Raw genomic sequence first — 144,179 nt, forward strand, 5'->3', positions numbered from 1 at the left:
AAAAAGTATACCTGTTCTTGGGTCATAGGAAGCTGAGTGTGCTTGTTAGTTTCTCCACTGTAACACCTACCTCATTAAATTGACACACATAGGCCTTTAGCTCTTTTGTTTGCATTTGTAAGGTTTATAATTTTCTTTGGTGGGTGATACCTTCCAGAGGGATCAACAAAATCTGTCAAGTCATTTGAGTAGGGACTAGGCCCTCCCTCCTGCCTCTAGGCTAAGGGAACATCCTTCCATGAGGAATGTGCTCCCAAAGTCCTTTTGTGCACTAGAGATACATCCTGGTTCCACTGTCAAAGGTCCCTTTAGGCTGCCCAGGCCTTCTAACTGAGACCCATGTTCAGGGGGGTCTGAGTCAGTCCCATGCTGGTTTCTCAGCCATCAGTCTGGGGGCCCATTAGCTCCTCCTTGTTCAGGTCAGCTGTCTCTGTAGCCTGGTCTTGTCCTCCCTTTCTGCATTTGGATTCCAGTTCAGCTCAGTGTTTAGCTGTGGGTGTCTGCTTCTGTTTCCAGATGAAGGTTCTATGATGGCAGATAAGTTAGTCATCAATCTCATTATCAGGGAAGGGAATCTAAAGTAGCCTTTCCACTGTAGCTCAGATGATTGTTAGTTGGGGTCATCCTTGTAGGTCTTTGGACATTTCTCTATAAGAACCTGTTGTCTCCCAGAGTGTAAGAAAGTGCAAGAAAGGCTATCACTGAGAGGTACATGATTCATCTTCATCTGGAAGGTATGGAAGCAGGTTTGACTTCAGTTTGCTCTCACTTTATAAATTCTTGCAATAAAGGAGCCACAATGATGAATGACACAGGAACTTAAGTTTGCTCTTTTCAGTTTTGTGCCAATGTCAAGAGTATCCCTTAATCATTATATACATAACAGTCATACTAAATTCATGCATTCACATATACAAATTCCTAGCATTGTTGAAAACTATTATTATATCTGGTTTATAGGCATTCAGACAGCAAGTTTCTCCTTTACAGGAACATTAACCATCAGGGGGACTTTGGTCCTTCCTTTCTATTATCTAGGCCTCAGAGGGATCTTTGGCGAAATGCCTGCAAAATGGTCACAGATTATTTCATTCAATACATCATCTGCTTGCTAAGCACATGCAAGGATTTGTCAAAAAACAAACAAACAGAAACAAAATAAACACACTGTAAAATTCACAGTATTTCAGAAAAACTGGCGTGTTTAATCCCAAGTTGGGCTGTATACACCTACTTCAGGTTTTGCAGCTCCGTCATTCAGAAGCTCAAAGGCTACAGGAAGCTAAAAGTGAAGCCCTGAAGTCAAAACTAGCACAGAATCTAGTTAAACACATTCAAAGGTCTAGATACCCGTCCAGCCAAAAGAAGTAAATCTCAAGGGAAGGACCCCAGATTTCTGTATCTGTCCAGTGCACTGCAACTCAATCCATCCGCATAGAGGCATGGCTTCTTTAAGAAGCCAAGCTCAGGGCGGAGGCACAGCGCTCACGTGATCCAGCGCAATTCGCAAGCTTGCGGAAGCCGCTCAGCGGTCCAGTTGCCGGGATGGTGCAATTGTACAACCTCCACCCATTCGGGTCGCAGCAGGTGGTACCCTGCCAGCGGGAGCCGGAGCAGTTCTGCTGTGGCGGGCCAGACGCGCTCTTCGTGGCTTCGGGCTGCAAAGTGGAGGCGTTCGCGGTGCAGGGAACAGAGTTGTGCCAACCGCGCTGTTCCTTCTCCACGCTGGGCAGGGTGCTGCGCATGGCCTACAGTGAAGCCGGTGAGGAGCGGCTTTGGGGCGGGGCTTTGGGTGAGGAAGGGGCTGGTACTTTCCCTTACTACCTGCTGGAGGTCTGTGCTGGTCTTGAAGTTAATTGCTGTAGATGGTGTGTGCAGTTGTTATAGCAACCACAGATTGGTGGAGTGTTTACCTAGTTTGCCTGAAGCCTTGGGTCTCTTCTTCTGCACAGAGGTTGTTCAACTAGTTATCTAAGCACCTGGGAGGTGGAGGCTGGAGGATCAGAAGTTTAAGGTCATCCTCCCATATTTAGTGAGTTTCAGACTAGCCTGGGCTACAGGTAATCTTGTCTCAAAGCAAAACAAAACAAACACTCCACACAGACATAGGTCTACAGTGGAAAGAGAACATTGATTGATCCCCTCCATGTCTTGAATTAAAGGCCTATGGCTGGGTTCCGCTTATGCCAGACCCTTTCAGTGTAAGAAATGTCAAACCCTGCACTAAAGAAAGAGGAGGGAAAATGATATCCTAAAGTTCATGGAATGCTCTACCTAAAAAGTTATTCTAAATCATAGCCAGCCCTTATGTCAGTAAGTCACTGTTACTTGTTGGTGGATTGACTTCTGAAATTATTTTTAATTTAAAAATTTTAATTTATTTTTATCACATATCGATCCCAGTTCCCTCTCCCTCCCATCCTCCCATGCAACCCCCCCCCCACCTCCCTTCCCCATCCTGTACCCTATCCACTCCCCAGGGAGGGTGAGGCTTTCCAGGAGGGATCATCAAATTCTGTCAAGTCTTTTGGGGTAGGGCCTAGGCCCTCCCTGTGTCTGTAGGCTGAGTATCCCTCCATGGGGAATGTCCTCCCAAAGTCCGCTTGTGCACCAGGGATACATCCTGGTTCCACTGTCAGAGGTCCCTTAGACTGCCCAGGCCTCTTAACTGAGACCCATGTTCAGGGGGTCTGGGTCGATCCTATGCTGGTTTCACAGCTATCAGTCTAGGGACCATGTGCCCCACCTTGTTCAGGTCAGCTGTTTCTGTGGTTTCTCCAGCCTGGTTTTGACCTCTTTGCTCATCACTTCTCTGTCTCTGCAACTGAATTCCAGGAGTTTAGCACAGAGTTTAGCTGTGTCTGCTTTTGCTTCCATCAGCTACTGGATGCAGGCTCTAGGATGGCATATGAGGTAGTTATCAATCTCATTATCAGGGAAGGGCATATAAGGTAGCCTCTCCACTATTGCTTAGATTGTTAGTTGGGGTCATCTTTGTAGGTCTATGGACATTTTCCTAGTGCCAGATTTCTTTTTAAACTTATAATGGCTCCCTCTATTATGGTATGTGTTTTCTTGCTTTTCTCTATTCTTCCCTGGAATCAGTCTTTCTGTTCCCTCCTTTCCTCCGCTCCCCTCTTCTTCTCTCCTTCTCTTTCTCCTAACTCCCTCTCTCCTCAGTGCCCCCACCCAATTTGCTCATTACATCTTGTCCCTTTTCCCTTTTGTGGGGGACCATGTATGTCTTTCTTAGGGTCCTTGTTGTATCCTAGTTTCTCCTCCAGTGTGAACTGTAGGCTGGTAATCCTTTGCTCTATGTCTAAAATCCATATATGATATGAGTGAGTATATACCATGTTTGTGTTTCTGTGACTGGGTTACCTCACTCAGGATGGTTTCTAATTCCATCCATTTGCCTTCGAACTTCAAGTTTCCAATCTCCCCCACCCCTGTAAATGTACCACATTTTTTTCATCTATTCTTCAGTGAGGGGCATCTAGGTTCTTTCCAGGTTCTGGCTATTACAAGGAATGCTGCTATGAACATAGTTGAACAGGTATCTTTGTTGCATGGATGTGCATCTTTTGGGTATATACTTAAGAGTGGACTTGGTGGATCTTGTGGTAGACTGATTCCCATTTTCCTGAGGAATTGCCATATTGATTTCCAAAATGGCTGTAAAAGTTTGCATTCCCACCAGCAATGGAGAACTTCTGAAAATTCTTAAATACATGTGTGTGTAAGACAAAGATGTAGGCCCCACTCTTTCAAAAGCACATTTATTCTAAAATTTGAGGCAGTGGGTGGTTTTCCTTGCCTGTCATTAGTGTTGATTCCTGGGGTCCTTGCATTGCTGCTACTTGTGCCTAAGAGTCATTTAGAAAGCATAAAAGAAAGAAAGAAAGAAAAAAAAAGCTTCCATCCTCGGGCCACACCTTGGGAAACAGTGTTAAGTTTCTCTAGAATGAAGCTAACATTGGAGTGTTTCAAATGCTTGGCTGGGTTGGGTACTAAAGATTTGAGCCACACTCACTGTAGGAGGATAGCACTAAACTGTGATAACCTCATTAATGAAACCTTGAAGAACAAACATGCTTTTGTAATCAAGTTGAACGCCTTAAAGAACTTCAAGAGTCATGTAACTTCTTTTAATCCATGCATGACCAAACATCAATAGGCTTACTCCTGGCTGTGCCTGTTTCCAGAAAACCTGCCTTTTCTCCTTTGGCCTTTCATTTTTTGTTTTTTGTTTTTCGTTTTTTTTTTTTTTTCATATTCTCAGCATGTGGACCTGGGGATTTGTGTTCTCAGTGCCTAGTGTCCTCTGCTGTAGCAAATCTCCCCTTGTTTTGTAGGTCTTCTACTCAAGTAGAAAGTATTTTCTTGTTCTTACTATTAGTTCCAAAGGAAACCCCAATCCTGAAACTCCAAAAGGCAGTTCAAATATCTAGAAATGAGGACTATAGGGGGATTTCTGGTAGTTGGATAAAAGCCAGAATTTCATGAGAACTTGTGAAGCTGATTCAAAAGGAGTCATTTCCCTTCCCTCCAGCAAAAGGGATGATGGTTCTCCAATTAACCTATGGTAACTATCAGCATGTCAAGGTTCAGCATGGCCTCCAGGCTCCCTCAGTCCATATTCACAAGTACCTGTTACATCATGGTGACCAGAAAGTAAAGTGAAACTGTAACTGTTGGGTCATGCATGGATTTATGTTGAGGTCTTTGATCTATTTGAATTTGAGTTTTGTGCATGACGATAGACATGGGTCTATCTGCAGTATGCTACACACCATCATCCAATTGTGCCAGCACCATTTGTTGAAGATGTTGTCCTCCCCCCATTGAATTTTTTTAGCTGTTTTGTCAAAAATCAGGTGTTCATAGGTGTGTAAGATAGTATCAGGATTTTCGATTCGATTCCATTGGTCTACCTGTCTATTTTTGTGCCAATACCAGGCTGGTTTCAGAACTATAGCTCTGTAGTAGAGCTTAAAGTCAGGGATGGATTTGCCTCCTGAAGTTCTTTTATTGTACAGTGTTGTTTTGGCTATCCTGGGTCTTTTGTTTTTCCATATAAAGTTGATTATTATCCTTTCAAGGTAAGTGAATTATTGTGCTAGGATTTTAATGGGGATTGCATTGAATCTGTAGATTGCTTTTGGCAAGATTGAGATGTTTGCTATATTTATCCTACCTATCCAAGAACATGAGAGATCTTTCCATTTCCTGGTATTTTCTTTAATTTCATTCTTTAGCGGGACAAAGTTCTTATTATGTAGGTCTTTCACTTGTTTAGTAAGCCTTACCCCAAGATACTTTACATTGTTTGTGGCTATTGTAAACGGTGATATTTCTCTGGTTTCTTTCTCAGCCTACTTGTTGTCTGAATAAAGTAGGGCTACTGATTTTTTTGAGTTTATCTTGTATCCTGCTAGTTTGCTGAATGTGTTTATCAGCTGTAGGAGTTCCCTGGTAGAGTTTTTTTTGGGTCACTTATGAAAACTATCATATCATCTGCAAATAGAGACAGTTTGACTTCTTCCTTTCCAATTTGTATCCCCTTGATCTCCTTTTGTTTCCTTACTGCTTTAGCTGGAACTTCAAATACAATATTGAAGAGATATGGAGAGAGAGGGCAGCCTTGTCTTGATCCTGATTTTTGAGCAATCATCTTAAGCTTATCAAACATTCAGTTTGATGTTGGTTGTTGGTTTATTGTATATTGCTTTTATTATATTTAGGTATTTTCCTGTTATCCCTGATCTCTCCAAGACCTTTATTATGAAAGAGTGTTGGATTTTGTCGAAGGCTTTTCCAGCATCTAGGGAGATGATCATATGGTTTTTCTTTTTCAGTTTGTTTATATGGTGGATCACGTTGATAGGGTTCGTATGTTAAACCATCCCTGCCATCCAGGGATGAAGCCTACTTGATCATGGTGGATGATTTCTCTGATGTATTCTTGGATTCTGTTTGCCAGTATTTTATTGAGTATTTTTGCATCGATGTTCATCAGGGATATTGGTCTGTAGTTTTCTTTCTTAGTTGTGTCTTTGTGAGGCTTGGGTACCAAGGTGATTGTGGCCTCGTAGAAAGAGTTTGGTCATGAACCTTCTGTTTCTATTGTGTGGAACAATTTGAGGAACATGGGTATTAGCTGAAGCCATCTGGCTCTGGGCTTTTTGGTTGGAAGGCTTTCAATGACTGCTTCTATTTCATTGAGGGTTATAGGTCTATTAAATTGTTTGTCTGTTCTTGATTTAATTTTGGTAAGTGATAGTTATCCAGAAATTTGTCCATTTCCTTTGAATTTTCAAATTTTGTGGAGGACATGTTTTCAAAGTATATCCTGAAAGTTGTCTGGATTTCCTGTGTGACCATTGTTATGTCCCCCTTTTCATTTCTGATTTTGTTAATTTGCATGGTCTCTCTCTGCTTTTTCTTTATTTTGGATAAAGGTTTGTCTTATCTTGTTGATTTTCTTGAAAAACCAACTCTTTGTTACATTTTTTTTTTGTATTGTTTTCCTGGTTTCTATTTTATTGATTTCAGCCCTCTAATTAATTATTTCCTGGCGTCTACTCCTCTAGGGTGAGTTTGCTTCTTTTTGTTCTAAGTCTTTCAGTTGTGCTGTTAATTCTCTAACATAATTATCCTCTGTTTTCTTCATATGGGCACTTAGTGCAATGAACTTCCCTTGTAGCACTGCTTTCAAAGTGTCCCATAAGTTTGGGTATGTTGTGTCTCGTTGAATTTTAGAAAGTCCTTAATTTCTTTCTTTATTTCTTCTTTTTCCCTGGAGTGGTACAATTGCACATTGTTCAGTTTCCATGCGTTTGTAGGGTTTCTGTGATTTGTGTTTTTATTGAATTCCAATTTTAAAACATGGTGGTCTGATAAGATACAGGGACTATACCAATTCTTTTTTATCTGTTGAGTTTTGTTATGCCACCTAGCAGAGAAAGTTCCATATGGATCAGAGAAGAATGTATATTCTTTTGTGTTTGGATGGAATGTTCTATAGATGCTTGTTAAACTCAGTTGAGACATAACTTCTGTTATTTCTTTTGTTTCTTTGTTGAATTTCTGATTGGTGGTCCTGTCTAATGGTGTGAGTGGTGTGTTGAAGTCTTCCACTATAAGCATGCGAGGTTTTATATAAGGGTTGAGTTTTAGTAGCATTTCTTTTACGAATGTGGGTGCCTTTGTATTTGGGGCATAGATATTCAGAATTGAAACTTTGTATTGATAGATTTCTCCTGCGATGAATAAGAAATTACTGTCTTCAATTCTTTTGATTAAATTTGGTTTGAAGTCAAACTTATTAGATATTAGAATAGCCACACCTGTTTGCTTCCATTTGATTGGAAGATCTTTTCCCAACCCTTTACCCTGAGGTAATGTCTAATTTTTGAAGCTTAGATGTGTTTCTTGTATGCTGCAGAAGGATGGATTCTGTCTTCGTATCTATTCTGTTAGCTTGTGTCTTTTTATAGGCCAGTTAAGACCATTAATGTTGAGGGACAGTAAGGACCATTGATTGTTAATACTTGTTTGTTTTAGATTTGTTGGTGGCAATGGTATTGTGAATATATTTGTACTGCTTTACCCTTGGTTTCTGGTGAAGTGGGATTATCTGTTGCCTATGTCTTTGTGTGCATATTTAATTTCCTTGGGTTGGAGTTTTCCTTCCAAAACTTTATGTAGGGCTGTATTTGTAGATACGTATTGTGAAAATCTGATCTGGCTTTGTCATTAAATATCTTGTTTTCTCCGTCTATAGTGATTGAGAGTTTTGCTTGGTATAGTAGCCTAGGCTGGTATCCGTGGACTTTTAGTACTTGCAGAACATCTATTCAGGACCTTCTGGCCTTGAGAGTTTCCATGGAGAAGTCAGGTGTAATTTTAATAGGTCTGCCTTTATATGTTTCCTGTCTTTTTTTCCTTTGCTGCTCTTAATATTCTTTCCTTATTCTGTATGTTAGGTGTTTTGATTATTATAGGTTGAGGGGTCTTTTTTCTTTGGTCCAGCCTATTTGGTGTTCGGTATGCTTCTTGTACTTTCATGGGCATGTCCTTCTTCAGATTTGGGAAGTTTTCCTCAGTGATTTTGCTGAATATGTTTTCATCACCTTTGAGCTTCCTCACCTTCGTCTATGCCTATTATCCTTAGGTTTGACCTTTTCATGGTGTCCCACATTTCCTGGATGTTTTGTGTTAAGAATTTATTGGATTTACGATTTTCTGTGGTCAATGAATTTTCCCTTTAGTTTATCTTCCGCTCCTGAGTTTCTCTCTTCCATCTCTTGAATTCGGTTGGTTATGCTTGCATCTGTAGTTTCTGATCATTTCCCCAGTTTTTCTATTTCCAGCATTCCTTCAATTTGTATTTCCTTTATTGTCTCTATTTCAGTTTTCTAGTCTTGAACCGTTTCCTTCACCTCTTTAATTGTGGTTTTTTTTTTTTTTTTTTGGCTTTCTGTACTTTCCTTAAGAAATTTGTTCATTTTTTCCAATTTTTTGCTTATCTTTTCTTCCATTTCTTTAAGGGATTTTGTCACATCTTCTTTGAGGGCCTCTATCATTTTTATGATGATAAGTTTTAAGTTGTTCTCTTCTGCTTCATCTGTTTTGTTGTGTTCCGTTCTAGTTGGTGTGGATTCCCTAGATTCTTGTGGTGTTATGCTTGTCTTTCTGTTGTTAGGTATTTTCTTTTATTGCCATCTTCCCATAGCTTCTTCCAGTAGGTGTTGGTGGGGTCTCTCCCTCTCTCTATGGTACTTCCCAGTGGGTTTAGGTGGGTCAGAGGTTCAATGTCTGTAGCTCTGTGTGGTCCAAGCTCTCTAGGAGGTCTCTCCACACCCAGGGGCCCAGTGATGGGGGTCAAAGATCAGGCTCCAGGAGAAGACTGGCAGTGGGAGTCAAAGATCTCGAAGGTTGTGACCTAGGATGTTCCTTAAGCTGATAGGCAGATCTAGCCTGTGCTTGGCACTCTCCAGCTGAAGCCTCTTTGGCAGAGGCCCTGTGGTGGGGGTCAAGGATCCAGCCAGCAGGAACTGCAGAAATAGGCAAATCCCTGGGAGGGGCCCAGTACTCTAGTAGAGGACTGGCAGTGGGGGGTTAGAGACCAGGCAGGTAGAAATTATGGGTGGTTCTGCGTGGATAGGCAGGTGCAGTGTGCTCAGAGCCGCTCCAGGAAATCTCCCTCCCCCCATTAATTCAGTTCTTAATGAGCAAATGAAACTGGAGTGTATAGGCAAGTGACAGAGTATTTGCCTTACAGGTGGTGCTGGGTTTGAGCCCCAGCAGTACACAGCAAAAGACTTGAATAAACATTTCTCTGAAGAAGACTTACAAGTGTGTATAAGCACACAAAAGGGACTCCACATCCCTAATCATCAGGGAAATGCAAATTAAAGTTCCAGTAATACACTCAAACCCCACAGTATAGTTCTTATTTAAAAAATATCATAAAGTATCTGGTTGTGATACTCAAGAGCCCAAGATAGGAGGATCTTGTCAAGTTTGATGACATCCTGGGCTATGTAGTGAGTTCAAGTTGCTACTGGGATATATAGTATGCATGACCCCTGAGGTGGTAGGAAACAAGAATATATAAATAGTTTTACTGGCAGTCTTAATTTCAGTTCTCTAATTATGGTGGTAACTTGACAGTTTCTATAAAGTTGAAAGTACCCTTGGTCTGTGTCCCAACTTAAATTTCCAACGTAAAACAAATTATATAGGCATTGGCTTATTTGTTACAGAATAAAATATAGTGGTAATTCCTATGTTAATATGGGGATTATTAAGAAGCTATGGCACATGTGTATATAGGATATTTTATAGATATCAACTTATCTGTGTTTTACGTTGTGATGGTGGGTTGTGGATAGCCATTTATTAATGTGGAAGAAAAGATTTATTTACTGTTTAAATAATTGAAGGTGGTTTCTTCGACTTCTTTCCCCAAGAAAGTTGCTAACATGTATGCTTGAGGTTGTTAATTTATAAAGCAGGTATTGTTTCAACAAAATGTGATTATTAAGTTAAACATGAATTTGAAAATGGCACATTGTTAAATAGATTTGCATGATATATAAAGAAGACAAAAAAACCTTTCTTGACCCATGTTTATATGAAAGAAAGACCCAGAGTCCCTTAATTCTTACCTAAATTTTGTAAGTTACACTAATATTGCTGATGCAGTTTAGTCAGTTGAGCTTTCAACTGTGATAAGAGTTAATAGAGTAAAATGGAAAGTTTCTTTGTTATATGAATAATAAAGGAGTTGTGGTATGACACTCAGATGGGGAGAGACTGTATCTCAGAACTTTCATGGCTGATATAATTTAACACACCTGTCACTTAGAGGGCAGCTTTGTCCTTTTGTATTACACATTCCATTTTTAGGCAGCAAAGTAAGTGGTTGAATTTCTAATTCCAAATGCAATCTTGCTTCCTTTTTAGGAGACTACCTGGTAGCAATTGAAGAGAAAAGCAAAACTACATTCCTGCGTGCTTACATGAACTGGAGGAGTAAGAGAACTGAAAACTCCCGCGTGTGCATTCGAATGGTTGGGCACAATGTGGAGGCACCCTTCTGTGAAAGCTTTAGAGATCAGATGTCTATAATTGAAATGCCTTTGTCTGAGGCTCCTTTGTGCATTTCATGTTGTCCCGTGAAAGGAGATCTACTTGTTGGCTGCACCAATAAGTTAGTCTTATTTACTTTGAAGTACTGTGTCATTAATGAGGAATTCTCAGTGTTAGACTTCGAACGATCATTAATTATACACATAGATAATATCATTCCTGTTGAAATTTCTTTTTGTGTTGGTTATGTTGCTGTCATGTCTGACTTAGAAGTCTTAATCCTAAAACTGGAGTCAGACCCTACAAATGGAGAGAGAGTTAAACACCACCCTCAAAAGACCAACAGCCAACTGAAACAGATGGAAGGTAAATGATGAATTTGACTTTCTAAAGAACCCTAGCAGCTATGGTTTGTCACTATCTTTATAGGTTTAGGTGTTCTTCTTATATTGGTTTTGTTTAGTGGCTATCCACAGCTTATTCTGTTTCTACACCCAGCTGACCTGGAACTCACCTGGTTCAGGCTTGCCTCAAACTTGGGATCTTCCTGTCTCAGGCTCCCGTGCCTAGGCATTATAGTTATGGGTCCCTATGCCTGCCCTACATGAGTTTCTAATCTTTGCTGTCATATTTGATATTTAATGACATTGGATAACATTATCCTGGTTGCCTTTTTGGGTCCCCAACTTTAGCTAGAATTTTTAAAGAATTAACTTTAAATGAAATAATGTCTCTATAAGGCTGACCTGTAGGTAAGCCTGTGGGAGCATTTATTAATTATTGATGTGAGAGGGCCCAGCCCATTGTGGGTGGTGCCACCTTTGAGCAGGTAGTCCTGGGGTATGTAAGAAAGCAGGTTGAGCAAGCCATGGGGAGCAAGCCAGTAAACAGTACTCCTCCGTGGCCTCTGAATCAACTGTTCCCCAGAGTTCCTGCCCAGACTTCCTCAGTGATGGAGTATGATCTGAGTTGTAAATGGAAACAAACCTTTTCCTGTTCAAATTGCTTTTGATTATGATGCTTTATCACAGCAGTGTAAACATCAAGGCACGTGCCATGTCCAGTGTTCACTCAGGCAGATGATAGTACTTATAGTTGTGAAACCCTAAAATTTTATTTCTTAAAAGATGCCAGTCATGAATCTTCACAGCTTGAAGCAGAGGATTTTGTTATCTGCCTAAAACCCATGGAGCTTCTTGGTGAAAAGTGTGAACAGTCTGGAATATCTGTTAAACTGGAGTCCACAGGATTGGCAGATGAAAAAGTAAAATATTTAAGTGTACAGCACTTACTATATAGGTATGAGAGCGCCTTTTACTCACCAGCATTTCATATTTACATGCTTGCTTAAATTTTATGGAAATTAGATCTCTCTTCTTTGTCTTCTTAAACCTACAGACGGTTTGCTCCCGATATTTCATTCTATGTCTTGTCTGATAACATCAAGTTACATTCACTTCAGCTTCTTCCTATTCACCAAACAGGTAAGTATGTTTGAACTGCAGTGGCTAGAGGTGACAAGGCCCTGACTGGAGAGAAGACCAGTTTGTAGACATTAGATTTGGTTCTTCTGCTGAGTCTTCCCAAGGAAAGGAGAGTCATATTGGGTAGGAGAAGTCAGTCAACTAGGAGGGTGTGACCAGAAAAAACTCAGTTCCTTTGTTGTTTTATTTTTGAAATAGTCTGTAGACCCAGTAAAATAAACTTGTGAGCACTGTTAGAGAATAGATCTATGTGGGTTCCAGCTGAGTATGTGGCAAAGTTTCTTAGGATGCTCATAAGCAAGGTGGGAAACCTGGTCTGAATGGAAAATCATTCAGAATACTAGTTTTCAATACAGCTGCACATTGCATTTTCCTGGATGCTTAAAAACACTGATATGGGAGATGTAGCCAGAGTGCAAAACTGTCCAATTAAGGGAGAATTAGAATCGTCAGCATTATTTTAATAGAGGGTCTCAGAAGATGACCTGTCAGTTCTAGGCTAGCATGAGCTACATGAGACCCTCTATAAGAAAAATGCCGGTAATTTTGATTCTGCCTTAACTGGACTGTTTTGGACTCTGGCACCTGTCACTAGAAATCTAGTGGGCACCAAAATTGGTATCAATAGGCTCTGCATTTGCTCGTAGCCTGTTCAGCATCATCAGATGGTTTCTGGAGAGATAACTGTTGCTATAATCCAATGTCTTTATAATGTTATTTTTAAAGTAAATATTGAGTAGCTACTGTTGGTGACCATTGTGCTGAATGCTGAACAAAAGTAGGCAACATGCTTGCACTTATGAAGTTAATTATCTAATGGTAAAAGCAGGTACTTTCAAATACTGACAAAATTGTTGTGTGGACCAAATGGCGACCATTGCTGGTTGTCCAAGTTCCAACATTTTGACATTGCAGATCACACTTTTCCAGCACCCTTTTACTTTCATTTTTAATGATTCCCAGTATGTGTCATGAGAGTTCCCTTATGCCTTTTCCTTTGAGAAGTTTTGTGCAGGTTTTGAAGGACAAAAATAATTCACTGGAAAAAAAAAAAATCCCTGTCACTAAGCAACCAGGAATCCCATTGTGCCCTCCCAATTACACCAAGAACAAGAAAGTCAGAGATTTACTAGACACATCTGACCCCAAGCATGAAACTCCTATAATCCAGATCCTGAGATGGAGGACAATTAAAGGCAAGAGTTCATTCAGTTAATAAATATGGAGAAATCAGAATGGTACTGTATAGTGAGAAAAGAGTAAGACATTGGGACCTTCCCTTTTTGGAGTATGAGAGGAACAGGCTTGCATAGTAAGACTAAGACACAAAAGGACACACTTAGGGAACACCTCCATGCATATCCCCTTGAAGATGAAAATGATCTTAAAATGTAGTGGAGTGTCTGGCCCCTGAGGAAGTCCTTTTCCCAAGTTCAGGCATTTGGATAAGGGTCTCCATTCCCCATGGGCCTTGAGGAAAGTCCTTGCTTGCTAAAAGCAAATCATTGTTCTTGATCTGGCAGGAGGATCTTGTGTCCTTTCCTTGATAAGAGGGTTCCAGGTAGAGTTACTGAACCTCTGAGAACAGTAGACATTTAGATACTAGCTTTTGTTTTAGGAAAAAATGATACAATGAAAGAAAAAATGATACAATGAAATTAATGGCTGCTTTCTATCCATGAATCATTGAATCCGCTTTCAGTCTTTGCTGTGGCTAGACTATAAAGTACAAAAGGTATATTCCTTTTTCAATCAAAATTCCTGGAAATCATCTTGCCAGGTCGTGTCTCCCTCCTCCTTTCCTCTCCCAACTCCATTCAGCCTCTTTGGACCTGAACACCACCCTGCCAAAGCAGGTCTCTGGCAGATTAGACACTGAAATAGTGCTCTATGGGAAAGGTACCCTGGTAGCAGAAGACCCTGACTTTCTCTGGGCACTAGGAAGGCTGATTCTTGAGAATACATCTGTAGGGTGACTTGTACTGACTTGCGGATTTAGATTGGTTCCGCAAAGGGAGGAGAAAAGAGTATTTTAAATAGAGGAAGTTTCAAAGCTGGGCAGAGAATCTGTATATGAGGAACTGAAAGAGCCAAGAACAGAGTGGAGTAAAGGAAATGGGAATGTGATTCAAGACTGGAGACCTGACAGGGCCAGTAGCCAATCAGAGGGTCAGCCCTTTCTTTCATTTAGTTAACTTCCCATAACAGTTGGAATAAAATGTTGCAATTGTTCCATGGCCAATGTGACCTAACTCTGGGCTCATCTTGTCTCAGCCTCACCTGTAACTGTTCTCTATTCACAGTTGCCTTTCTGCTGTCCTCAGATATGCTAAATATTCTTTTCTGTAAAGCTTATTATTTCTCCTACCTAGACCTAGGATGTGCTTTGTTCAGATCCCATGTGAGTGTTGTGTCCACATTATTTAGTGCACAGCTCTAATGTCATCTTACCACAGGGCAGTGACTTCCCTGGTTCTCTCAGTTTGATTTCCTTTTATGTTTAATTATGTGGACATCTGTGTACCCTAATGTGGGTTTGTGCATGAAAGTGTGGTACTAGCAGAGGCCAATGAAAATGTCGCAGCGGGTTATGAGTGTTATAATATGGTGTGAGGTGGGGACTCAGCAGATCCCATGGTGGGGGACAAACACATCATCAGGCAGAAATTATTTGGGAAGGAAGTTTTATTGGGGAAGGGAAGGGAGTGGGGAAGGGAGAGAAGAATGGGGAGAAGAGAAAAAGATAGACACAGTGAGAAAGAAGAGAAAGAGAAGAGACAGGAAAAGTCTTGTCTGCCCCTCTAGAGGAACAGCTGGAAAGAGAGATCAGAAGTGGGTAGTTTGCCTCTTAAAGTTCCCTTTGCACTATGCATTGACATAGCAGCCATAGGACCCTTGGCTGGCCAGGGTATTGCCTGAGTGCATCCTGCCAGGTGACGGGTCAGGCCAACAGAATGCCTGATTTCTAACAATGAGCCAAACAGTTGGTTACTGGGAGTTGAATTCAAGCTTTCTGCAAGAGCATCAAGAGCTCTTAATTGCTATGCTGTCTCTCAAACTACTAGCTCTCTGCATTCAAAAATCTCTGTTCACTTTAGTTTACTTGTTTGTTCCCTGTTCCAGTTCCCATCACGAGATGTGAGGGCTCTGTGAAATAAGTTACCTTGTTTTGTGCTTTGCCATAGCCCCAGAACTTCAAACCACAATACTGCAGTGGTCACCTAGGGAGTATTTATTGAATGGACAAATGACTGTAGATGTGTGGTTTAATTTGAGCTGGGTCCCAGGTGAGTGTGTATTTTAGAAGCTGAAGAATTTGGTAAGGTATTTCATAAGGAACCAACATATGTAAGCTGCAATATTGTCATATGCTTAGAGATCAATTCTGTTTAGCTAGAGCTCAGTTGTGTACCAGAAAGAAAAAATGGAGATGGCTTTGGGCAGAATTGGACTTTCAGTATCAATGGGTATCATAGAAGGAGGAATAAAACTTAAAACAAAACTTTGGTTATGAAAATTTGAAGCTTATTTAGATAGTGAGAAAATACTACATTACTTCCCCCATATCCCAGTCTACAACTTATATGTGGCAGAATCCTGATCCACTCCTAGTTATTTTGATGACTATTCTAACATCTATATAGTTTCTATATAAATATTTCTCTAAACAGAATCTGAGGATGTTTTAATGAATTCAAGATACTTCCCATGTAAAAATTCCATGATGTCCTCAGGTCACTTTTCAGGGTACTCATTTTCCTGATCTTCTAAAGATTTTACCCCCTGCAGTCCCTTTGTTTGAATGAGGAACATAAACATGTTAGAGTTATCTCAGTTGATTTCTGCATCTTATTTGGGATCAGCCTTCTCATTCTCTTTTTGCAATTTCTGTAGCAAGAAATTGTGCCTTTACTGTAAGCTTATTATAATCTGAATTTTGCTGAGTGAGTCTTCACAGTGCCATTTATCAGGTTCCTGTTGTACTTGTAAGGAGTAAGGTTTTGACATCTCCCATCATGTACCCACTGTGTTCTCATGTGAGTTAGTCATTCGCTGTCAGTCTGTGCTTTTCAGTACAGTGTTAGCTATAAGTTGCCCTTAAGCACTTGAAGTATAGCTAATAGAAACTGATATATACTGTAGATATAAACCACAGCCTAGATTTTGAATGTTTAGTACTAAAATACAAAACACTTGATTTGTTTGTTTGTTTGTTTATTGATCATTGAAATGGCAGTGTTTTAGCCATGCTAAATTACTGGACAATGTTATTAAAAACCTTTTTCTGTTTCTTTTACTTTTTGGAATACATTTTTATTGACCACATTGATATAGATAGACTAAGGCTTGATCAGAATATTTGTTGTATAAGGAGTTTTGTTGTCTCTTGGAAAGCCCATGGTTACTGGTAAACACTACAATATTAATAGCCATGTATGAGTGTAACGTAGTTCATTTGTTGAAAATGGTGCTTTCCTAATTACCTCCTACGCTTTCCATTTCTTACTGTTCACTTCCCCTTAGCTCCTCTGTGGTTTCTGATACAGTCTAGTCCATCTAGTCTGCATTGGAAAATCATGATATTGATTCTCTCCTTTTATCTATAAGCTTCATAGCATGTCTCTCTTGTATTTTTTCCATTGCAGGTTTTCCTCCTGATGGAAAAGTTTTGTCTCAGGAAAAAGAGCTGCTGAGCCTCTTCTGTTTCTTCTCATTACCTCATGTGGGCTATCTGTACATGGTTGTGAAATCTGTTGAGTTAATGTCAGTCTATTGGTATCCTGAGAAGTCTCAGCAAGCAGTACTCACACCACAGTTTTTGCATGTAATCACAAGGTATGGCTCTAGTGTTGCTTGTTGGTCTTTGACTCACTTGCTTTTTTGTAAGTTTTCAAGGTGGTGATGAAATCTTCGAGAACTATATATCTGTTATATCTGTTACGGTGGTTGTGTCAATGTTAAGTTTTTGGGCTCTGGCTTTGCCATTGTTGTGCTCCCTTAGACTGCATGTACAGCCTTGTGAAATCTAAAGTTCTCCTGAAGTATGCCTTCAATGGTACCACCACTTCTAATTTAATGCCAGCTACTCTTTGGTTTGGTTTTTTTATTTTTTTTTTTTTCTTCTTAGTTTTGTTCTGAATTATGTAGCTCTGGCTCTCCCAGAATTCACTATGTAGACCCTGCTGTCCTCAAACTCACAGAGATGTGTCTCTGCCTCCTGAGTGCGGAAAGGCATGTATCACCACACCTAGGCTTTTGTCCTAGTTTTAAAGAGCTCATGTTTACTTCTCCAAGTTTCTAGTTCATTTACAAAGTCATTCTTGTAAAATCCTTTACAAGATAGATTTGGTAGTAATTTCTGAGTAAATAGTTTTTTAATCAGTATTGCTATTGATTTAGATCACCGCAACAAATAACAGCCAGATGCCTATGTGTCCTCAAAGTATTCTTACGTTTTTTTACCCTGCAGAATGATCCTGGGGTAGAAGGAGATAGAGGAGTCTGGTTGTCTAATTGGTTCTACTCTCTAGAGGCCACTGCCAATGTGAACGTTTCTAATTTTCAAAGCAAGATGGTGGACAGGCATTTCTGAAGAGTCCTTCTGTCTTTCATTTTCATTTTATCATTTATGTGTTTGTGTTGTTCTGAGCTGGTCACACAACATAATCAAGGCTGAATTTTACTATAAGATAGCATGGTAAGCAGCAATCAGGATGCAGATTCTAATCTGGATTCTAGTCGTCACCCATTCATTCATACGTGATCTGCTGTTATGGGCATTTTGTTGTTTGTTAAGGGAGGATGTAAGTCCTAGCCTGATCAGCCTAGCTCTTAAATGTAGGTGTACATCACAGTCAGTGCCTGAGATTTTGATTCCATTGGAATGCTGTAATCTACAACCATGCCTCAGGGATTTAAGCGACTATGTCTTTTCTAGGAACCAGACTAATTAATTCACTGTCATGTGACAGATACTAGTTTTGTCTCTGCCCTCTGCCATTGCTGTTTGCTGGTGAAGCCCTTCCTACCATGGTGGGTACATTGGTTCTTGGACCCCTCCTTGCTCAGTGGCATCTCTCTTCTTCCTTAGTCAAAGTCTGCAGTGTTTCACAGTGCGGTGCAGCGCAGCAGTGGCTCATGAGGAAGACCTGTACATGGATTCTACGTTGAAGGTTAGAGCTGGCTTCTGGTGATAGTAAAACCCTGAGCACAAGGCAGCACAGAAATGCTTGCAAACTTGTTTTCAGGCCTAAGCTTGGCAAAGACTAAAGGTCTTATTCATTATGCTGGCTAATTTTATGTCAACATGACATAGGCTAGAGTTATGAGAGGAGGGAAACCCAATTAAGAATGCCTCCATAAGATCAGGCTAGAGGCAAGCCTGTAGAGCATTTTCTTAGTTAGTGATTGGTGTAGGAGGGCCCAGTCCATCATGATGGAGTAGGGAGTATCCCTGAGCTGGTGGTTCTGGATTCTTTAAGAAAGCAGGCTGAAGAAGCCATAGGAGTAAGCCAGTAAAGCAGCACTCCTCCATGGCCTCTGCCCTGCTTGAGTTTCTATTCTGGCTTCCTTAAGTGATGGACCCTTTGCTCCCCGTCTTGTTTTTTTTGTCATAATGTTTCATTATAGCAATAGTAACATTAATCAATACATCTATTAAATTGGAAGTTCTGGATAGAAACTAGTAAGCATTTCTGATGTTTGATTTGACAGTTTTTAAGCTTGTTTCAAAGTAGAAGACATGCATAGGTTAGTAGTCTAAAGAACAGGAACTGGGCAGAGGATTTTTATCAAGTGAACAGACTGATTTTGTCAGTTTGTTTGTAAAGACAGGGTCTCATGTATCTCAGGTTGGCTCTAACCTTGTAGCTGACTGTAACCTCTTAAGTGAGGTGGTACATGCCATGCTGGTGATTGAACCCAGGACATCATGTACTCTGCTAACTGAACTACATTCTCAGCACTGATTTTTGAAGAAGTCCACATACCTTCATTCCTTAGTTAAGTGTGTAATTTTTTCTTTATTAGGCTTGCCCACCTGTTAGTTTGGATGTGTGTGCTCTAAGAATACAGCTTTTTATAGGCTTGAAAGCCATCTGCCATTTTAAAAACCATATCATACTTCTGACCAAGGCAGACCCTGAAGCCATTCCAGAGAGAAGAGAGTCACCCAAGAGGCTTCTGTAAGTGTTCCCCTAGCCCCCCATACATTTCTGCCAGTTTCTGGAATGAAGTGTAACTGGTAAATTGTATATATGTCTTAGTTTTATTTTTTTTTTTAACTGAAAATCAGAATGATCAGTTAGGTGGCTTTTCCAGAGAAAATAAAGAAGGTGTAGTCATCTCTATTACAAGTAATCAATTACAAAATAGCTTCCATAGCTACCACCTGTACTGTGGATAAGAATATATATATATATATATATATATATATATATATATATATATATATATATATATATAAATGCCTTCTCTGTGGAATTATGAGGTTAGACAGAACCTGTAATATTAATCCTGGCCACAAAGCTTTTTCCTGTTTCTCCTCTTTGGCATTATAGTACTTATATTTTTTTGTCCAAAGGTCATTTTTACGTTATAAGAGAGCTTATTAGTATATTTTTATATTACAGTGTAATCTATTTAATATTAAGGAAAATACATCACAGTAAAAGTAAGAGATAACATTTTAAGCTAACTTATAGGCTTATGTATCTTGAACATGTGATGTGAATGTTTTACATGTTGTTTCTTTTAAGATTTTGTGGTTCATGGCAGGCATGCTGGACTCATAGAAGCCACAGTGAAGTGGGCCTGGACATGAGGATTTTCAGAGTTGATAGGTCTGCATGCCTATTTGGGGAGCTTAGTTTTGGAGAATTGGAGGCAAGCTGACTTACCAGTATGTGACAGAATAGTAAATGCTGTATACCTGTGAAGTGATGTAAACTATGGAAATTGATTATGTGTATAGCTAATTACCAAGGAAAAATTAAAAGTGATGTAATGCTTGTATTATTTTATAGTAACCAATATTTACAGGTGAAAACTGTAATTTATTAATAAAATGCCTTATTCTGATCCTTTTCAGGTCTAGAAAAGGTGCCAGTGTTAGGAGCAGAATCCCTCCCATACCTGAGGCTGGATGGAGTCTGTATATTGTGAATACCATTGCACCAGTTCAGCTATACAAAGAAATGGTACTTTTTCAGACATCTGATTCGTATTCATATAACTTTAGAGTGAAACTGAATATTTCTGTAGACAGACATTGCTCTTGTTACTGCACAGCTTCTGCTCCTTGTATTTCACTAAGGAAACCTTAAAAGAAGAAAATGAAATGGATTAAATTAATTATACATTGAGTTTGCTCCATTCAGACAGCTTCCAGGCTCCATCACAACAGTAAATCATGTACCTTTCTTCACCTTGTTTTCAACTTCTGGCATTTGAGAGGCCCCTTAATTATACTCTAATTTAAGCCATTGAGTTCTAGTGTGCTGGTTGTTTTTTTTTTTTTTTTTTTTTTTTTTTTTTTTGTCAACATGCCACAAACTTATATATAATCTAGGAAGAGGAAATCTTAGCTGATTTCTCCATCAGACTTCCCTCTAGGCATGTCTGTGGGGTATTCTCTTAATTAATTATTGAGGTAAGAGGGCCTAGGCCAATGTTAATGCCACTTCCTGGTCATGTGGTCCTGGATGGTATAAGTAAGCAGGTTAAGGAAGCCATGAGAGCAAGCCCAGAATCAGTGCTCTCCCATGCCTTCTGCTCCCGTTCCTGTTTCTATACCTTGTCTTCCCTCAATGCAAACTGTAAGCTTTATGCCAAATAAATCTCCTCCCAAGTTCTTTTTGGTTAGTGTTTTATCATAGCAACATAAGCAAAACTAAAGCCCCTAGCAAAGAGAACCAGGAAATGTAGCTGAAAAAAAGTCTCAGATCATTTGTTTCTATCACACTCTATCTTTGAAATGTAATAGGTTCTCTCCAGGTACAGTAGCTGCAGCAGTAGTCTGGTGAGGGGTCTAGAGTGCCATTCTTGTCCTGTTACAAGATTCAGAGCTCCCTACACATCTCTGGCAATCAAAACACTTCTCTTTTAAATAATGCCAAGCTTAGATAAATTGTAAGGATGAAAATAATACAAAGAAAACCTTATAGCTGGCACACCCATTGATTGTAGTCTGTACTCCTCACAATTTGCCCTTGTGGATACTCCTGTACTTTCCCAACACAGTTATTTTCTTGGTCCACTGAAAAGTAACTGCATATGTCATAGCTTTTGACTTTAAATAATAAGATACTCTCCTATTTAACCACAGTAAACCACATTCTTTAGTAAATCTAATCTTTACACGGTATCTAGTTCATGATTGATATCCCACTCAGTTTAGTCAGGTGACTCAGCCATGGCTTATTAGCTTTCCCACCAGTCCATTCTAGGGTTGGGTAATATGCTTAATTATCATGTCTCCTTAGCTTCTTTTAATTTAGAATATTTGTGTTGCCTCTCCTTTTATTTTATAACATTGACACTTTAAGGAAATACAGATCTCCCCTCTACTTTGTCTTTTATCTGTTTTGAGAATGCTCTTTAATTTTGTTACATAGTTTTTCATGATTAGATTCTGTTTATACATTCTCAGCCAGAAAACTGCATAGATAATGTGTATTTTTCTAGTGTATGACATTGTGGAAGCAGATAATGACCATTGATGCCTCACTGGTGATGTCAATCTTGGTGGTATGGTTAAAGATTGACTGACTTATTTCTGATATTTTTACACTAGGAATCATATCCGCTTTGTCCTGGAAAGTCTTAGATCTCATCTAAAAGTAACTCCTAAAGTCTGATGCTCTTGATAAGTAAGGATAGCCAGTGATGGTTCTTGTATGCCCACTGTGAATATGGAATAGATATATCATATAGTTAATGTCACCAGGAGAAACTCAGCAGGAGAGCCTTGTTCATAGTTTGGAAAAGTTGAGTCACAGACCTTTAAATAAAAAGTTCATTATTTAAAATATGTTCAAAGCCTTATGAATATGGGTAAAAGAGATGGATCAGTGGTTAAGAGCACTTATTGCTATTTTAGGGAATATGGGTTCACTTCTCAGCACCCACATTATGGCTCCTAATTATCCATAACTCTAGGTCCCGGGGATCTGATGTGGCATCTCTGCTGATATTCAGGCAGTCATGGAGTACACAGACATATGTGCACACAAAACATTCAGACATTCATATAAAATTAAATAAATAAGTCTACAAAAATAGGAGAAGGAGAAAAGGTAGGCTGAGTAAGCCTAAACAGTGGTCCTTTCTGGTCTGTGTTTTCATTCCTGCCACTGGGTTCCTTCCTTGGCTTTGATTAGTGATGAACTGTGACTTGTAAGCCAAAGAAACCCTTTTCTTCCCATCTTGCCTTTCATGGTGGTGTTTTTATCACAGCAATAAAAAGCAAACTAAGACAATATACAACCACTTGTTTACTTACTTTTTTGTGTTTAATATACCTATATATTAATTTTATTAACAGATGTAATGGAATTCTTAAGAGTGGAGATGGGGTGGGGAACTGGTGGTCTTTCTTCAGCAACACTAGCTGTTTATCTTCTTGTTTCAGGTAGACTATAGTAACACTTATAAGACTGTGAAAACACAGAGCTGTATCCACTTGCTCAGTGAGGCTCATCTGTTATTGAGAGCTGCCTTGATGGACAGCAGTCACCTGGAACCTTCAGAGAAAGCAGAGCTTTTAGAAGCCTTTAAGGAAAGCTGTGGGCACCTTGGAGACTGTTACAGCAGGTTGGTGAGGCCTCTTAAGCTTTGTTACAGAGTTTTACATGTACTTATTATTATTATTTTTTTTTAATCTCTGGGAGTTGGTTTACTTTTTCATTTATTTTACAAGCATTTGTTGAATGTATGCTATGTGCCAGATACTGTGGTCAACTTAGAGGAACAATATGAATATGACAGGGTCTTGAAATTGTCACAGTTCCTTACAGAATTAGTAAACCCACTACAAACTTTTCAGTGTGGATGGTGGTTTTATTTATATATTTTCTTTTTCTTTTCTTTTGTTCTTGTTTTCAGAATTTGAGGGGTACATGACCAGGGAAAAAGACCTGAGATAGCTTTGGCACTTGTTTCTCGTCGTTAGCTTGAGGGATGACTGGTGTCTCTAGAACAATCTGAAATCTTAATATTAGTAATCAGTGCTTTCTAAGTATCACCAAGGAATACAAAGGTCAATAGAGATTTTTATTTCTGAGAACAATGTCCATAAAAGATTTGTATACACACATGCTTTCCTCTCCTCTCTTCTCTTTCTCCTAAGTCTCTCTCCATTCACTGCCCCCCCCCCTTTCCATGTGCTCTGAGGGACTTGTCCCTTCCCACATCTGTGAGGGACTTTATATGAATCTCTTAGAATACACCTTGTGTCCTAGTTCTTCTGGTAGTATGAATTATTGGCTGGTGATCCTTTGCTCTAGGTCTAAAGTCCATATATAAGTACGTACCTACCATGTTCCTCTTTTTGTGACTGGGTTACCTCATGCAGGATGGTTTCTTCAAGTGCCATCCACTTGCCTATGAATTTCAAGATTCCATTATTTTTTTCTGCAGAATAGTATTCCATTGTGTAACGAGTACATCCCCCAATGGGCGTGGTCAGTGCCACAGAACTATCTCATTACACCATTGTGTAGATGTGTCACATCTTCTTTATCCATTCTTCAGTTGAGGAGCATCTAGGTTGCTTCCAGGTTCTTGCTATTATGAATAATGCTGATATGAACATAGTTGAGCACATGTCTTTGTTGCATGGATGTGGATCATTTGGGTATATGCCTAAGAGGGGGATTGCCGGGTCCTATGGTAAACTAATTCCCATTTTCCTGAGGAACTGCCATACTGATCTCCAAAATGGCTGTACAAGTTTGCACTGCCCTACATGTGGAATTGGGGTGGGGGTATGGGAGGGGAGGGTGGTCAGGGTGCTTGTGAGGGGGCAGAGAGGATAAGAGGGAGGGACGGAGAGGAAACTGGGATCAACATGTAAAATAAAAAATAAATAATTAAAATAAAAAAAATGAAAACAAAAAAAGTTGCTTAGTTGTCATTAGAGTATAGCACGGAGTTTTCAGTATAGAGTGAGGACCAAAAACAACAAAAGATTTGTAGACAATTGTTTGATAGGCTTACTTAACTGGTATAAATGATTATAAATGACTGAAATAGACTGTGCTGAACTATAAATGCTATTATTTTGGAGGCCTATTTAATACTAAAATTCACACCAGGTAGTGGTGGTGCACACCTTTAATTCTCCTACTCAGGTGGCAGAGGCAGCTGGATTTCTGAGTTTGCGAACCACTTGGTGAGTTACAGGACAGCCAGGGATACACACAGAAACCTTGTCTCAAAATATCAAAATGGAAAAATTTAAATTCACTTGATGAATCATTGCTTTTCTGCCTTTATTGTCCTCAGAAGAAAAGAAACTACAAATTGGAGTGACTTTATAAAATCAAGCTATATAATTACTTGAGGCAGAAGAAAGCACTGCAATACTTATTTCTTTGAAAGCATTATATGTTTTATTTCTAACTATGTTAAGTAGCTGGCTTAGAAATGTACATTTCAAGCCCTTTAAAATTTCTCTCTCTGTAGGCTTGACACTGAGCAATCCCACCTCGCCTTGCCGTACTATAAGATGTCTGGATTGTCTCTGGCTGAAGTTTTGGCCCGTGTGGCCTGTACAGGAGAGTGTGAATCACAGAAATATGAGAGAGGATTAATATTTTATATTACCCATTCACTTTATGAAAACCTGGATGAAGAATTAAGTGAAGTGAATATAATTTCCTATAAAATTACAGTTTCTGTTTTTAACTTTTCATTTTACTAATTTTTTAGTAAATAGTATTTAGAACTTGAGTTCCAAATATTTTCTTCTACTAAACAAAACAATATGCTCTTTTCTCCTTTAATGATTTTAGAATTATGGCTTGGAAAAGGGTTTAGGAGTCACCTTTTCATATTTTTTCAGTATTCAGCATGGAGATGTTATCTGTTGTGATTGACGGACCTGTCTAATCATAGTGACATCTATTCTGAAGTGAAGGGCAGAATGAGGTTCATACTTTCTTTTGTATTATGTTTTTTTATTTTCATAATTCCATTTGACTTATTTTTCAAGTGTCCAAACTTCAAATGGGCCAGTGACCTCTTAAAACATTACTAAAGATTATTTTTGGCCCCTTTTGTATTTTAAGCACAGTTGGAAATTGCAATACCATATACTTGAAGATTCAAGGGAAGTAAAAAATTTCTCTTGAATCATATTATTGAGTATATGTTGAACTGAGTTGTAGTTTTTAAATTGTAAACTTTTAAGTATAATAATATTTTCTTGTATGTTATTGAAATTAGAAATATTGGTCACAAATTGCTATATAGTTTTTACTGAATTTTTTTCTTATTGTACCTCAGCAGACATATATGTTACCTCATTTCTAGTTTCCCAAATGTTCTCATAAATGCTTTGTTAATGATAACATTATATTGTTTTCTACTGGCTTTGCAAACTTACTTCCTTTTTTTCTATTATATTGCTTCCTATTGGCTAACCTTTTGTTCTTTGTTCATTCTCTTCAAAGGAATTAGCAGCAAAAGTGGCTCAGATATTTCATGTGGCTGAGCCGAAGCAACTGCCTCATGTCCTCTGTAGTCCTTCTATGAAGAATATTGATCCTTTAACTGCCTTCCATTATTTAAAGACGCTAGATACTTGTGAATTTTCACCAGTCTTAATGACCTTGACCAAGGCAGCAGTGGCCTTGAAAATGGGAGATCTTGACTTGTACAGAAATGAAATGAAGAGCCATTCAGAGGTATAGTACCATGTGTGGTGTTGGTCATGTCTAAAAGAGGATTGGAGGTGATCCTGAGGCATTTGGCTTTCTTCTGGTTTCTTGAACCCCGTGGCTGGCTGGCTAGCTTGCTTGCTTGCTTTCCTCTCTCCCTCCTTCCCTCCCTCTCTTCCTCCCTCTCTCCCTCCCTCCCTTCTTCCCTCCCTCCATCCCTCCTTTCCTCTCTTCCTCCCTCCTTTTCTTTCTTTTTTTATTTTGCGACAGGGTTTCTCTTTGTAACTGCTCTGACTGTCCTGGAACATGCTCTGAATACCAGGTTAGCCTCAAACTCACAGAGAGCTACATGCGTGCGCTTCTCGAGTGCTGGGATTAAAGCCATGTGCCAGCACCTCCAGGCCTAGCTCATGGTTTCCTAGTAATAGTTAACAGGCAGTATTAAATGGGAACTAATCTAACTGGCACTTCCGATCTGGCAAATGGAACAAAAGAATAAAATTGAGAAATATCAGCAGTGACTATTCAAAGATCTTCTTTCATCATCTTAGTACCACATATATTCAGAATATTGTTTGGCACAGAAGAATATAAAAGCTTTGCCCAGAGCTGATAGTTAGAGTAGGTGTAAAAGATGGTATGTTCACTGGAAGCACAATAGCGTGATGAGTTTTTTTAAGTGTAGAAAGGATATTATTAACTGTAAGCCATAGGAGTCTAATAGGTGCAAAAATGCTCTCCATTCCTGAAAACCACAAGTGACACTATGGAGTAATTGATATTTAAATGGTTCACCAAAGAAGGAAAGGTCATTTTTTTTTTTTTTAGTATCATTTAGGGACAGAGGCCAAAATTGCTAATCACTTTAGGTGGAGGTGAAGGGATTATTTGTGCACTTATGTCCCAAGCCTATTCTAAATTGCTTGCATGTATTATTTTATTTTATTCTTGTTTAGTGCTGAGGTCATTGTTGTAACTGTTAAACACATAAGACCCCTGAGACACAGAGCTAAAATACCTTGTCTGTGCTTGTACAGTTGGTCATCTTCAGTAGGCAAGTTAGAGCCTGGGCCTTGTTATTGTTGCTTGCTTGGTCAAATGCTCATCCTATAAATATGTTTTCTAAAACAGGCAAGAAGACATCATTATGTCAGGAGACAATTTGCTATGAAAAGAAGTCAGCATCAGGGCATCTGCTTAGAAGAGTAGAATTCTTAAATCAGAGTTTTCTTTGATTTTCCTAATTTCCATAATTATGAGACACTTAGGAGCTATATCTAATCTAAAACTTTTTACAAAAATGGAACACCTCTAAGTTTAGTTTTCTATTAGTAATTTATATAAGACAGCTAATAATATCCATCTTGGGTTAAGAGCTAGTTTTATGGCTAAAAAATGGAAATAAAGTATTAATATCTTCCCTCTAAATGCATTAGAATGTATGAAATGAGTAATGTTGATGTAATATACACTTCATTCCAACATTTCTTTTTTAATCTGAAGATGAAGTTGGTATATGGCTTCATTCTGGAACCTCGCCTGTTAATTCAGCAGTGGAAAGGACAGATTATTCCTACTGAACTTGCAATTCACTTGAAGGAAACTCAGCCTGGATTGCTTGTAGCTTCAGTCCTGGGCTTACAGAAAAATGGTAAAATTGGAATTGAAGAAGCAGATTCTTTCTTTAAGGTTTGTCCATTTGAAAATATAACTTTTCTGAGTGACCTGATAGAAATCACAGACAGACATATGTACATATACATATATATGTAGTTTATAATATAATAATGTAATAATAATGTATATATAATTTAAATGTTAACATACAGATTTAAAAGAGTGTTTCTGTAGAAACTTCTTGCACACAACCTAGAATCTGTTTCTTATTTAAAAAAAATTGTATAACTTCGCTCTTGCCATGGCAGCCAAGACAGATTTATGAATTACATAACCACATGGTAGAACAATAGTTCTGTTGTCACTTCTGGCTCAGTGTTTACAAGGGGTACCCTGTTTTCAAGGTGCTGTGTGGAAAAGATGAAGACACAATACCTCAGCTTTTGGTAGACTTCTGGGAAGCTCAGCTTGTAGCTTGTCTCCCAAATATGGTACTTCAGGAACTTTTCTTCAAGCTTACATCTCAGTACATCTGGAGGTTGTCTAAGAGGCAGTGTCCTGACACCATACCATTGAGAACAGCGGAGGATTTGGTAATGAAACAGTGCCTTAAATGCATACAGTGCATGCTTCAGTAATTTGTTCTTAGTTTTGTTTTATTTTTGAGAGAGAAAGAGAGAGTGTGTGCATGCTGTGTATATGCTCCATTGCTCAGGTGCAGATGTTCTGTGTGCAGAGCCTACAGGTCACTCTCAAATGTCATTCTCAGGGACTCTGTCCATTTCTTTTACAACAGAGTTTCTCATTGGCCTGCAGGATATCAGTTAGCAAGAGACCCCCAGGTATCACTTCCATTCTGCCTCCTCAGCATTGAGATTACAAATGTGTACAGCCACACCTGACATTTTTCTAGGTTCTGGGAATCAAATTCAGGTCTTCATTCTTGTGAGGTAAATACATTACTTACTGAGACTCTCTTTCTAGCCACTACTTTGTTTTTAATGCTTAGAATGTATCTGAAGTTACCTACATCTTATATACTGTCCCATACTATAAAACACCATGTGGGCCTGCCAAGAGTTTTTCAGGTAAAATCCTTTCCTACCACGTGTTATGACCTAAGTTCTATCCCTGGGATTTACAGTGGAAGGAGAAAACTGACTCCTGAAAGTTGTTCTCTGATTTCTACATGTGCTCCATGGCACACACAAACATATATCCATGGGACACACAAATATACACACATATAAATAAAAAAAAAAATTTAAAGACTACCACGTAGAACGCAGGTATCAATGACATATGCCTTTAATCTTACCACTTAGGAGGCAGGGACAGGTGGATCTCTGTGAGTTCCGGCCAGCCTGGTCTACAAACAGATTTCCAGGCCAGCCAGGGCTACACATGAGACCCCACCTGTCTCAAATTCCATACCCTCAAAATAAAGAATAGTCCTGTATTATTTCATTGTTACCACCTTGCAGTGTCACAGCATGTGAAGGCCTTTTCCCAGAATAGTGTTAACATTTGTACTTGTCAGTGGAGGACTCAGTAAGAAGGGACCTCACTGAGGAACTTCAGAAAGCCCAAGGCAATGGACAGTAGCACTGGCCTTCCATTTCTTGTCAGGGATACCCTCGGCTTCAGGTGTGTTGTAGGCAGCCTTGGCATCACCTGTTACCTGTCATACTCTGCTTTCCTCTTTCATTCCCATTTCTGTTACTGCTGCAGCTACTCTGTAGTTACTGAAAAGGTCCCTGTGTAATCTGTTAGATAAAGGATATTCTGTCTTCTTAAAAATGTATACCCCCCAAATGATATAACTAAAAATTATTTCCATGGTTCCTTTAACTCTTTTTAATATAGTTATCTTAAGAACAATGTCACTTTTTTTTTCAAGATAGAACTTCTTTAAAATATTTTTAAATTTCAAAATATTAGGAAAAAGTTATTGCAATTATGTGGTGTGGAAGCAATGAGACTGCACCCTTTACTAGGGAAATATATTCTAAAAATCTTCCTTTTCCTAAGAGAGTATTAAGTGAGTCTGACATGTCCAGAGGATTAACGGACAGATGAAGAAATTGTTTATTTGTTTTACTGTTGTTATGCTTGGCTTGTGATGCAATTTCTTTAATGTTTCAGATAAATGCCTGCAGTCATTATGGCTTAGTCTATCCATGGGTTCATGTCTTATTATCATCTGATTCATTAGGTGATAAAAATTACACAGAAGACCTTTTGAAATTACAGGTAAATAAAATCTCTCTCTCTCTCTCTCCCCCCTCCCCCTCTCTCTCTTTCTCCTACATCAAGCTAGTTCTTTTTTTAATTTTAATTATTTATTTTTTATTTTACATGTCGATCCCAGTTCCCCCTCCCTCCCTCCTTCCCTGTCTCCTTCCCTCCCTCCCTCTCTCCCTCTTACCCTCTCTGCCCCCTCACATGCACCCTGACCACCCTCCCTCCCATTCCCCCACCCCAATTCCACATGTAGGGCAATGCCATCCAGGTGGGATCATGTAAATCTATCAAGTCATTTGAAGTAGGGACTAGGACTTCTCTCCCGTCTCTAGGTTAAGGCAGTATCCTTCCATGGAGTATGTGTCTGCAAGGTCCTTTTGTGCACCAGGAATACATCCTGGTTCCACTGTCTGAGGTCCCTTAGACTGCTCAGTCCTTCTAGCTGAGACCCATATTCAGGAGGTCTGAGTTGGTCCCATGCTGGATTCCCAGCTATCAGTCTGGGGGGGCCTGTTAGCTCCTCCTTGTTCAGGTCAGCTGTCTCTATGTGTTTCTGCAACCTGGTCTTGTCCTCTCCCTCTTCATCTGGATTCTAGTTCAACTTAGTATTTAGTTATGGGTGTTTGCTTCTGTTTCCAAGAGGTACTAGATAAGGGTTCCATGATGGTGGATAAGGTAGTTGTTGATCTTGCTATCCGTGAAGGGCATTTATGGCAGCCTTTCCACAGTTGCTTAAATTCTTATTTGTTGGCAATCTTGTAGGTCTCTAGACCTTTCTTTAGGTTCAGTTTTCTCTTCAAACCAATAATGGCTTCCTCTTTTATGTTCGTCTCTCTCTCTCTCTCTCTCTCTCTTCTGTGTTATATTCCTATCTGACTCAATCTTCCTAGTTGCATGTGCTTTCCTCCCTCCCCTTCTCTTTCACCTACTTCTCCCTCCATTCACTGCCCCCCACCCCCACTTCCCATGTGCTCTGGGGGACTTGTCCCTTCCCCCTTCTGTGAGGGACTTTATATGAATCTCTTAGAATAGGCATAGAGGAAGGTGAGGAAGCCCAGCTCAAAGGTGCCGAAAACATATTCAACAAAATCATTGAGGAAAACTTTCCCAATCTGAAGAAGGGCATGCCTCTTATTTTAGAAGCATACAATATATTACAGTATAACATACAATTTAAATATGATGTGATATCACATGGTTTGTTAATTTAGAATATAACTTTTGGGGACAAAACTCTGTAGCTGATCACATTCAGGAGCTTTGGAATCCTGCTTCTGCCTGGAACTGCTGACATATGGGGCATCTGAGCTGATTTCAGCACTGTGCAACTGTCCTCGTTTTAGGATGTATTTGAAAACACCTATGTGAAATAAAAGTGTACAAATATATAAAGATGTTTTGTAATCATGAGTCTTATTTAACTTGGCTTAACACAATTAAGACTTCCTACCCAAGCTACCACTACCATCTGTCTTATGAACAATATGTCAAAGCAGTCAGTTTATCTGACCCCAGAAGAGATTTTTTTCAAAAGAATTGTGGAACACAATTTATGTTATAGGTAAAACTCTGGAGGCCTGGTCTGACTAATTCGAGTAGCTGTTGTCTGAGCAGTGCATAGCTTGTCATGACTGTAACACTTTTATCTCTGTGAATTCATGTCCAAATGCTGAGGGCTCCATGTGTGCTTTTGTTCTGCTTGATCCCTTTAAGGATTTGGGTGTGAAATTCCTAATAAAAAATTTATGTATTGGTGTAAATGTGGTTTTTATCAATTATGAAGGTAGGGATGGGCTAGGGAAGGAAAGTCAAGAGGCTAGATTATATAGACTCAGACTTGAGACTGTGTGGCCTACATTCTTCTATTACAATTACAGAGTTGGACATGGTGGTACATGCCTATAATTCTAGCTCTTAGGATGCTGAGGCAGAAGGATCAGTAATTTATCAGTTAATCACAACAATGTATCACCTAGGAAGATTTTTTTTCACTGTCTCTTATCTCTAGTATCTGTGTGACACTGAAAGTCCTATGTTAGTTTCTTATTTGTTGATTTTATAGCTACTGTCTGAGAATGAGTTGTGGGCCTTGTCTTCCCAGAACATCCAGAGCAGTGATGTAATTAAAGCTACCATTGTAATATATGCTATGAAATTTCAACTGATAAAGCTTCAAAGGACATTTATAATCACAGTCAAAAGGTATAATTCAGTAATCATTTAAAATCTCTGAAGGCAACAAACGATTGATTTTGTTACTTAATGTGGTGATATATTTTTTTTATGATTTTTTTAAAGCCTGCCTGAGGATTCAGAAAGCAAAGTCAGCCTCAAGCTATAGTGATCAGGCAGTGGTGGTACACCTTTAATCCCAAGACTCAGGAGGCAAAGGCAGAGGGATCTCTCCCGCCTTTAATCTAGCACAAGAGAGATAGAAAATATAGGAGCAGGGTCCTCAGTAGTCATTTTAGGATTCTCCAGCCATGTTGAGGAGAGCATAGCAGTCTGGAATTGCAGCTGAAGTTTGGTGGGCCAGTATCACCATTCACTCTGAGGTAGAGGTAAGAGTAGTAGTCTTGAAGCTTGACCCAATATCAGCATCTGGGTCTTTTATTTGTTATGCTACAACTTAATCCATTTAATTAACCTCTGTCTTTTGAATGAGAAACTAAAGCCAATATTTAGTATTGAGAGCCAAGGTACTATTTAAGGGGTTTGTTGATTGCTGTTATTTTCCCCCCTTTTGTGTTCTTTGTCTTATTTGGTGTTTCTGTAATTATGGCTTCTTTGTTTTCTTTATGTGGCTTCTTGGATTTACTTATCCTCTTTTCAGCCCTAAGTTTTGATTCTAGTATTCTCTGTGGGGCTGGCTTAGTAGACAATAATTCTTTTCACCTATTTATATTATGAAAAGTTTTTTTCCTTCTTCAAATATGAGAGAGAAAGTGTTGCTGGGTAAAGTAGTCTGGGTTGGCAACTGTGGTCTTTTGGAGTACATGGTACCAGTTTCTTCTGGCTTCAAAGTCTCCATCAGCAATTATTGTGATGTGTTTTACTTTATATGTGTCTTGTGCTTTTTTTCTTGCAGTATTCAGTATTGTCTTTGTTTGATGGGAGATGTCATTCTGTAAATATGTTTCTCTTATTGGTTAATGAATAAAGCACTGTTGGCAAATAGGAAGCCCCGAGAGCTAGGAGACAAGGAGGATTCTGGGAGATGTAGTAGAGAGGAGCTGAAATGTAGGACCAAGAGGAGTAAAAGGTCGGGACCCTTTTTTCTCTATGATAAAACCACGTGGAACTACTTATATCGATAGAAATGACTTCATATTTAAGACAGTGCTAGCCAATAAGAATCAGTAGCAACAGGCCAACAGTTTCATAATTAATACAGTGTCTCTGCGTGTTACTTTGGGACTGATGTGGCTCTGGGACAAGGCTGATGGGAAAGTGCTTGTAACATTTGTTCTGTATATTTAGTATTTTAATTTGATGTTGCATTGGGAATTTCTTTTCTGGTCCTATTTGGTGTTCTGTGTTCTTCTTGTATCTGCATTGTGTCTTTCCTTAGTTTGGGGAATTTTCTATAATTCTATTGAAAGTTTGTTCTGTGCCATTGAGATAGGATTCTTCTCTCTCATCCATGTCTGGGCTTCATAGATTTGGTCTTCTCACAATGTCTCCCATCACATTTCTTTTATCCTTTTCTGTGAATTTTTGTTGTTAAAGATAGAAAATATGCCAATTAAACTTTTTTATAAATCTTTTCCTTAGTCATTCTAGTTATGCTTTATTCTTTCTTTTCTTTTTTTATTATCCATAGATCTGTTAATGTCAGTCATTAAGAGAAAATGACCATCAGAGCTCCCAAAGGGTCTCTTTGGGTCCCAATTAGAGGTGTTGCACGTTTAGAATCACCTGAGAATGTTTCCAAATTGTCTGTCTCCCCAACCCCAGTGGGTTGGTATGTTTGTCTGTTTCTTTCAGTTACTGTGGGGCATATTTGTATAATAATTACTATAAAATCTATAAGTCAGTGATAGGTAGATAGCTGTTATTTGAGAGAACACTGTGACTAGTAAATATTTTTTCTCTTTTCCCATATTTTCTTGGTTTTTATCCCTCTTATAGCTCCTCATCATGTCCCCATTTCCTTGCCTATAACAATAGAAAATCAGAGAAGTCTATCAAATCAGAGCTGAGGCAGAGGGATTTTTTTAGGGGAAAGGAATAAATGTGTTAAGGTTTAATTTCCAGAACAAACAAACAAACAAACAAAAAATGTCTAAGAAACCAACCTCTGTAGTGTTCATGCTAACATCTGTTCCATGAATTGGGCAGAGACCTAGATATTGAAATAAAAGGCAAGACAGCAGGTCATTTGTTCAGTGGCAATGTCAGAATGCCAAATGCGATTTATTGAGGAGATGGAATGGGCTTATACAGTGGAAAATAATAGGATTTTTAGGCTTAGCTTCTCCCCACTAGGAGTGTGTTAGCAAAACAGGAAGAGTACCAATGACAACTCCAGGGCAAGAAGTTTTGTCCAACAGCTTCAGGCCTGTTCAAGGTGCCTTGGGGGTTCTTGCAGGCCCTATAAACCTCAGAATTAGTTTATGAGTAACAGTAATCTTTAGGCCAATTTTAGTTCAGTGATAAGTTTAGTTGAGTGTTTATTTGAGACAGTGTCTCACTGTGTGGCTTATATTGCCACCAAATTCTGAGCTTTTCAAGATTTTACCTCTCAGTGCTGGATTTATAGGATATGACACAGTGCCTGATTATGTTTCAGGAAAAGTAAATGGAACCAGAACCACAGATGTTGGGGTTCAACCTAAAGATCAGGGAAGCAAAGCAGCCAGTCTACCAAAGAGCTCTTACCTCTAACAGGGTTGGGATGTTCCTATTCTCAATGTAGATGAAGAATGAATGCCTCATACTGAATATTGAAGATCCTGCTTCTATCTTTTATACTCCTCTAGTGTTGGGATTAAAGACATGTGATCTGTTACTCTTTCAGACTGATTATCTTGTAGACCTGGGTGACTTTGGACTCACAGATAGCTCCATCTATCTCTTAAACTTGAGTCCTAGGATTAAAGGTGTTCTATGGTTTGTGGCTAACATTGTTTTTTGAATCCTCAGGAAATCTTTAATAAATCATAAATAATATATTACCACATGATTAAGTGTTGTTTAGTGTTACTTATTATACTGACTTTTAAATTTGTTTAGCAATATAGCTAGAAGGAACTAAACTTTTACAAGTAATCCATTTTGTGCTATTTTGACTAGTTTCATTTCAGCTCTGGTTTGGTACCCATGCTTTTCCTCTTCCTGCCATACCCATTATCCCATTTAATTACGAGTCAGTAAAGAAGCAACCTGTACCTCCTTCAGTGTTGGGAGATAGTGTGAGTGGGAGAGCCTCACTTTATTTCATGTGTGCTGTTTTACTTCCAGGAAATTATTCAGATAAATTATTTAGCTTGGTAAGAAAGGATACCTTATTTTCCTGGCCACTCCTTGGTTGACATCTGGCATAAATTAATCATGCTGATTAAGAATATATAGTGGATGTTCCAGGTTGTCCTCTGAGAAGATGCTGTAGCAAAAGAAGATACAGTGAAAGAAAGCCATAATTATATCTCTCAATAAGAAAAGGCAAAATGGAGATTATTTTGATGATAGAATAAAAAAAATGCTATAGAGTTTAAACATAAAAACTAGTAGAGTTGCTTAAAAGGAAATACTAATAAATTTATGAATATTGAAGTAATGTCTGTACCTGTCATTCAGTATGTGACAGGTGGTATTGATACAAATGACTAGGTCACTTTAAAAGGAAAAAAAATTACTATTTATTTGTGGGGGCAGTGAAATTCATGCCACAGTATATGTGTAACTCAGAGGAAAACTTGGGGACTCACTTTTCTCCTTCTAGCATCTGGGTCCCAGGGGAAAAAAAAAATCTCAGGTCATAGGCTTTGGTGGCATGCTTTCTTACCTGCTGAGCCATCTCTCCATCTCACAATCGTTTTTAAAAATATATTCAATTTTCTTTGTGGTTATTGTTCTAGTATGATCCTGTTTCTGTGACAAACATCAAAAGCAACTTAGGAGAGGAAAGGGTTTATTTGTTTTATACTTCCAGGTCACAGTGTTCCATTGATGGAAGTCAGGGCAGGAGCTCAGTAGGAACCTGAAGAGAGGATGGCCTGCCATTCTATGCAGCATTGTCTTCAATAAGGGAACTCACTTAGAGCCAAGGAAGCACAACAGAAATCGTGATGGGTGTTGCTCAATGATTAATCCTATGCTCATGTTTACCTGACTTTCTGATGTAGCCCAGGACCAATTGCCCAGAGAATAGTGTTGCCCACAGTGAATGAGAGCCTTTGCTATCAATTAGCAATCAAGATATTACCTCATAGACATGCTACAGACCAAACTAATAAAGGCAGTTAATTCATTGAGATTCATCTGTGTTATGGTGACAGTTAATCCTAACAAGGATAGTTACACCCCCCCCCCACCCATCCAATGAACACACATACACAATGCTTCTCATTGAAATTTTGGGAAAGTCAGGGAAATTTCAAACAGGGCTTTGTCCCACCTCCTTATTTGCTGAGCTAATCTCTGCTTCAAACTACAATACTCTTTCAGAGATCTTCCTATAATAGTTTTATAAATTGTGTGGATTTTATAACATTGGTCATGTTCTTCATACAATTTTACCCCAAGACATCTTGGCTCAGTTTTGTCACAATTATTTTCCTCCTTAAGGAACATTTGGAAATATAATATTGACAATTCTATCATGTTCTGTGAAATATGTGCCATAGTTTATTCTCATTCCTTCTTGTTGGACATGCAACCACCCATGGTCTTTCAGTGTTACGAATACACATGCAAAGCATTATGGGGCAAAAATCTCTGACCACATGTTGGTCATATCCTCAGGTTAGAGTCTTCATTAAAGAAGACTGCTTTGTATTAAACAGATTTCTTTAAAATAGAGCTGAATTTAAGATTTAATTTAAGATTATTTTATTCTTCAGTACAAGCATTTCAAGGCCAAGTTCATGTTTTCTAAAATTGCATTTTCTTTCTTTTTTGGCAAAGTGGGATTTTATCATTTTGAAAAATTATACTATATGTTGTGTTTTAATTTGGGATGCTTCATTCCATAACATTTCACTTTTTTGTTCATAGTCTCTCATATGTGGCCCTTCATTTGATGTAGCATCCATTATTCCATTTCTGGAGCCCCTCTCAGAAGATACTGTTGCTGGCCTCAGTGCTCATGTTCTATGTCATACAAGATTACAGGAGTATGAACAATGCATAGACACGTTGCTAGAGAGATGCCCGGAGGCAGTCATTGCATATGCTAATCAGGAACTGAAGGAAGAACACTGGGTATGCATCTCAGATTGTGCTTCTAGTCTTGATCAGTGGTTAGAAGACGGGGTAATTTTATCAGCTTATCTGCAGAATGAGGACTGTTTTTGTTAGTGTAACTTTACTGGGTTGTGTGTCCAAAGAAGATGTGTGTTTAATGTCAGAAATTTTGAGTACTTTTAGATGGTATTAAAATGCATGGGATGATCTATCATATCTTTTAGGAGCCCTAGTTTCTAGCTGAGATTAGTGAGTACTCGAAGGGCTGAGCAACATGTGTGTGGTGGGGAAACACCTTCCCTATATTGGGTCTTTGATTTAGCAATTAGTAGAGTTTTAGATTTAGCACTTTTTTGTTTATTGTTGCCAGCCAAGATAAAAGGACATGTCTGTGTTTTTCCTTGAAAATAAATGTGTACATGTATACCTCAAGTCATAGGCCTTTCCTTTTATTTGAGTTTCATCAGAAGCATAGCTTCTGATAAAAGCCATGTTTCAACAGAGGTGATTCCTTGGCCAAAGGATACATTTTTTGTTAGCTCTAGTCTGCACAGCCTTCTTACTCTCATAGAAATCTGAGGATAAGATGCAACACACTAAAATGTATTCATTTTCTCTAAGATAGATTCTGTGGTGGAAAAAACTGCTGCCTGAACTTTGTCAGAAAGTCAAGTGTGGTGGAGAGAAACACCAACTTTATCTGTCATCTTTAAAAGGTACAATTCTCTTTTTTGGACAATTATGAATTTCACTCTCAGTTTTAAGTAGGACAAGTTCTTGATTTCTCTAGTATTGCTTGTTTGTCTCCATGATATTAAGTGAGATACCAAGGTTATAGAAATTATCTGGAGTGTTTCCAGCTTTTGTATTGCCCCTTACATTTGATTCTCATTCAGCATGTATAGTCACAGAGCTGATGTCGTTGAAGTTATTATCACTTCCAGATTTTGGCAGATTATTGTCATGGAAATTCACAATTCCTGTATTTAAAGTATTATGGAAATTTGGAAGTTTAGCTTTTTAATTTACTTCATGTAGGAAATTAAGATTAGTAGGGGAGTGGAGAGATGGCTCAGAGGTTAGGAGCACTGGTTGACCTTCCAGAAGCCCTGAGTTCAATTCCCAGGTCACAACCATTTATTAATGAAATGTGGTACCATCTTCTGGCTTGCAGGCATACATGTAGACAGAGTACTGTTTTGGCTATCCTGGCTAGATAGCCAGCTTGCTCTGGGAATTCCCTGTCTCCTAATTCCCACACACTGTAGTTACAGATGGGCTACTGAGCCCACCTGGATTTTTATGTGGGTTCTGAGGCTTCCAGTCATTGTGCTCTCATGACAAATACTTTTCCTACTGAACCACATTCACATTTTACTGAAGCCCACATTTTCACATTTTACTTATTTATTTATTTATTTATTTATTGTGTGTGTGTGTGTGTGTGTGTTCATATGCATGCATACATGTTTGCGTGTGCTATGATGCACATCTGGTGGTTGGAAAAAAAACCTTTGGATTTTGTTCTCTTTACCTTTTGGTGGTTCTAGGGATTGAACTCAGGTCATTAAGTTTGTGTGGCATATACCTTTACCTGCTGAGATATCTCATTGCACCTTTCTGCTCCCTATTTTAATCTTTTCTTATCTTCAATTTCTCTAACTGAACCACACATCAAGCCATAAACACATTAATGGATTCAGAAAGGAAACCAAATGAGAGGTTAGGTGACATTTCCTATCAGTTAGGAGGAGCCTTTAAAATACTGTACAGAGGGCCTCACTGGTGTGAGAAGAGAATTGATCAGTGGTGACCTTTTACTGACTTTGTAACTGCTCAGTACTTACCCCAAGTAAAAGTTCTTGTATCCAGGCTACTACTTATAGGCTACACATTTAGGTAAATAATTAATAACTTATGTGTATCATAAGAATTTTGCAAACTAGTTAGTGGTTGCTGTTTATTAAGATCATCTTAAGTGTTAGAGAAGTATCCTGTTGTAATTCTCAGAGAACTCTTGAAGCTAACAAATGGTACCCAGGATATCATAGATGAGGATACTCACTTGGAAGGCTCAGTAACTTTTCATATGATTTACTTTTTTATTTTAAATCATATGTAGTTGTTAGGTGTGTCTGCATGTGGGTGTGTGCACATGAGAGCAGGTGACCTCAGAGACCTGAGGTGACAGGTGTGGAACTGGGATTACAGAATGTTGTGACATTTGATATGGGTGCTGGCAACCCAAACCAAGGTCCTCCGGAAGAGCAACAAGTGCTGCATGTAGGTTGAAGAGTATCCATGTATTCTCAGATTTATCTGATTGCAAAGCTAAAAGTCATGTGTCACTGCTGTAGAGTTCTTTAACTTCTTAGTGACTGGACAGGCTATCCCATTGTGTGAAGGATGATTTAGATTGCAGATGACTGAGTGGATTATACAGTAGCCCTGCAGATGGTTTGTAAGGAGCACACAGGAGATGATGCTGGAGTAGGGATAAAGGTGGAAGAAAATAATGCTTTCTAAGGAACACTATTCTTAGGAGAACAAGGTGGCATTCTCATTATTTATTCATTTTTGTTGAGTGAGGGAATGTGTGCATCTATGTGTACAATTCATTGTTCCTCAAGAGCTACCAGCCTCCTTTTGACACAGGGTTTCTTACTGGAAACTGGAGCCTACCAGCTGAGCTGACTGGCCAGTGAGCTGTGAGCCTCTACCTACCTATTTTTGCCTTCCCAGGTCCAAGATTGCAGGCATGCAGCAATGCTTGCCTTTCCTTTACATGGGTTCTAGGAATTGAATTTATATCTTCAAGCTTGTATAGCAAGCATTACACGAACTGAGCTATCTACTCAGCTCTCTGAAGTCATCGTTACTAGGGTAGAGCAACACCAACTAAGATGTAATAGAAACATAAAATTGTATAATTATCTATTTTAAAATGTTTGGCAACCCCACCTGCACACATTCTTTTATTGGTGCTGAGGAGTGAATCAGGAACTAGGCAAGAGCTCTATAATGCATCCCCAATCCCATTGAATTCCTTAATACTGAAAATATTTACTAGAGTACTTACCATTTAGAAGAAAAAAGTATATGATTATGGCAAAAGATTTATGCTTATTAATTACATGAAATGTCATTTATAGAGAGGAACCTATTTAGGCAAATGTTTCCTGGTAAATAATGGTGTTAATGTCCTACCAAACAATCTTTATACACTAGCTACAGTCCCAACATTAAAGCATCATCCAAGTGATTATATTTTTCATTAGAAAATTCTAGAATTGGATTAAAAGACAATTTAGCAATCTACCATGAATTAGTAACTCAAATTCCAAGGGCTAACTACAAAACAAAATGTGAAGGGCTCTAGAAGGAGTACATTAAGAAATATAAACTTGCCAGGCATTGATGGTGCACGCCTTTAATCGCAGCACTTGGGAGGCAGAGTCAGGAGGATCTCTGAGTTTGAGGCCAGCCTGGTCTAATTCTAGCACTTTGTTACTTGAAGGAACTTTGAATCATTAAGAACAAATTTGTAAAACAAATGGAAATGGACTTTAGTTGTAACTCGTGCATGCATTCTTCTTTCCCACAAACAGAAGCCTTGTCAGTCATTGCTGTGGGACTAGACCTGAAGGATTTCTTGAATGTTCTCCCAGAAGATGGTGCTGCAGCCTTTTTCCTGCCCTACCTTCTTTTTTGCAGCCGGAAGAAATCACTGACTTGAAGTTATCATTTATAATATATAAGTGACTGTACTTTCAATGCTCAGTCCTAGATAATATAATCCCAAAGGGTTTCATGTTAATGTGTATTGCAGCTGTTTTATGGTGCTTGCTTTCCTTACCATGTAATGATAGCTATTCACTTAATCTATAAGCTGAACCCACTTATTTGTCTAGAATGTAAAAAAACCTCAAGATAGAAAATCTCTTCACATGCATTTCCTTTTAGTTTTAATTGTTTTTACTCTGTATCCTATGTGGGCCTAGAACTCATTACAAATCTTGTGCTGACCTCAATCTATGCAAAACTCCCAAGTGTCACAGGTGTGAAGTGACATACAGGCATTTTCAAAGCTGGACAAAGAGTTCTGTTATGAATAATGTCACGTATTCAGTGCTGTCTACAACCTGTAGACAGGCATGACAATCCTGTCCATCCTAGAGTTACTGGAAGAAAATGCATTGCAAGTATGCGCAAATGCCCCTCTTGCTGATCAAACATTATATTCATCATTAGAGATTTTTTATTTGTATTATTATTTGCTTTTTTTTTTCATGTTATGTATGAGTAAGATGTAATGTTTCACTCTAGTGAAAGACTGCATACTTGGCTTTTGAGCTACTTTTGAAACTCATCGTGTGCTTCTCTCAGAATTAGATGAATGTACTTATTGGACAGTTAACATGGCTTGTTGAGTGTACATATTTTCAGTCAAAGTCTTGTTTCTATTTTTTATATGTATATACTCTCAATCTTTCAACCACAGTATGTGAGGAAATAAAAAAAACTATCACAATGTTCACATCTGTCTTTTTAATAACTTTCTTGTTTGTTGGTTGGTTGGCTTTTTGAGACAAGGTTTCACTGTATAACAGGCTTGGCTATCCTAGAACTAGCTGTGTAGACCAGGCTGGCCTGGATCTCCCAAAAATCCACCTGCCTCTGCCTCCTGAATGCCGACATTAAAGGTGTGGCCTACCACTGCTTGTCTAGTTTGGTTTGTTTTAAAGATGTATTTTTTTTTTATGTGTGTGTGTGCATGTCTGAGTTTATGTATGTTCATTGTGTGCATCCAGGTATCCAAAGAACCCAGAAGAGGGCATCGGGTCCTCTAGAACTGGAGCCACTCATATGGGTGCTGGGATCCGAACTTGAGGCTGCTACAAGAGCAGAAAGTATTCTTAGCCATTGAGCCCTTTTAGTAACCAACATTTTGTTGTAAATTGTAATGTTCAAGGCCAGCTCATTGCTAGAGCCTGTGAGCCCAGTAAGGTTCAGCAAAAATGTCTGCTTACTCACCAGTTTCTATAGAACGCTTACTTAGTCTTCTTACTGGCAGTTTCTTAATTTATTGTTCCATTATCTGAATTTTATTTTTTAAATTTAATACTATTGGACTCTATCTTTTTCTAGTTCCAGATAGCATCTTTTGGTCATCTTTTCAGATTTCTGTAAAACACAACTTGCTGTCTTCATTTGTCATTTTTTTCTGTACTCTTTAGCCCCACCCCTTTGCCCCATGATTTGTTAGAGCAATTGATGAGAAGGCAAGATTTAGAGACCATTCAGAGAACTTTGTAGTGATCCTGTGAGGATAGCCAAAGACAGCATGTGCTCATATGTTTATTTGGTGCTGTTTTACAAAATCCTAACAATGCAGGAATAAGTGAACTATGTGAAGCAGTTGTGTTACCCAGTGAACAAATACATGTCATGATTTGATCTGTCCATCAGACGGAATGCCAGTTCCCTCACAAATGAACAGTTACATGACTTCATTTTTTTTTTTAAATATGTTACAGCCAATCCAGCGTATGTGTTTTATTCAGTGTCACATACATCATTATGAATCATTGATCTTTTTTCCACTGATCACCAATTTCTTTCAGCCAGATTTAGTCTCTATAGAAAGAGAAATTTTAAGATGATTATTTAAAATAGTGTGTTTTATATGGTTAAAAAAGTCTGTACATGGATGCTTTACATATATTCTATTTTTAAAATACTAACTACTTTAATTTCTTAATTTATTTTTCATATGTTAAAAATATCTCACCCTAGGACTGCTTTAATTTAGGAAATTTGTTTTCTTCTTTGCAAAAGGTCCTAATTAATCATAAAAGAGAAAAATAGTAAATTCAGTGTGGAAAATCTTGGCAGATACCACATTCACCCAAAGCTCAAAGTTCAGCAATGATAGGCACATTAGGATATAAGGCTTTCTGCTAGAAGGAATGAGCCTGAGTCTGATAAGGAAATACTGAATAAATTCACATAGCAGAGTCTATAAGGTGACAATTGCTGTGTATTACAAAATGTCTCTGGAGGGTTTGATTCCCAGTACCTACATGTTGGCTAACAACTATGATTCAGTTCTAGGGGATCTGATGCCTTTTTTGGAACTCTGTGCACACCAGATCCACAGATATACAAGCAGACAAAACACCTCTGTACATAGAATTAAATATAAGACAAAGAGAAGTCAGTGATGTAAAAAACAAAAATGAGAAGTCTCCAAGGATCATTGTATGACCTGGGATTTTCTTTTTGTGTAAAGAACATGATGGAGTACATGGGGGCTGAGATGGGTCAAGGTGGGAAGAAGGAAGAAGAAAAGGGAGGAGGAACTGGGGTTGGGATGTAAACAAAACAAAACAAAACAACCTTTGCAATAAAAAGTTTATCAAATGAAAGTTTTTAGATATTAATATAAATTTAGATCTTCTCACCCTCCCTCCCTTCCTTATTCTTTCTTTTTTGGGTATGGGTATTTTGCCTGCATGGTATGTATTATCTGAACCCCACTTGAGAGCCTTGTACCCACAGACACAAGAAGAGGGCATTAGATCTCTAGAACTGTACTTTACGTTGTACAACTGGAGTTACAGAAGGTTATGAACATTTGGGTACTGGGAATTGAACTCTGGTCTTCTGGAAGAGCAGCCAGTGCTGCTAACTGCTGAGATATCTCACTCACTAGCCCTGCAAGCTTGTTTATTTAGAGTACTGGTCCTTCGCCTTCTTAATGCTATGATATTTTTAACACAGTTCCTCATGTTGTGGTTATCCCAACCATAAAATTATTTTCATTGCTACTTCTGTAACCTTGCTACTGTTATGAATCTTAGTATAAATATTTGTGTTTTCCAGTGGTCTTAGGTGACCCCTGTGAAAGGGTCATTTGACCCTACAATGGGGTCACAACCCACAGGTTAAAAACCACTGATGTAGAGACTTTTTTTCTTTGTATAGCCTCAGTGACTTTTTTACCTTGTTAATGTTATTGGCATTAAACCCAATAGTTCAGTCTTAAGTGGTTGTTCATTACCAGTAACTACCTTTTTATTTGTTTGTTTTGTCAAAAAAAGATGCAAGAACAAAGATAAAAAGTTTATTTACAATAAGGTGTAATGTTGAGTGACTTAGATTGCAATACATTCTGGGAAGACAGCTCAGTAGTAAAATTCTTTCCTAACATTTGCAAAATCATGGGCTCTGTCCTTAGGACCAAACACACACACACACACACACACACACACACACACACACACACACACACACACACACGTATGCACACACGCACACACGCACGCGCACACACATTCATACAAAAAGGTACACTCATGAACATGCATGGGCAAACATGAATTTACATGCCCACCTCTTTCTATTATTTTTAAGGAGGAAGCATATTCTGTATGTAACTTCCTCCAGTTAGATTAAAATTCTCAACTACACTGCTGGAATTTTACTTTTTTGTTTTTGGAATGTATTCACAAAAACATTGTTTATTTTTCTGTGCTTTGTGGATGTGCAAGTGTGTGTGTGTGTGTGTGTGTGTGTGTGTGTGTGTGTGTGTCTGTGTGTACCTAGATTTGTAAGAATTGAAGAAGGAATTTAAATTTTAGTTTTTCCCAGTCCCTTTAGAAACAGACCTTCTCTAGCAGCACAAAAACACAAAAAGAACTGTTCTGGCTGGTGACTGAAATATATTGGGCTGGTTCATGCTTCTATTATGTGGGAGGTACTACAGAGAAAAATGTTAAAGTTTTCTCTTAAAGAAATTAAATTCTAAATATTCATTTATAAGTCACATTGCTTTTTTGTTAAAAGAAATAATGTGATTGTTCCCTTACACCAGCTTAGGGTGTGATTACACTACAAAGTTAGTGTCCATTGTACACTTAGACATTCAATACCATTCTATCTGAAGTAAGTAATATCCCATTGACCTAGCATTAAAACATTCTATTTAGAGGTAGAGAAGGAAGACATCAGGGCTGAAAGTTCACAAGGACTTCATACAGAAAGATGTATTTAGACAAAGCAGAAATCTTAATTGCACTCATAATATATACCTAGAGTTACTATCTGGATATTCACCTTGATTTGGTAAGACAGTATAAGTAGTTTCCATTCCAGCATGAACATGGTCAGTCACGTGGCAGTGGAGTAACCAGGTTCCAGGTGTTTGGGGAAACATTTCTAGGGTTTGGTATGTTCCAGGGAAAAGGTCGAACACATCAGAACTGTAAATTCCCCCGTGCTTTATTAGAAAAATGATAAATATTTGAGTTTAGTCTTTCCTTGGCCAGCTCCAAGTATTAAAAAAACAAAACAAGAAAAAAAACATTAAAAAAAAACAAAAGACAAAAAAAAAAAAAAAAAAAAAAAAAAAAAAAAAAAAAAACCTGAATCCCCTCACCTAAAGTCTCAGCACTGTGGGCCATCAAGGGAGATGTGAAGGAGGACATTGGTTAATTAGGACTACTATGTCCAACACCATGATTCTGGCTTGCCTCTTTGTCAGAGACTTGAGCTACCCAAAGCAGCCAACTGTGGTGTCAATTGTGCTTGGATCTATTATAGTCTATCTTGTTTGTGAAATTGTAAGGCAAAGACAGTATAAAGGAAGCAGATAGAGAATTTAAATAATAGTGACAGTTCAGATATTCTCAACCCCTGTCACTGGCATATTTCTATGGAAATGAAATTGAAAGCCCATTATGATATATATATAGTACAGATTATAAAATAGATATTCTGAAAATGTGCCTTTTTCTTTTGGAAACCAGTGTATTTTCTACATTTAAAACTGGGAAAATGCATCTTAAGAGGACCATTGCTTTCACTAGATAGATGTTCTAGGGATGTGAGTTGCTTGACACCTAAGTGTTAATTCACCTAACCCAAGGTGAGAGGAGGCTGGTATAGCCATGAGACTGCAATGATGTTTAAGCTTCCCTTTTTTATAGATATTTCTGATGAAATGTATTCTTGGCTTAAATTAAAACATATTAAGCTGAACAAGAATGACTACTGTGGGAGGCTCTTACCTTGTATTGGAAGCTGTGGCCATGAAAATGTAAGGTGTGCAAGTCTATTTCATTGCCCATTCCCATCACATACCAATTGACTTCGTCTCCCACGTGCATTGTGAGGCCTTGTAGATTTCCAAACATTTTTCCATTAATAGCTGAGGAAAATTTGACACATTTTAGAATAGTTTAAACAAATAATGGCTTCTCAGAAATTATTACTAGGTCAATATAACAGAGCTTACTTCACCAATATCAGTGCTATTTTTCAATTTACTTCATATGAAAAGCCTTAATCCTAATTGTGAATTTATTTAAAAGCGGATGAGGGTTTGGAATTGGGAGAGGAATTAGTAAAGATTTTAAACATAGCCCTATTTTGGTTTTGAACAGAATTTTACATTACAATATTTTTAAATAAAACAGGCCTACAACATGATTTTCTTTGAAAGAAGAAAGGGGTCAAAAAGGAAAGTGGTTTAGAATAGTTAACCATACCATGCATTTTATTGCTTTCTATGAATTCCTCATCCTCTTTGTTTACTTTCTCAGGATGATCAGAGTATATTTTGATGTTGTCATCTAAGTACCAGGATTCATTCTCATCAAATATTAGGAACAAAAGGAAAAACTCCATTTTCTTTATAGGATTGAATACTTTCATGTAAGATTTCCGACAAACAATCAGTGGGCCTATTAGTCCACTATAGAGATCCTGAAAACAAGCAGAAACTGCAGTTATCTTAGAAGTGTTGGTCTGGATTTTATAGGGACCTTAACCACCTCCCAGCAGTTTTGAAGGGATTGGTATTAGTGAGATACCTGGCTCAAGGAGAAGCCACCACTTTAATATTTTCATATTTGATATGGTTAAGTTGAGCAATGATGAAAAGTAGGTAGGTCATGTGAGTGATGTGGAAGTTAGATTTAAAAAAGAATGGCTTAACTCATGATCTACCTGAATGAACAGTGTTGCTTGCTTGTTTCATTAGCTTGTGGACTTATTAGGATGAGCCAGTCACTATAAATCCATGGCTGAATGAAACAAAATGTTTTGTTGTAGGAGAAATGAGTAGAAACCAAGGAAATTGTCCATTGTCATGGAGAAGCAGAACACTAATGATACCCATGTAAAAGTCAACAATTAACTGTTAAACATCTGAGGAGTTGGTGTGGCCAGGTGTCTGTGATGGAAGATTGTGTCTTGTATTAGTGAAATTCAGGCAATGTCATAAGTAGCTTCTGAAACACTAGACACAGAACAACAGTAAATCTACATCTTAGTCCAGTTATATTGGTCAATTGAAAGAAGACTTGGAAAAGTCTGGAGCCTTGGAGGCAGCAGTTGAGATAAATTACAAGTACTGAAGTGTGAAAATGGAGAGAGTGGGCTGGGCAGATTAGCTGTGTTACCTGAGTGGTTCAAATTTCTTTCTTGAGTGAATGGATAGAGCAGCACTTAGGTTGCTGGTAATTTTCAACAGGAAATAGGGGTGAGGAAGACCCCTTAAGAAGGCGCTAGGTTTGAAGTTTGCTAATTTCCGGTGGTGATACCCAGCATGGAGCTGTATTGACATGTCAGAAACTCAAAAGGGACCCTAATCAAGATTTCATTCCACAGACCAAACAGTGCACCATCTCACTTGAGAGGGTTTTTGGAGGATTTTGGCTTTGTGATATTTTATTGAACAATATATACATACAGTTCTGATTGCCTGTTGGGACTGCTTTTATTACAACAAAGAATTCTGAAGCCACACATCTTTCTTTTTTCACTTAATATGTTTTCATATCAAAAGAAAAACAAAATACACTGGTTTGTAATTTTTATTAAGTGTTATAAAAAAATCAGCCAGAATGAGATAACTATGACTATATGCTTAAAAGCAAACAAACTGAAAATGCAAACTGAAATAGATTACAGAATAATTTATTTTCCTGGGATTTTTGACATGGATTGGAGCACAGGAAAACTATAACTTTATCTTATTTCAATTGTATGGAAAATTCTTATGGAACAAATGTTTAAAGTTTACCTTAACTTGATCCACAGTTGAGTAGTAAGCCCATGGAATACAAGCTGTATCCTCTGGTCCAGCACCTGATCTCTCTGGGATTTGCCATATATAATTGCTAATTTCACCTAAATTAACCAAGAGTTACATGTCTGGTTATATATGGCTTATATCTGACAGACATATGTTTCATATGTATATATATTTTATATGCACACACAATATATATGCATACATTAAGCCTTGGTAACTAGTGATTCAGAAAGTAATAATGTAAAGATGTTAAAAAATAATAGTAGGAATTTAGTTTTTTAATTTAATAGTGAGTGGATGTATATGTGTGGGCATGTGTGTGTGAGGAGAGAAAGGGAGAAACAGACAGAGTCAGAGAGACACAGAGAGAGACCATTACAGACAGACAGACAGATGATGTACACTCCACAACACACATGAATGTTGGAATAGTTTGTGAGAGCTCTCTCTTTCAACCATGTGGGTTCTGGGAATCAAATTTAAGTTATCAGGCTAGGCACCTTTACCCATTTAACCACCGTGATGTCCCTGGAATTCAGTTCTAATACACTAAAGTGTTTTTATGCCATCATATATTTACCGCGAATTAAGCATCTCTCATTTACTTGTCATAACATAGCCAGAGGGTTGTCATTCTTTGACATAGTTTGAAGAAAATGAGTGGATTCTTCTTCCTAACTCTACAGTAGGTTTTCTTAATATATGTTTTTTTCTGCAGATACCATGTCATTACTCCCCACCTCAGCACCTTGCTCGTGTTTTTCTATACTGATGCTACCCTGTAGAATCAGCTTCCCTTTCCCCTTCTTCCCTGCTTCCTTCTCACTGCTTTGCTCAATGAGCTGATAATTCCTTGCAAGGAGCCATGAGACCATTTGACCTTAAAGGTCAGTGATTTGTCCCAATTCTGTCTACTTCTTCTGTTGTTATATGATTCTGTCACACCATGTGCTTCGTTGTCACTATTCTGTCACAAGCAAGATATATACTGGTCCGTGATGCTTTGAAGATAGTCGGTTACTCTATTTTCTTACTCTGTCATGTACTCTTTTCCCATGTACTCCTGGCTCTTTTCCAATCTAACCAGTGACTTCAAAACTTCCTGTATATCTGTCCATAGACCTTGACTTACAATTACTTTCATGTACTGGCCCTGTCAACTGTCTGTCCAATTTGCTTAGATAGACTTTGCCATACTCTGTGAGCATAGTACTCTCAGAGTAATATTCTGTAGCCTGAAATCCTTTACTAGGGGATCAATCAAGAATTGAGGTCTGTTCTTAAGGGATGTGTGGGTTTTCCCCCTTTTCTCAAGTCATCACTTTTAGTCCCAAAGTCATCATACCTTATCTAAGCAGATTTTTTAAAAACCAAGAACATAAAATGTAAATGTAGCACTTTACTGTCTTACTTTTGCCTACCACTTTTATTTCCACAAGCTACTCTTCCAGCCTGCTCTGTCACCAGGGATTGATTCCCAAAGCCCCACAGTCACCATGAGACTGTGTTCAATTTTCAGCAGGACGTTTTGTTATCACGGTCAAATGGAATTGCAGTATGAGAACTTCTTGCCTTTTCCTCTGCTTAGTCTTATTCATTCTAATTCTGGTAATTTTTTTCATATGTTTAATGCAGAATTTCCCCAAGTGATCCTTAATACTGCCATTTTTTCTCTCCCACAGTCACTTACTCATATACCACACAGAAGAGCCTCTTAAATGATAAAATAAATCCTCTTTATCTCAAATCCTCAGGTGAGTATTTAGTATAAAACCTTGGGTCCTAGTCATAGCCTCCCAGGCCTTTCTTTCATCCAGTTTCTTCTCTTCCAGGTTCCCATCTGCTAACATTCTGTTCCCTCTTCACTCTGCTCTCATCTCTGTGCTCCTCACCATTTCTAAGAGACACGAAACATGCTCCCATTTGAAGACCTAGAATCTTACCCCACAATTAACCTGAGCTGCACTTCCCTTATCATTTACGTCTTCACCAGTGTCCAGCCCTACTGATTGTCCTACCTAAAACCAGTTTCTCTCTTACTCTGATTAATCTTTGTCATAGCCTTGGTTACAACTCAATAGTATCTATGTCTTTCTTAGAAGACCAAGAGAGAAATTTTGCTCTCTGTTTCCTTAAATTTATAAAAGTAATTCTGCAGAGCACTCTCTGTTTTGTTGTTTGATACATTTGAGAACTACTAAGTTTTTTTTAAACAATCCCTTTCCTGTAAAATAATTTTAGCTTCTACTTGAGTGTAATAATGTATCTCAATTTTTATCTTAATTGAATATCTATTGAGCTCTTGGAACATGCCAGATACTTAAGCAAAGATCTAGGCTTTAAATTCCAAATCACAGACATTGTTTGAGAGCCTGGTACATAAATATTCTACACCACAGTGTAGCAGATACTACTTTAAATATGTTCTAGTTGAGCAGAGGGAGCATCTCTCTAATTCACTCTTCAATGTTTGCAAATGTTGGGTACTTCCATGTTCCTTTTTACAGCCCTTCTGCAAATTGGTTTGGTACAAAGTACTTGTGCACAATCACCCACACAGAGCTTTTCCTTATACTCTCTGTCTCCAACTTTGCAATTCCTCACAGCATACTTATTTAGAAGGGCTGTTCTTTACAGTAGCTGGCACTTATGAAATTGCTATAATATCTGCATGATTCATCCCTCTGCCCTCAGTACCTGGCAATGTTGGCACAACTGTAGAACTCTCTGTTTTCACTCCATGGGCATGTATTGAATATGGCCTAGTTGCCATATTTTTAAAGACAATTCTAATTTTGTCTCCAACATCTGCATGAATTTGTGGACCTGGTAAGAGTGGAAAGGAAAATTAGTACTGGCTCTTTCACAGGTGTCACCTAAGACTATCAGAAAACACAAATATTAACATTATGATTCATAACAGTAGCAATATTACAGTTATGAAGTAGCAATGAAAATAATTTTATGGTTGGGGGTCACTACAACTTGAGGAACTGTATGAAAGTGTAGCAGCATTAGCAAGGTTGAGAACATCTGGTCTAAAGTATTTCACTAGGGAAATTGTGATATTGTGGAAGTATTGAAAGGTTCAGGAGTTTAGCACCTTATAGGTTGCAGGTTATACATTCTGCCATGTGGTTTCTGAAAACCTAAAGGCAACTAACCTCTGATTCTGTGTAAGAAAACACATTTTTCAACCCCCATATAAATCTTTTCTTGTGATTAATTACATCTTAATTTTCATATATTTTTTTTCTTGTGGTTAATTACATTTTAATTTTCAAGTAAATAATTGTGCTTCTTTTTGCAAGGGGTATGTGGTAACAAGAAGAGTTTGGTTAAGGTTTTGTTTAGGAGGTAATTTCTAGGAACTTCACCAAAGCTGTGAGCATCAAGTAAAAAGAAAATGGGGAACAGGGCTTCTCTATATAGCTTTGGCTGTCCTGGAACTCACTTTGTAGACCAGGCTGGCCTTGAACTCAGAGATCTACCTGTCTCTGCCTCCTGAGTGCTGGGGTTAAAGGCTTATGCCTCCACCACCTGGTTAAGTGTAAGTAATTTTGTATGGATTAATACATTATTTCTGATAGAAATAAGTGATATTATATTATTCTTCAGCAATTTCAAGCTTCTCTTCTTTATTGAATGACTTAAAAATAACTTTGATATATCAACTAGAAAAATTCAGTCTTTATACATGGATGCCTGTTGCTGCAAGCAATTCTTGTTGCTAACCCAAGGCTAGCAGGGTGGGGCTGTTTACTTTACCTAGGATGCCCAAGTGCACATCTTCAGTTTTTCTCTTCACCTGTACCCTGAAAGTACTGTCAGTAAATTGACGATAAACAACTTTCTTGTATTTTGAGCCTATGTAAAACTCTTCTTTATCCAAAAATGCATTTGAAATACTAGAAAAGATAAATCAATGTAGGTTATTATTTTCATGAAAGAAAAGAAATTGTTTTAATTTTTGAGTCAAGATTCTTGTGAATAGTTATGTTCATTTAAAATTACTTTCCTTCCCAGTAAGAAAAAAAAGTAGACTTTAGAAATAGCAAGGTGTCATATAAAAAGGAGTATTTAGTGTGCTATTTCAGTCCTGGCCATGTCTTTTGCCTAGTTAAGCTGACCTTTCAATCAGTAATGCCTGTGGAAGCCTTAGTTCCTATGCCCCAAAGAGAGGCATTGATCAAATCATCTCATCACATTTTCCACTCTAATATGTTATGAAATCCAGATTCAATCAATAGCACATTTTTATAGTCATTTCCTTTTTTCTAAAGTTTTAGTTAACTGATGGTTTCTTTTAACCACTTTATCCAAATCACAAACTACTTTTTAGTTCTTTCTATCTCAGACCACACTCATCACTGAAACCAAACTATCTGGCTAGTCACTGATAGCCAGAAAGTTTCTGAGCCTTCTGGGCCTATCTGTCCCACAATTTACCCTAGTCCCTCATGTCGTGTGAACATGAGGTCACATGATGAAATGACATGATAGAGCAGACATGGCTGGGAAAAATTAAAAGGGGGGGGCACACTTAGAAGTATCAAATGATGCCACATAATGCTGAGACAGATGGTTCTGATGTCCCTGTAGCCATTCATGACTTGGATTTATTCTTACTGTTTCAGTGTTGGTGACATATGGCTTTAAATCTATTTTCCTTTAAGTTCTTAGAAGAAAGAACTGCTAAGCATTTAAGAAGTGTGCAGCAGAATTAGGAATATGGAATGACTGATTATTACACTAGAAATAAAATCAGGAGGGGAAAATGAGCAATACTGTGGCTGTCCTCAATTTGGTTTGAAGGTAAGTGCCAGTCCATTAGAAAAGCAATGACACCACAGAATCAGAATAGGTCAAGGGAAGTTATCCTGTGAGGATGGCAAATGCAGTAGAAATGAATAAGCACAGATTCCCAGAAAGTGGTCATTTCTATTGCTTAATACAGCTGTTGCTTTTTCTAAGGGTTAATGTAACTCTTTAATGGAAGGAGACCTAACATTACAGCTGAGCACTTTGGGAATCTGAGACAGGAACGTTACTTTTGTTCTTGCAAATGATGCAGCTCCTTTTCCCAGGCCCTGCTTGGTGAATAGTCCCATTCCACCTCCACTGCTGCAACATAGTAGGTCCTTTCTCCCAGGTAGAAAGTGGGGTCCTCAGAATGCTGCTTGCACTGGTTCACAGTATATTTTTGCTTCATACCACCTGTGTAGTGATCTGTTGTAAGACACTCTACATCAAAAGTCCCTGGAGTGGCAGAATAGAAAACTTATCAGTCAGTATTTTTGATCAGTGCTTTTATCTCCCAAACTTACTGAGCATCAGTTATTGCCTCAAATCTTCCCTCCACCCACTCTTTACTCTTCTCCAATGACAGAAGTCCCTTTATTGTGCTAAGAACCACAGAGGGGTTTATCTATGGTCTCTGGCAATCTGTTATTCCTCCCAGCCTAGAACTTGACAGATGTGTGCATATGCCCTTACTTTATTCTGTCTCAAGAGAGAATATCTATCCTTATTATCCATCACCCCTTTCTCTTGCTTTAGCTTTCTTCATGGATTTTCAGTTACCTGATCTTGAGTATCACATAGTGAATCAAGTGAGGCCAGAAGCAAGTTAGCATATTTTCATGATATGATTAAAATTCTTTCATCTTTGTTTTAATTTAATTTACCCACTGAGAACTGGGTCCACAGATGAGTCTAAATGTGCATAGCTACTGTTCTTATTTAGAATACCTAGTTGCAAGCAGTCAGCAGTTAACTCCACATCAAAACTGTAGAAACACAATGAAGGTGTACATGTAGAGAACATGCAGACATTGTTTTTTCTCTTGCCTGCTTTATGATAGTTATCTTTAAAAGGATCGTGAATAAACCATCTCAAAGACTTTGCTGTTGTTTGAAACAAGGAACACACACACACTTCTTACTTATATCCTCCTATCCCATCCATAAATAGGAAGGAGGTCCCCCTTATGTGTGCTTCAACAACAGTGATTCAGTCACTCTCTTAAGAGTAGGTATATTTGGGAGCCATTGAAAGAGTTTATTACCTAATATGTTTTTCAATAGAATTTTTAGCCAGAACTATGTAAATTTACAACCATGGCTAGTTTTATGTCAATTTGACATAAGTTAGAGTCCTCTGAAAGAACCTCAATTGTGAAAAGTGTCTCATAAGATCCAAATATAGGGCATTTTCTTTTTATATTATTACTATTTTTTCTTATTTCTTATTTCGCTCTCCCTCCCTCCCATGCCCCCCCCAGAAGCTCCTCCTATCCCATTACCCCCACCCCTACTCCACAGGGAGAGTTATGCCTTCCAGGAGGGATCAACAAAATCTGTTAAGTCATTTGCAGCAGGGACTAGGCCCTTCCTCCTGCCTCTAGGCTAAGGGAGTATCACTCCCTGGGGAATGTGCTCCCAAAGACCTTTTGTGCACCAGGGATACATCCTGGTTCTACTGTCCGAGGTTCCATAGACTGCCCAGGCCTTCTAACTGAGACCTATGTTTAGGGGGTCTGAGTTGTTCCAATGCTGGATTCCCAGCTATCAGTCTATGAGCTCCCCCTTGTTCAGCTTAGCTGTCTCTGTGGGTTTCTGTAACCTTGTCTTGACCCCTTTTCTTATCACTCCTCCTTCTCTGCAACTGGATTCCAGGAGTTCTGTTCAGTGTTTACTTTGAGTGTCTGCTTCTGTTTCCATCAGCTACAAGCTGAGGACTCTATGATGCCATATAAGTTAGTCATAAATCTCATTATCAGGGAAGGGCATTTCCAATGTTGCTCAGATTGTTAGTTGGGGTTATCCTTGTGTGTCTCTGGACATCTCTGGACATTTCTCTAGAGTCAGTTTTCTCTTCAAACCTATAATGGCTCCCTCTATTATGGAACCTATGGAATCTTTTTATTTTTTTTACTCTCATCTATTCCTCCCCTGACTCAGTCTTCGTAGTCCTACATGCTCACCTCTCCTCCCCTTCTCTTTATCCTAACTCCCTCTCCACTCATTGACAACCCCCCTCCCAATATGCTCAGGAGATCTTGTTCCTTTCCCCTTCTGTGAGGGACCTTATATGAATCTCCTACGTTCCTCCTTGTATACTAGTTTCTCTGGTAGTGTGTATTATAGACTGGTGATCCTTTGTTCTATGCTTAAAATCCATATATGAGTGAGTACATGCCATTTTCCTCTTTTTGTGACTGGGTTACCTCACTCAGGATGGATGGTTTCTTCAGGTTCCATCCACTTGCCTGTGAGTTTCAAGATTACATTGTTGTTTTCTTCTGAGTAGTATTCCATTGTGTAGATGTGTCACATTTTCTTTATCCATTCTTTACTTGAGGGGCATCTATATTGCTTCCAGGTTCTTGCTATCACAAATAATGATGCTATGAACGTAGTTGAGCAGATGTCCTTATTGCATGGATGTGGATCATTTGTGTATATGCCTAAGAGCTGAATTTCCGGGTCCTTTGGTAGACTGATTCCCATTTTTCTGAGAAACTGCCATACTGATCTCCAAAATGGCTGTACAAGTTTGCAGTTCCACCTACAGTGCAGGAGTGTTCCCTTCCCCTTTGTCCACATCCTCTCCGGCAGGAGTAAGATGGTATCTCAGAGTTGTTTTGATTAGCATATCGCTGATGGTTAAGGTTGTTGAGCACTTTCTTAAGTGTCTTTCAGCCACTTTAGATTCCTCTATTGGTAATTCTCTAATCAGTTCTGTACCCCACTTTTTTAATAGGGTTATTTTTGTTTTGGTGACTAGTTTCTTGAGTTCTTTGTATATTTTGGAGGCTAGCCCTCTGTCAGATGTGGGGTTGGTGAAGATATTTTCCCAGTCCATGGGCTGCTGTTTGGTCTTGTCAACTGTGTACTTTGTCTTACAGAAGCTTCTCAGTTTGAGGGGGTCTCATTTATTAATTGTCAATCTCAGTGTCTGTGCTACTGGAGTTATGTTCAGGAAACAGTCTCCTGTACCAATTTGTTCAAGGGTACCTCCCACTTTCTCTTCTAAGAGGTTCAATGTGGCTGGATTTATGTTTAAGTCTTTGATCCATTTGTACTTGAGTTTTGTGCATGGCGATAGACATGGGCCTATCTACAGTCTTCTACATACCATCATCCAATTGTTCCAGCACCATTTGTTGATGATGCTTTCTTCCTTCCATTGTATACTTTTAGCCATTTTGTCAAAAATCAGTTGTTCGTAGGTGTATGGGTTAAATCAGGAATTTTGGTTCGATTACATTGTTCTACCTGTCTATTTTTGTTCCAATAACATACTGTTTTCAGAACTATAGCTCTATAGTAGAGCTTGAAGTGGGGGAAGGTGATGCCTCCTGAACTTCCTTTATTGTACAAGGTTTTTTTTGGATATCCTGAGTCTTTTGTTTTTCCACATAAAGTTGAGTATTATCTTTTCAAGGTCAGTGAAGAATTGTGCTGGGATTTTGATGGGGATTGCATTGAATCTGTAGATTGCTTTAGGCAAGATTGCCATTTTTACTATCTTTATCCTACCTATCCAAGAACATGGGAGATCTTTCCATTTTCTGGTATCTTCTGTAATTTCTTTCTTTAAAGACACACGGTCTTTATATAGGTCTTTCCCTTGTTTGGTAAATGTTACCCCAAGATACTTAGTTTGTTTGTGGCTATTGTAAAGGGTGATGTTTCTCTGATTTCTTTCTCAGCCCCTTTATCATCTATGTATAGTAAGGCTACTGATTTATTTGAGTTTAGCTTGTATCCTGCCACTTTGCTGAAGGTGTTTATCAGCTGTAGGAGTTCCCTGGTAGAATTTTTTGGATCCCTTATGTAAATTATCATATCATCTGCAAATAGTGACAGTTTGACTTCTTCCTTCCCAATTTGTATCCCCTTGATCTCATTTTGTTATCTTGTTGCTTTAACTAGAACTTCAAGTACAATAATGAATAGATATGGAGAGAGTGGGCAGCTTTGTCTTGTTCCTGATTTTAGAGGAATCGCCTTAAGCTTCTCTCCATTCAGTTTGATGTTGAGTGTTGCTTTACTGTATATTGCTTTTATTATGTTTAGGTATGTTTCTATTATCCCTGATTTCTCCAAGACCTTTATTATGAAAGGATATTGAATTTTGTCAAAAGCTTTTTCAGCATCTAGTGAGGTGATCATGTATGTGGTTTTTATTTTTCATTTTGTTTATATGGTGGATCACATTGATAGATTTTCATATGTTGAACCATCCCTGCATCCCTGGGATGAAGGTGTAGGACATTTTCTTAGTTAGTGCCTGATGGAGAGGTCACAGCCCAATCTGGGTGGTGTCATCCCTAGGCTGGTGGTATTAGGTTCTATTAGAAAGCAGGCTGAGCAAGCCATGAGGAGCAAGCCAGTAAGCAGTATGCTTCCTTGTCCTCTTATCAGTTCCTGTCTTTTTTGAGTTCCTGTCCAACGTTTAAATGATGAACAGTGATATGGAAGTGTAAGCCAAATAAACCCTTTCCTTTCCAAGTGGCTTTGGACATGGTGGTCCATTACAACACTGGTACCCTAAGACAAATGGCCAATAAAAGACATGTACCTTCTGTATCAGGCTTCATGAGAAGAGTCAAACTTGTATGAGGGAAGAGGTTTGCTGTATCTTTTCTTTCTCCTTTGGACAGATATGTGTTTCCTGTAAAGTATATTCCATGTACATCAGCCTCAGTTCCAGCACTGAACAAATACCACACAATGGAATCTCCTAGACACATGTTGAGGCCAGGCTGATTGCCATACATGAATCCATTCATAGCTGTAAATGTTGGAGAGGGAGAGGAGAAAAAGGGTTGAAGAGAACATATCCTATTAAATGAAAATGTATTCCTAATGTGACTTCCTAATGTAAGGATACATTCAAGCCTGCCCATTGCTTATGTCAGAAATGTGTTTGCTGTTTCCAGAACAGCCCCTGGCTACAGGAAGCAGTTGTGAGTTCACAAAGCATGAAGTTCTTTGTCCCTACCTCACTGGGAATTTCAGTGTTTTCAGCTGGAATGAGATTTCAGCTCGTTATCTCCCTTCTTTCAAAGGTCATATTTGTGAGCAACTACATCTGTGAATAATAACAGCTCACCCTGGGTATTACATGTATACTGGGAATGTATTTGTTGTTTTACATGAAAAATTCCTTGATTCATCTTGGAAAATAGGAACAATCTTGTGTAGGAAAATTTCTGTCACTGCTTTTTCCAAAAGATAACGTTCCTGACATGTTCAAAATGCAAAATGTAGAATTTAAAGTAATATTGAAAGGATTGTGGGTAGTGTGGGTAGAATCATTCTAGCTTTCAACAAAATCAAAACCAAAACCCAAATAACAAAATTACTAATTTTTACTGAAACTTTACAATTTTTACTTCTACCAACCACAGTAAATGTTTACTGTTCTCTCTGAATAGTGTGGGTCTTTGGAACAATACTGTCTCTAAACACTAACCACATATAAATTAGTTAAAATATAAAAAAATTGGATACTCATCTTCATTTAAATAAAAATGATGCAGGTTTTTGGGGGTCTTCGGAGTTTTAAAACTATCAATTGATTTTGATGAGAAATCTAGCATAAGAATTATGATGGCAGAGTTCATATTTTTTGAATCATGATGAAAGAGTTCATATTTTTAGACCATTGAAAAAACAAAAGGAGCCAGACATTGGTGGGGCACTCCTTTAATCCCAGCATTTGGGAGGTAGAGGCAGGCAGATCTCTATGAGTTCGAAGCCAGCCTGATCTACAAAGTGAGTTCCAGGACAGGATCCAAAATAAATAAATAAATAAATAAATAAATAAATAAATAAATAAATAAAATAAGAAAAGAAAAAAGAAAAGAAGACTGTCTGCCATTACTGGGCTACAAATGAGATGAGAGCAGCATCTAATCCATTATTCTCAAATTGAACATGCCATCGGAATCAATTAAGGATTGGTTAAATACAGATCCCCAGGACTTACTGCAGTGTTTATAATTCATTAACTCAAAAGTGTGTCCAAGAATTTGCTGTGCTAACAAGCTCTTGGGCAAAGCTGAGGCTCCTAATCTAGGAACGACAAAATTGAATTCAGGGGCCAGCAAGATGGTTCAGCTGATAAAGGCACTTCCTGGGGAAAAGAAAACTGACCTGTGCATGTTGCCACTTGACCCCCAGAGGCACCATGGCATTTACGTATTTATCCCTCCCTTCCTCTCTTTCTCCTTTCCTCCCTACCTCATTACTTCAATCCCTTTCTATCTCCCTTCTCAATAAACCAATGGTATTTATTTTTTTAAAAGACACATTAATCACATTAATATGTCTGTTACATCTGGTTATTCTGAGCCATTTTTATAACCAAAGGTATTGTCTTCAGAGTGCTACTACATTGTTTATTGAAATGTAATGGAAAATGCTGCTCACTTTGTATTTAATTGGTAGTACTATGTATGTACCACTAAAATAGCCTGGGTGGGTGGAGTAGATACAGTACTCACAGTGCATCTTATTAGACTCCTGGAAGTCTTCATCTTTCTTATCCACATGATCAGGTGTAGTTGTGAACATCCTGATATTATCATCCAAGAGTAAACTCTCATTCTCATCAAACACTGTGGGGAACAAGTAGAACTCCTTGTCTACATCTTTCTGCAAATTAAAATAACAATGAAGTGAAGACAGAATGAGTAAAGCAAAAATATTTCTATATACATAATACTCTGTGCACAACCATTTTTTATGAAAGGTAACAGAATTTTATGTATTCCGTTTGGCCACCCAAGTTTTCATTGGTGTCTTTTGAGGACTTACTGTTTAGTATGTAACCTGAGTCTCTGGCATCTGAAATTTCACATTTCCTTCTTCCTTCAAGCCCACAATTGCCCATACAAATTGAAACCACTAAAACAGTTTATTAAAATAGATTTAGATTTGAAATGTCCCCAAAGCCATGTGATAATGAATTAATTTCCAGCGGATGACATGATTGGGCAGTGGTAATTGAGACTTTAGGTCAGGCTCAGTAGAAGGGATAAGGTCACTTGGATTATGCCATTGGGTATCGTAGAATATCTCTCCCCCCTGTCTTCCACCCCTTTTATTCTCCTGCCCCCTACCTTCCATGCATATCTTATTGGCTATCATGAGGATGAACAGGTTTCTTTGACCATATGCATGTGTGTATGTCTACATCACAAAATGGAATGGAACTAGCTGACTGTGATTAAACCCTCTAAAACCAAGAGCCAAAATAGAACCCACACACACACTTAAGTTATTTGTCTTAGACATTTTGTTGCAGTGATAAAAATCTAATATGGGAATGTCTGTGTGCTGGAATCAGAAAAGAAGCCTTCCACACTCCTGAAACTAATAAGACCCCTATGATCCACACAGATCAACTTCAGTGAGGAAATGTCCTGGCAATGAGCTGGAAGAAGGATCCATACAGTCTTCAGGAAGATTAAAATAAAAAACAAACAAGGAAGCAGAAATACTATCTGGTTTTCAGCATGGTCTAATCATTCAGAAGACAATCAGTCAGTAAAATCAATGCAAATGAGCCCTCAGGGAGTCCATCAATGGCCTATCTGGGATGGACAGATACTTATTCCCACCTCCATGGTAAAGTTAATAATCACAGTAGCCCAGACTAGCCTTAGCTGTTATGCTTGTTTGTTTGTTTTATTGAGACAGGATTTCTGTGTATCCTTGACTGTCCTGGAAGTCATTCTGTAAACCAGGCTGGCCTGGAACTCAGAGATCCATTTATCTTTGCCTTCCAAGTATTGGGATTAAAGGCATGTGTCATGATGCTTGACTAAATGTAGTTCTTTTTTCTCCCCCAAGCACTGGGACTGCAGGCATGTATCTCCACACCCATCTTAGAAGACACTGCCTTTGTTTGTTTGAAGTAGGGTCTCATGTAGCCCAGAATTACCTCACATTCTAAGAATATGAGGATAGTCTTGAGCTCTTTATTTTTCTGCCTTCATTTCCCAAAGACTGGGACTACAGGTGTGTAGGGTCACAACATAAAACATTTTGCAAATTTGAAAAATTATGGGATTATAATGGTGAGTCAAAAGGCTATTTTCTTATTGCTATTTTTATCACTATGTGTTCCATTTATAATGAATGTGATTATAACTTTTGTTCTCCCCTGCCTGGGCCTACCTGTTTCCCATTTGCAAGTAAGCTGCCTTTCTTGCATATTTTCATTGGTCCAATAAGCCCAGTGAATATATCTTTGGTGGGGTCTACACCAGAATAATACATCCTAGATAAGCACACAGGATCTGCATAAGTGGGTCCCATTTCTTTAGGGACAGTCCATTCATATATAAAGGTTTCTTTGGGTGCCACATGAGAAGCTGCTTGAGGATGAGGCATACCTACAAGAAAGGTCACAACAGAAAGGTTACATTTATGTTTTCTAATGTGACTATTGAGCCACCCAATAGGCTAAGTTTAGTAATACACTTCTATGTTCTTTTGTCCCAATTAGAATATAATCCCCTTTGTGCTTCCCTGTCAGGTTTCCCAGACTGGTATTATAAACTAAACCCAGGAAGCCCCTAACCCTGACCAATTTTTTCTCTAGGATTGATACCCCTTTTTGTGCTCCAAGAGGGGGTATGTGCATTTTCCTTCAAGAAGAACTAATGATGAAAGCAAATATCACCTCTTGTATCCTGTCAGCTAGAACACTGCCTGACAGTAGCAGGTAATCAGTACATTTTATGTTGAACAAACTGAACAGAAAGTAATCGTAGAATTGAAAGGAACTTAGCAAAGGAACTTAGCTTGTGATCCTTTGCAAATTATCTAAAATTTCACTTGAAACTGAAGCCAGAAAATCCCAATAAGATGCCTATAGTCACATTACAATTGGTGGCAAAATCATGAGTTTTCTTTGGTAAGCCTCAATAAAAAATGTTAGAATATATCCACATTATTGAATGTTTTATAACACTAAAATTATATTAGCTTATAATGTTAAGAGAGCTTGCCATGTATATTTGTATACTATGAACTCAAACATATTTAAATATGATAAAGATAAAGATTATATATATATATATATAATATAGCAGAATTACATATATGTGTGAGGGTGTAAGATTGCTATAGAATTATGGAATGCTAATATTTTTGGTTATAGCTTTCTGTATTTTTCAAATATTCAAAAATGAGCTTCTAAACATTGCAAGAACTTAAAAAAAGATCCACCTTAGCTGGGGTCATCCTTATGTTTCTCTAGAAATTTCCTTAGTGCCTGATTTCTCTTAAAACTATAATGGCTCCCTTTATTAAGGTATCACTTTTCTTGCTCTCCTCTATTCTTCTCCTGACTCAATCTTTCTGATCCCTCATGTTCTCCTCCCTCCTCCTCTTTTCCCCTTCTCTTTTTCCTACTTCCCTTTCCCCCTTCCCATACTCCCAATTGTTCAGAAGCTTTTGTCCCTTTCCCCTTCTCTCGGGGGGGGGGGACCATGTATGTCTCTCTTAAAGTTCTCCTTGTTTCTTTGCTTCTCAAATGATATGACAGACTTTGATGATCCCCAATGGAAGGCCTCCTCTCCCTGAGGAGTGGATGGAAGGTGGGATGGGGGTTCAGTGGGGGGGGGACAGGGGAGAATAGGAGGGAAAGTACACTGGGATTCATAATAAAATAAAAATTTAAAAATCTACCTAATAGTATTTCAGAAATGTATAATAAATACAGCCCAACTAAATTCTTATTAGGAGGAAGAGAGCAACAACTAACAATCTAAGCAATAATGGAGAGGCTACCTTGAATTCCCTTTCCTGATAATGAGATTGATGACTACTTTATATACCATCCTAGAGCCTTGTCTAGTAGCTGATGGATGCAGAAGCAGATATCCACAGCTAAACACTGAGCTGAACTCCTGGAATCCATTGCAGAGAGGGAGCAGTGATGAACAAAGGGGTCAAGATCAGGCTGGAGAAACCCACAGAAACAGCTGACCTGAACAAGGGGAAGTCTGGTATCTGGGAAACCAGCATAGCGCCGGCCCATATCCCTGAATGTGGATATTATGAGGACTAGGCAGTCTATGGGGCCTCTGGTAATGGATCAATATTTATCCCTAGTAAACGGATGGACTTTGGGAGTCCATTCCACACAGAGGGATACTCCCTCAGCCTAGACATATGGGGGAATGGCCTAGGCTCTGCTTCAAATGGTATGACAGACTTTGAAGACTCTGCATGGAAGGCCTCATCTTCCCTGGGGAGCAGAAAGGGCCTGGGATGGAGGTTGGTGGGGGAGCACAGGGGGGATAGGAGGATGTGGAGACTGGGCTTGACATATAAAACAAGCTTGTTTCAAATTTAAATAAAAATTCTTATTAGGATTGGCAGTAGTTATTCAATTAAGGAAGAACAAGGTTCTATAAACTAATTGGAAGACATAGAAAAGGGATTCATTTGCATGATTTCTGAAAGGAACGTGATCATTATTTGACTTTCAGCTTACTCAGGACTGAATTACATACCTCCCTTCAGGGAGTGGGTAGTTGAGGCATAGTATGTCCCCTCATTTTCCACAGTGAATCTCACCCCTGTTGGTTGAATGCTGAGAGGAAATGGTCCTTTGTTATGAAAGGTGACTTTAATGATGTCTCCTACTTCTGCCCAAATGACAGGACCTAGGGACAAAGAGAGTATTTGTTATCTTTATTTGTTGTGTGACATATAGGAAATGCAAACCAGTTACTGGTATTAGCTGTGTCCTCTGAAAAGCATCCGAGGGTCAAGGTGCAGATGTGTAGCAAGTTGGAAAACTTGGTATTTAAAAAAAAAAAAAAACCATTATTGCTACAATGAGGCAAATTTAGAAAAATGCAAAATTCTTTTAATCCAACTTGAGAAAGATTAATTTGTTTATTATCTATCGTCAAGTCAGTAAAATTTGTACTCATGAAAACTAATTCATAGTGTCTATACTCCTATAAAAAAATCTGGAATATCTATACATTCTTCAATCTAGTCTTCTGGTCTGTGTGGCGTTTGTCCTCCAGCCATGATAAGTTTAAGTGTTTTGGATGTGAATGTACAGCTCTAATATTAATATGGTTATCGATTATAAAGATATAGCTATGTAGTATACAAATGTTTACTATAACATTCATAATGACATTTAATGAGTGAATCTGACTCTTATCCCTACTTCTAAGTGTTTACGTCTAATATCTCTTCTAAAGCTTACTGAGATTTCTTGTAGTAGTAACCTTTATTATCTTGACTTTATAGAAAAAAAACAGGCACTGAAAATTAAGTCATTTTCAATAGTCTTGTAGATTATCTCTTGACTGTGTTTACCAGTTATAACTTGGTGCTCATTGGTTAGCAGCCTCTAGGACAGATACAGCCTAGGTCATCAGTAAGCCCACATTTGGTTTCTGAGAAAGAGCACTTTGGCTAAGTCTGTTATTTAAATTGTCACACAGTTTCCCTTACCTCTTCACAATGTAGTGAAGATTTATGGCTGATAATTTACTTTTGTCAAGTGGTAACTAATCTTCTGTGTGCCTGGCTTTTATCTAAAAATCATGCTGCAGGTCCTGACACTTTTTCTCTCTGAAGTTGGGACAATCAAGAAGAAAATTTCCAGCCTGGTGTGCTCTGCTTGGCCTTACCCAGGATTCCAAGATGTTCCTCATCAGGGCCTCTCTGTTTCTGGTTTGTGAAGGAGTCATCTGTATATTCTCGATAAACCATTTTTTTATAAGAGCCACCAATTCTCACAGCACCTTGTTCAAAAAATACCCTTGAATCACTGCCAAAAAGAAAAAAGGGGTTACTTGGGTGTAGAAGTAGAACAGAAGTGCCTATTTACATAGAATCCTAACCAAAAAGGGGAGACTCTGTGTAGTAGTGCTTAGTATCGCATTGTACATGAATTTCACTGAAGAGGCACACAGACCTAGGCCACCCTTGAGGTGTGGTGAAGCAGAAAATCAAGGAAGAAGTTGTATTGTAAAGAGAAGCAAAAACAAATTTTAATATGGCTATGTCACCCCTGTTATGCAATAGAACCCTTTCACCCCATTGTATAGCAGCTATCCTTTGTTGGGTATCAGCATCAGCTTAATGCTTGCCTTTACTTGCTAGAAGTCACATGATAATGCAGTGAGGTTGCTAGTTTTCTCCCATTTACAAACAAAGGAATTCAATTTCAGAAAGTGATAGGATTTTCACAAAACTACCCTGTTGGTATTTAGGCATCTGTACTGGCCTACTCTTGGGGCTCTAACAATTCTGCCATCAGCTGGAGCTACTAAGAGCACCACCGGTGCACATTCTCTCTCTGTGTGCCTCTTTTGCTGCTCCTATCCCCAGAGGACACTCTGATCCCCCATCCCACCTTTTATAATCCCTTTTCTCTAATTAAAAAAAAAGCCTTCATATGAACTCTGCCTCATAGTATTGTTTCTTTTTTTAAATTACAAAACACCCCCATTTATCTCTTCTTCTGTTTGACAAATGGGTTAGCACTAGATTTTCACCAGGCTCTCAGTACTATGTTGATGAGACAATGACAGGCAAGCAGAACTCCTCATCCACATGGATCACACATCTATTAGAGGAGATCAAACTCTAATTATACAAGCTGATTTCATGTAAGTAGAGTGTTGTGGAACATTTATTTCTCCTGAGAAAAGCAGCTAAGGCCACAGTATAGAAACCATTAGAAATGATGTTCTCAAGGTGAGTTGTGGATGGTGGGAAGGGCCAGAAGACTGAAGGATGTTCACACCTCAACCCAAGAGAGAGTCCATGCCAGGCCCCTTCTCTTCCTTATAAAGGATCACCTCTGTACACCAAAGGCACACCCTAAGGCCCATTACCTCATGTCTATTGGCGGAACAAGATGCCACTACATGTAGCATGTAGGAAGCACAAAGGAACAAGAGTATGTCATGAATATACCGTGTTCTACTGTGATCATATTTGTTTTATTCTCTAAGAAATAAAGCTTTCTTGAAGATCAGAGAGTGGAAGTAGACACTATCTAGCAATAGTGGTCAAGCATTGGTGGCACACTCCTTTGATCCCAGCACTTGGCATCTTATGCCTTTGATTCCAGATGTCTTCAATCCAAGCACTGGGGATGTGGAAATAGGAATATAAGGAGGATGGAGACAGGTTCTCTATGGAGTTATAGTGTAGTGAGATATCCACTCCACCTGCAACTGTTGCATTGACTTCGACAATGGGGGCATGGAGACAGATGTGGGCATGACCAAGGGGGACTACGTCTGGGGTCCTGGACTCCAGGCCTCTCTCTTGCTTCATGGTCAGAGAAAAAGAGCATCCAGAGAAATCCTTTGGACAGGAACCTGCAGATGGTCATTTGTTTCTGGTGTAAGTGATTTCTCCCTGAATAAACATCCATCAACCTATTATTTCCCAGATTCTTATTTATCTCCTGACATATGATGTCAGAAGTGGGATATAGATTTTCATGGGATCTAGGGAATTAGGTTTCACCCAGGCAGCGACATCTGCACTGTTCCACTTCATCCCTCCACCTCAGCTATTTGGCAATCACTTGCAGTTTCTCTACTCCCCTGCCCCCTGGTCTGCTATCTGATCTGTGGTTTCTTTGCTTCAGAAAGTGCTCACATGTGCCCACCCGCTGCCTGCCACCCACCACTGCCACCATAGCTGCTACCATCGACCCCAACCTGAACATGGGCAAGGTCCCTTGACTAAACCAGCAGGACACACTGTAGCTGGTGGGATGTTTGTGTCTGCCCTGCAATTCCTTTATCTCCTAAGTGGCCCTGAGACTGCACTCACTACTACTGCTGCCCATCTCTCCCTGTTGTGCTAAGACCTGGTCCTACCCAACCTGGATTGTTCTTTGGTCTCCAGTCTTTCTGCTAGCAGAGGTGAGACCTGTTGGCCAAGTGGTCCCAGCAATTTACACAAGGCTTTTTTCACTCCTCCATTTAACAAAATTTTGTTTAGTTTTAAGAACTATTCTACAGGCACTGGGATCCGAAGGATCTCCTGCTGCCAGACACTATTTGCTGATACACCTGCACACCTACTGGCTAGGAGCAATTACTACAATCTGAGATCTGCAACTAAAAGCATCATATTTCCAAGACAGTAGGGTTATATTAAAGTAATTACAATGTCCTTTGCAATTTAAGCTGATATAATAAATGAGATCAATTATTCCATACCAATGGTAGATAATCTTATGATGCAGGACATTAGGAATCTTTTTGTTTCATATATAGAGGGGATCTTAGAAGAGGACCATGCCTTAGCCAAAATATACATTTTCCTAATAATAGCAATTAGTTTCATAATCAATATAATATTCTTAAAAGAAAGGGTTTGAGATTAGAGCAAAGAATAAGGAACTTATACAAACCATAGGACACTTAGTAACAAGGATTCAGAATATTAAAAATGACAATGGAGATCTGAAAAACAGAATGCAAACCATAGAATGCTTAGAAAAAAAGATTCAGAATATTGAAGATGGCAATGGAGATCTGACAGGCAGAATACAAAACACGGATCATAAAAATGACCAACTAGAAAACAGAATTGTTTCATGTCCACTGCTTCAATCACCAAAATAGAAACAATGCAATGAATTAACACACTAGCAGAAATAGCTCTTTCCTTGTCTGATGAATGAATAATAAGATTAAAAAACTGGAACATCAGATTGAAAAACTGGCAGATATATTTTGTTCCATGTCTGAGGATAATGGCAAGCTATCAGACAGATTGTTTCTGGAAGACAGTTTACTTGCCATTCAGGTAATATCTAAGGATGAGAATATTAGAAGCATAAAATCATTCATAGTTGGCGATAATAAGAAATTGTCTGATTCAATGAAGTCTCTGGAAAGTTATATGATTCAAGAAGTTCAAACACTCAGAGAAACAATGGTGAATAGATTGCAGGCCTTACAAGACCTTCAATCTGATACACCAGAAGAAGAGGTATAGGTAATAGGGCATGGAAGAGATTTAAAATTTCCTATACATTTCAGGGTCAGAGGAGACCTGCCTAAAGTCATTATAACATCACCGATGGCTTTCCTAGTACTTCTTCCTGAAAAACCACCAGTAGCAGCAACAACAACAACAACAAAAATACCTAAAAGGTTTTGTTGCATATCAGTGGGAACCAATAAGAATGAAAGATTTAAAAGGTATTAAGTAAGCAGTAGTCTCTTATGGCATGCACTCACTATATGTGAAGCAATTAGTAGAATCATGGGCAACGAATAATGAGGTAATCCCTAGGTATTGTGATGAATTGATATCATCTGTCTCAATTTTGTGGGCTTTATGGAGAGAAAAAGCAAAATCTCTTGAACTTCATGGCTTAAAGAAAGGTTATAAAACTCCCCAAGATAAAATTCTTGATATGGGTCTTTATGTCGATTCAGAAACCCAAGCTGCATATGATGAACACATCTTATCTCTATGCAGTACATCACTTTGAATGCTTGGGATAAGGTTCATGAATCAAGGGAGAGAATAGAATCCTATGCCAAGGTGAGGCAGCAACTGACAGAATGCTTTAGCGTATTTCTACAAAGATTGTCTAGAGCAATGCCACTAGAGTTAGCAGACCCAGATTCTGGGTGAATACTCAGAATCATTAGCTTATGAGAATGCGAATCCACAATGCAAATAAGTGCTTTGGCCCATAAAACTCAGATCAGCACCATTGGAAAAATGGATCCTGCATACAGCCAACATTGAGTATAATGACCATGACACTGAAGCTTGGGTAAGAGAAGTGATACCTAAAGGTTTGAGAAGACATCAAGAAAAAGATGCCTGAACTGTGGCAACACAGAAGCTTGGTTAGGAAAAGAGATCTCCAAAGGTTTGAAAAGACATGAAAATGCATAGGATATCTAAGAAGAAATTGTAGGCAAAGCATTCCTAGAAATAACACTCCTAGGAATGAATCGAACAGAAGACCTCAGCCTTCTGGATTATGTAGAAGATGTGGCAAAGGCTGACACTAGACCAATGAATGTATATTGACCAGAGACAAGCAAGGAAACCCTTTATAATTGGAAACTCCATGGGACCTCTCAAAGGCCCCCATGTCAAAGGTGGTCCATACATTCCCAGTCATTTTTTAGAACAATCCCATGACAATTAGAAAATCCAGTGCCTGTTGCAAAAAACAAAACAAAACAAAACAAAACAACAACAACAACAAAAACATACTGCTCTGGGTGACAGATTAACTATGGAAGATGAATGAAACATAAATGGAGAAAACAAAAAATTTATATTTTGGCAAATGTCTATAAACATTCAAAGACCTAAATTGAGAGTAAAGATGAATGATTAGTAGAGGGGATCCTCGACACTGGCGCTGAAGTGACCATTATAACTAATAAATCTTGGCCTCCAAGATGGCCCCTACAAGAGGTGAATGTTCAATTCTTAGGGATTGGAACCCTATCTGAGGTCAAACAGAGCATGAGATGGGTTGAATGTATAAGACCAGAAGGACAAGAGGAAGGGCAGACCATATGTGTCTGATATAGCAATACATTTATGGGTTCATGATGTATTGCAGCAAGGGCATACAGAGATTAACATTCTTCCAATATTAGATATGAACCATAAATGAACTCGTGGTTGTAGAAAAAATATTGTAAATTACTATACATGACAGACATCAATTATCCAGGCTGTACAAAAACAGACTACAAGTGCCAAACTAACAGAGGAACCAAAAGCCTTACCCTTACAATGGCTAACAGATGAACCTGTCTGGGAGGGCAATGGCCTATGACCTCTGAGAAGTTAGAGGCATTAGAAAACCTGGTTCTAGAACAGGTTAATACTGGACATATCAAAGAATCTACCAGCCCTTGGAATTCTCCAGTATTTGTTATCAAAAAGAAATATAGGAAATGGAGAATGCTTACAGATCTGAGAGCCGCTAATAAAGTTTTCCAGCCCATGGGCTCTCTACTTCCTGGAATGCCCTTGCCTTCTCTGATCCCTAAAAAATGGCCTATTATAGTTATTGATTTAAGTTTGCTTCTTCATTATACCTTTACAAGAAAAAGATAAAGAAAAATTTTCCTTCACAGTACCTAATAACAATATTTCTCAGCTGGTCAAGAGATATCAGTGAATATTTTGCCACAGGGAACGCTAAATAGTCCCACACTGTGCCAATATTTTGTAGAAACATCTTTGGAAATAATTCATAAACAGTTTCCACAATCAATTTACCATTACATGGATGATATATGGTTGGCTGGTTCTAAAGTAGAAATATTAGAAAAAAATGTTTGAGGAAGTTTTATCTCATTGAGGATTACAAATTGGCCCTCAAAAAATACAAAGAGGAGATTTTTGTCTATTAATTAGAATATAAAATATATCACAAAAAGTACAAATCAGGGGAGATGGTTACCAGACTCTTAATGATCTTAAAAAATTAGTAGGAGAGATTTCTCAACTTTCCTACTACTCTCAACTGCATTATTGGAGTAGAAGGGCATGATTTGAAAAAGTTGAAAATGGCCCTAAAAGGGGACAAGGACTTAACTAGTTCATGAATGCTATCAGCTTAAGCTGAAAAGGAATTAGAATAAGTAGAAAAGAGGATAGTAGAAACACTTGTAGACCATGGGGATCCCAAACTAGACTGTATTCTGATTATATTACCATCTAGAGAATATCCTTCAGGGATTTTGATACAGATGTAAGATATCATATTAGAATGAATATTTCCACTACATAAACAGAATAAAAAAATAAAAACATACGTAGACTCTTACTTGATTTTAAAGGCAAATTAAGACTTTTTCAACTGACAGGAAGATACCCAGTAGAAATTATAGTACCTTAACAAATGAGGAAATTTCCTCCCAATAGAAAGTAACTTTTTGGGAACAATTAGCAACAAATATCCTAAAAGTGAAAGAATAAAACTCATAAAGAAAATGATTTGGATCCTTCAATGCTTCATAAGAAAAAGAGCAATCTCTGGAGTTCCTACATTCTATACTGATGCAAACAAACTAGGTAAGGCAGTATATAAATCAGGAAATTTAAGTAAAGTAGTTCAAAGCCCTTATAACTCTGTACAAAAGGCAGAATTGTACGCCATTCTCATGGTACTTATGGATTTTACGGAACCTCTCAATATAGTTACTGACTCTCAATATGCAGAGAGAGTTATCTTACACATTGAGACTATAATTTATTCCAGATGATACAGAATTAACTTCATTGTTTATACAACTACAAGAAACTCTCATGAATAGGACTCATCTTATATAAATACAACAAACATCAGATTCCATATGGGTTTTTTCCAGGTCCTCTAGCACAGACAATGATGAAATTGATTGATTATTAATAGGAAGTATGCTAGAGGACTTGGCGTTTCATAAAAACACCATGAGAACAGCAAAGGTTTAAAAAGGAATTGTTTCTATCACTTGGCAACAAGCTAAGAAAATAGTAAGGAAATGTCCTACTTGTTCATTCTATAACTAACTCCTCTATGACCAGGCAGTAATCTTAAAGGTAAATGGGAATGAAATAGGGCAAATGGATTTATTTTGCAGAATTTGGAAAATTAAAATATGTGCACCATTCTATACACAGATTTTCAGGGTTTCAATGCCCTGAGCTCTGAAAATGCTGATTCTGTTATCTGACACCTATTAGAGGTAATCGCCATTATGGGCATACCTGCACAAATAAAAACGGACAATGCTCTGGCATATGTCTCCAGCAAATTGAAATAGTTTTTTTTAATATTATAGCATAAAGCACATAACTGGTTTACCACACAATCCTACAGGACAAGTAGTAGTTGAGAGATCTAATCATACTTTAAAGGAAATGCTCTATAAACAGACAGGGGGAACCCAGATACCTAAACACAGATTACATACTGCTTTATTAATATTAAACTTTCTTAATGCCAATGAGAAAGGAAAAACAGCCACAGAAAGACACTGAACAATAGAAAAAAACTTCTGAACTAAAACAGCCCGTGTACTTCAAGGATGTATTGACCTCAGTATGGAAATCAGGATATGTGCTATGTTGGGGTAGGGGTTTTGCCTTTATATCTGTGGAAGAAGAAAGGTTGTGGATACCATCTAAGTTGATCAAGATCCGAGTTGAAAAAGAGAAGCCTCTTAATGAGGAGAAATGACAAGTCATCCACCAAAGTATTTCCCATGAGTTGTATATTGCCTTTCCCAATATGCATACCTATAAAAGTTGAATTTTTTATGTTGATATTGATGTTTAAGTTTTCCATAAGAAACAATAACAATTCCTAACAGCAATGTTTTAACGCTCCAGAAAGAAGATGGGGCCCCACTTTATCATTTCCACTTGATTCAATCTGGTGCATACAAACATCACCCTAAAACCAATTTGGGACTGTAAAGCTTGAGACAGCTACAGACTAGCTAGCTGAGATGCTGCACCTTCTTATTACATCCTGGTCAGAATTTTAGATAGAACTTCAGTCAAGCATTTCATGCCACTCAGAGACTAGCTGCAAATGTTGCAGATAGTCCCCTCAAAATATTTTGCTGCCTTAAATTTTTTTCCCTGCAGGATCCCAAGGAGTCATCATCATCCTTTTTCAGCTGGAAGTAATCTTAAGATGACGGTGCCCCCTACTGTTTGCATTTAGGAATAATAAGGCGCAGATTTGGGTATTGCTTTTAGATAAATATTGGGTATAGTTGGGAAGGGTATGGTTTAGATGGGATATAGGTAGATTAACTTATCTTCTTGTGAATTATCTTAGTAATTATTTAATACAATTTACATTGTTATAGATTCTTATATGTTGTAACGTATGTAAAATTAAGTTTGTATTCCTTTCTAGGATAATTTGTATATTGTATCTTGTAATATTGTGTAAGATTTTTCTCTTATGATGTTTTGTGCATCATATTCTATGTATGTATATCTTTACATATGTTAAAGATATTTTGCATATTGATACAATTTAGGATTTTTTATCATGTTGCACTATACAGTTCTTATACAGTTTTACCACTGGTCAAGACATTTCAATTCTACCTCTGTATTAGAGATTTCAATATTATATATACCTACCTACATACATACATACATACATACATACATACATATATATATATATTGTTAAAGTCATTGTACTTGCTAATTACTTAGGGTAGTTTCAACCATTCATATAGCTAGGTTCCTGAGTATTACAGATTATCATGAGTATTACAGATTATCTTTTCCCATGTTTATATATATATATATATATATATATATATATATATATATATCCTTTATTTTACATATCGATCCCAGTTCCCTCTCCCTCCCTGCTTCCCATGCCCCTGGCCCCCCTCCCATTCCACCCTCCTCATTCCACATGGAGGATGATACCCTACACAAGGAATCATCAAAATCTGTCAAGTCATTTTCGCCCATATTTCTTATACCTATGAGATTAGTCAGACATAGATGTTAGATCTTCAAACACTTTATAAACCTACAGAACATTGTATCTAAATGTTTTACTATGAGTACTCCATTGACACAGAGCACTGAACATTTCCTGAGAATATGTTGGGCACTGATACCACTCTTTCTAGAGTCCATCCTTTCTTCGGCTAATGGCCTCTTGGGCAAAGAACTGCTCCCACTTCAACAACTGACTTTGGACATGCTGTCCTACTGTGTGTTCAGAAGACAAGCATAGAAGACTGCTGAACCTTGCCGAGTCAGGGTAAGACAGCCTTTCTACCCCCCTGCATCTGTTTGCCCTGATGTTACTGTGACTGTTCAGGTAGCCTGCTGTTTCTGTCTTCGCTGCACCTTTTGGAAGCTTTTTGCCTGCACTTTCTGCCTACCCTAGCATTGTTATCTTCCTTCCCAGATCTTTGATGAGGGTGAAGATTAGACTGTCACAATTATTGCTCTCTCTTCGTAGATAGAGATATTAGTTACAAGACAAGCTTTTCAGCTTAGGGCAATCTATAGTAATCTCTGTTATGCCTTTACCCTAGGACTGGATATGTGGTTTTTGTCATTTGCTCTTTTACCTCACTGGCAATAGGTCTTAAGCTTGTATGTTCTTATTTTTCCTTTTTCATGAGCATACTTTATATTTACTGACTTTGTATATAGTTTTCTATAAAGCCTAAATCTTTTCTTTAGGCTAGAAGGGGAATTGTAGTGAGGTATCCACCCCACCTGAGACTGTTGCACTGACCACGCCCATTGGGGCATGGGGACAGGTGCGGGCTTGATGAAGGGGGACTAGGTCTGAGGTCCTGGAACCCAATTCTCTCTCTTGCTTCCTGGTTGGAGACAGAGAGCATCAGGAGGCATCTTTGGGATGGGAACTGTGGGCAGTCATCTGTTTGTGGTGTGATTTCTCCCCAAATAAACATACATCAGCTTATCGTTTCCCAGATTCGTATTTATCTCCCCAATATTATAGGAATATAAGGTAAATGGAGATATAATCTCTCATCCTTTCAGTCTGAGAATTCCAAGAGATAGGAGCTGAGGCCCTTTGGTCTGAGAATATAGTACAGGTAAGGAGACTCTCTAGTAGTTGGCTCCTTTACTTCTCTGATCTTTCAACATTTACTCTGATACTGGATTCCAGGTCTTTATTATTAAGACCAATTAGATTTATGCTTTATTCCACAGCAAGAATCCTTAAGCCTTCCCTCTTTAACCTCCCTTTTGCCTGAGAAATTTTTAAAAGACCCAGAGTACAGAATGTATGTATGTATGTATGTATGTATGTATATATGTATGTATGTGTGTGTATCTATATCTCTATACATATGATTTGCAAGTCACATATTGCAGAAAAGAAACCATAAATTTATTTAAAGGTAACTTCTGAATTTTGTCTCTTATTTAAAATGAAATACATTTGCATACTAATGAGGTGGCTGTGCTTGTTTATCCTCACAAAATGAATTAAGTGTTGGCTGAATATCACTACCCTAGAACATGATGTCTTAAACATTTTTTAGGGAAGATTGATATTTTGGTTTTCTAATTGTTAGTATGGAACGTATAGGGTACAAAGTGGTAAGTTTAAAGTCATTTCAGAAACTGTTGGACATTCTGCTTTAATCCCAAGCAAATATTCATTTAACAATTTTGTGTGTGAGTGAAACCGAGTCAGCAAATCAAAGAACAACTTTTTTGTTTTGTTTATTTTTTGAGATAGGGTTTTTCTGGACCTCCCTTTGTGGACCAGGCTGGCCTCAAACTTGAACTCACAGAGATATGCCTGCCTCTGCCTCCTGGGTGCTAGGATTAAAGGCTGTGCCGCCAGTACCCAGCTCAAATGGCAATTTTAAAAATCAAACCTTGTGACAAATACAGTCCAAAGATATACCAGTTTGTACTTGCATGCTGAGTGGCAGACAAAAACAGTGAGATTTTGTTTGCTGTAAGTTAACCATATGTTTGTGTAAGAATAGAAAACTCTGTATATACAATAACAACACTGTAATTCATAACATACAGCAAGTATCTTCACTCTGAGCTGAAGACTTTCAGGCAGCTGAGATGACAGTGTGTGGCACAATGGCTTACAAAGAGCAAAGTGTGAATGTTGTGCATTTAAGCCTAAGGCTGTAGAGAAATCATATGATAGAACACAGGAAAGTACCCCCTAAAATACCTTGTATTCATAATACATTAGGTTTTTAGTTAATTTTTGTGTTTTGTGAATTCAAAAAACTTCTACTGTTGACAAAATATTCCGGATCTTCACATTCATTTGTGTAGACCCATGTGGGGTAGAAACCAACAATTGATGAGGCAGGCCTGTAAATCATAGCAGAAGCAGAGAATATAGGGCAGAAGAATAAGGAATGAGGCCTGAAGAGATAAGCGGACAAGCAGACCTGGTTAATGTTTGGGTATTCCATTCCATGGCAATAATGAATAATTTAAGGCTTCATGATGAGTATTTTAGGAGGAGCTCTGCAAAAGTTGCTTAGAGAAAAAGTTATGAAATAAAATACTATGGGAGGAAGGCCAGTCAGAAGCAGCTTTTTTTTTTTTTTAAACTTCAGTAAAAGATGATGAGGTGTTTTGTAGTATTAGCAAAGTAGATGAAGGGAAGCAGGCAGCTTTCAGAGAATTGTATCTGCCAAGGAAAGTTGCTGGGAGATGTCATTAAAACCGGGACTTAGTCTATGCTTTAGGAGATACAGACCTGGGCACAACCAGGCCAACTCTCCAACACTGAGTAACACAGAATACTTTATTAAATGTTCAAAAGGGGAAACTTCTTTTAGAAATAAGTCACAGAAAGAGATTCTATGAAACAGTGATGTCTGTGAAACTGTTAGTTTATGCTAAGGCTCACTGCCAATACAATCTGTGTATAGACATGGATTAATGGCATCTTTTAGACATTAAAAAATGAACACTTTTATTTATTTTGTGTATATGTATCTATTTGTGCTGTGGTGTGTATATAAAGGTCAGAGGACAGCTTTCAAGAGTCAGTTATCTCCTTCCTCCCTTGTGGGCCCTAGGGATGGAGATGGTACTCAGTTTATTAGGCTTGGCAGCAAGTGCCTTTACCCACTGAATTATATCCATGATGCCGACTGACTTTTGAGATATTACCTTGTTTAATTTGTGAAAAGTTGCAGATAGGAAAGGAAGACTAAGAAAAGAATGTATCAGCTTATGAAACTCAGCCAGACACATACAAAGAGTGACCTGTGTGCAACAGAGGACACCATTTAGAGGGAAAGAATACAGAAGAAAAAATTTGGTTGAGTATCTGACAAAGAAATAATATTCAGGCTATATAATACTCCTAAAAAATTAATACCAACAGGAACAAATTACTAGAAAACTGGGCAAAGGACGTAGATGGAAATTTCTCTGAAGAACATATATGTATGACCAGTAAGCCTTGCATAGACATTTAATGTAATTACTCATAAAGAAAATGGTTTTGGTGGGGAGCTACCTTTCTGGAGCTGTTAAGCTGTCTCCAGTGAAGATGTCTGTTCCAGAAGGAGCATAGTTCCAGATGATCTCTTCAGCAGCAATGTAATAGTGTCTCACATGTTTTGTCTGGGTATCAGACTCTGATGAGGGCTTGTTACAGTTTTGAACTTTGAAAAATGCCTGCAAACCAGCTGAAACACCAAAGAGAAGTCTCTGGTGAATTGTGGGAATTTCTGATGAGATGACAGGTGGAAACTGAGTACATTGACAGAGATAATGCAATAAAACATGACAAACAGCCATGAACAGACTACTGATGAAAAATTTAAGTTTTTAAACAGACACAAAACTTTTAATGTATTTATGGCAGAAAGGAAACATTAAGCTTGTGAGTTTTCAAAGTAAGATACCAGTCTTTGTGGGATCCCCCTCGAGAGGCTAGTGATTCAATGTCACATAACCATTAAAATTTTCATTGAACAAACCTTTTATTTTGAGGGGGTTGGCTGTTTTAAAATAAAAGTCTAATTTCCTTGGTAAATAAATTTCTCAAAAATTATTTCAAGAGCTACGAATGTTCTTATAACTTGTGCTACAGAAACAGTAATGATATTTGCAAGTTAAGACAAAGAACAGGTACATCACATAAATAAAAAGTTGGTTTTACATGACATAAGTTAAAAAAACTACTTACCAGCATAAAGTATAAATCTATTTTCATACAATTTATTTTTATATCGACAAATTACAAGTGATACCATATTTTCATGGCAGAAGCCATTGCTATATTCCAGAAATTAATTTTTTTCAGATTTCATTACTTTATAAACATTCCAGGCTTACATGATTTTATTAAATTATGATGTAAATATTATGGAGATAAAACTAAGGTAATAATTCAGTGTTCAGATTACTTAATTAGTTGTTTGATTCTACTTTTCCTCAACCATATTTTATTAGAGGGGAAGATGATTACCTTTCAAATGGTTTAGGTTCTGGCAACTGAGCATCCAGACTCCAGGATTCTGAGCCACCATAAAAGCATCAAATAGGGTGGCAGGGAACAGGTTGATTGTATCAGTACGGTAGTTCTTGCTGGTCAGGGCTTGACCATGAAAAAATGCTGCATGCACATCAATTTCATTACCCATACCAAAAAGATACCATTTCACTCTGTCTTCTGCACACATGATGAGTCCTGGGAGGCTTCCAAATGTGTATCCATTCATAGCTGCAAATCAAGATTAGAATTTTTGTCTCGTAGATATTGGTTCTTGAGATACTGATAGTTATCTCTACTGAAACAGAACCACTTTGGTATAGAAAATATCTACCATACTTGCAGTTACTCTATCCCATATTCATGCTGAACATTGCTAATCAATCACGTACTCTTTCCTTTTGGGACCTTAGTTTATCCTAAGTCTCACTGCCAATACAATACTGAAGATGAATGCAAACTAGAAGTAAAACCTCACTTAGTCAATATATATATATATATATATATATATATATAGAGAGAGAGAGAGAGAGAGAGAACATTCAGTTAAAGTTAAAATATTGAAGGTTATTTAATAGTCAGTTGTTAACCACATTTGTAGGCAAAAGACAGACAATTTAAATTTCTTCTTTTTGCTTAGGACTTTCTGGACTTAATGAATTTCTTTTACAATGACAACATCAAGTAAAAATGTTTCTAAGATGGAAAGACACAATTAAACATGTGTGCATTAAATTCCAATTGATGATTTTTCTTATAAATTAAGGAACATTTTGGTGATTCTGGCTTTTACCTGCCTAATATTTAGACAGTGTGCTGGCTAGTTTTGTGTCACCTTGGCACAAGCTACAGTCATCTGAGATGAGGCAGCCTCAGTTGAGAAATTGCCTCCAAAGATATGGTCATATGCAAGCCTGTAGGTTATTTTCTTAGTTTGTAATTAATGTGGAAATGTTCAAATGTTCAGCCTATTGTAGGTGATACTACATCTGAGCTGGTGGTCCCAAGTGATATATATATATATATATATATATATATATATATATATATATATATATATATTCAGGCTCTGCAAGCCCTTAGCTGTAAGTCAGTAAGCATCACTCTCAATAGCCTTAGTGTCAGCTCTGGCCTCCAGGTTTCCATCCTTTTTGAGTTCCTGCCATGACTTTGATGGACAGTGACATGAAAGTGTAAGCCAAATCAACCCTATCTTGTCAAAGTTGCCTTTGGTCATGCTGTTTCATCACAGCAATAGTTACTCTAACTAGGAAGTCAGATATCAAATTGCATGTCCAATGTGTTTTGTTATTAGGGCCACTGGGTAGGAGTATGTATGTGAGAGAATAATCTTGAAAGAATTATTGAAAAAAACTTCTATATCTTTTGAAATCTTACAGTACATCCTGTTGCTCTCCTGGAAGTCTTCATTGTCTTTGTCAACTTTTTCTGGTTCAGAGCAGAAGGTTTTGATGTTATCTTCAAGATACCAGCTAAGATTTTCATCCACCACAGAGAACATTACTACAAATTCTTGGTCAATATTTTTTTCTTTTTCTTTATCTAGAGAACCTGAAGTAGAAATTTGTAAATTAGTAGATCTGAATTTTCTGCATGTGATTCAGCACAGTTTTAGGTGATTAGAGCTTCTTTTTTAAATTTAGTGTTCATTTTTTAAAAAATAAACCACAGATCTGGACATGCTACTCCACTATGTGGAAACACTCAGGGAAGTTCATGTCCTGTGCACTGCATTCTTATTAATCTATATAACTACTGACAAAACTATTAAATTTTTGCAACTGAGAAGGTTAAAATTCAAATGTGTTCATATCTTCTTGAACACACACATAGCCAGAAGCCAACACAAGAAGGCTCTTCAGGTAACTATTGGTCCAATAAATATTACATTCTATCTCTTGAGTTATGTTGTCTTCATGAGGTGAGGAAAAAATGTACTATTATTATACTTAGTAATATAATACAAGTAATTATAGCCATTGGTAGGGAGTACCACTGAGGTAGACACACATGGTAAAGCAATGTATCTCCATGTAACACCATTGTTGGAAGTTAGGAAGTTATAACCAGCAAGTCTATCCCACAAAGAACTGATATCAAGCATCTTAGCTTTACTGGCATTTTCATCTAAAGGTTTATTCCATTTTTTCATGTCATCAATTCCAATCCTGTACCTTACTTCCTTCTTTTTTTTTTTACTTTTTTACTCTTACTGTCTATCGATTCAATTGCAACATAGAATAACTTATAGTTTAAAAAACTAATTGGAAAAAAGAAAACAAACAAACTGCCTTCTACTTGTCTCTCATATTGTGAGCACTGAAAAAACATACCTTTTTTACAGAGTATTAAAGGTCCTATGAGTCCTGATGCAATATCTTTTGGAGCATCAACATGGGAGTGGTAAATACTGGTCACACAATTGCTGTCTCCGTCAACAGGACTTTGCTCACTGGCATTCAGCACATACAAATACTGTTCTCCAGGAAACACTTTGTCATCTGCTTTTTGAAAATCTGTGCTGTTGTCAGGGTAGACAGCCCCTGGAAAGCAGAATGTAATGGGGTTAGTAAGTGAGTACATATGAACATAGTTGAAGGAATAGTAGGTCCTCAACACCTAATGGGTGCCCTTTGGACATTCAATAATATCCTATCTGAAAACACAGAAAAAACAAGAGGCTAATGTCTAGGGATTCCATAAGCCTCACAAAAAATAATTACTATTAATTTGGTAATTTATTTAGTTATACAGTAGATATTTCAAGATGACTGTAACTTTTGTAATTTAAGGGAAAGTTTTCACCTGGGGGTCATGGTATAAAGAGTAAGCAAAAAAAAAAAAATCATAAATCATCCTCTCAAATAAATGAAACCTATCATATAATATCTGACTTGACTTGTGTGCATATATATATATATAGAAATTACAGAATGCAAAACATTTACACTTAACTTTAGAAATTTTCAAATATGTGCAAGTTGAAATGAACTTCTTCCTTTAAGTTAATGGATTTCAGTATACCTATAAACTCAGATTTAACAATGGTAAACTGAAAGCCTTTCTTGTTTTATTTTTTCCATAACTCCACTCAACTTTATCTTTAGCCATGTAAAATTATTTTAAAGCAAATTCTAGACACATTGCGTGTATCTTTAAAAAATAAAACCTTTTCCTTTTAACAAACTCAAGTTTACTACTATCTCTTGAAAGTCAGCATTAACTCTAACATACCATGGTGCTGTAAAAAAGAAAAACATGATAGCCAATTGTTATATTATTAGTACAACCATTTGATTCATACAAATACATAAAAGAGATGGTGTAATGTGGAACTCTGTCCTCTGGTCATGAAGTGCCCTTGCAATTTTGCAATCAGAGCAGCTGTGGTTACCCACAGGAGACTCTCACAAGATTGGGTCCAGAGAAGGAAGGCTCATGTGGTACCTCAGGGAGTAGTTTTCCATGGCAGCCCTGTCTTCCCCTAGGATATTACATGATGCTCTTCTTTAGTATCACTGCCTGTGCATTGTCATGCTCCTGCAAGTAAAACCAGTTCAACTCCCTGGTTCATCATGCAAGACTTAAGTATCATCATTTTTTTTTTTTAATTTCTTTGTGTTCTATCTGGGGTAGATACTCAAAAGTCCATGCTTCTTCAGTAAAAAAAGACACACCCACTTTTCTAAAAACTTACCTCCTTAAAATTTTAAATTTATTTTGCATTCATTCCGAGACAGAGAGAGAGAGAGAGAGAGAGAGAGAGAGAGAGAGAGAGAGAGAGAGAGAGAGAGAAAGAGAGAGAGAGAGACCACATGAGTTCCAGGCACTGAACACAGGTCTTCAGGCTGTGTGGCTAGTGTATGAGATTATTCAGGCCACCTTAGCTAGACTGCAGTTTATAGGAATTCAGGATGGAAGGTAATAGCAGCCACAGTATGATCACTGGAAGAATTCCAAAGATAAGACAGCCTCCTCCCTGAATCCGTCTCTTCCCCTGGCTTCATGCCTCTTCTGAGCTGTCCATTTCTCATATTCTTCCTCTATTAGATGAGGAATTAAGTACTGGTGGTCCATCTGTGGCTCTCACTATCAGTGCCTAGTCCATTTCTGCACCTTTGGCATTCCCACTACAGAAAGTCACATAACTAGAAGAAATAAGGCACTTATAGTGATGAGTTCAAATCCAATTATAAAATAGATTGGTGTTTAAAGTATGGTTACAGGTTCTCTCTAAAGATACCAATTTTAGAAGTTAAAAGGTACCCACTGAATTTACCTTCATTCTCCTTGTGGTAAGTTAGCCCATGTGAATGAAAAGTGTAGGGCCTAGAGGCAAAGTTCTTTAAGTGAACATAAACTTTATCTCCAACTTCAGCCTTGATAATAGGGCCTAGAAAGCCTAGCCAGACTGGTTTGTCTATAGTCTCCCCAAAGTTTCCATCTGTGTACTGAATGTAAAGGGCCTTCTTGTATGTGCTTCCAATACGATCTGGGCCATTTTGAAGATACAGATTGGACTCTTCCCTGCAAAGGAAAAGACACTTTCATCAGAAGCTTTCATTTCTGGAAATAGCATTAGAATCAATGATCACATCAACATTCAGCCTTTGCCTGTTGTATAAACACTCCCAAAGTTGAAGAAGAGAGCTGTTGATTGTCTCTATTTTAATTCATGAAATGTTTGGTATAAGAAGCATGGTAGAGAACCACCTGTGAGGACCTTGCAAAAACATGGTACCAAAAATAAAACAAAATACTAAGTAAATAAAACAAAAAACTAAGTAAATTCTCCTAAATATGTCAACATAATAAATAGAACTAGGAAGGAAGGAAAAACAATAAAAAAGAAACTTGGGGGTATATTTGATATTTACACCTGAATTGGTTCTTAAACGCTGAACTTACAAAGCTAGTTTTCAGTGGATCAGTTTTTGAACAGAGCCATGCAAGCATTTTGAAGGACTCAGCTAATATCATGGTCTACTTGTCAAAATGCATCTACTGCACTAGTGTTTTATTACTCATTTCTTAAAACAGGATGCGCTCTGCCTTAACTTTGTGACTCTTTTTTTTTTCTAGACAAAGTTTTTGAGGGGTTGGAATAGTCATGAAAATGTCCTTAAAATAAAAATTTATCTGAAGATAAAATATACTCAAAGATTTTGCATATAGATATATCTCAAACTGGTTCTTCCATTTGACCTGGTCATTGAGAAAAGTTTCCCTTACCAAATTGAGAAATATCTAACTCTGGGCAAGTCTGCTTATGATGCTGTCCTTCAAAGGAATGTCAGGGGGCACTCATGGCTTGGGGACAAAGTCACTCAGCTAGTGGAAGCTTGTCAGAACAGTGCCAGTCACATATTCAACCACAGAGTCTACTATCCTTGGTCTTTGAATCAAACAAATTATTCATATTTATTTTCAGTCCTTCTTGCTGGCAACTGTAATCCTTTCTACTCATAGAAAACAGGTTTCCCTCCCAGCAATCATACTTCCTATTTTAGCCCCCTTTTTCATTTTTAAAGAACAAAAAAGCTTACTCCTATAATTTCTGGCAAACTGAGAATCAGAAATGAGTTTTAATGACAGATAATATGTCATTAATGCTACTATCATTAGTTAATAATACTGTTCCACTGGTAAGTTCAGAATTCAATGAAGTGGTTTTAGTTTATTCTTATCTTGGGTACTAAAATCTCCCAATTATAGAAGAGTTTTAACTTCACTTGTTGGAACGCTTCATTAGGTTTTTATTATTGCATAACAAATCATTACACAGCCACATGAAGAAATACCTGCTTATAACTCACTGTTGGATGAGTCATAGTCTAACAGATCATGGCTGTGGTCACTGCCCTGGACATTACAGCACTGAAATCAACATAATGCCAGACTGAGCACTCCCTGAAGACTTGTGGAAAAATCCACTTTCTGAATCAGCCAAGTTGTAGGTACAATTCAGTGTCTTTAGTCTGTAGAATTCAAATCACTCTTTGCATGTGGCTGATGTCTGGGGGCCTGTCCCAGGTCTTTAATCCTGCCCATATGCTTCTGGAGCAATCTTTCCAACTCCCAGTTAGCAACAGTACACAGAATTTCCTTCATCTCTGCAGCTTCTAATGTTCTATCTAGCCTCTGCAAGCCCATACGAGCTAGCCTCTCGAGCCCCACACAGGCTAGTAATGCTGTTGATTAAAACACTGATCCTGTATGTGGTGTCTCATCCTATCCTCAGACTGTAGAGATTAGGAAAGGAAATCTTTTGTAAGACACTTCAGAAATATTTTCACTAACACACAAAAATCATAGAAAAAAAATGGTCTATTCACAGGCATTTTACTCCCCCAGGGGCATATATCACAAGTCTCAGTGAATTATACACCAAAATTAGCTAAGCTCTTCGAGCACAGCAGGAATACAATGCTAACCAATCTTCTTAATTCAGAGAACTGGAAATGGTTATAGCAAGTGAGGTGTTTAGTGTGTCCATAGAGGCTGTCCTGTATGAAGTGCCCTTTCCTTATAAGCCATTGCTTGTTATTCTTATTTGGCAACCTCAGAGAGTGGGGCATTATAAGTGGATTTTCCCAATAAGTGTTAGTCAAATTTTTTACTTCTTGGAAAAATTTAAAAACAAAAAAATTGAGGCAAAGTCTCATGTACCTCAGATTAGTCTCAAACTCACTGAATGAACTTGATGACAGGTAGGTTGAGCAGAGTCTTAGTGTAGATATCAGGGAGAGTACAACCAGAGGCATCTGACACCACCAGAAAAGCTAGAAAACAAAGAGAATCCTAAAAGAGACATACATGGTCCCCTGGAGAAGGGGAAAGGGACAAGATCTCCCAAGCAAATTGGGAGCATGGGGGGAGGGGAGAGGGAATTAGGAGGAAGAAGAGAGGAGAGATGGGCATGAAAGAGCAGGAAGATAGAGTCAAGGAAAGAATAGAGGAGAGCAAGAAAAGAGATGCCATAATAGAGGGAGACATTATAAGTTTTAAGAGAAATCTGACACTAGGGAAATGTCCAAAGACCTATAAGGATGACCCCAACTAATATTCTAAGCCATAGTGGAGAAGCTACCTTGAATGCCCTTTCCTGATAATGATATCGATGACTCTCTTATATGCCAATGTAAAGATGGAAAACTTTAGCCTAACTCTCCACTGACCCCAGGAAGCTAGACATTTAAATCCCAGACCCTGTCCCCTAGCAGTGAGTAGTCAAAATTTCACATTCTTGACTGTTTAAGACAAGGCTGTTTACGATAGCACCTGTGAGTGAGTGAACACAGGAAATGAGCCTTGTCACCCCACCCAGAAGCCCACACAAAAGAAGACTTCCTGGGCTAAGCGTGGGCTTGGATAGTTCAAATTGATTGGTCCGCACTGGATGCTATGAGATGATTGGTTTATGATGTGTGGGCATTGTTGTAACCCTATAAAAGCTGTCTCAATCCTGTATCCAAGGTTACCCAGTCCTCCACCCCCATGTGGAGTATGGCTGCGGACCCCAGTGCACTTAGAATATAAAAGACCTCATGTATATACTTTTTTGTTATTTAAACATAAATTACCTATTTCAAGAACTATATGTTTTAGAATATTTATATGTTGTTGGAAGTGTCAGCACTGACTATAGTGTAAGGATGTTACTTTTGATTTAATTTTATTAGAAATAAATAACATTGGAAATAATCCCAAAGAGATGTCTATTTTCCTAGCCAACAAAACAGAGTTTATTCATTTTCTCCTTTAACATCTGCTATTTTTTTCAGTTTTGCTAACTCTAGTAGGCCATCTAGACCCACTTTCCTATTTTATTCTGTTGCCTGATTCATTCTACAGTGTGAGTTTCTCCACTTAGGAACAAGAAAAAAACTTGTATAATATGCCCTGTAATTTCTTCTGCCTTTCTACTAACATTTCTCTTATTTTCATATATGCACAAGTATTTACTTAGTTTCTTCTGTCTCACAGACATGTGTGGCCAAGCAGTTGTCATAGCACAGAAAGTTCCTGCCTTTCAAATGTGTGTTTTTCTTTCTTAAACCAGACCTTTAGTTCATCATCTGACTTCATCCTAGTTCTTTACCTGACCCTCATTTCAGGGCTCTTTCACAACTTATGCCCCATCTTATTTATTTCTGCTTTGTTTTGTCCTTTAACACAAGGAGAGGCACCATGTCTTGTGCCATTCTACCATGCTTCATGGACTGACTCACACACTACTGCTGATTTAAGACAAAGGAGGGAACAAAAAGTAACTACCATGCTTCTCTGGTAAAGTTCAGCACAACGTCGGCAAAGTTACTAAAGCTCCAGTCATGGTTCACGTAGTTGAGGGAAAAAAACTTATAGGTTATAAGTTGATGGGGAAGTCACAGGAGAGAGTACAGCAATGCTAAGAAAGCTGAACTGAGCAGAAAATGTCCAGTTTTTCTTTGGAATACTCTTGAGTGTCTCTATTAAGTAATAATGTAGTAAGCAAGTTTATCTTCCCTGAATTTCCTAGCTGGAACGGAGATGCCATTAGAATATTTGAAACCAAGAAACCACACCCTGAAGTTCTTACCAACCCTCTTTATCCTTCTATTTCCTCATACTTAGAGTTTATCACATTGGAACATGGCCAGTGCACTGTAGTTTTTACTCAATAGACTGACTTTATTTTTTATTTTAAATAATGGCATGGGTAGATGGAGCATTGAGTAGAACAGCATTTTTCTTTGTTCTAACTTAGTTATGTGTGTGTGTGTGTGTGTGTGTGTGTGTGTGTGTGTGTGTATGTGGTGTGTGCGTGCGCACGTGTGTGTTGCTGATAACTGAACCCATGGCTTTGAACCCATACTTGCTAGGTAGGTACTCTACCACAGAGGTTCACTCACAGTTCAGTTCTTTTCTTTGTAGAATGTCTGACCCCTTTCCTTAGAAATAAACACTACATAATTTACATGGTACTTAGTCAGGAAACAATGAACCATATACAACCAGGCTTCTAGTGATGCTGTAAAAATATGTTCGACTGTTGTGAAGAGAATACTATCTCCAAACCAGGCTTAAAACAAAACAAAACAAAAACAAACAAACAGACAAAAACCCCACAAGTTTTATTATGTTGTCTTTAAGGCCAGTTGTTGACTCAGAACTGTTTCTTGCAGAACATTACTAGGTTAGTAAAATAACAATTTGATATTATCATCAACAATGCATTTTCCAACCATGGAAAATTCAGCTGTATATAAAATTAAACAAAATAATATGTACCCATCAATGATTTGGTAGTTACATGATTTTTCTCGATAATAGAGCTGTTTTTAGGCAATTTTAGTTGCTGCTGGTTATTTGGCTCATATGAGCTCTCTTGCCTTTCTTGCTTTTTTTTTTTCCTTCTTCTTCTTTTTAAATTTAAATTTGAATCAAAGTTGTTTTACATCTCAATCCCAGTTCCCTCATCCCTCCATCCTCCCCTATCATCTCTTGCCATTCTAATACATTAGATAGTGTAGTCAATATTTGTTTGAATACCAAGTTTCCATTTGGTGATAAATGTTTAGATAATATTAAAAGTGGTGATCTCAGAATATTGCTTGATATAAAGCAACTAAAACACAAAGACTTAAATTCCATGGTGTTTTATCAGGACCTCATAATAAGAACATAACACTTCTTGCACGTGTTATGTGTGTGGAGCTGTGCTAAGAGATTTGCAGGCTCTGTTAAAACAACACTGTTAGGAGTGCTTGCTGTCTCATTTTATAGATTAGTACTCAGAAACAGAGATTAGCATCATTCATTCACTGTCCTGAATCTCCCAACAAGTATTAGGCACAATCATATTTAAGTTGTATTTCATTTTTATGTTCTATATTTTGAACACCATTAGGAATATTTTATATAGTGTTTTTTAAAAAGAACATCTGAATCTAGAGGCATAGTACATTTGGAATATAGATAAAGGAATGACTATCCACAGGAAAGAGTGAGAGACTAGCATAGTTCCCTAGGAACAATAGGAAAGGAGCAGGACAGCTTCATAGTAACAAATTTAGGAAACAAAAGGAAACCAGTAAAAGTATTGGTTTTCACGTCAACATTTAGCAGTTTCTGTTTTTAATAAATTAAAGAAATACTTTTGTTGTTGGCTTCATTTTTTAAGTTGATAATTTATAAATTTGGTCCATAAAAAACAAAGAGTGACTTACGTGTCAACTGAAATAAGTTTCTTTTCTCCGTTGCCAGAAGCATAGTTCCAAACTGCTTCAATAATTCCTATGTAATAATGTCTATCTCTTGTCCAGGCTAGGGGAGTATACAAAAATAGAAAAGTACTAAGCAGCAAAAAGTTCATTTTTCTCCTGACTTGGAGACTGAGATGAAATGAAATCAGGAACAAGCAATTTTATAAATAAGACTTTCTTCCTTTATTTGCTTGATTGACACAACTTAATGTTGCACAAGAGTAAATCATTTCATTAAAGCAAATAACATTTTCCAACTTAGTTTGCCTCGGTAAACCAGGAAGAGGGAAAAAAAAATAACAAAAACAAACAAAACAAAACAAAAAAAAAAAAAAACCAGTTTCCCGTTGCCAGGCTTCTCGAAACACAAATGGAATGTCATCAGTTAGTGTTGAACTCACACAGTATTCATAAGGCTGAGCTTTCTTCCATTCATTGTGTAAATTCCAGGAAGGTAGAGAACATCTCTAAATGCTCCCTTTGTTCTAGCAGTTTCAGGCACTACAGCATTCTGCCCAAAGCCAGTTCTTAACAAGCCAAGGTAAAAGGAGTCAAAACATGCAGCTGTTAACTATTCTAGAAGAGAAAAGGAAACCTACTTGTAATTTTAAAGATATGAAACATTCATTTTGAAATTATATCTAGTCTGTGTGATCTGGACACTTCCACATAGAAACTTTGCTAAATTGCCCTGGATTTCCATGTAGAAATTAATAGCAAAACATACCAGGAATTGATAATTTTATTTGAATTATCAAAGATATCAGTCATAAACCAAATGGTGTATGCTTGTGGTACCAGTTACTGGGGAAGTTGACACATGCCAGTCTGTTGAACGCAGGAGTTTGAGGTCAGTCTGGAAAGTGAAGTGATATTCATATCACTTAGAGAGAGAGAAGCAGAAGAAATAGTAGCAGCAGCAGTGTAGGGAAAGAGATAGGAAAGACAAAGAAAGCAAGGGAAGGAACCAACCACAAATAAGCCTGCTTTCAAAGGCAAAGAATAATTTTACTCAATTGAAAAAACAAAACAAAACAAACAACAACAACAAAAAACAAAAACAAAAAAATATTAGCTTAGAATTTTTCTTCTTTTACTATGTGAGCTTCAAAGTAAAAGATGTTTGATTAAAACCCTATCTTTACTTGTAGCATGTATCTAAATGTACAAAATATTTCTTAAGCCTAAAAGAATCTGTTCTTGTTATTTTTGGTTGTTTAAGTATGATACTCTTTAGCATTAAAGGCTATTTGCAGAAATAGATTGGTATGAAAACAGATGTCCTCTCATGTTAACAGATCTTTCACTTAGTAAATATTGAATGAGCTCCACTGTGGGCACACAGCAGTGGATAAAAATCCATGGAGTTTACATTCTATTTAAGAGGAAGTAACAAAAAACACATAAAAATGAAGAACACAATGTCAGCCAGAGGAGTATGGGGAGAAATAAATCAGGGAATGAGAATAATGAGTACCAAGAAAAATATTGGGATAAAGCTAAAATCTGATGTCAAGATTCTTACACTCAACTTCCATTTCCTCCTCAAAGGGCAATCATTCATATTAATGGAAATGACTTTGTAGGCTGGTATAATTGTGTGTGTGTGTGTGTGTGTGTGTGTGTGTGTGTGTGTGTGTGCGCATGCGTTTTAAAGAGGTTGAACACAGGGTTTTAGGCATCTTTATGCTTATCAAGCAAGTGGTTTACCACTGAGCCTAGTCTTGGCTAGTAATGATCTTGGCTACATGATTTGATAAAATAAAACTAAGTTATAGAACCTAGAGTGCCCCAAGCTTCCTTTTGGAGCTTTCTCTGAACAATTCTCCTCTCACATCTACAGAGCAGACAGGAGTAGGTCTAAAATCATATGCAAAATTCACTCACTGGTCAAGCTTCATGCCTTGTAAGAAAATATCCCTTCCCAAAGGTTTTTCCTCCTAGATGGGTCATATAGGGGTCATCTTCCAGCAGTTCATTCTCTGGAAGAAGGAGTGTGCTTCTAATTGGCAGGAAGCCACTGCATGATCCTGCACATATCTTATTTGTCTCAATGTTTAAATTGAGAGGTTAAGAGGCCATCTCCAAAGTGACTTCTTTCAGAAAATTCGACCAACCAACAAATTAACATGATCGAATCATTGTTAAGGGTTCCAGGTCACCTATAAAAACCTTCAAAGTGATGGTAGAATTACATGGTTAAACACTAACCACCATCTGGTGCCAGTAAGTCCTTTATATGTAATATAAGCAGAATCATTGAGTGTGCATGTTACTTTTCCTATTGAAAGGCATATGGCAGCTGTGTGGCAAGAAGTGGGGAAAACATCCAAGCTTTAGGAACTGCCTACATAAGAGGGAGAATCTCTAAGCAACTAGCTGTCTGTCAAGGCATTGAACACCACCTATCTCTTCCCAGAGTCAACATGTAAAAGGAAACTTGGGATAATTGTGTAATTGAGGAATCTCTGCACTCAAAAGGTGCAGTAAAAAATGCAAATTTAGTTGACAAGAAATGTGAGCAGGTGCAGGGTCCAGGTCGCCCCTCCCCCAATGATATGACAGACTTTGAAGACTACCCATGGGGAACAGAAAGGGGATTGAAAGGAGATTAGTGGAGGGGAACAGGGGAGGACTGGAGGGTGTGGGAACTGGGATTGAAATGTAAAACAAGCTAGTTTCTAATTTAAATAAAAGTTATATATATATATATATATATATTTACACACACACATATATCTATATATATATATTTATATTTAAAAATGTCCTTGCTTTTATTAGAAAGTAAGTAAGAAAGAAAGAAAGAAAGAAAGGAAGGAAGAAAGAAAGAAAGGATGAAATGTGAGCAGGCATATAATAAGAAACTAAGGAAATATAGAGGAAAACAAGAGATATATCCCAAGCTGCAAGCATCATGTCTTTTAGCTGTGCCTATCAGAAAGTCTTTAATTCAGAACCACATAGTATGCTTTTGCCGTTATAAAGAAGCATCACGGGTCTAAGCTAACTGCTTGGTGACATCAATGCAGTGTATAGCACATATTTCAATAAGTTTCCATTGCTTCTTTTTCATTGCCTTAATGGTTTGTGGACTGAGGGAGTCTCTTCTACATTTAGCATGAAGATTCTGAAATTGATGACAGCTGAAATCAAGGGGGCAGGCCCTTGTAACAATCCCACTTTGGTTTATTTCTGTCAACTAGGATGAAATCTCTCTGAACCTCTAATATTCCTGTTCATGTTTCTTGTGAGCCCAGTGAGAACTGTTAATCTGTATGCTAACAGAGTTACTAAAGGCTGAGTCAACAGGAAGGGCTGTCCTGTACTCTGACAGTGTAAGATTTAGTATAAAACACCAGCAGGGCATTCTTCCTAGGGCAGTCAGACCAACATCCTTCTTGCTGTTACAGAGTCAATTGTGCAATTCTGGAAATTTATCACTGGTGTGGACACCTACTGGACTTTCAGCCCCACAAATTGTGAGTGCTGCCATGCTTTGCTGTCCTATTGATCATTTCATGGCTACTTAGGAATGGAATTCTCAGAAGACTCTGGTTGCTTCATACTCCTTGGCTTCCCAGTCATAGAACATAACCAGTTCATCTGTTTTGGCATGCAAAGCATTCACAGGCAAAAGAAGAAAAGCCCAGGCTTGCCGCTGCAAGAAAGCCTTGTCAAAGCTGAGTGCACAATGTGAAACCAAAAGATCCTTTCAATTTTTAAATGATAGAAGGGTTTCAATTAGTTTTTCGTTTTTCATTCTTTCACTTCCTTGAATGACAAAGACCCAAAGTGTGTAATTTGTCAACAGTGAACAAAAGCTCAAAGATTGAGATGGGTTAGTTTGAAGTTTTGGGTTTGTTTTCTGTTTTTGTTTTGTTATTGGCCTTTTTTTTTTTTTGTACCTTTGTTTGTTTGTTTGTTTTGAGACAGCATCTCACTCTATATTTCAGGATGGCTTTGAACTCATATGGAACCTTCATTCTTATCCTCCCAGGTGCTGACATTGCAGGCAGGAGTGACAATGTCTGACTTTTTTTACCCCTTGCAGTTAGGGAAGGTGAGGCAGGGTCTCACTATGTAACCTGCGATGGCCTGAAATTTGTTGCATAGACTAGACTGGCTTCAAACTTAGAGCTCTGCTTGCCTCTCTGCCTTGTGTCTGCTCTGTGATGGGACAGTATACTCTGCAAAGTTCTTAAATATTACTTTGTTTGTACAAAGTAATTGAGTGATAACATAAAGCAGTTCACCTCAAGTATTAAAAAATGTACCAATGCTCATAGTTTCCCTTGAAGCAAGAGTACAGCATGCTACACAGGGACATGACTGGAAAACCCTGAAGAGAAAGGGGTGGAGGTAAACATAGGCCTTTGGCCTTTACTGGCAATACAAGGTAAACAGTTTCAGATTGGCTAATTTGAAAAAGCCCAGTTTGTTTAAGGGCAGAAGTGCCTACAATCTGGCCGTATATCTAGTGTCTGGCCTTGTGCTCAGTTTGGACGGAGAAAACAGTGGCTTTGTTTAAGAGAATAAAACAAAGCAGGTTTTGGAGAGTATGTGAAAGACCTATTCACCAAGAAGATCTTTGATGCCCCCATGTGAGTTAACTTGCTTTAGAAAGACTGTCTTTTGTCCCCTCCACAAAAAGTTATAGCACCATAAAATATGAAATCACTGGGGTTGGGGAGATGGCTCAGAGGTTAAGAGCACTGCCTGCTTTTTAGAGGTCTTGACTTCAATTCCCAGCACCCACATGATGGCTCCCAACCATCTGTGTAATGAGATCTGGTGCCATCTTCTGGCTTGCAAGCAGAAAGTTTTATATATAATCTTAAATATTAAAAAAGTTTATATAAAATATGAAAAAACTTTACAAAATAATATATACATCCTAATAGAAGTAACATGTATGTGGCTATCTCCTTCATTAGGCCAAGCTGGTTGAGTATTAAATCCCAAACAATATTGAAATAAAAACAAATGTAAATTACAATAACACTTTCATTTCTTGGAAGTTAGCTCTGTGCCAAGTTTCATATTAATTTTCCTTTGTAACCCCTACACAACTGATTCGGTAAATATATTGTTTCTATGGCTATTGCAACAAATTTAGTGTCCAATACAACAAAAATTTGCCTTGCAGTTCCATATATCTGAAGGATATCTCACTGGGCTAACCTATGGTGAGCATCTGTCACTCTCTTGGTGGTCATGGACTCTAAGCCTCTGAAAATGTAAAGCCAAAATAAACTCTTCTATAAATACCATGGCCATGGTGTCTTGTCACAGCAATTGAAGAGTGACTAAGACACCCATCATTTCCAATTTGTGTTATCCTTAAACTTTTGGTTATTGGGCTATCCACTGGGGGTAGTTGTTCTAACAGGAGCAGTACCCTTAAGGAAAAGCTTACTCTCCTTTCCCTGAAGACATCAACCATTTACAGTTCTGCAGGGTTTTGGTTACTATTCTGTTGCTGTGAAGAGTCACAATGACCAAGGCAACTTATGAAAGGAAAAAATTTAGAGGGTTACTCCACTTCCTTTATGGTGGGGAACATCATAGCAGGCAAGCAGGTATGGCACTGGAACAGTAGCTGAGAGTTCACATTCATAATGTGCAGACAGAGAAAGAGAATAAGAGATACCATGCCTGGCATGGGCTTTTAAAACCTCAAGTCCACTCTGATTGCTACACCTCCTCTAACACTGGTACAACTCATAATCCTTCCTAAACAGTGAACCAATTAGGAAACACACATTCAAATTTATAAGCCTATGTGGGCCACTCTCATTCAAATGATCATGCTCAGTGAGCAGTTCATGAGTCCTTTTCATTCCATGCTAGACTGTGGACTAGCTTGTGCAGGAAGTCATAGATACCCTGAGTTTATGAGTACAGTACTCTTGTCATGTCCAGAAGACACCCTTTCATTTTGGTCCATCTGGACCTCTGGCTTTTTAAAACCTTTCCACCTCCTCTTCGGCAAATGGTCAGAGCCTTGGTTATGACAGTTTAGATGTCCCATTTGTGGCTGAGCAGACCACAGTTATTTATCTGCATTTTGACCAGTTGTGAGTTTCTGCATTAACCACTGTCCACTGCAAAAAGAAACTTCTCTGATAAGTCCTTAAAGTTTCCTAGTCTGTGCATAGACATGGTACCATATCCATTTAGTAAAGTAGAACTAGATTTACTCTTGGGTCCTTTGCACTCCCCTGCCCTGACTTCATAACCATATTTATAATAGGTCCTTCTGTGGAGAGGGCATTAAATCCAACCAGAAAGTACCTAGTTACTGCTGTAATATTTATGCCATTGTACAACAATATCCATGGACAAATCTTTGTGTGGTGTTCACTATTGCAGTTCATTGGGTTCACAGCTGAATAAGACTGTTTGGTTCATTCCCTCATCCCCCAAAATCTGAATAGTAACTACCAGTACTGTGAAAGCTACCCAAAAGTGAAGGAACTCCCTGATCAGTACTGATTTGATTTCTTCGTGCCCTGTGACCAAGACTTACCATCTTACTTATATTAAACTCTCACTATCAAGTTCTCATGGCAACCTAGAGCAAAAATAGCCTGTATTATTTTGGAGGTGCCTCAGACATCTCTGAATAACAACTTGAGGGAAGGGCTCTCATACAAGATACTGGTATCTCCAGTAAGGTAACTCCAATTAAACTTTTTATAAGAGTTTTTGTGTTTGGGGGAATGTTTAGTTAGGAAGCTTATAAAATAGTAGGTTTTCATATGACATTTTCAACTATCCTTAGTGCTTAGTGTAAGCTATCCTCCTCCAAACCTCTTCTCTATTATTTTCTCCCATTCCTCCTCTTAATTAAGCATCATTCCCCATTATTACCCCTTTCTCCTTCTTATCAACTGTATTCTATTATCACATGCCCCCTCTTAAGATCTTTCTTCCCTATCTCCAACAATGTTCCTTGTAGTTGGAAATTTTTCTCTGTTTTTCCAGGTACCACTGGACTGGTTTCTGTCTAGCCTACTATAGTCATTCAGAGGGTAATATTAACATATAATTGTTTGGCCAATGTCTCAGACATATTACTGGCTAGTTCTCTCTAACAAATTAACACATTTTCATTAATCTATATACTACCACGAGGCTTTAACTGACAGGCATTGATCCAGCATAGTACTCCTTCAGCAGCTACATGACATTTCCCTGATTCTGCCTTCTTCCACAGTAGCCAAGGTCCTGGGCCACTGGGTTTTCACAGTGGTCCTGTCCCTGACACACTGGAGAAGGCCAATGGTCCTGGTCCTGGGTAGTAGAGATGCCCAGTGGACATGGCCCTGGTCACAGTGAAGTTCAGTGGTCTAGCCATGGGCCAATATTGAAACTCAATGACCCTGGTCCAGGGAATCACAGTGGCACTAGCCCTGGCCTTGTGGAAGCCCTTGCTCTGGACCTGGGGAAGCCCAGTATCCCTGAACATGTCCCTGGGGAAACTGTGGCCCTGGCCCTGTGGAAGCTCAGTGTATATGGCCCTGGCACACTGGAGAAGCCAAGTGGCCTCGTCCCTGGGCCACTTGAGAGCCAGATAGCCCTGGCACTGGGCCAATGGGGAAGATCAGTGGCCCTGGCTTTGGGATACAATGGAAGCCCCGTGAACCAAGCCCTTGCCCACTAGAAAAGCCCAGTGGTGCTCACCCTGGCCCACTGGGGAAGCCTAGAGGCCCTACCCATGGCCCACTGGAGAAGACCAGTGGCCTTGGCCCTGGGGCCATACAGAAGCCCAATTGCCCTGGTCGTGGTCACTCATGATGTGGAAGCCCAGAGGCCCTGTCCCTGGGCAACTGGGGAGGCCCTGACTCTGGCCCTGAGGTTCCCCAAGTCTCCACATCCTCTCCTGCATAAACTGTCTTTAGTGTTTTTGATTTTAACATTCTGACAGGAGTAAAATGGTATCTGGGGATTGTTTTAATTTGCTTTTCCAAGATGGCTAAGGATGTTGAACAATTTCTTAAGTGCCTTTTAGCTATTTTAGATTCCTCTATTGAGAATTGTATATTTAGTTCTGTACCTCACTTATTAATTGGATTATTTGGTATTTTGGTGAAGAACTTCTTGAGTTCTTTGTATATTTTGGAAATAAGCTTTGTCATATGTGGGGTTGGATAAGATCTTTTCCCATTGAGTGGGTTGCTGTTTTGTCTTGTTGACTGTGTCTTTTGCTTTACAGAAGCTTCTCAGTTTCAAGATGTACTGAAAGACCCCCCAGAGACCCCAAGAGTTTGGAGCCTGTCAGAGGGAAGGCCCTTGCCCCCAAGAGACGAGACCAGACCACTGGATGCAAGTGCAAGAGGTTGTTTATTGTTTACACAGGTACCTGTGGACGCTTCAGTCTTTCGGGGGGACTGAGCGTGCTGAGGTTAAAACTCAGGCAGTTTATATAGGGTTGGGGTGGCAAGAAGCAGGCTTACAGAAGCAGAAGCATGGTTACAGGTATTTCATTGTGTCATCTAAATGTAGCAGTTGTAGTTAACCAAGGACAGCTGGTTATTCGGGTTGGGCACAAAGAATACAAAGAATTCAGTTATGACTATCTCAGCATACTGGACACTGCCCTGCTGACCTTGCTTTGGTCCAAGCTGCAGACCACAGATATCTGGTTGGCGTTGGATGAGAGCAGCACCTGGTTCCCTCCTGTACTTTTCTCATAACTTGACCTTGGCAAATTAGCAAGAGCAATTTAAACAGGCAATAAGCATAGTGGGGGTCTTTCAGTACCATTTTATTAATTGTTGATTTCAGTGTCTGTGCTACTAGTGTTATGTTCAGGAAATGGTCTCCTGTACCAATTCATTCAAGGGTACCTCCCACTTTCTCTTCTAAGCAGTTCATTGTAGTTGGATTTATGTTGAGGTCTTGATCCATTGGGATTTAAATTTTCTGCATGAAATAAATATGGATCTGCAATCTTCTACTTGTCAGCATAAAATTATGCCAGCACCAATTGTTGAAGATGTTTTCTTTTATCCAATGCATAATTGTAGCTTTTTTGTCAAAAACCATGTGTTCATAAGTGTGTGAATTAATATCAGGAGTTTCAATTGTATTCCATTGGTCTATCTGTCTGTTTTTGTGCCAATACCAAACTGTTTTCATTACTATAGCTCTATAGTAGAGTTCATTATGCCTCCAGAAGTTCCTTTACTGTACAAGGTTGTTTTGGCTATCATGCATTTTAGGTTTTTCCATATAAAGTTGAATGGTGTTTTTTCAAGGTCTATGAAGAACTGTGATGGGAATTTGGTGGGGATTGCATTGAATCTGTAGACTGCTTTTGGTAAGATTACTATTTTTACTATGTTTGGTGTTTTGGTAACTAGTTCCTGAGTTCTTTTTGTATTTTGGAGATTAGCCCTCTGTCAGATGTGAGGTTTTGAAGATCTTTTCTCACTATCTGGGCTGCCATTTTGATTTTCTGACTGTATCCTTTGCCTTACAGAAGCTTCTCTGTTTTAGGATGTTCCATTTATTAAATGTTGATCTCAGTGTCTGTGCTACTGGTGTTATGATCAGAAAGCAGTATCTAGTACCTATTTATCAAGGGTACCTCCCACTTTATCTTCTAAGAGGTTCAGAGTATCTGGATGTATGTTGAGGTCTTTGATCCATTTGTACTGAAGTTTTGTGCATGACAATAGACATGGGTCTATCTGCACACCCTCATCCAATTGTGCCAGCACCATTTGTTGAAGATGCTCTCTTCCTTCCATTTATAGTTTTAGCTGGTTTGTGAAAAATCATGCATTCATAGGTGTGTGGGTTAATATCTGGATTTTGAATTCAATTCCATTGGTCTACCTGTCTATTTTGGTGCCAATACCAAGCTCTTTTCAGGAGTATAGCTCTGTAATAGAGCTTGAAGTCAGGGGTGGTGATGACTCCTGTATTGTTCCTGTACAGGGGTGTTTTTGGTAACCCAAATCTTTATAAATACTCAACTATATAAAGTTGAGTATTACCCTTTCAATATCAGTGAAGAATTTTGATGGGGATTGCATTAAATCTGTAGATTGCTTTTGACAAGATTGCCATTTTTACTGTGTTTACCCTACATATACAAGAGCATGGGAGAGCTTTCCATTTTCTGGTATCTTCTTTAGCTTCTTTCTTTAAAGACACAAAGTTCTTGCTATATAGGTCTTTCACTTGTTTGGTTAGCATTACCCCAAGATACTTTATAATGTTTGTGGCTATCGTAAAGTGTGATGCTTCACTGATTTCTTTCTCAGCCTCTTTGTTGTCTGAATAAAGTAGGGCTACTGATTTTTTTGAGTTTATTTGTATCCTGCTAGTTTGCTGAAGGTGTTTATAAGCTGTAGGAGTTCTCTGCTAGAGTTTATTGGATCGCTTATGTAAACTATCATATCATCTGCAAATAGAGACAGTTTGACTTCTTCCTTTCCAATTTGGATCCCCTTGATCTCCTTTTGTTGTCTTATAGCTTTAGCTAGAACTTCAAGATCAATATTGAAGAGATATGGAGAGTGACAGCAGCCTTGTCTTGTTCCTGATTTTAGAGGATCGCCTTAAGCTTCTCTCCATTCTGTTTGATGTTGGCTGTTAGTTTGCTGTATATTGCTCTTATTATGTTTAGGTATGTTCCTGTTATCCCTGATCTCTCCAAGACCTTTATCATGAAAGGGTGTTGAATTTTGTCGAAGGCATTTTCTGCATCGACAAAACAGCTAAAAGAATACAATGGGGTGAGGAAAGCATTTTCAACAAATGGTGCTGGCACAATTGGATAATGGTTTGTAGAAGACTGCAGATAGACCCATGTCTATTGCCATGCACAAAACTCAAGTCCAAATGGATCAAAGACTTCAACATCAATCCAGCCACATTGAACCTCTTAGAAGAGAAAGTGGGAGGTACCCTTGAACAAATTGGTATAGGAGACCCTTCCTGAACATAATTCCAGGAACACAGGCACTGAGATAAAAAATTAATAAATGGGACCTCTTTAAACTTAGAAGCTTCTGTAAGGCAAAGGAAAAGGGGGACAAGACCAAACAGCAGCCCACAGTCTGGGAAAAGATTTTCACCAATCCTACATCCGACAAAGGGCTGATCTCCAAAATATACAAAGAACTCAAGAAACTAGTCAATAAAACACCAAATATCCCTATTAAAACACGGGGTACAGAAATGAAAGAATTCTCAATAGGGGAAATCAAAAAGGCTGAAAGACACTTTAGAAAGTGCTCAACATCCTTAGCTAGAAGGGAAATACAAATAAAAACAACTTTGAGATACCATCTTACTCCTTCCAGAATGGTTAAATTTAGAAATACCAATGACAATTTATGCTGGAAAGGATGTGGAGAAAGGGGAACACTCCTCCACTGCTGGTGGGAGTGCAAACTCGTACAGCCATTTTGGAGATCATATGTTGGTTCCTCAGGAAAATGGGAATTAGTTTACTTCAGGACCCGGCAATCCCCCTCTTAGGCATATACCCAAATGATCCACATCCTTGCAAAAAAGACATGTGCTCCACTATGTTCATAGCAGCTTTATTTATAATATCCAGAACCTGGAAGCAACTTAGATGCCTCTCAACTGAAGAATGTATAAAGAAGATGTGGCACATCTACACAATGGAATACTACTCTGCAGAAAAAAAAAATGGAATATTGAAATTCACAGGCAAGTGGATGGCAATTGAAGAAACCATCCTGAATGAGGTAACCCAGTCACAAAAAGAGGAACATGGTATGTACTCACTCATATATGGATTTTAGACCTAGAGCAAAGGATCTCCAGCCTATAATTCACACCACCAGAGGAACTAGGATACAAGGTGTATTCTAAGAGAATCACATAAAGTCCCTCACAGAAGGGGAAAGGGACAAGTTCACCAGAGCACATGGGAAGTTGGGGGGTGGAGTTAATGGAGAGAGAAGTAGGATAAAGAGAAGGGAGGAGAGGAATGCTTGTGCTACTAGGAAGACTGAGTCAGAGTAGGAGTAGAAGTTAGAAGAGAAAGAGAGAGAGAAAGGGAGAGGAGAAGAGAGGGGGAGAGAGGGAGAGAGGAGAGAGATTGAGGAACATAAAAGAGGGAGCCATTATTGGTTTGAATAGAAAACTGAACCTAAAGAAAGGTCTATAGACCTACAAGACTGCTGCCAACTAACAATTTGAGCAACTGTGGAAAGGCTCCCATAAATGCCCTTCCTGGATAGTGAGATCAACAACTAACTTATCCACTATCATGGAGCCCTCATGTAGTACCTGTTAGAAACAGAAGCAAACACCCTATAACTAAACACTGAGTCGAGCTAGAATCCAGATGCAGATGGAGAGGACAAGACCAGGTTGCAGAAAAACATAGAGACAGCTGACCTGAACAAGGAGGAGCTAACGAGCCCCCAGACTGATAGCTGGGAATCCCGCATGGGACTCACTCAGGGGTGTGACAATGTGCAAGAGGACTATTTACTGTGTGTGACTGCTGTGACACTGTGAGTCAGGTCACTGACACTTGTGTTAATGCTATGACACTGCCTGAGTGCTCTGACACTGTTCATGAATTCTTTGACACTGTGCGAGAGTGCTGTGACACTATGCATGACTTTTGTGACACTGTGCTTATTAGTGTTACACTCTGCCTGATTGCTGTGACACTGTGTGAAAGCAGTGATTCTGTTTGTGAGTTCAGTGACACTGTGCCAGTGACATTGTACATGAGAGCTGTGACTATTCATGAGTGGTCTTCCACTGTGTGAGAGTGGAAATTCACTGTGAGTGAGTGTTATGACACTGTCTGTGAGTGTTGTGACACTGTGTTAGTTCTATGACACTTGCGTGAGTGCTCAGAAAATGAAACTGAGTGCTCTGACACTGTATGAGTGTTGTGATCCTGTGCTGGAGTGCTGTGATACTGACACTGAACGTGAGTCCTGTGACACTTGTTTAAGTGCTATGACATGGTGTGATTGCTCTGACACTGTGTGTGAGTGCTCTGTCAATGTTTGTGAGTGGCAGTAAGTACACTGTGCAAGAGAGGTATTGTCTTGTGCTTGAATGCTATGATACTGTGTGTGTGAGAGCTGTAACACTGCACATGAGTGCTGTGACAATGTGCCTGAGTGCTGTAACCTTTGCATGAGTGTTCTTATATTGTGTGAGAGTGCTATTACCCTCTGTGTGAGTCCTAAGACACTGTGGATAAGTGATGTGACATTGTACATGAATGATGTGATACTGTGTTTGGTTCTTTGACACTGCACATGAGTACTGTGAGACTGTGCTTGAGGGCTGTGACAATGTGTTAAGAGTGCTGGGACAATTTGTGTGATTGCTGTTACACTGTGCATTAGTTCTGTGACACTTGCTAGTGCTATGACACTGTGCCTGATTGCTCTGACATTGTGCATTAGTGCTCTGATACTGTGCATGAGTGATATTACAATGTGCTGAATGCTAAAACACTTTGTGTGCCCTGTGAAATTGTGCATGTGTGCTATTGACACCGTGTGAGTAGTGTGACTATGTTCCTGAGTGCTGTAACCTTTGTGTCAGTGGTATTACCCTGTGCTAGAGTGGTATTACACACTGTGTGAGTGCTAAGACACTGGGTGAGAGTGGCATTACACTATGTGTGAGTGCTAAGACCCTGTGCTGTGACACTGTGAGTGAATGCTCTGATACTGTATATGAGTGCTATAACACTCTGGGTGCTGTGATATTGTGCATGAGTGCTGTGCCTTTGTGTGTCAGTTGTTTGCCACTGTGTGTGAGCACTGTGACAATGTGCCAGAGTGCTGTAACCTTTGCATGAGTGGTACTACACTGTGAAAAATTGGTATTACACTGTGTGAAGTCTAAGACATTGTCCTTGAGTGGTATTTCACTATAAAAGGTATTGCACTGTGCGAGCAAATTATTACATTCCGTGTGAATTATGAAACACTGTGCGAGAGTGTTATAACATTGTACATGCGTGCTATGACACTGGCATGAGAGGTATTACACATTGTGAGAGTAGTATCACATTCTGTGTGGGTGCTATGACCCTGTGTGTGAGAGCTGAGACTCTGCGAGTTCTGTGACATTGTGGGTAAGTGCTATGACAATGTGCTGTGACACTGTGGGTGAGTATTGTGACACAGTGCATAACTGCTGTGACATTCTTTCTTAGTTCTGAGACACTTTCATGAGTACTATGACACTGTGCCTGAGTGCGCTGACAGTGCATGAGTGCTGTGACAATGTGCATGAGTGATGTGCAGTGAGAAACACTCCTCAACTTCTGTGAGAGTGCAAACTTTTACAGCCACTTTAGAAATCAGCATGACTGTTTCTCAGAAAATTGGGAGTCAATATACCACAAGATGTACAAACACTACTCTTGGGCATATACCCGAAGGATGGTTTATTTTGCCACAAGGACAGTTGCTCAGCTGTGTCCATGGCTGCATTTTTCATAATAACCAGAACCTGGAAACAAGCTAGATGCTCCTGAACTGAAGAATAGATAAAGAAACTTTCACATTTACACAATTGGTTATTACTCAGTGGTTAAAACAAAACAAAACCAACCAAAAAACAAAACAAACAAACAAAAACAACAACAACAACCACAACACAAAAAAAAACCTCAAAACAAAACAAAAAACAAAACCAAAAAACATCATGACTTCTTGTAATTTGCATGCAAATGGATGGGACTAGAGAAAAAAAAAATCATCCTGAATGATGTAACTCAAACCCAGAAAGACAAACATAGTATTTACTCACTCATAAGTGGATATCGGATGTGATGTAAAGCAAAGGATAACCAGGTTATAACCCACAGCCCTAGAGAAGCTAGTTAACAAGGAGGACCCTAAGAAGGATGCATGGATTTCCTTGGGTAGGGGAGATAGATGAGATCTCCCTGGTAAATTTGGGGTGGGGTTATAGATAGGAGGGGATGGGTGGATGTGAACATGAGGGATCAGGATAGTCAAGTTGGGGGTAGGTTGGAGGAAGACTATAATGAAAGAGATACCTGATTGAAGGGGTCATTATGGGGTTAAGAAGAAACCTGGTTTCAGGGAAACTCCCAGGGACCACAAGGATATCCTCAGCTAAGAGTTAGCAGTAGAGAGGGTGCCTAAAATGGCCTCCCCTGTAATCAGATTTGTAACTACCCTAATTGTCATCATAGAGCTCTCATTCAGTAACTGATGGAAACAGATGCAGACATCCACAGCCAAGTTCTAGAAGTCCAGTTAAAGAAAGGGAGGAAGGATTATATGAGCAAGGAGCATCAAAAACATGATAGGGACATTCACGGAGACAGCTGACCTGAGCTTGTGGGAGCTCACAGACTATGGACTGACATCTAAGGAATGAGCATGGGACTGATCTAGGCCCTCTGCATCTAGGTGCATCTGTGTAGCTTCGTCTGTTTGTGGGGCTCCTAGCAACCGGATCAGAACACTTGCCCCTGTGTGATCTGGCTCTTTGCCACCTATTCTCTGTGGTGGAATGTTTTGCCCAGCAAGGGGGAGGAGCTTGGTTCTGCCTCAACATAATATGATGTGGAGACAGAGGAGGAGTGAATGGGGAAGGGAGATAGAAGGGAAGGGAAACTGGTTGATATGTAAAACAAACAAACAAACAAACAAACAAACTTGTTGATTCACTGTTCATCCTGAGAATAATCTTCCATGCTGAAACTTGTTTTATTTGTGTGATAATTCCAGCAGGAGCTCCCATTTAATAGAAAAAGATATTCCAGTTAGTATACCTAAGTCACTTGATAGAGAGTATGTCATAAACAATATTAATAACCACTACCATTTTGAATGTATTTAGTGTCTGGCAACTTTTAAGCATTCGATCTGTGTTGTTTTAGTGGGGAGCAGGGAATGCACTTCAGACTTATTGGGAGGTGGTAGTCACAGGAGTGAGATTCTTACAGTGAGTGGGTGAGAAGGAGGGCCAGCTCTGTGGTGGATCCTCTGGGATTCCTGGAGAAATAGCATGCTGCCGACTTGCTGGAAGCTTCAACTTCTGATCATCAATGTAGCTATGCAACATACTGAATAAACCTGGAATATGGATGCAAATTCTCCTTCAAGATGCTTCTGTCAGATATTCTGAGTCAGTGATGAGAAAAGAGTAAGGGCCTGATGTGGGGGTGTATATGTTTAATCCCAGCACTTGGGAGACAGAGGTAGGCAGATCTCTGTTAATTTCAGGGGCCTGGCCTTACCTACTGAGTTCTGGGCCAGAAGAGCTTACAAAATAAGGTCCTGTCTAAAACAACAATGAGTAAAGCAAACAAACAAATAAAAGGAAACAACCAAAGGCATTGTTTTGAGAAATGAGTTGTTCTTGTGATTAATATGACAGTGGGATTTTAGGCCATTGAGTCTGGTTTGTGAGATGAATGAATTTGAGACAGGCCAGGGAAACAATATAGTGCTTTAAATTGAGCATGATGACTCATGCTGTTGAGGGTCTAGAATAACAAAAAACTGTTGGAAAAGTAGATGCTCATGAGATTTCAAATGGAAATTAGGCTAGTATTGGGAACTTGGCTACAGGCTTTTCATGTTATAATTTTGAAAAAAAAAACCTGGTTTCATTCTTTTCCATATCCTGAAAACGCAAGTGAGGCTGAATTAAAAATAATAGATTTATTTATTTCTCAGAGGAAACTTTAATACAGCACAATGTACAGAGTGTGTCATGATTATGATTGGCTTCTGTTAGTCATTTTTATAGTGGGAGTTTTGAGCAAAAAGGAGAGCAGGAAGATGTGAAGAATGTATGGTTTGGCAAGTATGATTTATCTATCTGTCATCTATCTATCATCTATCTATAATCTATCATCTATCTATGTATCTATCATCTATCTATATCGTTTATCTGTCCATCTCTCTCTTTCTCTATTTATATTGTGGTACTGGAAACTGAGTCTAGGTTTTCACAGATGCTAAACAAACATTTTACTACTGAGAATGTCATAAAATTCCATCTTTACTTTTTATTTTGAGGCAGGGTCTAACTACATTGCCCAACTTCTCTAGCTCAGGTAAACTTTGAACTTCGGATACTCTGACTCAGCTTCCTGAGTAACTTGAATTATAGTCTTGCATTATGAGGACCATTTAAGGAATGTACATATATGTATGTACATATGTTTATGTGTATGTAGGACATAAATGCAGAAAGAATACTGTAATCTAGAAGGGAATATATATATATATATATATATATATATATATATATATATATATATCATAAAGGCAGAAGGGGGAACTATTTAGGAGCAAGAAAGGAACCAGAAGATGGGAATATCAGTGGGATAGACCAGAGAAGGCAGAGGATAAGAAAAATCTAAGATCATAAACAGGTGTGAAAATCTCTCATTGAAGCCCATTCCTTCATCTATCAACCAAAACCATGTTGTATTCAAAGCTGTTGTACATATAAGGCTGCAATGGTTAGAAATTAGCACTATTCACAGACCCTGTTGGGATGGTAATATCACTTAGTAGAGAAAGATGTCTAGGACCTGAGGTTTATTCCTAAGACCCATGTGGTGGAGCAAGAGAACTGACTTTGACAAGTTGTCCACTGACTGTCATATGCATTCTGTGACAGGCATGTATGCAGACAGACATATTCACACACACACACACACACACACACACACACACACACACACACACACACTCACATATAGATGCATGCACAAAATGCACACAAACATATAAAGATTTAATACATAAAATAATTATTTTTGCACTGCATCAATAGGAAAGATGCCTTGAGGGCAAGACCTGACTGATGTCAAAGGCTACAGGGTATGAAAATGCAAACTGAAGGACAGTCCTTTGAAAAGAAGAGCATTGTGTAGATGTGCCACATCTTCTACACAATAGAATACTACTCTGCAGAAAAAAATAATGGAATCTTGAAATTTGTAGGGAAGTGGATGACACTAGAAGAAACCATTCTGAATGAGGTAACCCAGTCATAAAAAGAAGAATATGGTATGTATGTGCTCATATATGGATTTTAGACCTAGAGCAAAGGATCACCAGCCTATAGTTCACACCACCAGAGGAACTAGGATACAAGGTGTATTCTAAGATATTCATATAAAGTCCCTCACAGAAGGGGGAAGGAACAAGTCATCCAGAGCACATGGGAAGTAGGGGGGCAGTGAATGGAGAAAGAAGTAGGAGAAAGAGGAGGGGAGGAGAGTAAAGCACGTGCAACTAGGGAGATTGAGGAACATAAAAGAGGGAGCCATTATTGGTTTGAAGAGAAAACTGAACGTAAAAAAAGGTCTAGAGACCTACAAGACTGCTGCCAACTAACAATTTGAGCAACCGTGGAAAGGCTCCCATAAATGCCCTTCCTGGATAGTGAGATCAACAACTAACTTATCCACCATCATGGAGCCCTCATCTAGGACCTGCTGGAAACAGAAGCAAACACCCATAAATAAACACTGAGTAGAGCTAGAGTACAGATGCAGAGGGAGAGGACAAGACCAGGTTGCAAAAACACATAGATACAGCTGACCCGAGCAAAGAGGAGCTAACTGGCCCCCAGACTGATAGCTGGGAATCCAGCATGGGACTCACTCTGACCTCCTGAATATGGATCTCAGCTAGAAGGACTGAGCAGTCTAAGGGACCTCAGACAGTGGAACCAGGATGTATTCCTGGTGCACAAAAGGACCTTGAGGACACATCCCCCATGGAGGGATACTGCCTTAACCTAGAGACAGGAGAGAAGTCCTAGTCACTACATGAACCAACCTGGATGTCATTACCCTACTGTGGAATTGGGGTGGGGGGAAGGGAGAGGAGGGCTGTCAGGGTGCATGTGAGGGGGAAGAGAGGATAAGAGGGAGGGAGAGGGAACTGGGATCGACATGTAAAATAATAAAAAAAATAATAATAAAAAAGAAGAGCACCTTGCTCTCATAGGACCACCTAAGAGGTGCTTTCTCTGGGTCAGGTGTAAAGACACTTGAAGGCTGCTGTAGCCATATTTCTAGAGAACCTAGCTATATTTCAAACTGGCAGTAGAAGTTGGCAGCATCTATGTGGTGCTGGATTAGCAGCTATACAGAGTGGAAGAGTTACAGGATCATGGGGCTTATTTTGTGGCTCCAGAAAGAAGACTTTGAGATTAGGCCTTTTGTCAGGATCAACTATTCCTTGTTGAGCTCCTAAGTGATGCTTGAAATGAAAATGTGAATTTACAATGGAGACTCAAGAAGGTTGAGAATGCCAAAAATGTGCAGAGTTTGTGAAGGAGAGCTGCAGGCACCAAAATATGGTGCCACCCTATTCCCCAAATACATAGAAGCCACAGGATTTAATGCTTGTGCTTTTGGATTTCAGGCTTTTGAGGGTCTCATCTTTTCCTGATGTTCAATTGCTCTTCCTTTTAGGGATAGGGATACTTCTTTTGTGTCATTGAAACAGGATAACTTTTCTTTTGATTTTACAGAAGCTAATAGTTAAGGCTTTTTTTGAGCTTTATAAATAGTGTTGAACTATGAAGACTATTAGGGACTCTTAAAATTGTGACAGAAAAATTTCATATTATGATATGGTTCATGAGCCCTTAGGGTCTATGTCATCATTTGAAGGTGAAATTAACCCCACCCTGCCTCCAGGTTCAGGTGCTTGAATACATGATCCTCATCTGGAGACTGTTTTAAAAGTTTTGGAGCCTTTAGAAGGTTTGTGGATGGATCAGGTCACTAGCAGTAGTCTTTTAAGGTCAACTGCTTATGACTGGGACCCATTTTCTCTAATTCTGGTTCCACTGTCATGTAATGAACTCTGCTATAGAACTGTCATGTTCTCCCAGCTATGATAGTTTCAAATCTTTCTGAAACAGTGAGCCAAAATAAATCCCCCCCGAGGTTTTTTCAACTATCATGTCACAGTAATGAGAAAAGTAAATCAATATCAGCATTTATTCTAGATTAAAGTGGATCTTTTCTTACTCTACATTTTCAATGGAATTTTATCAGGATGAGGTGCTCATTTTGCTTTGCTCAGGGAAAGAAATTACTTCTTTTCCTTCACTCTGCTAAAGGGGAAGCCCCTGCATAGATGTAAGAGTTCCCTCTATCTCCGGGGAAAAGTTACTTTTCCTGCTCCACTCCCAAGGAGTTTCCAACTATTTCTTCTGGTTTTGTTTTGTCTTGTTTGTTTTCTTCTCAGCACTCCCTAGGTCCCCGCTGATGAAAGATTTCCACCCAAAACTCTTTTAAGAAAGAGATTTATTTGGGAAGCAGGGGTCCAAGAGAGTGGCTGCCTCTACCAAGGTACCAAAGTGGGAAAGGGCAGCCAGTAAGTGAACTGGCAGGGGGATTTACATACAGCTTCTTAGGGGATTCTGATAGGTTGGTTTAGTTGTTGTTGGGGCAGAGTTGGCTCTAGTTTTAGGGCCAAACTGTGGTCAAACTGTGGTTTTTCTTTCCCACTGCCTCCACCTCCCATCTTTTTTTTTTTTTTTTTTTTTTTTTTTTTTTTTTTTTTGGTCTTAGTTTTGGAGGCAGGGCATATTTCTTTCATTGGCTATGGTTTCAGGGCCAAAGTGTGTTTCTTTGGCTCTGGTTTCAGAGTCAGGGAGTGTTTCTTAGGATCTGGGTTCAGGGCTAAATTGTTTCTTTCATTGGCTTGGGTTTCTGATCCAGTATGTGTTTTCTTTCACTAGCTCTGGTTTCAGGGCCAGGGTGAATTTCTTTTGCTGGCCATTTTACCCTACAGAAGGCACTGGAAGAATGAAACCACAATGTTCCTCTGGCTTCTTCGTGTATGTGTACACATGTACATGTGTTCTCTATTCCACAACACATACATACATCCAGAGAGAAAGAAAGAGAGAGAGAGAGAGAGAGAGAGAGAGAGAGAGAGAGAGAGAGAGAGAAGTGAAAACTAACTCATAGTTTTAAAGTTTAGGAGTTAAAAGTTTGAAATGGTCAGTATCTTAGGTGGGAAATTGATTCTGGTCTCTTTGAATGATACTGGGAGTTTCTTTTTAATGAAAAGAGTGTATGAAAGAGCTAAAGTGCCCTCAAGTGGCCAAACTCAAAAAGTCTATTTGAAAATGACAAGTAGAGAAAAAAAAATGTTTCCAGTACAGGATTTTTAGTTTCAGATACTGACAACTGTGTTCTGAAAAGTTGTGGAGGCTGAAATAGGCAGAGACATGTAATCTTCAATTTCTGCCAGCATTGTTGCTGAATTATACCCACATGGAAACTAGGGATATGTGACACCCTGATTTTTTAGGTTTTCTTATTTGAATTTGGACCCCCATCAAAAGCACAAGCATTTTATATCCTGGGTTAAAATTGAAAAATAAGAGTCTTTGTTTTTCATTAGGAACATTTACTAATTTATGTGTCAGATATTAATTCAGCATCTGTTTTGTACAAGCAGTACAGCAGGGCTTTGTCAACCATGTAGAATTATCCTCTATCTCACTATGTGCAAAGGCTGTGTAGTATATACTAAAATTATACAATGTCCAAACAATGTCCAGCCTATGTACATAATTTATTTTTCTCTATCCTTCCTCCAAACTTTCCTGTGCTCCCATTTCCTCTCAAGTGTAGTCTCTTTTTCTTTAATTAACATTGTTATTTATATGCATTATGTACATATATGAATAGACAAATCCAAAGTACTGAGTCAACTTAATATTGCTCATATATGTTTTTAGAGTTGACCACTTGGTACTGGATAGCCAACTGAGGGCTCAACCATAAAGAAAAGCCATTCTTCCTCTCAGCAGTCATTAAATGCCTGTAGGTCTTCATTTAAGTGTAGGTAGGTCTCCATGAGACTTCCTCTACCTTAGTGCACTTTAATATCCTTCCTTGTTAGAAGTGCTGCAATACTGATTTCTTTTCCTTTTAATTGATTTCTCCTGTCACTTCTTCTCACAGTACATGAGGTGTTTTTAAAATATAAGTTCAGTTGAATTATTCTGTAATGAGATTCAGTGCTTAAAATTTCTAAGTGGTTTCTCAAAGAGAATAGAGTGGATAAGACCCTATTTGTGTTCATCCCTGCTTGATCCATTTGCTCAATTTCCCATCATGTGTTGGTTTCCCTGAGTTCTTTCATATTTCTGTCAGCACACTCATTCTTTCCTTTCTGACAGTCTTTTTATTTGCTTTTTCCTCTGCCTGCTTTGCTTCTTTATTCAGCCTTCCTTTGTTCGTTCGTTCCTTCCTTTCTTCCTTCCTCCCTTCCATCTTCCCTTTTTCCTTCCTTCCATCTTCCTTTTTTCTCCCTTCCTTCCTCTCTCCTTCCCATCCTTCCTTCCATCTGAACTCTTCTCAAATGTCAACACAGTCTATTTGTACCAATTTTATCTGAGATGTTAGCAAGCTGCTGAATGCTGTCATATTTCAAAGTCTTTTATTTCCCTTTGTTTTTCCTTCCCCCAAACCTCTATGCCTCTCCTTGCTCTCTTTCAAATTCATGACCCCTTTTCATTAATTACACACACACACACACACACACACATACACACATATACATATTCCTAAATACATAAATACAACCTGCTCAGTCTGTGTAATATTACTTGCATGTATGATATGATTTCAGGGCTGACCATTTGGTATTGAATAAATAATTGATGTACTCTTCCCTGGAAAAGACACTTTCTATAGCCGTCAGAATTTCTTAGTTGCCTCCTATACTTTGTATAGAGTCATGGGAATTTCCATTCCTGGCATATTGCTGTTGATTTCAAATTTTGAACTGACAAGAAAAAGATATCTAATAAGTACACAAATTCATGGAAGTTAAACAACGCATTAATGAATGATGAAGGGCCAAAGGAAAAAAAATCAAGGAAAAAGTTTCTGTAACTAAATGAAAACAAAACCACAATGCAACAAAGCCCCTGAGACACATTAAAATTAGTTTTACAAAGCAAAATTTATAGCTCCAGTCTCCTATATTAAAAATTAGGAAAGGCACAAGTAAATGGCTTATGATACAACTTAAGAATTGGGAAAAACAAGAACAAAACAAATACAGTTTTAGTCTGTGGCAAGAAATAATAAAAAATCAGAGCAGAAATTAATGGAATAAAAGAAAACAATACAAAGAATAAAAGAATCTAAGTGATGAATGTTAGAGGAAATAAACAAGATCAACAGATTTTCCTGAATGAACCAGGAATGGACAGGGAAACATTACAGCACACACCAAAGAAATTCAGAATAGTCTAAAGGGCATACTTATGTTATGTTAGACCAATGTTAGGAAAATCTAAAAGAAATAAGCAGATTTCTACATTTATTTTTATTTATTACTTTTTCTTATTTTACATATTGATCCCAGTTCCCTCTTCCTCCCTCCTTCCCATGACCCCTGACCCCACTTAAATCCCATCCCCCCAAACATTCTACAGGGAGGTTGATGCCTTCCAGGAGGGATCATCAAAATTTGTCATCATTAGGAGAGGGTGTAAACCCTCCCTCCTGCTTCTAGGCTAAGGGAGTATCCCTCCATGTGGAATGTGCTCCCAATATTCTTCTGTGCTTCAGGGATACATCCTGGTTTCACTGTCAGAGGTCCCTTAGACTGTCCAGGCCCTTGATCAGATGGTCTGAGTCAGTTCAATGCTGGTTTCTCAGCTATCAGTCTGAGGGTCCATTAGCTCCCGCTTGTTCAAGTCAGCTGTCTCTGTGGGTTTCTGTAGCCTGGTCTTGACCCCTTTGCTCATCAGTCCTCCCTCTCTGCAACTGGATTCCAAGAGATTGGCTCAGTGTTTACCTGTGGGTGTCTGCTTCTGTTTCCATCAGTTACTAGATGAGGGTTCTATGATGGCATATAAGTTAGTCATCAATCTCATTATCAGAGAAGAGCAGTTAAGGTAGCCTTTTCACTGTTGCTCAGAGTATTAGTTGGGGTCATCTTGTAGGACTCTGGACATTTCTCTAAAATCAGTTTTCTCTTAAATCTTATAATGGCTTCCTCTATTATGGTATTTTTATATTTTTTGGTTCTTGTCTATTCGTCCGTTGACCCAATCTTTATAGTCTCATATATGATTCTCTCCTCCCCTTCTCTTTCTCTGAACTCCCTCTCTACTCATTGCCCCCTTCCCCACTGCCAATATACTCAGGAGACCTAGTTCCTTTCCCTTTCTGTGAGGGACTTTATATGAATCTCTTAGGTTTCTCCTTATATCCTAGTTTCTCTAGTGGTGTGAATTATAGGCTGGTGATACTTGGCTCCATGTCTAAAATCCATATATAAGTGAGTACATACCATATTCCTCTTTTTGTGACTGGGTTACCTCACTAAGGATGGTTTCTTCAAGTTCCATCCATTGGCCTGCAAATTTCAAGATTCCATTGTTTTTGTCCACTGAGTAGTATTCCATTGTGTAAATGTGCCACATCTTCTTTATCCATTCTTCAGATGAGGAGCATCGAGGTTGCTTCTAGGTTCTTGCTATTACAAATACTGCTGCTATAAACATATGTCTTTGTTGCATGGATGTGGATCATTTGGGTATGCCTAAGATTGGGATTGACAGGTCCTGTAGTAGACTGATTCCCATTTTCCTGAGGAACTGCCATAGTGATCTCCAAAATGGCTGTACAAGTTTGCACTCCCACCAGCAGTGGAGAGTGTTCCCCTTTCTCCACATCCTCTCCATCATAAGTTGTCATTGGGGTTTCTAATTTTAGCCATTCTGGAAGGAGTAAGATGGTATCTCAGTGTTGTTTTGATTTTCATTTCCCTGATAGCTAAGGATGTTGAGCACTTTCTTAAGTGTCTTTCAACCATTTTTGACTCCTCTATTGAGAATTCTCTATTTATTTCTATACCCTACTTTTTAGTTGGGCTATTTGGTGTTTTAGTGACTAGGTTCTTGAGTTCTTTTTATATTTTGAAGGTGAGCCCTCTGTCAGATGTGGGTTTGATGAAGATCTTTTCTCATTCTGTGGGCTGCCGATTGGTCTCTTCAACTGTGTCCTTTGCCTTACAGAAGATTCTCAGTTTGAGGAGGTCTCATTTGTTAATGTCAGTCTCAGTGTCCATGCTACTGGTGTTATGTTCAGGAAGCAGTCTCCTGTACTAATTTGTTCAAGGGCACCTCCACTTTCTCTTCTAAGAGGTTCAGTGTGGATGGATTTTTGTTGAGGACAGACAATAAAGGGGCTGAGAAAGAAATCAGAGAAACATGACCCATTACAATAGCCACAAAAACATCAGTTATCTTGTAGTAATGTTTATCAAACAAGTGGAAGACCTGTATATCAAGAATTTTGTGTCTTTAAAGAAAGAAATTAAAGAAGACACCAGAAAATGGAAAGTTCTTCCATGCTCTTGGATAGGTCGGATAAACATAGTAAAAAATGGCAATCTTGCTAAAAGCAATCTACAAATTCAATGCAATCCCCATCAAAATCCAAGCACAATTCTTCACTAACTTTGAAAGGATAATAATGACTTTATATGGAAAAACAATAGACCCAGGATATTTAAGGCCACCCTGTGTAATGAAGTAACTTCAGGAGGCATCGCCATTCCCTACTTCAAGCTGAAAACAGCTTGGTATTGGCAGAAAAGTAGACAGGTAGACAAATGAAATCAAGTTTAAAATCCTGATATTAACCCATACCTGATTTTTGACAAAACAGCTAAAAGTATACAATGGAAGGAGGAAAGCATCTTCAACAAATGGTGCTGGCACAACTGGATGATGATGTGTAGAATACTGCAGATAGACCCTTTTCTGTCACCATGTACAAAACTCAAGTACAAAAGCATCAAAAACCTCAACATATATCCAGATTTCTAGATTTTTCTTGAACTACTAATGTTAAACTGACCAGACATAATCTCCCAAGAGATCCATAACTGTGGTGATATATTATTTGTGATTTTTAAAATGTTGCTTGAGTATACAGAAAGCAAAACTAGTTACAAACCATTAAGCCAGGCAATGGTGGCATATATCTTCAATCCCAGAAGCCATACTAGCTAGCCATAGAACCAGGTGGCGGTGGCACACACCTTTAATCCCAGGACTCAAGAGACTGAGGCAGACAGTTCTCTGTTAGTTCAAGGCCACATTGAGCTACATGAAAGTGATCCAGGTCTATAAAGACTGGATCTCTATATAGCTCACACAAAGGAGATGTCAGCACTTAGGATCACACACCTTTAATCATAGCAGGGCAGAGAGATTTAAAAGGAAAAAGCAAAGGGCGGCAGGTGAAGATTTAGTCTCCAGCCACCAGGAGCAAAGGTAGCAGTCTAGGATTGCAGTCTGAGGATTCATAGAGCTAGCCAGATCACTCTTTTGGTCTGAGGTAAAGATAAGAGCTAGTGGCTGGCTGTTTACTTATCTGATCATTAGCTTGAACTCAAAATTTTGTCTCTGGGTTTATCTGATTTGTATATATGTATGTAACAAATATAATCAAAGATAAAGAGGCTATCAACTTGAAGAGGACTTGGGAAGGACTGAAAGGAGGAAGAGAAGCAGGCAAGTTATGTAATTTTATTTCAATTAAAAACACAGAAATATAAAAAGAAAACATTAGTGACCTACCAAAAATCCTGGAATAGAGTAGGTGAGACCTAGTTTGTGTCTACCCCAGCTTGATCCATTTGTTCCATTTGTCACCATAATTTCCTTCATGTTCCTGTAAGTATACTCAGAGTCTTTGTATCTCCTTTTTCCTTTACCTCCTTTTTATCATTCAGACAGTCTGCCTTCTACCATCCACCCCCTCCTCTCTCCCTTCCTTCATTCCTTGCCTGAAATGTCACTTCAGTCCATCCATGAAAGCTGTTGCAAACTGCCACAAAAATCTGTTGCACTCCGAAGTTTATGTCTTTCAAATACAGATATGTAAATAGAACCTACTGAGTCCATTTTTGTTGTTTGTGTGTATATGGCTTCAAAGCTGACTACTCTATAATGAACAACCAATAAAGGTTCTCATCCCTGGGAGAGGCAAACTCTTCCCCCCTAAAATCAGTAGTCGTCTATAGTACATTGTTTAGCAAGTAGTGGCATTCTCATATCAGTGGTAACCAATAGCTTTCTAGTTGGACTTAAGGCCACTCAACAGGAGGGAAATCACCCCTGGTATTGGAAATAGCTTTTCAGGCTATTGAGATCATGGATGTTTGACGAGAATCTTCTACTACTACCTGGCTGAACCAGCATAATTCCTTTTTAGTCTAAATCTTATCCTTACATGCACAGTACCACCCCTCATCAAAGAAGCTTTGTTTTTACAGCAAATGGAGACTATCTGAGTTACAGTTTTATTGCTGTGATGAGACACCATGGCCAAGACAACTCATAAACTAAAGCATTTAATTGGAGGATTGCTTAGAGTTTTAGAGGGTTAGTCCATGATTATCATGGCAGGAAGCAGACAGCATGGTGCTGGAGCAGTAGCTGAGAGATTTCAATCCTAATCTACAAGGATCAGGTAGAGAGAGGAAGACATTGGGCCTAGTATATGCTTTTGAAATCTTAAATCCCACTCCTAGTGACATATTTCCTCCTATATGGCCACACCTATTCCAATAAGACCACACCTCCTAATCCTTCCTAAATAGTTTTGTTATCTGGTGACTAAGTGTTCAAATATATGAGCCTGTGGAGGCCACTCTTATTCAAAGAACAACTGAACTCAATCCAGAGATCAACAGATCTTGTGGAATCCAGTCTCACTAGATACATCTGCCTCACAACTCCTGCATCTATGGTGCAAGGAAAATCACAGACCAAGTAGCATAAAGATTGTAAGAGTCAGAATATCAGACAGACCTCTGTGAAATAGTGTGTCCTATAAATGGCTCTCTCTCTCTCTCTCTCTCTCTCTCTCTATATATATATATATATATATATATATATATATATATATCTGTAACAATAACAATATCAATAGCCATGTTATCATGGAGGGGAACAAATTTCCCCACTGAGAATTTTTAAGCAGCATAGTATGTAGTGAGATAGTCCTTCTGTGGCACTGACCACGCCCATTGGGGGGTGGAGCCATGGGTGGAGTGACCTGTGGAAGGAGGTCGGAGGGAGAGCCAGGAAAAGCTCTCTTGCTGGCGTGACTCGGACAGGAGAAGATCGGGTTGAATTTTCTGGTGTTCATCTGTCTAGGTTATAAGTTATTTCTCCCTGAATAAACATCTATTTGGCCTATTTGTTTATCCTGATCCTTATTTAACCGCGTTAATAGTACAGTATGGAATAATCCAATTGAGCTTAAACTGAAAAAAGAAAAACAAACAAAAACTATACTATACTATAAGGATAATTGGCTCATAGGGGCTTTCAAATTACAGGAATAAAAGAGATCAATTACAAGGTTATATCAGAAGTTCTAATAATTTAAGTTATCGGCTTGAGCTAATCTAGTAGAAACAAAGGCAGATCAGTGTGGACACAATGATAATTAATAGAAACTTACAAGTATCACCCATGAATTTGATGAGTTATAAATGAAAACTAGAGAATTAAGGTTACTTCAGTGTTTTTATGGAGGTTGGTATCTCTTAGTGTGATAGGCAACCCAGAAGGAAGAGTTATCCTTTGAAGTTGTTACCTTTGAAATGTATGTAACTTGAATATTGAAGTTTCATAAACAGTTATAAGAGTTTAGAACCCATGGACAAATTAAAAATGGGGGCTATATATTTAGCAATCTTAATATATCATGGCATACTTTAAGTCCACCAAAATGAATGAGACTGTCTAACCAGAGTTGAGAAGAACAAAAATAAACTGAATTGTACTTTGTCTATTATAACTTCTTGAGATTTGACAGATACATTAAAATCATAAAAGGAGACTAAAAGGAGACATGCTGAAAAGTGAAATATATTGCTGTAACAAAGAGGCACATTGCTTGAAGTGAGTGCCAATTATGTAGAATGCCAATGGTTGTGAAATCAGAGAGGAATTAGAGAATCCATGTTGAACTTTATGAGGAGGAAATTTTGAAAATACCGATAAGAACTCTTGAGAAAAGTGGTGTGGAGGAAATCTAGACAGGAGTGTGTTGGAGTAACACACAGCATTGCCAGGAAAATATATCAAGTAAAAACTCTCCAGGACTTGCTATACTAGAGAGGGAAAAATTGACAATTTGACATTTTTTTCAGTGATGTTTTCTTCCTAAGAAGAGCGGCAAGAGAATATTTTCCTGTGACACTGGCATCTTTGTACAGAAACACATCAATAAAGTATTGAGGATACAGAAATAATGTTCCTGGGAAAGTAAGGAGATGAGCACAAATGACTTGGACAGTTCTTCAAAAGGAAAGGACGTATTTCACATGAAGTATCAGGAAAGGCAATGCGGGTGTAGATGTACACATACCCATTCCTAGCTGAAATAATTGACTGCCTGTAAAGCTCTTGTACTTATGAATTATATGTGTTCATATCTCTTTACAAAATTCAGTAAATATCTGAGTAAGCATACAATTTATTGTAGGAGTATTTAGTATTTTAACTTATTTTGTGTATTGTGACTATCCCAAAGGCAGTTATTAAGACATGAAGTGGTAGTTAAATTGATTTGGCCATATAAACACTCTTATGAAAGATTCTTGATCTCTCTATAAAGTAATTTTCTAAAGAACCCAGTTCTAGAGAGTGTAAGTGATCAAAGGGATTTGTGTTAGTTTTTAGTTAAAGTTGATCTTAAGAAAGGAAATTCTCTTTATATTGTTTAATCAAGTTCTATTGTTTTTACACTCAAATAAATCAGTAGGATATCATGGACAAAATATATAGCAAATTTTATCTGTTTTTCCCCCTTTCAAAATTAAAATATTACTAATATTATGATGAAATCCTTTTACTTGATACTAAAATGTCAATAGCATTTCTTTATTTAGAAACAGAACTAAAAATGAAGATTTAGGAATTCCTCATATTTTACAGTATCTTTAATACAGGAGGCATCTCACGAATACACATTGAATGAGTAAAAAGAGTAGGAATTCCTATTTACCAAGACACTTAATATTAATTAGGAATTACTAGTTAATATTAGGGCAAGCACTAGTAAGGATGGCAGAATTACTTGTACTATTTATAGATCTGAGGTCTTTATACACATTAGGGTGGCAACAATGTTTTGAATAGATCCCAGAGAGAGAGAGAGAGAGAGAGAGAGAGAGAGAGAGAGAGAGAGAGAGAGAGAGAGGGAGGGAGAGAGAGAGCGAGCAAAAGAGAGCAAGGGAGAGAGAGAATAGGGTAAGTGTTTCTTATCTAGATCAATCAAAACTCATACATTTTGAAGCTAAAAATTAAATTAAATATCAGATATTCAACTCTTCAATCAACTTTTCAAGGACTCACATAAATATCTATAGTAGGGCCTTGCAGAATGACGTACACATAGTAGAGAGACTGACAAGTATACAACACAAGAACTTGAGTAAAGCAGCATAGAAAATTTCACATATTTGTATCTTTTCAGGAAAGTCAGAAAGGCTTCCTCAAGAAGACAAGAAAGATGCCTGAAATGACACATGAGAAAACCACCTACTTAGACATCAAATCTAGATAAAATCATGGGGATATATAGTGTTCACAAAATGAAAATATACACATGTATGGTTGGTCTTTACAGGGGCTAGGTATACAGCTATCACTTATTTATTTATTTTACATTGACCATATTTTTATGTTTATTATGCATTCAGTATTTCTTTTTAAATATTTATTATTTTTTATTTTACATATCCACCCCAGTTCCCTTTCCTTCCTTCCCATGACCCCCGACTCCCTCCCACCCAACCCCCAATTCCACAAGGAGCACAAGGAGGGCGATGCCCTCCAGAAGGGATCATCAAAATCTGTCAAGTCATTTTGAGTAGGAACTGGGCCCTTATTCCTGCCTCTAGGCTAAGGGAGCATCCCTCTATGGGAAATATGCTCCCAAAGTCCTTTTGTGTATGTACCAGGGATACATCCTGGTTTCACTGTCAGAGGTCCCTTAGACTGCCAGAACTGACTTTCATGTTCAGGGGGTCTCAGTCAGTCCAATGCTGGTTTCCCAGCTTTCAGTCTGGGGGTCCATGATTTCCCTTGTTCAGGTCAGCTATCTCTGTGGGTTTCTGTAGCATGGCCTTGATCCGTTTTCTTATCATTCCTCCTTCTCTGCATCTGGATTCCAGTTGTGCTCAGCGTTTAGCTGTGAGTGTCTGCTTCTGTTTACATCAGCTACTAGATGAGGGCTCTATGATGGTGGATAAGTTAGACATCATTCTCATTATCAGGGAAAGGCATTTAAGGTAGCCTTTCAACTGTTGCTCAGATTGTTAGTTGGGGCCATCCTTATAGGTCTCTGGATATTTCTCTAGAGTCAGTTTTCTCTTCAAACCTATAATGACTCCCTCTACTATGGTATTATGATCTCTCTCTCTCTCTCTCTCTCTCTCTCTCTCTCTCTCTCTCTCTCTCTCTCTCTCTGCTCTTGTGTATTGGTCCCTGACTCAATGGACTCAATCTTCCTAATCCCACATGTTCTCCTCTCCTCTCGCTTTCTTCTAACTCCCTCTTCACTCACTGCCCACCCCCATTTATTCCCAATATGCTTAGGAGATCTTGTTCCTTTCCCCTTCTGTGAGGGACTTGTATGAATCTCTTAGGTTCCTCCTTGTAACTATCACTTATTTTGTTGTATTTCTTTTCTGACAAATGTTCTCTATATTCCTTTTGCTTAATGGATTTTCCTGTCATTCTTCTTCTTTTCTTTATACTAACCTTTAATTCTGTTCTTCCTATATTGCTGAGCAGTTCTGAAGAAGAACTGAGAGATGATGGAACAGAAGATGGGCTTACAGGATACAGGCAATTATGTAAGAAATACAGCTTTCTCCAAATGTTTTTTTCACACTTTTCAGTATTCCAGAGCAGCAGGAAGATGGGCTGGAGGCTCTGTGATAACCAAATGTCAGAGGCTTCTGTCTTTGGAACAGCACAGTGTGTGCTCACACACAAACCTATTTGAGATCTGGTCCCCTCAAACCCCCCAATCCAAGCACAACAGGATTAGTAAATGCACAGCTGCCTGCTATTCATGGTATTTCTGTGCTGTCACTTCCAAGGAAAGATAGCATTTCTCTATATTTCTTCTTTCAGTGATTCTAATGTTCTGGCCTGCTTGCTACAACACAAAGGCATCTGAAGTCTCTCCCTGTCAGTCTGCCCTAAAACCTGTTCTAAGAACCCTTGTCTGTACTTTATAATATGATATAGTTCAAGTAAACTCTGCTCTGTATACAGTTCAAGGACTATCCTGAAATCTCAGACAGTATTTTTAACATCTTCAATCTAATTGTCATTGTATTTTAGAACTCATATTCATGTATTTTCTTTTAGAATCATACTTTCTTTTATTTCAATGAAGATGAAGTAATCACTTTTTTTTGTTTTGTGTGTGTATGTGTGGACATGTGAGTGTATGTGTGTATGTATGTGTTTGTTGTGTATGTAAAGAGAAGGACAGACTCTTTAGCTTATCCTTCTTTTCAAGAATTCTCACAAAAGGTACAAAATGTAATCACAACATCGGTATGAGAGAAAGAGTGAGATGGTTATTAAAAACTGTTGGCAGCAGAAAAATAAAGTTTAAGATTTAAGAGATGCAATAATTTTAGATGGCTACAAGTTTGGTCATAGGGATAGCACCAAAGATAGAAAAATAAACTGTAATGGATGTAACATGTAGACAACTCCTCCCTCTCAGCAACTGGATTGCAGGAGTTTGGCTCAGTATTTAGCTGTGGGTGTCTGCTTCTGTTTCCATCAGTTACTAGATGAGGGCTCTACAATGGCAGATAAATAAGTCATCAGTCTCATTATCAGACTGATAGCTGGGAAGCCAGCATTGGACCGACTCAGACCCCCTGAACATGGGTCTCAGTTAGAAGGCCTGGGCAGTCTAAGGGACCTCTGACAGTGGAACCAGGATGTATCCCTTGTGGGTGAAAGGACTTTGGGAACACATTCCCCATGGAGGGATACTCCCTTAGCCTAGGAGGGAGGACCTAGTCCCTACTCCAAAGGACTTGACAGATTTTGTTGATCCCTCCTAGAAGGCATCACCATCCCTGTGGAGTGGGGAGAGCATGGGATGGGAGGGAGGTTAAAAAACAAAAAAAGAAAAAAAATGTAGACAATTGTGAGACTTCAGCCTTAATTCTATGATCCAGGAGAAATTGGAAGGACCTGAGCTTGATGGAGAGATAATGGGCAGTACAGAATCCTCAGGGAATGAGCATTAGTTGGAAGCTATGAGGGAGTGAAAGAGTAAGACATACAACAAATATTTCATGAGGTGTTTAAGAATTTGGTTGCTTTGCAGCAGCTTAAAAGATGGCTCATGTAGCAGCTGTAGTGAGTGAGTGCGAGCAGTGGGTGGCGATGTGTGTACACGTCTTCAATGCTGCTTGAAGTCTGGAGAATAACAGCTTGCTTACTGAAGCAAATCTCAGTTGGAAGAGAACACTCTCACTGCTGCATTTGTCACAGGAACATTTTCACGATCTGGGCTTGTGCTTTTCTAGGTATATATTGTGATGCACACAAACTCGCTAAAATTTGTAGGGAACATTTTTGATTCCATTAAATTCTAACAGTTGTATTTTTGCTTCTTCTTAATTAAGTAATGATAGAGTTAAATGTGTGATTAAAAGCCCGACTGTGATGGTTCTTGCTTTTAATGGAATTGCTTAATTTATCTTCAGGGAAAATGGCTCCTTTGTTGTTAAAAAGACCGGGAGTGCTATGGTGGCTTGCTTGCTTGTAAGATGAGGTGTATGCGGGTAGTTTCAACAGAGTAGATGACAGACAAGAAACCATTTGACAGAATAAAGCTTCTCTTTGGGATTTGAAGTTACTGTGAATTAGCCTGATGGTTGTATTTTAGAAGAGAAATCACATAGGAGGGAGAGGAGAGGTGTAAAGCAGGAAGGAACAACGCTTAGGTAGGTGTACAGACAAAGACAATTACTTCTGTGTCAGAAAAATGATAATACCTGGAAATGATGATGGCATCTTCTGAAATTTCTGTATCTCTGCTTCATCATTTATCATCAAGTTTCTATTGAAAGCTGTATTAAGCCAAGCCTGGTAGGTGCAGGCCTGTAATTCTAGCTTAGGGAGAATGGCAGGAGAATGGCAGCTTCAAAGCCTGCCTGGTTGCCTGGGATACACAGCGAGTTCAAGGCCATCCTGGGCAACTTAATGAGACCCTGTTGTGAAGTATTTTTAAGTAAGAAAAGGGCTGGGGATTTAGCACAGTGGTAGAGCCTTGCTGAGTGTGGATGAAGACCCATTTTCTATCTCCAGTATTGTAAGACAAAATAAAACAACCCCCCAAAGTGTGTTTTTTTGTATGTTCTCAGACATACAAATAACACAGAAAAAATGGTGATACATGGTTAGAAGTTGGCATGGCAGAAACCCAAAAGTCACGACTTAAGTATGATGGCAAGCTTATTTTTTCACATCATGAAACAGCAGTCCATGGCAGGGTCATCAGGGACTGTATCTCTACTCTGCCTTCCTGAGGCTATAGCTGTCATGTTTCTGGTTCTGCATGTGGTCACCACAGAAGAGCATCACATCTGCATTTCAGACAGCATGGGACAGGGTGGAGAAAAGCATTTGTGAGCTTTCTGCTGAGGTTTTCTAGAAGTTCCAGACTTCAGTTTTCTGAGTAACCAGTGCTTAGACACAGGAAATGTTGGAAAATAGACTCTTAGAGGATTAAAAATTTCCAAGACTTAAATGATCACTTTATTAATTTCATAGTTAAGGTGGGGATGCACATCTGGAAGAGGAAAGAAATCAAGCTTGGGTGAAACATGGTGGGTTCAATGATGCCAGATGAGCCAGGCATTAGAGGAGAAGCAAGAAGGAATAGACTGTCTCTATCCTGGACACTTTCAACAGTGCCCTCCAAAAGATCCAGGAACTTACTGCAAAAGACAATTAGGACTGCTGCAGTGTGCACAGAGGGGTGCAGGACATTATGAGTCTTTTACATGCTATCAGTAAGACTTATCTTACAAATGGATAATTATACAACAGGAGGCCACTTAGTCTCTTTCTTAGGTTGTTAAATTCTAGGGTTTTCTTTATCCTGCAGAGCTCATTGCTATCCTTTCCCCAATTCCCACATTTATGTACCCATAGTCTTTCATCTGAAACAATGCATTGGTAAAAATGTTTAGATAGGCACCTTTTAAATTTATTTTTGGAAAATATATCTCTTCTTTTTTTTATGAAACAGACACACAGTATATGAATTAAAAATCATTTTCAAAACTAGCTACATAAACCTTGACCTATACAGCAAAATTCTGAGCCACTGTAGATGTGCTGTTTGAAGGCCTTTCTTGGCCTTTCCAGGATAAATTTAAGGGATCATCAGAGTTTCTGGCTAGATTATCTAAAGGGATTAAGATTCCCAAAGTCAAGAGAAAAATACAAAACCTTCACTTGAATGCAGTAGCAAAAACTCCCTCTTTGAGAAATGTTTTCAATGGTTTGGGAGTCTAGCTCACAAAACTACCTCTCAGGGTTCAGGTTAGAGGCTACACCTTAGTGAAGGGAACTTAGAAAATTTCTTGTTTTAGGGGTAATGGAATAACTGAAATGCATGCTGTTTAAGTCATGTTCTGTATTTTTCTGTTGGCTCTAATTCTACCTCTGCAATTTCTAATTTCATTTGTTTTAATTTTCTGTTTTAATTCTCCCTAGTTTCTTGTTTACCTAGCTTAAATATCCCTTTCTACAGGAGGCTTGAGGATATAATAAAAAAGTTGCAAGTTACATCTTATTGGTCAAAAGCACATTCTTTTGGATAAGGGATAAGGACAGAGCCATTTACCATAGTAACACAAAGTTTCAAGGTTTCTGGTATAAGACTGTGAATAGAGGCCGGGGTCACAGAGCCCAGTGACACAAGCTATGAGTCATAGTTCTTTTTCTTTTTTTGATCAGGTAGATTTGACAAGCAAGGGATAGGCTTGATTAGTGCTTTGTGTTAATAACCTAGGTTAGACACCTGCGACTCTGATCTTGTGCATAACTGTAAATGGATCTGAAGTCACCTTGTGCATAACTGCAAAGTTTTTAACTTCAAATCCATTTACAAAAAACTTCAGTCTAGTTTGAACTTGCTCTGAGGTAGAAGTGAGTTAATTGTGTGCAGTTTGTGTTAGACTGAAGAGAAATTGTTATTTTCTTGTGCTAGTCTGAGTAAAAGGAACAAAACAGGCTTTAAGTGTCTTACAGCCTAGTGGAGCAATAGATCTAGTTTTGAAGCTTATCCTAGTATATTTTCTATATATTAAAATTATACAGGTTAATGAAAACTTATCTTTCTGATCATGAACAGACATACGTGTGCCCAGGATATGGGATATTTTCTCAAGATAAACACACAGCAGTGGGAAAACACCCAAAGCTATTTTTAGGGAAGGAATGAATTGACTCATGAGAGAAATTACAGACAGAAATGAACAGTTATCTACAACCAGTGACCCCACCACCTTCCCAAGTGGATATTTTTATTTCCTTATCAAATACAGAATGTCTTAAAATTTTGGTTTTATTTATTATTTAATAGGAGAAATTGCAACAGAATTTTGAAAATGGTATCAATATATTTTAAAACTAATAACCTCATTGCATGCTCCATTATGTATTTGATGAAATAAATTTATTCTTAAAATAAAGTTTGAAGTTGGCTGCCAAAGCTGACAACCTGGGGTTGATTCCTACAACCCACATGTCAGAAGGAAAGAACTAACTCTTGCAAGTGTCCTTGGACATCCATATGTATGATGTGCCATGTGAGAATCAGAACCCTCCTCCTTGATCTCATATACATATAAAAATATTGGGAATAGCACTATTTTATAATTGTGTAAGTTCCCTTATTAGGGACATAATAGAGCATTTCTGGGGTATTATATTTGCCTTATCCTTTCATTTTTTTGTGGTATGTTTCACTTTAATGGCTGTTACACAGTTGTGAATAGCTTCTATAACCAAATTTGACATGTAGCAGTTTTCCAATATTTAATTACATGTAGAATTTAAGAAACAGTCCTTTCTTTATATATTACACTTTACTTCCCCCATGGCCCACAGCATAATTTAAAACCATAATTGTGTGGGTTTGTGATATAGCATAGCACACAGAATCATTATAGACTATACTGTGATTCTGAATTAGGCGGATCTCCCAAATGTTGATGAATTTAATTATATAAACCATGAAAGTTCTCTCATTAATTTCACTAACAGATGCATGAAAAAGTCTCTAAGCATTGGAATATTGTCAAGCTAATAGAAGCTTTTTGAAGCTTGAATTAGTATTGGCAATAAATACTGTCAGCTATTTCCCTTAAATGAGAGCCTTATTTTGTTCTTTTTTTTTTTTTTTTTTTAAATAAAATATCTGCCAGAAACACAATTCGGAGTAAACATATCTATTTGACAATTGTGTTTTAAAGTATAAATTATGCTATAAAAATGGTAGTTAAGTTTAGCTCATAACTTAAACAACTGCTCCCTTTTCATGCTATCACACTTTGGTATGTAATTAAAATGTTCCACTTAGTCATACAAAGATTATAAAAAAGACATGTACTTAAGTACCCAGATTTAGTAGCATTAGTAATCTTGATGTTTTATCAAGGACTTTCTGAGGGGACAGTTGTTGTATTGACCACTAAGAGAACAGTGATCACCCCTGGTTTAGTGGCACTGCCTGATTCTTTCTAATGCACCATTGTTTTCTACATTTAATACATATGCCCATCTGGTAGAAGCAGCAAATTATGACTTCGGGTTTTTAAGATAAATCTGAAATGACTAACTCCCTAAATCATCTTGGGGAGCCAAAGTTCATTTTGAAAACTACTAAAGTACCCAGTGATAGTCTTCAATCTAACTAACAACCATTACATTTTAATGTTCAATTTTATTTTTGAACTCTTTAAAAACCAATTTAAATTATGTGTTCTTTATCTCTATCAAGTACATAATTTGCTTACTGAATAAAGCTATATTTTGGCAATTAAAGATTTCTTGTAACATAAGAAATGTTTAATACTGACTAAAATTGTTAAATATTACCTCTTTTTGATTAACCTTCATGCTTGGAAAATGTAATTTATGAAGCATCAGACTGTAGCTGGCATAGCTTGTTAGTCTAGTCTTAGTGAATAATGAGGGAAATGTTTTCCATTTATATATCACTTAAAACTACACATTACTAATAGTCACATTTTTCAGTAATTTATGATCACTTTTATTATTTAATTTTTTCAATTCCTTATGAAACTAGTTAACCTTTGTGATTCAGTGTGATTGGCTATTTCCTAGTGACAAGTATATCTTACATATAACAGGATTTTAATTTTTTTTTCTTATCAGTTACCTGTTTTTCTTTTATGAGCTATTGAAGTGGGGTTTTACATGAGTGGCCTCTGTGATCTTTGCCAGCTCTTTTTGTTTGTTCTTTCTTCTCTCCTAGAAAACTCACTTTATATCTGTTCTCCTCTGTAGTTGTCAGTGTCACTCTGACCTTGGGTTGCCTTTCTTCCCCAGTGTATTTACAAAGCACACTCCACACTCTCTCTCTTGTTCTTTTCTGCCTGTAGAAAAAGTAAGCAAACATACAGTTGTCTCTTTTAGTTTTTGATAGTAACTAGAAATCAATATGGGATCTATGTGTAAGCCAACTCAGTCACTCAAATTCCTATCTTCCTTTTGGAGCTGAGTTACCCATATGATCGTGATGCTCTCTTGTGATAAACCCTACTGACTTTCATTTTCACTCCCAATCATTAGTAACTCTCACTGCCCTGCTCTCATTTTTTGTAGTGCATTTAATTATCTTTCAGTTTTTATTTTACATACTGTTAAGGAATGTAGCTCTTGCCTAAAAGTTTTATATTGGTGTTCTAATCTCAAAAATAGTTAGCATTTGGAGACATGTTTTTGAGGAGCACTTAGGTTTAGTAGAAGTCCTAAAGGAGGTGACCTAACATTGAAATTAATGTCACTATAAAAAGAGACACCAGAGCACTTGTTTGTGCTCTCTCAAACACACTGACTAGGCCTACAACATAAGGAGTAGGGCCATCACCAAGAAATGACTATAGCTTATCTTCCAGAAATATGAGAGACTGAGGTCCATTTTTAAGTTCACATAGACTGTGGTATTTTGTTAAAGTAATTCTATCTTATCTGTTCTAGTCTATCTGGGAATCTTTCCATTCTAGATAAACCTAACTGCTCATTTTTCCAATTGCCTCACCTGCTCACCTGATTGATCTGGTGGCTAAAGAAGAGAGAGAGAGAGAGAGAGAGAGAGAGAGAGAGAGAGAGAGAGAGAGAGAGAGAGAGAGAGAGAGAGAGACTTTAAATGACTGATAACACAGTCAATTTTTTGTTTTTACTAATTTTCAGCACTGTTTCAAAGAGCACTGCTCTCAGATTACAGTGGGAGAAGACAGTGGCGGCACTTTTTGGTCCTTTTTACTCACTTCAGAGTTCCTTCACCATTTCTTCCTTCTTCACAGAGAGAACTGCTTCTACTTCATTGCAGAATTCTTAAAGAAACAACATAGGAATCTGTTTGCTTGCCTTTGACTCTAGCACATTTTAGTTGTATGATATTGACAAACACACACACACACACACACACACACACACATTCAAACTGAGAGTCTGATGTTGAGGGTATGAGAAGGACTTGAATCACACTTATTAGTACATAAAATACAGCCAATAAGATAGATTGCTGTATTGTTCACATTAAAAACATTGAAACTTTATAGTCAAATTCTTTCCAAATTTGCTTAAAACTGAAGCTTTAAGCTTGTCTGTTGTCATGTTTTGTTTTTGTTCTCTTTCCATTATGGTGCATTTAATTCATCTTCAATAATACTCATTCCTTTGTGAGGTTATGTCTCCACAGATACATGTTAGGTTAGCTATACCCTCTGCTCTCTACTTTGGTTTCACATTATTCTTCTACAGAATCTTTATTATCATTCTTTGGATGCAGACAAGATCCTCTGTATTGTTTAGTACAGCTATCCATTTTCAGTTTTCTTTGCTTTATCATTTTCATTTTCTTCAAACCACTCACACACTTCTATCTGCCTAATGGCCCATCACTACAATTTCAGCTTCTGTGTTACTTTATCATGAAATCCTTCCTTAATTCCTGTGATCTGACCTAAATTGCTCTTTTTATGTGGTCCCTTAGCAAACTGCTCCTTCTTGTCAAAGCTCATATCACACTTGAATTGCTGTGTTGCTTGCTTGTGTTTTCAAAAATATTGCAAGCTCTTTCAAGACAAGAAACCTGTATTTATCTTATTTACTATCAATCCTGTGCAGTTTTGGTAGGAATTCCATAACCATTTATTAACTATGTAAGAATAGACAAAACTTAAGAAAAATAACAAGAAAAGTAGAGAATAGTGATATTTTAGAATCATTGTCTTGACTATTCATTGACTTTTGTATTTATTGTGCTGCAGCTCTCTTTGAATTTGAAAGATATATTTAAAAAGTCACCACAAGACCCGGCAATCCCACTCTTAGGCATATACCCAAATAATCCACATCCATGCAACAAAGGCATCTTTTCAACTATGTTATTAGCAGAATTATTTGTAATGGCAAGACCCTGGAAGCAACCTAGATGCCTCTCAACTGAAGAATGGATAAAGAAGATGTGGCACATTTAAACAATGGAATACTACTCTGTGGAAAAAAAAAAAACAATGGAATCTTGAAATGTGCAGGCAAATGGATGGAACTTGAAGAAACCATCCTCAATGAGGTAAACCAGTCATAAAAAGAGGAACATGATATGTACTCACTCATATATGGATTGTAGACATAGAGCAAAGTATCACCAGCCTATAATTCACACCGCCAGAGAAACTAGGACAAAAGGAGGATTCTAAAAGATTCATACAAGGTCCCTCACAGAAGGGAAAACCAACAAGATATCCTGATATTGGGAGTGGAGGCCAGTAAGTGGCGAGGCTAGGAGAAAGATAAGGGTAGGAGAGGAAAGCACATGGGACTAGGAAGATTAGTCAGGGGAGGAATAGATGACAGGAGAGAGAGAGAGAGAGAGAGAGAGAGAGAGAGAGAGAGAGAGAGAGAGAGACCATAAAACAGGGAGACATCATAGGTCCAGAGACCTACAAGACTTACCACAACTAACAATTTGAGCAATAGTGGAAAGGCTACCTTAAATGCCCTTCTCTGATAATGAGATTGATGACTAACTTATCCACCATCATAGAAAACACATCTAGTCGTTGATGGAAACAGAAGCAGACACCCACAGGTAAACAATGAGCTGAACTGGAATTCAGATTCAGAGTGGGAGGACAAGACCAGGCTACAGAAACCCACAGAGACAGCTGACCTGAACAAGGAGGAGCTAATGGGCTGCCAGACTGATAGTTGGGAATCCAGCATTGGACCAACTCAGACCCCTAAACGTGGGTCTCAGTTAGAAGGCTTTGGGCAGTCTAAGGGACCTCTAACAGTGGAACCAGGATGTATCCCTGGTACACATAAGGATTTTGGAAGCACATACCCCATGGAGGGATACTCCCTTAACCTAGAGACAGGAGGGAGGGCCTAGTCCCTACTCCAAATGACTTGACAGATTGGAAGGCATCACCCTACTTGTGGAGTGGGGGGCATGGGATGGGAGGGTGATGGGGGACATGGAAGGGTGGAAGAGAGGGAGGGAGGGATGAAGAGGGAACTGGGATTAATATGTAAAATAAGAAAAAAAAGTCTACAGAAGCATGATGTCATAAAGTACCAGTGTTGATCTTATATCAAGTATAATTTAAGAGTAATTAAATGGACAGTATAAGTTTGAGCTTGCTAAATTATTTTACCTGTCTCCCACCCTTACCTCTGGTTTCTCTTAGGATTAATAGTGGTAAAAAGCTACACACTTTTTGCAGTAAGCTTTCATTTTATTAACTTTATTCTGAAATAACTCAAAATAATATCCTTGAAATGTCTCATATTGTGGATAAAATTATCCATACTTAGAAAAGTGACTTGGGATGTTTTGAGCTTAGTATAGATGAGAATCTTGCTGGTGGTATTAAACTTGAACCATTAAGCATCCCAGGTAAGATGCCATGCTCTCCAACTTCTTTTGTTTTTTTCACAAAAATGGGAGGAGATCCCAACTGGGAATCTGGATAGCCCACTGCACTGCTCAGGCTCATAAGGTTTTATGAAAGTGATTCTCTGAGTTAAATTGTGTTTCCTGACTTGTAGAGTACAGAAAGTGTCCTGCGGCCAATAAAACGTTCTTACATTTCTTCAGTCATGGTCTCTGTTTCCTTTTTGAAATCATGCCTACCACAAATGGTCATGATGACTTCAATACAAATGTACTGGGGTTAATGGTTATATAAGTCACAGACAAATGGCTTTTATTTATTTATTTTTATAGTGGTGGATACAAAATCATTAAAACTTTTCCATCATGTAATGGGAAAATATCCTCCCATATAAAGAAAAACTCTCCTTCTGGGAGGTAGCACTGAAGGCCATATTAGATGAGAAAGGAAGGAAGAAAGGAAGAAAGGAAGGAAAGAAGGAAGGGAAAGAAAGAGGGTGTTTAGTTGGAGAAAGGTACTGTTGAACAATCTAGAGAATATATTCTTTTAAAGGGTCTCTAAGCACAGTTTTCTCACAGTCAGTGATGCACTTGAGCCAGCAAGTGTTTAATTTCTTACTTAATAAAATTACCAAAATGTGGATCTTAAAATAGAGAGGTATTTAAGAAATGCCTCTATGGGGAGTGATTGCTATCAACTGCATGTAAAGCACAATTGGATATTGCAATAGTGCTTACTGTAAAAGAGCATCTGTTCCTGGGCCTATTAATCCTCTTACTTATAAAACCACACATCCCTGAGCACACTGAGGGAAAGAGGGCACAGAGCATGATGCTGACAGCTGCAGGTGGGAATGGGCCAGGGCCACTGAGAACATCCCTGAAAGCCACTTTAAGGCATTAAAGTCTAGCATCTGTTTGCCAATATTATTTTATCACTCTGCTAGGCCATGCCCAGTTTATTCAATCAAATGTAAGTAATGAACATGAGATCTTTAGGGCAGCTAAGGACATTTCCTAATGAATATAAGAAACTTAGAAACTAAAATGATAATAATGGATGGAGCAGTGTTCTTTGAATCGCTAGACCAAATAAATTGGACACGACATAATAGCTTCTTGTTTTTGCCAGAGATTCACTCTGGTTCCTTAGAGAGAAATTCAATCATTTCTGTTTCGGTCAACTCTATCAGCTGTTTAAATTACTTGATGAATGGCTCTAGTGAACATCCTGGAGCCTGGAACTTTTAAAAATAGCTTAGGGTGCTAGTCAGTCTAATAGAAGGGTTTCAAATGTTTGGGTTGATTGTATTTTATTTGCCAAATCTTGCATGCAAAATTACTTGTAATAAACTGATGTGTTTAATTGCTATCTTTTGAGAGTTGCTTTCATTAACATGTCAGTATTATAGCGAAACAGTTCAAATGAGAGCACATTGACGGTGAAACACTTTAAGATTAACTTCTACTAAGATTAATAACTACTTTTGAAGTACATGATATTGTTTTTTTTTTTTTGTTCTTATATCTTGTTTATTTTCTTTTTCTTTTTTTTTATTTTTTATTTAATTTTATATAACAAAGTCCAATTAAATGAAAACAAACATTTATACACAATATTTGGGAATTTGGGCGTCGTTCTTTCCAAACTACTTCCTGCTGGTAAGGGGCGCTGTCTTGGGGGATTCGAAGAAGATTCAGATATCCTAGCTGTAGTCTGTAGGGCTGTTTTGTCCAGCTGTTTGGAATGTAGGATCAGCTTGTACTCTGTTTCAGGCGGTCTGGTGTGATCAAACCACATTAGTCTGGAAGGAACATGATATTGTTTTAAGATAGGAATATATATATATATATATAGTTTTATACACACACACACACACACACATATATATATATAAAACTTTAGTTTTTTTTTAAGTAAAAAAGTACTAGGAATTAGATAAGTGCTCATAGTAGCTAGAGTTCTAAATGATTTACATTTCCTGATTGATTTAATCTTCATAAAAATACCTGGAAAAAACATGGAACCAATATTTTGTTAGAATGTTGACTTGGAGAGGTTTGGAAATCATGAAAGTTCACAGAATTCTAACCAAAGCTTCAGAATGGATGTTCTTCCCATCATGTTGCAATTTAAAAAAATTTATCTACTACTTGGGAATTCCTTTTAGTGTTGCAGAGGAAATATTTGAAAATAAAGAGGACAATTTGACAATTATCCACGTGTTACTCAATAGAGTAACCAGAACTGAAACTACTGATATTCAGCACTACAGAGCACAGCCAATTAAAATTGTTTAATGAACATGGCCTCGTCCTGTTTTAGTTACAGTGTGCAATGGGGGATTTAACTGAGCAAGGTCAGAGAATAGCCAAGAAAGCAGCATATTCAGCCCCAGTTCTGTCCCTGAGAAGGAAGCTCTATTATTGGTATTGGATCTTGGGAAGAAGTAGAACAATGTCCTGCATTCAATACTGGCACATGATTTTATGCTTCTTCCTCCTGAAAAGCAAGCCCAGTGCTCTCTCCTGATGAGGCTGATACCTTACCTAGTGATGCTGACACCTTGTCAGCCTAAGGTCCTCTTCTTGTGAGTTTTACTTTATTATTCCCATCCACTTATGTGTTAACTGTCTTAACTTCTATTCACTTATGTTTCATTTCAAATTACTGTTCAGAAAGAAATTCAGGAAGGGACTCCAAGACAAGCAGCTGTATAGGGGGTTGATTTAGAATCCACCATCAATCACTGATCCAAACAATTATGGTCAAGTTATACAGTGCATCCTTAGAAATTACTGGAAGAAATTTCTTCAGATAATAGCTAAAGGACAATTTGATAAATCAACATATCACCTATAAATCATACTTTTGCACTCATTGTCTTATAAATTCTAGCCATATTAATAGATTTTGTCCATTATATTTGTATCAATAATACTAATAACTAATACATTTTTGCTTAAATTGTGTAAGGTAATTATATATATATATATATATATATATAATTTCTTATTTACATATTAATCCAAGTTCCCTCTCCCTCCCATGGCCCTCTACCCCCTCCAGTCCCATTCCTCATTATACAGGGAGGGTTATTCCTTCCAGGAGGGATCAACAAAATCTGTCAAGTCATTTGGAATAGGGTCTATGTCCTCCTTACTGAATCTAGGCTAAAGGAGTATCCCTCCATAGAGAATGTGCTCCCAAAGTCCTTTCATGAACCAGGGATACATTCTGGTTCCACTGTCAGAGGTTCCTTAGACTGCCCAGGCCTTCTAAGTAAAACCCATGTTTAGGGGGTCTGAGTCAGTATAATGCTGATTTCCTAGCTATCAGTCTGGGGGTCCCCCTTGAGATCTCCCTTGTTCAGGTCAGCAGTTTTGGTGGGTTTCTGTAGCCTGGTCTTGACCACTTTTCTTATCACTCCTCCCTCTCTTCAACTGGGATTTTAGGAGTTCGGCTCAATGTTTAGCTGTGGATGTTTACTTCTGCTTCCATCAGAACATGGCTCTATGATGGCATATAAGTTAGTTATCAATCTTATTATCAGGAAAGGGCATTTACGGTAGCCTCTCCACTATTGCTCAGATTGTCAGTTGGGGTCATCATTGTAGGTCTATGGACATTTCTCTAGAGTCAGTTTTCTCTTCAAACCTATAATGGCTCCCTCTCTTATGGTATCTCTTGTCTATTCATCCCATGACAAAATCTTCCTGGTCCCACATGTTCTTCTCTCCTCTCCTCCCCTTCTCTTTTTCTTAACTCCCACTCCACTCACTGCTCCCCCCCCCGAAGATATTGTTCCTTTCCCCTTCTATGAGGGACCTTGTATGAATCTTGTAGATTCCTCCTTATATCTAAGTTTCTCTGGTGGTGTGAATTATAGGCTGGTGATCCTCTGCTCTATGTCGAAAATCCATAAATGAGGGAGCACATACCATGTTCCTCTTTTTAGTGACTGGGTTACTGCACTCAGGATGGTTTCTTCAAGTTCCATCCATTTGTGTGCACATTTCAGGATTCCATTGTTTCAGTAGTTGTGGGTTCCTCTACTGAGAATTCTCTATTCAGTTCTGTGCTGCAATTTTTAATAGGGTTATTTGGTGTTTTGGTGACTAGTTTCTTGAGTTCTTTGTATATTTTGGAGATCAGTCTTCTGTCAGATGTGGGGTTGGTGAAGATTTTTTCCCATTCTGTGGGCTGTCATTTGGTCTTGTCAATTGTGTCCTTTTCCTTACAGAGGCTTCTCAGTTTGAGGAGGTCCTATTTATTAATTGTTGATCTCAGTGTCTATGCTACTGGAGTTATGTTCAGGAAATGGTCTCCTGTATCAATTTGTTTAAGGGAACCTCCCACTTTCTCTTGTAAGTGGTTCAGTGAGGCTGGATTTATGTTGAGGTCTTTGATCCATATGGACTTAAGTTTTGTGTATGGTGATAGCCGTGGGTCTATCTGCAGTCTTCTACACACCATCATCCAGTTGTTCCAGCACCATTTGATGAAGATGCTTTCCTGATTCCATTGTATAAATTTAGCTATTTTGTAAAAAATCAGGTGTTTAAAGGTGTATGGGTTAATCTTAGGATTTTTGATTCGATTCCATTCATCTACCTGTCTATTTTTGTGCCTATACGAAGCTGTTTTAAGGACGATGGCCCTATAGTAGAACTTGAACTCTGGGATGGCAATGCCTCATGAACTTCCTTTATTATACATGGTTATTTTGGCTATCCTGGGTCTTTTTTTCCATATAAAGTTGAGTATTATCCTCTCAAGGTCTGTGAAGAATTATGCGGGGATTTTGATGGGGATTGCATTGAATCTGTAGACTGATTTTGGCAAGTTTGCCATTTTTACTATGTTTATCCTACCTATGCAGGAGCATGGGAGATCTTTCTATTTTCTGGTATCTTCTTGAAGTTCTTTCTTCAAAAACACAAAGTTCTTGCTATAAGGGTTTTTCACTTGTTTGGTTAACATTACCCCAAGGTATTTATGTTGTTTGTGGCTATTTTAAGGGGTGATGTTTCTCTGATTTCTGTCTCAGCTCCTTTATCATCTGTATATAGTAGGGCTGCTGATTTTTTTTTTTTTTTTGAGTTCATCTTGTATCCTCCTAATTTTCTGAAGGTGTTTACCAACTATAGGAGTTCCATGGTAGAGTTTTTCAGGTAACTTATGTAAACTATCATATCATCTGTAAATAATAAGAGATTGACTTCTTCCTATTCAATTTGTGTCCACTTGATCTCCTTTTTGTTTTTTTATTGCTCTAGCTAGAACTTCAAGTACAATATTGAAGAGATATGGAGTCGGCACCCTAGTATTGTTCTTGATTTTAGAGGAATCGCTTTAAGCTTCTCTCCATTCAGTTTGATTTTGGCTGTTGGTTTACACATCATTAGGAAGGTTGAGAAGTACTGCTTTAGATGGACATGTGTTTTGTGTCTATTATCTTGACATAGTGATGGAATGTGCCTGATAGATTATTCGCTAGAGTGCCCCTTACCACCTAGTATGTTTTATTTCCACTGTGTTCCTTTGACATTTTAATATGGTTGAGCTCTGTGCTTATCCTCCCATAGGAAGGAAAATGAACCTGTTGGGAAAGAGAGGGAAACTAACCTGGGAATAAAGGTGATTTGTGGTTAGCTGAACTTTCTGCAAAAACTGAGATATCTAGCCACAGTTGTTTTCTTTTTCTTCTCTCTCTTTTTAAAATTTACTTCATTGGTTAATGTTTAACATATTTTTAAGTGAAAGGTTTTATTCATGGTTTTATTTTTAAATCTTTATTTAATAGCGGGAATCCAAGCTCAATATGCATTTTCATTCTTCTTACAAAGAAATTTATTTTTAATGAAAGTCTACAGGTTTATTTTTTTAATGTTATGTGAATGCAAAACTCTATTTCCTACATTTTCTCACCTGATGATCTCCAGAAGTGTACTGTGAATTTTCTTTTGTACTAAATTCTAGCTGAACTTTGGTTCTGAGTGGCTCAGGGACAGCTCTATGCTACTCATTAGTGGCGTGTTTTAAGCCTGTGGTGGCAGGTAAAGGAGAAGCTCATAAAATATTTATAAGAAGTAGAATAAACTGGATTAGGACTTGGGAGTGTGCCATAAAATTGTACCACAACTTGAGATAAGTCACTTAACCCTCAATTTCTTCAGGGGCAGAAGATATGCTAGTATTTGCTTTCTGAAGTGCTTGTGAATTTGAAATGCTGTCAGTCATTTGGTACATGATACCACTTTTGGGTGATTCAGAACTACTGCTGTTTTTCTTAGGGGAATATGTTTTCTTAAAAAACAGAAACTCTATTAGCTAAGTAATGCATTTTGGGAAAGAGTCATTTGTTAACGCAGCTAACATATAGACAATACCTCATGGATTTCTTCATGATGCCACAGAATGACCAAGAACAACAAAGACTTTTATAACTCTATATGTAGGCTTTGACCTTGAGTGTCATCAAATATTCCTGTAGTTCACTGAAAGTCCCAGGCATGTAATAGGGGAAAGAAAAATTGGTGGAATTGTGTTTCTCTTCTCCATTTTTACTAATGAAACCTCTTTAATTTTATCCATTTTTTGTGTTCTTCTGAAAGATTTCACTCCAAGTATTTTGCAAAAATAAAATATGAAGATTACTACTCTGTCAACACTTTCATTTATATATAACTTATTTCTAAATCTGTTTCTAAATCATTCAAGTTTGTGGGGAGAACTCATTGTATTGTATAAGAATAATCACTTAGGATTTTAGACTAGTGTTTCTTTAACCTTCCATGTGCATTGGAATCACCTTGAGAGATTTAAAGATATTGATGCCCAGGTGGCTCCCAGACCAATTATATCACATCTCCTCAGGTGATTCCAATGAGCAGCCAAAGTTGGAAACCACTGGCTTGTCAGGAGGGAAAGGTGACTTTGATGTAAATTAGGAAGAAAATGCTTATGGAGAAAGCAGGATTTGACAGATGGGATGAATGTTGATGGGAAAAAAAATGGAGACATTTTTGTTGATGCAGCAATATTGGTTTAAAAGAGTATGAAAGAGAAGCAGAAAAGGGAGGGAAGCTGAGATTGTCGAGTATGAGAGTATAAATCAGAAGTATAAGAAGTCATTAAGAAATTATTTCCTACAGGCATGTGGTTAGGTGGGTGGGGAGATGAGAAGGATCTGGGGGGTGTTGGTAGAGGGGAAACTGATCAGAATGTATTGCATGAAAAATATCAATATAAAACAAGAAACATATTCTCTTGGTGGCTCCATAATTTGACATTTATCAAAATGTGAATAATATAATCTCTAAATATCTATTTCTTCACCTGCAAATTGGGAGATAAAAGGGTCCATTGACAAGGTTTAATACAGATTAAATGAGAAAATTAATATAAAGCATATTTTCACTATGTCTCTAGTTGATGTGAATTAAATTGAGCAGCTGAAATATGAAAAAAAGAGTGATGAAGGGAAACCTGAGTGAGTGGCCCATCCACATCCTGTCAGAACCTTAGCCACAGAAATCCTCTAGTCCATTTACCTTTTCTTCCATTCATGTTTTCATTCCCCATTTCCCCTTTCACATTCTCTCATGAATATATTACTTAATTATTGATCTTATTAATTCTAAAAATGTGCATATTGCCCAATAGTACCCTAGTGTCACTATCTATGAATATTTTTAGGAATACAAGTGAATCATATTATGTGTTTTCTTCTGTAGTTAACACTCAGAAGGTTGTAAAATCATGGGGAACTCATGGAGTCCAGTCTGATAGCTGGGAGACCAGCATAGAATTGACCCAGACAACCTGAATGTGGGTGTTAGTTAGGAGGACTGGAAAGTCTATGGGGTCTCTGTTAGTGGATCAGTATTTATCCCTAGTATTCCCATGCCTAGATACATAGGGGAGGGCCTAAGCCCTGCTCCAAATGATATGACAGACTTTGAAGATCCCCCATGGAAGGCCTCACTCTCCCTGGGAAGCAAGAATGGGATGGGATGGGGGTGGTGGGGGGAGAACAGGAGGGAGAGGGATCTGGTATTGACATGTAAAACAAGTTTGTTTCAAATTCAAATAAAAAATATTATCATAAAAAATCATGGAAGAGAAACAGCCAGCTTCTCTTAGTGAGGAACATAAATCCAAGTGAAGACACCTACCAAACAAACAAGAGTAGGGAGAAAACAAATACTGCAGTACAAATGCATTTCAACAGATATGCAAAACATGACAAAGAAATACACAAAATATGGTGAATCATTACAAGACCTTTAGAAGCTCACAGCTCCTTAGTCCCAGAAAAAGTGATAACAAGATAAACAGTGCTATCCTCATAGGAAAAAAAACCAATAAAATAGGAAAACAACTTCTAAAGTGATTATAGACACACATATTTTCAACACAATGCTTGCAAATTGAATTCAAGAACACATTAAGACCATAGATCACAGCTAGGTTGGTTTCATTTCAGAGAATCAAGGTTGTTTCTAGATATGCAAATCAATATATACAATATAACATGATTAGACACAATGACAGACATCGTATTACTATATCCCTATATTTAGGAAAGGCATTAGATAATATTCAGTACATAGGTCACTGTGTTTCATTATAGCAACAGAAACACACTTAAAAAAGTGTGTGTGTGTGTGTGTGTGTGTGTGTGTGTGTGTACAGTGCATACATGGAGGTCAGAAATAAACTTTTGGGAGTTGGTTCTTTGACTCTAAGACCACAAGGTTTGTTAGCAAACACTTTTAACTGTTGAGACATTTTACCCACTCAAACACATTAGCTTTTCTATATACCAATAACAAAATAATAAAAAACAATTTTTTTCCTTAGGCTATACTTTTAAATTTTGTTTTGCTTTTTGGGAGAGTCACATGGGCATAGGGTGGAGGTAAGGGGACAAGGAGATAAATGGGATCAGGATACATAAAATAAAATAATCATTAAATTTTTCAAATGAAATCAAGATAAATAGCCTATTAATAATAGCTTCAAAAAATACTAAAAAAAACCACAAGAAATAAATCCAATCAAGGACTTTATATTTACTAAACAGATTCCCATGACACCATTTTCTATCTATTCATTATGAATCTTCCAAATTTAGTATAACATGTTTTTCCTCACGGTAAGTCATTTGGTGAAAACACACTAAATCAAAACTACTCACTTCAAGAGAGTTTATTTGTCCTTGGGCATAATGGCAGTACTGTTCCTGGGAGTGCAGTGAGAAGCAGAAGATGCTGTCTTCTGGGCACCTCTTGGGTGACAAGGGATTTCGGCAGTCTGTATGCAAAGTTTTCACCTACTTCACAACAATATAGAACTATGATTGACACATTTGAAAATTTATTAAGTAATGATTAATCACGAAGAATTTATTACTATTTTCTACTCTTTGGGATATTTTCCAATAGTCTCCCAAAATTTGTGAAATGGTTAACTTGGCCAAGGCAATGAGATATGTTTTCATTTGGACTCAGAACCTGGTTCAAATAAGATTTTTATGCTTCTTAGGTATATTCTGCTCTAGGTATCTAGGTATCGTATCTCAGGCCCAGCCCCTTTCAAGTGCATAGCTTGAAGAATTAAGCCCTAGATAAAAATACTTTTTAGCTTGTGTTTTTGATGAATACAGTTTTTAAATTTTTTTGTACCAATACAGTGATTAATAAATATAGTCCTCACTATATTGCCTTGTTGACCTGGAATTAATTATGTAAACCAGAATGTCCTGCAATTTACAGATCTCTGCCTGCCTCTGCCTATTGAGTGCTGGGGTTAAAGTCATAAGTATGATATTTTAACTTTTCCCACAATGAAATAAATAGTATCCATATGATGCTATATGGAAAGTGATCACAAATTGGCAACAGCGTATTTGTCATTGTGTCCTCCATTCATGTCCACAAAGTGACAGAGTATTGTTCTTGAATATTTATTTAGATTTATGTGTCATTGCCTTAAAAACAAATTGAAGCACTTAAATTTCAAACATTTTTTTCTGGGTATTATCTTGCTCTAAAATATTGTACATTTAGAAAACATGTTAGCAAGCAAACAGTGGATTAAGTCAGAAATGGATCCAAAGAAGGTTTGTGTAGTAGCAGTCCAGTCAGCAAGCTGGTGTGAAATGTCATCGTGATTTAAAGAATGAAGAGAGAGAGAGAGAGAAAGAGAGAAAGAGAGAGAGACACACACAGAGAGAGAAACACATATGTATGCACACCCACAGACCTGTGCAGATTGCACATCTTGTATGATGTTTGTCTCATGTATATCTCCCATAACCTCACAAGCAGTTCTGATTTGGACCTCTGAGCCTCTCACAGCCCTTCCTAGACTTTTTACAAAACCCCCTTAATTCCAAAACCCTTCCTGACATCTTCACCGGTAACCTCTATTTCTTGCTTTATCATTTGTGCCTCATACATTGTTCCACAGTTTTAAGGAAACTATCCCTTTTCATTGCATATATTTCTTTGTCTACCTGCCTGTGTTTTATTTGCCTCCAACTCCAATAAGAAATACTACAAAAACAGATGTTAGACTTTCCTGAGGAAGGGGAAGTATGAGAAGAGAAAACACACACACACACACACACACACACACACACACACAGACAAAGGCACCCTTGCTTTGCCTAGAATTCTGGGGGAAAGGTTTCATAGCCTCATATATATTAGATTATATAATGTGTATATATACAGAAGCATATCAATAATATATCTGTAAAACTGAACTATGTATGTATATAACTGTTGTACTTTAAGCTATGGTTCTATAATTAACTTTTTCTGCTAATGATGAGATCAGTTGCATTATGATCAGAATTTATCATTAATTTACTAATACTATGATAACATATTATAATTAAGCTGTTATTATTATTCTAATATGATACAGGTTGGAGGAACTTAAAAGATGAGACATTTAGATAGATAACCATTATCTTGGCCATTTTGTATATCAACTTTTGTTTGTTATTCTCTGACATTCCCCTGTTCACTGCATCTATTAACCACATTGAAGAAAACTAGACTCAACAGTGATCTTGCCATACTGGTTGCCATATACTGGCACTCCCTCTTCTGTGAGGAGTTTAGATTTTAATGTTTTAAACCCCCTGTTTACAAACTTTCTGCTTATTTTCAAATGTTGCAACTATGCTAAAACCAGAGCCAAGTAGACTTAATTTTCAAGGACCAAATACTCATGCTAAATAAAGATACTGCATCTGTTTTGGAGGTTTGTGAGAAGAAGGATTTCATGGAGCAAAATGTGTTTAAATACATTTTTTGTTCTGTAACATGCAATAGTTCTTTCATGGGTAACACTATCAAATATGACAATTTACATTTTTACAACAGAAGGATGACCAATGTTTCTTTTCTGTTACATGCAGTGCACTGAGAAACACACAATCAGGCACATACAAGTGTTTATAGACACAGGTTCTTTGCCACTAATAAGACTTAGTGAGCTTGGAACTGAAGGAGCAACTATCTAGTATTGTGAGGCACTTGGTTTAATCTCTAGTAACATTCACCCCCCTGTACCAAACAAAGAAAACCCAAACCCATGAACAAATCAAAATGCAAAATGCTTTAGGGACTTCATAGACAAGCAATTTTAACACATTATGAGCAAACACAGAAAGTCTCCCAATGGCTTCAGGGCAGAGTGATGCTAGCCCATGAACTAGCTCCCAGTGTCTTGATTCAAGATACTTTCTTACCTTTTTCACATATTTGCTTTGGCTGAAAAAATGTATGTGAGCTATTTGGCACAGAAAATGTATGAGAGATAAAAACATTTCTTACCTACTCAAAGGCCATACTTGGTTTTCCTAGACCTATAGAAAAAATGATTTATTCTTCAAAATCCTTTATATAGATTTTAAAATAATTATATATCTATGAACACACATATGTAAAACCTTTACTGTATGTACATAAACCATTGAAATACATGCAGATAACTTTGAGTTGCCTCATATTTCATTTATTACCCCCACAAACAATTGTTTGAGTGCTTTGCACTCCTTATAGCATTCCTCTTGTTTCCCACCATGGAACATATAGACCTGTTTTAGCTGTTTCTTCCATGCTTTACATTATCTTTTGGAGTCTGCCTATAAATGAGTCATGTATCATTTTAATGAGCCATTTTCATAAGTCTTCCAGCATACTGTGAATTTGACTCACATTAGCATCATTTTTTAGATATTTTCTTCCCAGAATTGAGCAGGAATGAATGATTTATAAAATATCCTCTCATCATGTTACTTTTTCTTCTTTGCAGACACTCTTGGCTGATTTTCTTATATTTTTGGTTGTGAGCCTAGCCTTTAATGACTGAGCCATCTCTCCAGCCCTGGTCTTCTGATTAATACAATGTTGGGTACTGTGATGGCTATCCTTAATTATCAATTTCACTACATCTGGCATTAATTAAAACCCAAGTGACTCTGTACACCCATGAGGGCTTTTTCTTAACTACATCATTTGAAGTGTGAAGATATGCCTTTAATCTAGGTCATTTGAGGTAAGGAAATTCTTTCATCTGGATCACACCTTCTGCAGGCATTCTAAAGTTCATGGAAGAAGCATGCTTGTTTTTCTCTTTGTCTACTTGTTCTCTCTCTAGCTAGCAAGTCCATTCCTTCATTAGCATTAGAGCATACTTCGGCATTCCAGCATATACTGAAGGCCAGCTAAGACATCCAGTCTGATGACTAAACAAGTCCTGGATTCTTGGAACTTCTTTTGATATACAGCCATTGTTGGACTAGGTGGCACACAATCTCTAAGCATGTAAACACACACACACACACACACACACACACACGTGTGCACACATGCATGTATGTGTGTATTCATTTAAATCATTCTGTTCCTGTAGTGAACCCTGAATAATACAGGTGACCAGTAACTACTTACTGAATATTTTATTAATTATGAAACATGCTATTTACTAGGTCATTGACCTGAATATTTTTTTTTCAAGACAGGATTTCTCTGTGTCTTTGGAGACTATCCTGGAACTAGCTCTTGTAGACCAGGCTGGTCTCGAACTCACAGAGATCCACCTGCCTCTGCCTCCTGAGTTTTGTGATTAAAGGTATGTGCCACGAACACCTGGCACATTGAAGATTTTGAGATGAGACTAATTGTCACACATACAAGTCATAGCCTTTTTTATTTGTTTACAAAAAGCTCAAAGACATAAG

At 38.1% G+C, this 144,179-nt stretch overlaps 2 protein-coding genes across 9 annotated transcripts; one reads left to right on the top strand and one right to left on the bottom strand.

Annotated features, from left to right (window-relative positions):
- The first annotated feature begins 1,509 nt into the window (after positions 1-1,509).
- On the top strand, positions 1,510-41,860 carry Hps3 (HPS3 biogenesis of lysosomal organelles complex 2 subunit 1). 7 transcript variants are annotated; one of them, XR_007834628.1, is made up of 17 exons: positions 1,511-1,762; positions 10,474-10,965; positions 11,727-11,898; positions 11,998-12,083; positions 16,730-16,919; positions 18,175-18,256; positions 19,113-19,267; positions 20,173-20,281; positions 22,714-22,895; positions 24,768-24,948; positions 25,757-25,990; positions 27,467-27,652; positions 27,985-28,173; positions 29,726-29,833; positions 37,043-37,249; positions 37,853-37,947; positions 40,840-41,860. XR_007834628.1 is itself a non-coding variant. In XM_051185929.1 (17 exons), exons 1-17 carry the CDS (start codon positions 1,546-1,548, stop codon positions 40,965-40,967), a joined length of 3,009 nt encoding a protein of 1,002 aa, XP_051041886.1. In that variant the 5' UTR covers positions 1,511-1,545; the 3' UTR covers positions 40,968-41,860. The 7 variants fall into 7 exon arrangements, 2 of the variants coding, with proteins under 2 accessions (XP_051041886.1, XP_051041888.1); XM_051185929.1 differs by having other exon boundaries at positions 37,857-37,947; XR_007834630.1 differs by lacking the exon at positions 40,840-41,860 and having other exon boundaries at positions 1,510-1,762; positions 37,074-37,249.
- Positions 30,982-88,881, bottom strand: Cp (ceruloplasmin). Of its 2 annotated transcripts, XM_051185927.1 has the most exons (20): positions 88,599-88,881; positions 82,667-82,914; positions 80,721-80,930; positions 79,765-79,938; positions 78,343-78,597; positions 77,386-77,557; positions 65,021-65,160; positions 63,878-64,030; positions 61,530-61,747; positions 59,852-60,002; positions 57,922-58,134; positions 53,384-53,591; positions 52,101-52,240; positions 51,030-51,158; positions 48,321-48,427; positions 46,783-46,999; positions 46,303-46,442; positions 45,350-45,512; positions 35,331-35,429; positions 30,982-31,184 (listed from the first exon to the last, which is right to left on the bottom strand). In XM_051185927.1, exons 1-19 carry the CDS (start codon positions 88,742-88,744, stop codon positions 35,332-35,334), a joined length of 3,282 nt encoding a protein of 1,093 aa, XP_051041884.1. In that variant the 5' UTR covers positions 88,745-88,881; the 3' UTR covers positions 30,982-31,184; position 35,331. The 2 variants fall into 2 exon arrangements, with proteins under 2 accessions (XP_051041884.1, XP_051041885.1); XM_051185928.1 differs by lacking the exons at positions 30,982-31,184; positions 35,331-35,429 and adding an exon at positions 42,587-42,868 and having other exon boundaries at positions 88,599-88,880.
- Between the last annotated feature and the right edge of the window lie 55,298 nt (positions 88,882-144,179).

The sequence above is a fragment of the Phodopus roborovskii genome, unplaced genomic scaffold (genome assembly GCF_943737965.1).
Source record: "Phodopus roborovskii unplaced genomic scaffold, PHOROB, whole genome shotgun sequence".
Classification (NCBI taxonomy): domain Eukaryota; kingdom Metazoa; phylum Chordata; class Mammalia; order Rodentia; family Cricetidae; genus Phodopus; species Phodopus roborovskii.

What these genes read in the sequence shown, in the direction of transcription:
- Hps3 (XM_051185929.1), top strand. Translation starts at nt 1,546, where the DNA reads ATGGTGCAATTGTACAACCTCCACCCATTCGGGTCGCAGCAGGTGGTA. An exon ending in GAGTCACCCAAGAGGCTTCT is followed by an intron (nt 19,268 to 20,172) that starts GTAAGTGTTCCC and finishes GATCCTTTTCAG; the next exon opens with GTCTAGAAAAGGTGCCAGTG. An exon ending in TTCAGCTATACAAAGAAATG is followed by an intron (nt 20,282 to 22,713) that starts GTACTTTTTCAG and finishes TTCTTGTTTCAG; the next exon opens with GTAGACTATAGTAACACTTA.
- Cp (XM_051185927.1), bottom strand. Translation starts at nt 88,744, where the DNA reads ATGAACTTTTTGCTGCTTAGTACTTTTCTATTTTTGTATACTCCCCTA. An exon ending in TTACCACAAGGAGAATGAAG is followed by an intron (nt 80,931 to 82,666) that starts GTAAATTCAGTG and finishes TCTGCTTTCCAG; the next exon opens with GGGCTGTCTACCCTGACAAC. An exon ending in GCCACAGCTTCCAATACAAG is followed by an intron (nt 45,513 to 46,302) that starts GTAAGAGCCTCC and finishes TTTCTAATAAAG; the next exon opens with CACGGGGGAATTTACAGTTC.